Below are 144,179 nucleotides of genomic sequence, written 5' to 3' on the forward strand. Positions count from 1 at the left end.
GCATGAGCACCTAAGCCCAGCTTGACTTCTGAATCTTTGTCCGTCGTGGGGCCTGAACTCTGGGCCTGGGCACTGTCCCTCAGCTCTTCAGCTCTAAGGCTGGCACTCTACCACTTGAGCCACAGTGCCACTTCTGGCTTTTTCTGCTTATGTGGTACTGAGGAATTGAACCCAGGGCCTCATGCAAGCAAGGCAAGCACTCTACCTCTGAGCCACCTTCCCAGCCCCTTGACTTCTGAATCTTAAAAGTTAGCCAGCTGACTACTGTTGAAAATTAGCCAACCACTGTTCTTGCCAGTTTACTCTGAACATGCATCTTGTGTCTCTATAGGAGGTAGAGATACCTTTCAGCTGTAGAAGTTCTGCATTTGTAATTACACAGAGTAGATTCTAGAATGGAATTCACCAAGGAGTCCCATATGCAAGCTGGAGGGAAACAGAAACTCTGAAGGCTCCTGAGTCTTGAGCAAGTGAATGACAAATCCAAGTCCAAAGGAAGTAGAGGAAGAATGTGTGTCTGAGGGGGGGAAATATTTCCTTTGCCCAGACAAGTGAAGTTTATGTCAAAAGTGAGTAGTTTTATTTGCGACTGATTAACAGTGATTAATTTATAAAAAGCCTTCCCTCTGGAGAGCACGGGCGCTTTATTTCCTAATTGGACAGGGCTGTGCCCATAAATAAAAGAGACTCTCAGCTGCCTGTAGAGAAGACACTCTGGAGGAGACAGGCTTGTTCTTGTCTCTGTCCAGATTTACTGGATGACCTTGGGCAAATCATTTATCTTCCTCCAAAACAGCTTCCTAATTGTAAAATGGAAATAAAAATACTCACTGTCTTTGCTGAAGATTAATGAGAGAGATGACGCTTCCTTTTCTCCCAGAGGGGAAAAGACCAAGTATAGGAAAGCAAAGAACTCAAGTTCCTTTCACAAAACTTAACAACATAACAATAAACTCCTGGAAAGCTGTTAGCTTCCTGGGGTAAAAAGGAAGCAAAAAGGACTCACCTTTTACTACAGGCCTGTTCTGTCTCACAGCTGCAATCCCTGAATTGATTCCTCACAATTTCAACACTTCCACCGTGAGCCAAGGAGCAAATCTATATTCCCGTGACTCAGTTTCTTCCTGTGTAAGGTACTGGCTACCACTAGTGGTGTTATGCAGATCATTCTACCCTATCACTAATTTTCCAATACATATCTGCCGATGATAATGTCTTGGTTTTTTAAATTAACTAATATAATTCAAACTACTGAAATATTTCCCTTTTCAAAGTCGCGTCTTTATGAGAGAGTGTTGGGATACAAAGATAAACGTGATGTCAACATTTGTCCTTTAAAAAGGTGGCAGGTGGGGGTGGGGGAGGGGAGGCCAGTTAAAGCCCTGAAGACCAAGTCCTCCTTCAGCTGAACAAATCGAGCTCTGGAGACGGGCAACGCCTTGAAGTTCTCCACTGCGGGCGCTGGGGGGCACTGTGGGTCCGCTTTGGCGACGAAGAGGTGGCGACCCGCGTCGGGCAGGGAGGACTGGGCGCGTCCCCCGCCCGGCCAGCGCCCCGGGAGCGGCGCACACCGCGGCGTCCACGACCCGGCCCGGGGGACCCAGAGCCGAGACCACACGCAGCCCCGCAGCTGCTCGTATCTGTCTCCCCGTCCGCCCCGATGGACAGCTGCTTTGAATTTGAGCTCCTGGAGTCCCGCGGCCAGGGAACGTGGGCACCCCACCGCACCCCAATTCTAGGGAACCTTTCAGGTGCGCCCCCTCGGGGGCATCAAGATCTGTCCTCCGATGCCTCAGGGGTCCTGAGGAGGAGCCGGGCTCTGATGCAGGGGCAATCCCCTGATTCCCTAACCGTCCCCCCCATCCCCAGGCGTCAGCGATCCGGAGATGAGTTTGAACCCGCTGGGTGCCCGCCCTGCAGCGTCCCCCCACCCCGCCCCGGGAACCAGAATCCTGGGGAGCCGCAAAGAGGATGGGAGGAGGGAGCCCCCCACTTCCTCAGCCCTCGGGGTCACCCCCCACACCCCGCCATTCCCCAACCCCAAAGGTAACTCTGGAGAAGAAAAGTCCGAGCGTGGCCCGGAGCGAGGCGCGCGGGGGGGCGTGTCCGACGTCCACGCGCACCCGCGGCGGGGGGACCGGAGGGGGGTCGGCGGCGATCCGGGGTCTCTGGGACTCCCCGCCCGCCCCGGCAGCACAGCCCCCCCCCCCCCCGCCCCGAGGCCACCCAGGCCAAGACCAGGCCAGGGGAGGACGTGGGGAGGGCGCGCGAGCGGGAGGGGGCCCAGCCCAAACTTTCGCGGACCATCTCAGGGTGTGGCGGGAGGGGAGTCCACGCGCGCAGCGGGAGACGATCCCGCCGGGCGGCCGGGCGGTGCGCACGGGGGCAGCCTCCGCGCCCCTCCCCGCGTTGGGACCAGAGTGGGCGACCGCGGCTGCAGCCCGATCGCCGGGCTGGGCTGGAGCCCGAGAGCGGGACCGGGAGAGAAGGAAGCTTCCAGGCGCTTCGGGCGGGGAGAAAGGACACCTGACGTCCCCACCTCGCCCCCCCACCCGTGCCCTGGGGCGGGCGCCCCGGCTGCGCGCAGCCCCCTCGGGACGAAGCGAGCGCAGCCTGGAGAAGTGGAGCTTGAAGAGAACCCAGACCCAAGGGCAAGCCGCCGGAGCCGGGGGGGGGGGGGGGTGCGGGGCGCGCGTGCGGACGCCCCCCGCGGTGGCCGCGACGAGGATGCGGCGCGCGGCCCCGGGACGGTCCCGGCTGGGGGAAGTCCGGGGCGGGGCGGCGCGGCGCTGACCGGCGCGGACCGAGGGGGTGCGGTGGGGGGGTGAGGGGGGTGTGCCCGGGCCCCGCCCGTCTCCGCCCCTCCCGCGCCCGCCCTGCGCCCCTCCCCTCCCGCCCCTCCCCTCCCTCCCCGCGCCGGCGGCGGCGGCCGCGGCGGCGCATCCAGGGGCGGCGCGGAGCCGAGCGGCTTCTCGCAGCCGCCAGTGCCCGGAGCTCCGCGGCGGCTCGGGGGGTTCCCTTCGCCGCGGTCACGCGGCTGCTTCTCCCCGGCGGCGGATGGCGATCCTCCGGCCCGATCCTTGGGCTTAACGGGGAAACTTTACCGCGGCGTCTCCCCCCGCCCGCCCCACTCCACGCCCCTTGGAGGAACGGATCAAAAGTTGGGCGAACTGGTGCGGCGCGCGCCGCGAGGGCGCGGGGCCGGCGTCCGCCGCGGTGCCCGGCCACGCCATGGGCACCAACATAGTTTACGAGTGGCTGAGAGCGCTCCAGCTCGCGCAGTACGCCGAGTCCTTTGTGGATAACGGCTACGATGACCTGGAGGTGTGCAAACAGATCGGGGACCCGGACCTGGACGCCATCGGGGTGCTGGCGCCCGCGCACCGCCGCCGCATCCTGGAGGCGGTGCGCCGGCTGCGGGAGCAGGACGCGGCGGCCGCCGGCCTCTACTTCACCCTGGAGCCGCAGCCCGCGCCGCCCGCGCCGCCCGCCGACGCCGCGGCCCCCGGCCGCCGGGGGGAGCCGTGCGGCGGCCCCGGCCCGGGCACGCGCGGGGACCCTCGGGGCCAGACGACCGCCCCCCGCAGCCGCGAGTTGGTGAGCTACCCCAAGCTGAAGCTGAAGATCATGATCCGGGATAAGCTGGTGCGCGACGGCATCCACCTGAGCAAGCCCCCGTACTCCCGCAAGGTAAGGGGCGCGGGGCGGGCGCGGGGCGCGGAGAGCGGGGCGCGGGGCGCGCGGCGCGGGCGGCCTCGGCGGGGCGCGGCGGCCGGTTCCAGGGCAAGGCTGGGAGACTGGGATGTTTGGGATTGCTGGAACACTCTTCTGCGCTCTCTCCCTCATTCCCTCCCTCCCTCCCTCTCTTCCCTTCCTTCCTTCCTTCCTTCCTTCCTTCCTGGTGTCACCGGTGGTTGGTAAGGCAAGCCCCTGCGCCCCGATGTGAACTCACAACCAGGACCAAGGCGCCTGTGGTATCAGGGGCTCACCTCTCAGGACCTGGGCTGGAGATGCTGGTCCTTCTGGCACATTCCAAAGGCCTCTCTGGAATAATAGTGTTTGGGATGAGAGGGAACCCACTGCCCCCCCAAAAAGCAAAGGTTAATACAGACATGGTGTTTGGCATTCCGATTCTGCTGTCTCAACTGTCTCTGCTTGGAGTTTGGGTGTGTGATCTGGAAAGAGGAGCCCGGTTGCTCTTCATTCCATCTGGCTGAGTTCTCGGCCGTGCCGTGGAGTTGAGAGCTTTCCCGGTAACGGGCACATCCCGTGAGGGCACAGTGAACGCAACCCCATCCACGCGAGCGCGCGCGCGCACCCAGCAGAGAGACATTCCTGAAGCGCAGCGCCCCAGGGGTGAGGGGCTGGAGGGCTGGCGCCGCCGCAGCCAGCGCGGGGCGCGCCTTGGGGAGGAGGCTCGCGGTGGTTTCCCATCTCGGTGAAAGAAAGTAGGTATGATGGTGACTTTGGAAACTCCAGGTGGAGCTGCGAACGAGAGGGAGGACAGAGGACAAGAAAGTGACTTTTTCTGAAAGAGAAAAAATTCTCCCTCCATGGCAGAAGCTGGAAAGTTCTGGAAGCCTGGTGATGAGAGCTGGAGTGTGGAGTGGGTTTGGAATGTTAAGAGGGAAAGTGCCAGAGCTCTCCGTGGGTTTTAGGTAGGCAAAGAGGGGGGCGGGAGGGAGAAGGAGAGGGAGAGAGGGAGGGAGGGAGGGAGGGAGGAAGGGAGGAGAAAGAGAGCACCCGCCAGCCCAGGTAACCTTGGGGTGGCAGCCAGTGTAAGGGAGGAGGGGTAGCAGGACTGATCTAAGTGTTATGTGGGTGTCTTTCACCCCCGAGTTGCTTTGTAGTCATAAGCGAAGGTCATGATGCCTAGCTTGAAGGAGGTTCAGGAGAGAGAGCTTTATGGGAAGTAGATGGGAGCAAAGGCTTTCATATCCACCCCTTATCTAGCAGGCCAGGAAGGCAGTGCTTGAGCATACAAATGGACTTTGTAAAGAGAACAGGTTGGGAAGATGGGTGGACTCACGATCACCATGGGCTCCAGTTACCTGCGCCCACAGCACCGTGGGTGGGTTGCTAAAAGGGGAGAGGACCTGACGGAGTTGCTTGTGCAGTTAGCATAACCCCGTATCTGTCAGTGGGTCACAGACTTAGTACTGGACCCAAGGAGCCATGTGCCTGTTTGTTTATTCTATGCTAGGAGGTCCTGGTGGATTAGCTGAAGGGAGGAGAGTATCTGAGCACCTAGAAAGGACCCGGTTCAAGTCTGGCCCAAACAGGGATGCTGAGAGCCAGGTGTGTGACTAGGGCTGTGGAATGAATTCATGTTCTGGAACACGGCAGTGCTGGTAGGAGCAGAGGAGCTGCAAAGGCTGAGTGCCGGAGGTAAGCCGTTAGCACGAAGGAATGCCTCTTGATTCGGTTTTGTACAAAGTACCAGACTTTGCCCAGCACTTGAAGATGAGCAGAGTCTGTATGTTGGCTTTGAACTGTGGGCTCCTGTTTAGATCAATGAGTATTGCAGTTTTGTAAGTCAGATTGTATATGAAAAAAAAACCCCAGTAAACCCTCAAACTTGTATTCTTTGCTTTTTGTGCAAAGAATTGTTGGAGTTGACTTTGTTCATTTATTTAACTGTGAAGCTCAGACTGGCCTCAAATTTGTAATCCTTTTGCCTTAGCCTCCTAAATGCAGAGCCAATAGGCACATGGTAACATGCCTGTTTTTCAACTTTCCTTTCATCTGAATCCTATACTAACAATGTGTGAGAAGAGATGCCCCGGGTCATCCTCTGTCTATATTTAACACACCTTTTCCAACTAAGGGAAGAATACATTGGGTGCACAAGTGTACTTATTATTTCCTTCATAGATGATCCAGTGGGGGACCCCCAAAATTAGAACTGACCAATTTTTATCATGAGAAACAGTAATACACACACGCAGATGTGGGATTTTTAATTAATGTACACGCACCTGAACATATAAGCGTGAAGTAGCTGATCACATTCATTTGGAATTTGTTGCTTAGCCATAAATTGGCTCTCAAGTGTTGGATTCTGAGGGATTTAGAGTTTTTCTTTTTTCTGATACAACTCATTCCCTCAAGAACAGTGTTGAGAGCTTTTCATTAAAGTGTGACGCACATTGTAAGTTTCCCACCATCCTTGCTTCTGTATTGTTTGATCATGTACATACGTGCACTTGGAGTTCTGCTCACTAGATAGTTTCAGCCTTCTTTATAGACTGTGTGTTAGGAATCCCTTCGTGTTTGTGCATTGGTAAGGATATTAGAGGGTTTGCCATTGGATCAACCAAAGATCATCAAGATGGGTGTAGTGAGTCTTTTGCAAAGGAGTATTCAGCTGAAGCACTTCTCCAAGAATCACCTGAAAAGACTGTAGGACCTGCTTTCATAACAGTGAAGGAGGTATCCTGGCTTAAATATCAACAAGTTGAAAAGGCAGGTAAAAGCCAGGCACCGGCCTCACACCTGTAATCCTAGCTACTCAGGAGGCTAAGATCTGAGGATCCTGGTTCAAAGCCAGCTAGGGCAAAAAGTCCCTGTGAGGCTCTTATCTCCAACTAACCATTTAAGAAAAAGAAACAAACCGAGGGGCTGGGAATGTGTCTCAGTGGTAGAGTGCTCGCCTAGCATGCACAAAGCCCTGGGTTCAGTTCCTTAGTACCACATACACAGAAAAAGCCAGAAGTGGTGCTGTGGTTCAAGTGGTAGAGCAAAAACTCAGGGACAGTGCCCAGGCCCTGAGTTCAAGCCCTAGGACTGGCAAAAAGAAATATAAAAAACAAAAACAAAACCAGAAGTGGAAATTTAGCTCAAATGAGAGAGAGCACTAGCCTTACAAAGAGACTCAGGAGTGTCCAGGCTCTGAATTCAAGCCCCACAACCGACCAAAAACAAACGCTGGTAACAAGTAAGCTCCTCCTTGTTTTCCAAAGGAAGACTGTACTTTTGGAAAACCATGAGCTTGGAAAGAGCCCCAGGCTTGAGACCAGAGGACGTTGGGTGAGCTTAGGACTCCTTGAATGTGCTTGGCTTCCATGACCTTATGATTTCTATGTTTGTGACATGGAGGGTTTCTTTTTATAAGCCTTAACTCCGCCCCTCAGTGCCATGCTTTCATTGGGGCTCCAGTTACGGTGGGAGGCGACGCAGATGGATGGATATCCTGCTTTCAGAGATCTCAGGGTGGGCAGGGAAGACATTAAATACGATGAGCAATTGTATGACGTGTGGTGATAGCTTTGGGAAGCCTACAATACCCAGCTCAGGCGCATCCATCTTGGAGGAGGAGATGTGGGGGAAGTGGCGTGCTGGAGGCCGCTGGAACCAGTGATGTTTCACCGAGGGGAGATGCAGCAGCACATCAGATGGGGAGCAGGTGGAGCAGGGATGGAAACAGATGGGTGGGGAGCAGCAGTTGCACCCCCGAGGACCCTGGCAATGGCGGACATAGCAGTAGAGACAGGACACGCACTGCCTTTTTGTGGTGTGTGAGCAGATACAAGAGCTACAGCTAGAGGAAGAAGCGATCCCTCAGATTAAAGAAAGGACGGTTTGTGTGTAAGGCTGTGAACATACGTATATGCTCCTAAGAAACCCTAGGAACCACGCACCTGGACCAAGTGGGAAATAGGGCCCACGTGAGGGCAGGACAGTAGCTTCCTTCCGGTGGATGAGCGCTCCTTTGCCATGGTCGAGGGGGGAAGGGCAGGGGGACACCTTATATCACTGGTGAGTGACATTAAAAAGCTGCTTCTCTGACCAAATGATACAAGTGAGGATGAAAGGGAAAGTTGGATTAATGTGTTGATAGTAGATGCTTATAATTGTACCCAAATATAATCAGGGCCTGATAAATTGGATAGGATTAAATATAATCACACACAGAGAAGAGTACCCTCACCATCCATATAGTTGTAAGTTGTAAGGCTGGTAATGGGCGGTGTTTTCTTGAGGAGTGTTGGTAATGCGTGTGACTGGGTTAGCGCAGGTAAGGGGTAGCATTGTAAAGGTGCAGGTTGGGGCCTTGGGTAGGTAGCAGGTGGAATAGGCATTTAACCTTCTTCCCTGAAAAATATCTCCTTGCTCATCAACCAATAGAAAGTATTTGAGTGAGTAAAACCTCACTGGACCATGCTGCATGAGGGTTAATCTTCATTTGTACTATAGTGCGAATTGAATTAATTAGCAGGACTCCGTGGTAATGAGGTCTCCGTGGATGTGCTGGAGAGGGCTGGCCTAGGATGGAGGAATCTGGAGAGACCGAGGTGGCGGGAAGGCATCCATGTGGAGAACATACAGAAGAAAAACTTAGAAAAGAAGGAGAGATTTTCAAAGTTACTTTTCAGGTCTTTTGGAATTTTTGCCTGGGGTCTTGACAGGAGCTGAAATGGCAATAGTATTCCAAGAATTCCTTCTGCTGGGCAAAGCTAGTACACTCCAGTTTTTCCAACTTAATAGTTTGAACTATCCTCTACTAGTTCCTTTTCACCATTTTTTTAAGTTAAGGTAAGTGGATCCATCATCCATCCATCCATTCATCCATGAGCATGTGTTCTTAGGTTTGCAGAGATCTGGAGAGACATAGTCTTTGTTTATACGTGGAAGGTTTAATCTATCACCTGACATATAGTAAGTGTGCCATATCTCAGTCAAATGTTACTTCTATCAACATCAAGGGTTGAAGAAGTTTGTATTTCTGTTTATTACAACTGGTATAAAAAGGTCAACTGGTAGAAACTTGGAGACAGTTTAATGATGAACCCCACACACACACACAAATATGTGTATCCCTTAAGTGTTATTGAAGAAGGACTGGAAATTCAAATATTGGTCTTACAGAACATTTAGAAGAAGACCAAGCCAGGAGGAGGACGAGGCTAGAGAGTTACTAAGGACACACAATGTGAGGAGTTGCTCATTCTCCACGACCAATACCAAAATCAGTTCTTTCTCATGGATAGCTAACTCTGGGTAACTTGAAGTCCCACAGTATGTGTTTCCCTGTTTTCTTACACAGAGTTGGTATTGGTTTCCTACACTTAAGTAAACATGGTTTCTTTGAAGTGTTGCAGTTCCTGGACTTCATCCCGGTGAGAACAGTTCTGTGCATGAGTAATCTGCCCTTCTGTGGATGCTGTCATGTAGCAGTTACAAGCACAGGCTCCGAACCAGACTGCCGAGTTCAAGGCCCAGCTTCCTTCCATGCTGGCCTGTCTTTCACTCCCCTGTGAAGAAAAGGCAGCACTTGGGACTACCTCATAGGCTTGTTATGGAGGTAGGATGAGCTCATGCCTTGAGCTCATGAATTTACTAGATAAAAATTTACATCAGTTGTCTAGAGCTGCCCCAACAAGAACCACACATGGAGTCTTTAAAACAACAGAAGTGTGTTCTCTCACAGTTCTGGGGAGGCTTCAAGTCCAAGGTTAAGGTGTTGGCTTTGCTCTAAAATCCTACGGGAAGGCACTGTAATTCAAGCACAGGAGCTTGCCAAAGGCCCCGGGCAGCTTCCTGATGTGCTGCTACCACCCCAGCCACCGTTGGATCTGCTGGCTTATGTGGCTCAGGTGGCAGAGTGGCTTGCGCCACGTTTTGGATTAGTTCTGGACTTGTGTGGACTTAGTTGTGGACTTGTGGCCCCACTCGAATCCATAGCAGCTTCTCCGGTCCCGTAGTAAATGGGACTGAAGCAGCTCACTTAGAGGGGGGTGTTAGCCTCCACGTCCAAAGAGACACCTTACGCCTTATGCTGCTGTCTTGTTGTAGAAGAAGGCCAAAGACACCCTGTGCCCCCACATCACATCACGCCCTACCCCTCACCACAGCACTGGACCTCTGGAGATCCACTGAAGCAGATCTCTGAATTTTGTCAGATTATTTCCCACCTTTTGATAAGCAGATGCCTTACCGCTGGGTGTAGTCACGCATCTTTCTCATGCTGTAACATCACCAATAGGATGGGCAGGTGTCTATAAACGAGGTCTCGTGGAAAAGAAAGGTGACCAGCATCCCTATGGATTAAATTGTGACAGAGCTGGAGGCTTGATACATTCCTGAGGTCGGACAGCCAGGGTCTATGCTGGCTGATGGGCCTGAAGCCAAGTGTTTCTGGTGTATTTGTTAGCCAAAAACTCTGACCCATGCTAAGTGCTGGCCTTGGTTAGTTCTTGCTTCCTTGAACTGAGATTTCCTGGGGTAAAGCAGGATATATATATATAAACTATATGTATATACTGTATCTGATATACTCATATGGTATGTATAATGTAATATATATAGTATACTTATGTAGTACATATATATGTAGATATATGTAGGTATAATATATGATATATAGTTATATAATACATAATATATATACATATGTATAATACTGAGTATATACTCATGAGCAGTATACTTATATACTATGACTATTCATATAGTATATATATATATATATATGTGTATATTATATAATATGATACATATACTATACTCATATAGTATATGAGTATTGGCTGGATTCCTGTTTACTGTATAGTATATGAATATAGTATATATGTTGCATATATCATATATTACATATAATATGTATATATATTATAGCATGTATACTGTATCTAATAGATATATTCTGAGAATGCATATATACTATATATATATATATACTATATACAGATATATAGTATATATATGTATATATTCTACTATGTGAGTAAAGTATAGCTGTTAGATACAGCTGAATACAGAAGAGCTGTCTAGAAGACAATCTGTAAATCCAAGTCTCCACTCAGGATGAGGTGGATATTTAGTAATAAATCTATTGTGGTGGATTGTACAAATAATACCCATCCATTTCTATGTACTAAGTATGTAATAGTGAAAATGATTTTTTATTTTTTTGCCAGTCCTGGGGCTTGAACTCAGGGCTTGACGCTGTCTTCTACCTCTCTGTGCTCAAGGCTAGTGCTCTATCACTTGAGCCACAGCTCCACTTCTGGCTTTTTCTGAGAAGTTCATTAGAGATAAGAATCTCTAATAGAAGCGCTTTCCTGTCTAGGTGGGTTTTGAAATTATTTTTTAAAATAAGAGTTTAAAAGTTTAGATATTCAAATTTAGAATGTCACCTTTCAAACAGTCACGAGGAAGTCTGCAGTGCCGCGGCTGCTCCGTTTGTCTGGAACACGTGCCTGCCAGTGCTTTCTTCTGTTATCTTCAGTGGCATCATGCCTTCTCAGGCGGTCTGCTTTGAACACCCAAAGGCATTAGGAATCAAACCAGGCAATCCTCTGCGTTGACATTTGGGGCTGGGCTTGTGACTCAACGTGGTAGAGCCCCTGCCTGCTGGCAAGCACAAGGCTCTGGGTTCAAACCCCAGTACTGCAAAACAAACAAGAGAAAGAACAGCTTTCAGTAATGTGTGCAAGTGTGACTTGCAAGCTGGTTTTTAGAGTTACAATATTTCTAATCCATTCCCTGCTTTCCAGCCCTTTGAGAAATACCTCTCTGTGTGCATCCTTGTGTATGACCAGGCGGCAGCGTTCCCGAGTACTGTGGGAGGAGTGGGCCGGATGGCAGAGACCCTAGGAATCCGCATGGCGTCTGGGCTTCTGGAATGCAGGGATGGTTTTACGGCATTGTGGGCTGCTGGAATGCAGGGATGGTTTTGCGGAGACTTGGCCATTGCTTCTCCTGCTGTTCCTCTTGCCCACATTGTCATGTCAGGTCTTAAAGGGCTCATAGTTGAACTCACCCTTCCTTCCTCACTCTCCAGAGAAAGATAAGATGTTAAGGCAGTGGTACAGCCTTAGGTCTGCCTTCTCCCAAGAGACAGGAGACATCGCTCTCCTCTTGGGTAGTGAGGCCCACCATGAGCCCCACCATGAGCCCACCCTCCCCCACCCCAAAAGAGAAGGAAGGCTTGTTGATACAAATGTAATTCTTTTCAGGCTTCCATTCTTGTTTACCAGCAGGGTGTTCTGAAGAGCATTTTCCTGAAGGAAAGTGAGCTAGGTGACACAGACTCTATGGGAGCTGCTGCTTGAGATAAACAAGAGCCAAATGGAGGAACCTTGTCCATGCTGAAGGAAAATGGACAGGAATGGGGAAACTCCTAGTCTTGAAGCCATACTCTGGTGTGTACTTAGAAGCAGCGCTGAGTTCTTGGCTTAGCTTTCTTTCTAATAGGATTGGGGTGCCATGATTGTCATAGTTACTTTGTATTTCATGAAAGAACAGAATTTCAGATCAGCCACTGATGTGGACTTGGAGAGACCCAAGAAGAAAGAGAATCCTTGTTTTTAGTCAATATAAAAACTATTAAGGGCCAATAACTGTGGATCATGCCAAGAGGCATTAAGCATACAATCTGTCTTACATAAAGACTAAGTGACATCTAATAGTTTAAAGAGATTTCATTACTGCTTCTAATTGAAATAAATGGTCTGAGGATCTCTTAACAAGCTTACTGTTACATTTCCATAAAGTTAGAAATACAAACAAAATAAGACCAATTCCATTAGGACACATGTGAGAAAAGTAAGAAAAATAATTAGTATGTGTTCTCTATTTGCCAACGTCATAATTAAGAGGACAGACAATTTGTAAGTTATTCACCAAGAAGATAGTAAGAGTAGAAGGGTAGCTACTGAGTTAGCTGATCAGAATGTATGATTATATAAACCCTGCCTCCATTTGAGACAGGATGTTATCCAGGCTGACCTCCAATCAGACTCCTCCTGAAGGCTGATAGCATGGGTGGCCATGTCCGGTTGGATACAATTATTTAAATAATAGCTAAGCGCACTAGTTTCTTGATTCTTCTTTAATTTTCAAGCAAGTGAGCATTTAGAGAGGAATATAATTCAGTTTCTAAAGTATGCAAATTTACTTAAAAAAAGTATTTTACCTTAATTAGGGAGTAGATTTGCACTTAAACTGAACCATTATACTTTGCAGTTTATATTCTGTTTTAAATCTTTTTGAGGAGAATTAACATTTAAAACTATTTTTAAAGTTTTCTTTTTCTTTTTTTGCAGAGGAGTTGCAGTTACATAAGTCAGGTAAAGAGTACATTTCCTTTTGGACAATGCCACCCCTTCCCAGGCTCCCTCCCCATTTCTCCCTCCCATCCCCTACCCACAAGTTGTATAGTTCATTTTCAACTTAGTGTCCAGTGAATACCGCTGCTGCATTTGTTCACTCTTAGTCCCACCATCTCTCTGTTCAGACTTTAACCCAAGTGAAAACTGCAAGTGGACACACAAGAATCAAATCACTAAAGCAACTCAAGTGTTGTTTCTGCCTTTTTACAAATGATAAGGTTTGTTTTAAATGGAGAGGGGGTTCTATGAGGAAGGTATGACTGCTTGTAACCCAATGTGTTAAGTTCAGGACCAACTGTAGACAAGGAGTCTGGATGAGCTTTTGTGTAGATTACACTGTTCATTAAGCAATAGATACAGTTGGATGCTGGTAGCTTACTCATGAGCTACTTAGGAGGCTGAGATATGAGGATCATGGTCCAATGTGGGCAGGAATGTCTGTCTCCATTTAACCAGTAAAAAGTCAGAAGTGGAAGTGTGGCTCAAGGGGTAGAGTGCTGGCCTTGACTGGAAGAAGCCAAGTGAGAGCACAAAACCCTCAGCTCAAGACACAGTACTGATATGCACATACAAAAAAAATCAGTAAATAGTGATGCTTGATTCCATAGACTATCAAAACTCAATAGTAACTGCAGTAATTATTGAGGCTAGCAATAAGTGTCTTTATCGGCGTCTTATCATTTTTATTGTTTAGTATTACTGGCAGCATGCATCTTATTAAAAAGTTTTATTTTGCTCTCAAGGAACCCTTTATTGTCTGCCACTAGGGTCAGTTTTCCTTTGTTTGTGCAAGAGATAAAGACATATCCTCATTTTAAGAAGACTTCTTCCTTCTGTAAAAACCTTGCCCACCTTTTTCTCACAGAACGGTAGCGTGAGTTAAATGGTATAATACATATGAGGTTGCTTTGTCAACTCTTAAAGAGCTTTCCAGATGTAAGGTGTTCTGATGGATAGCAAATAAATCATTACATTTATAACGTAATTTTTCAAAGCATTTCAGTTGAAAAGCATAGACATTGAACTGGAGTATATGATCAAGAGAAATTTTCAGAGGTCTGTATTAAAATTTCTACTATCACACCGTATTTCTTCAAAAGCCATTTATGTGTCAGAACATCTGTTTTGTGCAGATGTTCACGCTGGTGTGATACCGTATGTGGATAAGGGAAGGCTATTCCTGTGTCATCAGGTATCTTTTGAAAAACGGTTTGCCTTCGCTTTATTAAGATATAATTGACACATGTAAAAACTGCATATATTTATACCAGGGAGTGTAATGTTTTGATATATGTATTCGTTGTGAAATGATTCAATCAGGATAATTAACTTATCCATCACCTCACGTTATTTATCATATTTTCGTGGGGGCAAACATCTAACCTTGGCAATATTCAAGTATACAATACATCAATATTGACTATAATCACTGCTGGAAAATGGATCCTTAGATTTATTCAACCTGCCTAATTGAAACTTTATACCCTTTAGCCAACATTACGCCCCACTTGAATAATGATTTTAATGCTAAGACATATTCTGTCTTGGGTTAATCAGAATTAATTTGAGCATTCCCTTACTGAATTGAATGCTTACCCATATTATTATTGATCATTATAATTTTCATTATTTGAAAATAACATTTTTGAGAAATGGCATTATATTTATAGTTCTTCGACTTACCAGTTCATATAATTTTATTTTTTATTTTTATTTAGTTTTTGGGTGGTACTAGGATTTGAACTCAGGTCTACTTAGCTGGTAGTATACCATTTGAGGTATGCCTCCAGCCTGGCTTTTTGCTGGTTATATTGGAAATAGAGTCTCATGGGCTTTTCTTCCTGGGCTACCTTCAAACAGAAATCTTCCAGATTTTAGCTTCTTGGTGTAGCTAGAATTAAAAGAGGGAGCTATTGGCACCTGACTTGTTTGTATTTTTGTTTTAAATAATTATGTATTGTCTGTTCATGCTCGCTCCTTCCTTCCTTCCTTCCTTCCTTCCTTCCTTCCTTCCTTCCTTCCTTCCTTCCTTCCTCTCTCTCTCTCTCTTTCTCTCTCTCTCCCTCTCCTTTTCCCTTTCCCTCTCTTTCCTTTTTGGCATTATCAGTTTTTATTTTTATGCTCCTTTCTTATTTTAGTCCCTACTGCTCTTATATAGGCTCCAGTCTCTTTATACAAGTCCTTTAGGTGTTTGGAGACAATAGTCTTTTTTTTTTTTTTAATAGAATCTGTAAAGATTCCTGTCCCTGCCGTCCCCCCAAACTCCAGTATGTTTTTTAGTTGAAAATTTTCTGTGTTGCCTATTGGTAGCTCACCTGAAATCCTAGCTTCTCAGGAGGCTCAGATTTGAGGATCTAAGCCAGCCCAGACAGCATAGTTCATGGGACTCTTATTTCCAATTAATCACCAAGTAGAGCTGTGATTCAAGTGGTAGAACTCCATCCTTGAGTGGAAAAAGTTAAGGGACAGTGCCTAGGTCTTGAGTTAAGCCTAGTACACACACACACACACACACACACACACACACACACACACACAACACACACACGCACACACACTTACTTTTATGGTATTTTTTGGATGCCGGCAAATTTAAAAGTTTTTTGTTATTTTTTATCAATAATGTTAAAACTATTCTAAGATAGAGGAATGTAGATGGTAGAGACACAAAATCTTTTTTCACTATTTTTTTGACAAGTGTTTTCTATCTCAAATCACCTCATTCATACAATGGGTATAACATGAACTACTAGTTAAGGTTATGGTGGTGAATCAAGGAAACACTACATGGGAAGGTCCTAGTAAAATGCTGCATGTCTTCTCACCATTCATCAGATCTAGTTAATGTTTATGGAATTTTACCCAGCTTAATGATTATACAGCTGTCTTCAGTATGAACTCCTGCCTTAAATTATTTATTCATTTCCATGCTATTTTATTGATGCGTATATGTTCTTTTCCTAATTTTGAAAAAAAAAAAAACCTCTGGCAAAACAGCAACTTCTTTGCCTGTTAGAATAGTTGACAATATTTGGCTGAATTTGCTCTTTGTCTTTTAGATTTTCCTTTTAATAAGAGAAGAAAAAAATCGATGTCTGATTTTTTTTTTTTAGCTTTTCTCTCCTTCTAAATCCTTATTCAAGTCCATGATTCATTAGGGTTTATCTCTATTCTCTCTTCTTTTGGTTTCTTTCTTTTTAAAAAAATTTTATTCTCTAATATGTCTGAAATTTATTTTGGCATAAAATATAAAACTCCAGGGTTACAAATAATTACATACCTAGTCATTTTGTCTCCCATTTTGCAGAAATTACAGCTCTTGTTTCTTAGTTCTGGTGTAACTGGATTGGCTAGAATTTGTAGAGCAGTGCTAAACAGTAATTATAATTAGGCATTCTTTTCCTGTTTCAAACTTCAATGGCAATACTGCAATGTCTGCTGTTATTGTGTAATTGGCTTTCAGGTTAGGTTTGCCATCATGGTATTAAGATTACATCCCTCTGAGCACTGGTGGCATATGTCTATAATCCCAGCTATTCAGGAAGTTGAGATTTGAGGGTCGTGGTTCGGAGCCAGCCTGGGCAGTTAACCATCTCCAGTTAACCATCAAAATGCTCAACTGAGGACGTGTTAGAGATTTAGCCTGAATGCAGGGTGCTGGGTTCTACACACACACACACACACACACACACACACACACACACACACACACACACACACACACACACACACACACACACACACACACACACACACACACACACACACACACACACACACACACACACACCCTTTTCTAATTTTATAAGAGGTTTTGTTGGAATTCTGAGAGGTACACTGGGTGTGAATGCAGGATCTTGAGCTCTCATTCAGCTCTTTAGCTCACAGCTGGTACTCTACCACTTGAGCCACATCTCCAGTCTATTTTAAATAACAATAGTTTTTTTTCTTACTGAGCCTTACACATACTGAGATGTATGACCCTCATTGATTTCCTAATGTCAGTCATTCCTCTATAGCTTTGATGAAGTAAAACACGAAGTGATGAGATGGGGAATTTATGATAACATCATTCCCAGATCCTTATTACATTCTTTAGATTGTGCCTGATCTTTCATGAATGCAGTTTGACATCCACCTTCAGGTATGTAAACAGGTCAACCATTTGTCAATTGAATTCCTGCCAATAATGTTTGGGGAGTTCTGATGTGTGTCTAGATTGGTATTAAGTAATAATTCAAGGTTTTTTTTTCTTTTGATTTTTTTATACTGGAATTTGAACTCATGGCCTTGTGCTTGGTTAGGCAAGTGCTCTACCTCATGAACCAAGTCTCTGTCCAATAGTAGAATACTCTTGGCTGATGCAGATACTTTGTTTATGGATCAAAGGGTGGAGACTTTGGGGGTAGTTAAGAGGTTACTAGAATTGCTGTTTATTTAACTGTTTTCACAGCCTAGAAGGGCTTTTTTCCCCTTTGGTGTAGTTTGGGAAAATCCTCTGAGATTTTAGAAATGTGTGCTTCTCCTTTCTTATTTATTATTCCCCGACTTCTGCACTTTCCTGCTTCCCTCCAGCAGTTTGCCCCATTTCTGTACCCAGTGCAGTCCCAGACTTTTGAGTGGCGGATTCAGACAGAACTGGCTTGGCAGATACCATGTTAAATTGAAAGCCCTTACAGGAGAAATTGAAGTGGCATTTATTTTAATTTGAATCTTGGGCTTTGCATAGCAATAGCTGCTCAATGTGTAACAGAGATAAAATGGGCAAACTCTATAAGAAATATTAATTTAACAAACCTTGATTTACATTTAAACATTCATTGAAAGGTCAACTAGATGGATTGCAAAAGGCATTGAAGCAAGGATTAAAAATGAGATGGAGGGATATAGTACATTTCTGGAGAAGATTCGTAAATCAGGTACTGGAGTGAGCTGAGTTTGCAGAAATAGATACCCCACACCACTTCCCCGGCTAGCCATCAATCATGCAATAAAGATAGAGCCACTTCCAAGGAGCCATGTATCAAGGCAGAATGCAACACTGCTGTATTATGAAGTGCTCCTCTGGGAAACTCTTGATTGACAAAAATAGTACTGCTTTAAGTAGTAGCAATATTTTCATGGCCCGAACGTAATAAAGCTATAGATGAGCTTTATGAAGGGAAAATATTTTACATTAAAAAAAAAACCCCAGCAATACTTAGGATGTAGCTTCTGACAGTCATCTGGGGAGGGTGCAAAACAGCTGAGTCTAATGGGGAAGAAGAAACTGATCATTTGATAAGTTGTTAATTACATCCAGTCACCACCATGTATAGGCATCGGAATTAAAAATGGCATCCATTGCATATGAGATCATGCAAACTCACTGCACCTCTAGCTTGCTTAGGCTTGTACGCCAGGAAAACAATTCAGGCGATGATGCCTCTTGCTCCCATTACCTCTAAGAATGGAGCCAGAGGGTATGCAAAGTAAGCTGCTCTTGAGACTAACTTCATTACCGAGAGGTGCTAGAGAGTCAGATTGGTGAGCTTCACTTGATTTCATTGCTGCGTGGTTTCAAATGCAAAGTTGTCACTGCCACTTTTTGGCATAGCCATTTGGGCCAATGTATTTATCTCTATTAAGATCTGAATATGGTTCTGTCTACCTTGAAAAAGGTGGTGAATTGAATCTTCCACTCTGATCACTTATGGAGAGCACACTCGATGACCTGGGAGGCCATGTTGGATCTGCTCTCTGACAGGAGGTATGAACTTGCCCTTCACCCCATGACACAGCTGCTTTTGGATGCATGTGCTCAATTATATTAAAAGTGATTGCTGAAGGAAGGGGGCTGGCGCGTGGGGAAGCTGGCATATTGCAAAAGCAAGGACTTCACAGTGAACGGAAGCTGTGTTCTGAAGATCTTTTTGCTGTGCTTTGATTTCATTAATTGTGATAATGAGGCGTAGTCTTCATTTGACCACATGTTAATTAGTTTGGATATATTCGGGCCTCTCGTCACATCTGGAGGGGATGTCTGCGTCTCCGCTTGAATTGCCTCCCTTACTTTCCTCGTGGCTTTTTATTTTCCACTTTGGCAATATTTATTCTTTTTATAATTGCAAATGTCAGAGAGAGATACCAACTTTTATCACAGCCCTGAGAGATGAACGGCCTTTAAAATACAACTTCATCACCAACACATATACATGCATACATATGAATATGCAACATACATGTGGACAAGATTATGCACACATGAAGTATATCCAAATAGAATTTAGAAATATGAAATACCATTTTCCATTTGATTTTATATTTTTGTACCCTCCTGAGGCTTGAACTCAGGACCTCATTGTGGTCCACGAGCTTTTTCTGTTCAAGGCTAGTGCTCTACCACTTGAACTACAGCGCTACATTCAGTTTTCTTTTTAGTTAAGCGGAGATACGAATCTCACAGACTTTCCTGTATGTGTAGCTCCATTGTTGTCCTAAGAAAGGTGTCTCAGCAAAAATTATTTTTGAGGATTTTTTTGGTGTTTTGGTTTGTTTGCTTGAAAATAATTTCTAATAAAATGCTCCCTTTGCATAGATTCATGTATTTGAATAGTCTGGTTTTGCTACTAGCAGTGAGATGAAATATTTGAATTATAGTAGCAATTATATACCTGGGAAACAGACTCCCTTCTTGATTAGGGAAGAGGGAATTACCTGGCACTGAAGAACTGATTAGCACGGTACACAGTTCTGGGACCATTGGGCTCTTTTTCCACCAGTGAAATCCCATGTGCTTTAATGAGAATGAGCCTAGGCTACCTTCAGAGCATTTGAGTGTGAACAAAAGATATATTCTGGACAATGCCTCTATTGTGTTCGAGAGAAGGAAAGGGGAATTTCAAAATAACAAGAAATCAATAGTTACACTGTTTAATGTCCGTTGGGTTGGTATCTCATTTTAAATAATGTTAAACTCGGCAGTTCTATTTCCACCGAGGGTCTGAAGGCTCCACAAAGACAGGGCTCCCACTTCAGCAATGAGATGAGACAAAGATGAATCATCTGTAATAATGTGTATTTTCCCCTCCCATCAGAGACCCGAAGGCTAGACAGCCAAATGATCTAAATTTCAAGGGAAGTGGGATGCAGCCTTGATCTGTTTTTGACAGAGCCCAAAAGGGAAGATTAGCAACCATCAGAACACATTTAAAGAAAACAAGGGAAAGTTGTGTGACATTTTAAAGGCTAGCACGACGATTTGGCGTTCCCCGGAATCCCGGGTAGAAGGAGGTGGTGGTGACTGAGTGCCCCTGAAGCACAGACAGTCACTCCGCCAATATCTAGGTCCTTTCTGCCTTGGGACACCAAAGCCATGTGTCAAAAGGGACCTTTCCCACACCTAGTCTACATAAGCATTTGTAACCGTGGCATAAAGATAGCCCTTTGCTTATACAAGGCAAGTACTGTATATACCAGGGGAGGGCTGGAAAACTCACTTCTGTGCAGGATCTGGGCTTATATAATGAGTGGTCTACCATAGCTGGGGTGGACCAGACAGAACCCCAAAGATGCCCCACCAACAAGATGGAGGTAGGCAGTGACTCATGGGAAAAAGATGTCAAATGATGAGAAAGTGCCATTCTTAAAGCTCAAGGGCACAGAATCTGTCACAGACAGAAGATGTAGCAGAAGAATTAAGCAAACCACTCTTGACCCAGAGTGAAACTTGTATGGGATGATGATAAGTCCAGAGCTGGAGAGAGAACGTGAACAAAAGGGAGGCCTTCTCGGTTCCCCAGGTGTGCAGGGCCTCCAGCTAGGGCTGGAGAAGAATGCTAAGGAAAACCCTGTGATCCTTCAGGTCTCACATAAAGCACAAATTGGCCAGACTCCACTGCAGGAGGAACTCCTTGTGCACTGAAAGTTACTATAGCAACAACAAAATCTAAACCCAGCGCAACTTGAGATGGACTCAAACCACCTTTGTGATATGCAGCAGGGGAAATTTGCCTATTTCAGAATGGAATATGGTTTATCTCAGGTTCAGCTGTTTTTTTTTAATGCAATGTTTTTCATTTGATAAAAAAATTATAAGACGTAAAAAGAGAAAGAGAAAAATAGACTTACCAAGAAAAAAAGCAAACCAGAGCTAGACCCAGACAGGGGCAGGATGTTGCAAGTAATAGATATAAACTTACAAATGTCTATTATTATAAAAAACAAAACCATTCCAATATAAAAGGATAGCCATGATTTAAAAAACAGTCTACAAGGATGTATGAGAAATTATACTGGCTTTGACATTTTTCTCTACATGTAAATAAATTCTATAATAAGACTTAAAAATTATGTTAAGACTTTATTTGCCAGTACTGGGGCTTGAACTTGGAGTTCAAGGGCTGGGTCTTGTCCCTTAGATTTTTTTTGCTCAAGGCTTGTGCTTTGCCACTTAAACCATATCTTTACTTGAGACTTTTTGCTGGTTAATTGGAGGTATGGACTTACTTGTCTTTACTGGTTTTGAACCTCAGTCTTCGGATCTCAGTCTCTTGAGTAGGTAGGATTACAGGTGTGAGTTCCCAGCCCTCAGCTAGTAATGAATTTTAAATACATTGCCAAGGAAATACAGATCAAGCCTGAGACAAGGAAAAAATATTTACACAGCATGCATTTAGTAAAGGATTAGTAAGTAGAATATATCAAGAAGCCTTACAACCCACGAATGAGGAGACAGTTGACACATATGATCACACGTGACCTCACCAGTGATATGTGGGTGGTGGTTAGGCTCACCATTACTATTAGAAAATGCAAATTAATAGTGAGAAATGTTTTAATGAGAATTACCGGACTTAAAAGCCTGTCCGAACCAAGTATCCAGAATATAGAATACATGTGATTCTTCACTTGGTACAAGATCTAACCACCGTGGCAGTTTCTTACCAAGATGGACATGAACTTCTCATATGACCCACTATGCCAACTCTTAGCTGTTTATCCAGAGCTCAAAACATAGGTCTGTATGTTCACACCTGCAGCGAACATCCGTAGCAGCCTAATTAAAATAACTCACCTCCTGGAAACAACCCAGATGAACATCTACTGCCCTAAGTAGCCTCATTTCTACGTTTCTTCAAAAATGCAAACTGAGCAGTACAAAGTAGCACATCATTGCTCTTTTCAATCATTATGCCAAATCACTCAGACAGCTGAGTGACTGCCATGGTAGAGATAGAGATGGACAAGATTCATTTCAGGAGACCACTTGGAGAATGATTGGTGGTGAACTTTTGTGCACTGTGGTTGTGGTTACATGAATGTGTATAATGTCAAAACTCATTGAGCTGTACTTTAAAGAAGAATAAATAATTGTTCATAGGTTATGTCTAAGTGGAAGAACCTGTCCAAAGAGGCTCTTAAACTGGGAGAACATAAAGTCACTTCTCATAAAATAGTAATTAAAATGAAATTAAAATCAATTTTTGGCAAGCTCTGTCCCTAACTGTATGGCCCTCTGGTGGAATATTATATTCGCTACCTTCTCAGTATCTTTGTTTCCTTGTCTATAAGATATGATAACCATCTTATCTATCTTGTATGAATTGTATGAATACATTATTGGGGCTTCAGCTCAGGACCTTTGCACTTAACAGGTGCTCTACCACTTGAGCCATATTCCCGACCACTTTGGCTTTCATTTTTTGAGTACAATGTTGATTTTTGCCTAGGCCAACGTGGACCATGCTCCTATAGTTTATGCTTTCCATGTAACTGGGATAATTGCTGTGCTGTATTATACACAACATTTTAATGTATTTTATTATTTTTAAGCTTAAAAATTAAAGGTTTTATTTTTCTATGCATATTTTTTATTGTTATTGTAAAGGTGAGTTACAGAGGGGTTACAGTTACACATGTCAGGTAATGAGTATGTTTCTTTTTGAACAATGTCACCTCTTCCCTTGCTCTCTGCCAGGGTTTTTATTTTTAATTAATTACTTGGTTGAGATAGGATCTTGTGAACTTTTGGTCTAGGCTGGTCTTGAACTGATATCTTCACCATCTCATCCTCCCAAGTAGCTAGGATTACTGTACTTGGTTTTTATTTTGTTTTGTTTTGATGAGCATGTATCTAGGCACTACATATAAAGTACCTAACAAGCATTAGAAAATTAACCTGTGATGATGTTGATGTTGCTTTAGTTTCTATAAATAACAGGGAGCTGGCTTGCTGTATCCCCATGTGCTATAGATAACCCCTGAATAAAGAACTTAGTGGCTGTGTCTATTTCACTTTATAATAATTGATGTGTGTGATACTGAGTCTCATGTCTGCATTCATCCAAATGGTGTGTTTTTTTTTTGGGGTCCGGTTCTGGGGCCTGAACTCTGGGCCTGGGCACTGTCCCTCAGCTCTTCAGCTCAAGGCTAGCACTCTACCACTTGAGCCACAGCGCCACTTCCGGCTTTTTTCTTTTTGCTTATGTGGTGCTGAGGAATCAAACCCAGGGCCTCAGGCATGAAAGGCAAGCGCTCTACCACTAAGCCACCTTCCCAGCCCATCCAAATGGTTTTCTACTGAGCACTCTCTACACTCGACATTGTTAGGTACGAGAGGTACCTTGAAGGTTCAGACTTGGTTTATGCCCTTAAGAACTCATTGGAAGCAGAACAGTTTGGCATTTGCTATGATGCAGGCAAGAGGGACTGTCATGTGTGTCAGGGAGCCAGACTTCCCCTGTGGTAGGGAAGATTTCCATGGAGAAGGATGATGTGGCTTGTCTCAGAAGTGAAAGTTTGTCATTCATTGGGACTGTGTGGAAAGGGACAACGTATTTTAAAGCTTATCGAACACTAATACTAGAAGGAAAATACCTTAAGTGGTATTTAAGTCATCAGCAGTATTTGATCTAGTTATTGATATCTGAAGTACTGGTAGTTAGAAGTTACAGGGATATGATTCTAACGTTTTGGCATTTGTGACTTGGCATTATTGACAATTAATACCTGAAAAATCAAATTTAAAACTAACTGAAGCCATCAACCTTTCGTGCAGATTTTTTAATTGAAGTGTGAACCTTGCTGGTTGATTACTACATGAACCAAACCAATTGGAGGCGTCTATTGGATTGCTAGACAGAAAGCTTTGCTGTTCACTGCCCTTGCCTCTGAATGTGCTTGATGGATTCCGCCTCCTGAGCCTTTTGATTACATAGAGGTAGACAAGCTGAGAACTCCAGCTTGCCTTCTGGAAATCTATATGAATGGCTTTATGGTGGTCATAAGCCATCCATCTCTGAACCAATCTTAAATTCCAAGGAGCAGAGACAAGTCCAGCTTCTCTTCTAATATACCATGGAGTGCACACCTGTCTGTCCTTTGACCCTTTATTAGTGTCACCTATACAACATAGGCTTCACGTGGCCTTCTAGAAATGAATATGGCAGACTGAGCTCAAACATAAACTAGATCTGCTGCAGTTCGCCTACATTATTTATTTGCAGAACAAATGAGAAAGCCTTGTGAGTCTAGAGAATTTTTAAAGCTTAGATTTGATGTTTTCCATATTTGTGTTTACTACTGCACATTAGTATATTATCTGATTATTAATTAATATTGCTAATTACACTCAACACATATTTATAAAACACCAGGTATGCTCAAAGCACTGTTAGGATGTGGGGGAACCGAAGGTAGAATTATGCTCTAAGGGAATTTATAATCTGGAGGAACACACACAGACATGCACGTACACAAATTTATCCATATACAAGTATATACTGTTTATGTTTCATCGGTAACCATTTCAGAATGACACAAATACCAAAAAGAAATGTAAACAGAGTTCATGGGTGCTGGGGCTGGGAAGGTGGCTCAGTGGTAGAGCGCTTGCCTTGCATACTTGAGGCCCTGGGTTCGATTCCTCAGCACCACATAAGAAAAAAGAAAAAAGCTGGAAATGGCGCTATGGCTCAAGTGGTAGAGCGTTAGCCTTGAGCTGAAGAGCTGAGGGACAGCACCCAGAGTTCAGGCCCACGACTGGACCCCAAAAAAAAGAATTCATGAGTGCTCTGAGAAGAGCTGTTCATTTTGATTAGGGTCTGAGTAGGAAACAGGATGAAATGAATAAGATGAGGGCATGCTGCAGTGTGTACTGTGCTGAGGGTGAGCCTCATGAGGATCTTGAACATTTCATAAACTTTTATATATTTAGCAAGTTGCTATAATGCTAGCTGAATGAGTGAATTTGTGAAATAGCTCTACATGGTCAGCTTTCGATTGCTGTGACAAAATACTTAAGTGCCTTCAAAAGAGGAAAGATCTGCTTTGAGTCAAGCTTTTAGAAGTTGCAGTCTTGTGGTTGCTTTCCTTGAGTGCTTTGGCCATTGGGTGTGGAGGCTGAACATCCTGTCAGGGAGAGTGGAATAGAGCAGAGTTTCTCATCATGGCAGCTTGGAAACAAACAGAGGGAGGGGCCAAGATCTCTTTAAGAACATTCACTCCCCCTCCTCTTCCTGCCAATGACCTAACTTCCTCCCTCAAAGGTTTCTACCACCTGCCTCCACTGGGGACCAAGTCTTCTTTAACATGATATTATGGGGACTGCATCAGATTTGAACAGTCTAGCTCCTTATGCTTAATCAGAATGCTAATGAGTTTGGAATTTATTCCATGGACTAGAGAATCAGATAGATTTATTTAGCCTGGAGAGTTACCCAAACCAATTTATTTTGCAAAACGAAGAGACTTTACTTGTTGTTAAGAAATTTAATAGCATTAGCATTTCTAGATAACTGGAGAGGAAGCTTTGTAGAAGATTCACATAAAGGAGGTACAGCATTCAGAAAGAAGCTGGATAAATTCCTCAGTAATGATTTCTCTGGACTTTCTTCCTTCTTGACTCTTTCATCTCACAGGAGAGCGAAGCAGTCAGGTTACTACTCACACTTCTCAGAGCACTGATTTTACTAGTTCTCCACGCTTATACTTTACAACTTAAAATATGCAATAAAGGTGAGTTGTGTACTTATACTTTTTAAGTTTGAAAGATATTACCATGAGGTAGTTATTTTATGGTTATCACTATTTGTGTCAGGGTTTGTATTTATGTTTGGAAAGGATGTGGAAAAAGGTTTTCTGGTTTGAAAACAAGAATAACGGGAAGGTAAAACCGGTCCCATCCAGGGGGCAGTTATTAGTGGGAAGGGGGAGGGGTGGAGAAGGATGAATGTGGTCAACATAGTTCATGTATGTGTGTGAAAACGGAGCAGTGGAGCTTGAGATTGGTTAGGGAAGAAGAAAGGGGAAGAGAGAGAGAGAGTGGTGGAGATCGTGAATCTGGTCGAGGTCTACAGGAGCATATATGGATGTGTGAGAATGAAGCCCCCGTACAAACATGCAGAAAGAAGAGGAAGAAATGGTTCCGCCATAGAGCGCTTGCCTCACATGCATGAGGCCCTCGGTTCGATTCCTCAGCACCACCTAAGCAGATAAAAGCTGGAAGTGGTGCTGTGGCTCAAATGGCAGGGCGCTAGCCTTGAACTGAAGAGCCTGAGGGACAGCGCCCAGGCCCAGCGTTCAGGCCCCACGACGGACAAAAAAAAAAAAAGAGACATGTAAAGTTTTATACTACTTAAAGATATACATTAGAGATATTTGAAAGTAGAATTAAACACACACAAATAAAATATATACAGTTTAGCATCTTCAGCAATTTTTTTCTTAGCATGACCTTTCTTTTTTCCTTAAAATATATTAGTCTTAACTGTGTATGGAGAAGATAATTTTCTGATACTAGCTTCTGCTTTAAAAACAAACCCAAAAACTAAAGACAGAACAGTCAAACCAAACATTCTTGCAGGATGGGGGTAAGGAGGAAATAGTTGTTGTTTGCTTGCTGTCTCCGTTCTGCACAACTAACCTTGAATGTTTAACTGTATGTAGACATGACTTAGTCCGGAATCACATGCCTATGAGGGAAGGAAGGATTCTGGGTAATGCAGTAGCTCGCCACCATGCTGCCTAGGTGTTCTCAGGTGTGTGTGGACAGGTGTGCATGCTGTGTGTGCACAAGTGCATGCACGTCTTTCTTGCGCTATTCCTTGGAGGAGCAAGGTCCTTGCCAGGCACTCAAGAGTCAGGTGCAGAGGCTTTTTCTTGCGATGGGCATGTCAGTTCTCATTTCCTCTCAGCTGAGAAATATGAAGCAAAGCAGCCCACAGTGCCTTCTGGGATCAGCCAGCTCCTGCCTTCCCCTGGCCTTCTGGAGATGTGCCATCCTGTCCAACCCCTGCATCCCTAATCACGGTTGGCTGTGGTTTTACTTTTTGTCTTGTGGTCCTCTTTGAGGTTTGTGTAATTAATTTAATAAGCAGAAAATAAAACAGTAAGAGCAACCTGGCCGACTGAGGAACTCCTCCTGTAAATGCTAAAAACAAAACAAACCAAAAGCACTGCAGAAAGAAAACAGGGCGCAGTATGGGTTGGGGTAGAGTTAGGGAATGAACAAGAGGCCAGGCCCGTGGTTCACAGATGTACAGGAGAGTCACTGTCTGGTTCTGTGCCCTGGGCATTTTATGTAATCAGCCTTCTATGCAATTTCTACTTGATGTCTTAATCTGTTGTTTTGAGAAGTATAAAATCACACAATACAGATCCAAGTTAATCCAAGTTAACCTCTGAACTTGACCTACTTTCATTTGGAATTGGCCCTTGCTCGGAATTGTAAACTACTATCTTGCCTGTAGTCCATTAAGCAGTGTTCTGTTTATAAAACACACGCTTCCTCCTCCCTCCTTTCTGGCTACAGAGGTTTGTATAACAAAACCAGAATATATATTACATTGTCTTAGGAAATGTACACTTTTTCAGGATTTAAAAATAGCTTTTCCTCCCTACCTTCTCCCATAGTTGGAGAAAAGAGATAATTTTGGCTCAAAAGCATTCAGTTAAGATTCAGAAAAGTACTTTAATCCTGTTTGTGTGAATAAAGTCCAGTCTACCTATGTAATTACACCAAAGTCATAATGATCAGTTATGATTCTGTAAGTTGTAGAACTCAATCTAGCTAAGCCTTTAAAAGCCCATGTTTGGGCCACGCATGAGTGGCTCACGCCTGTAAGTCTAGCTACTCAGAAGGCTGAGATCTGAGGACCACCATTCAAAACAAGCTGGAGCAGAGAAAACTGTTAAGACTCTTATCTCCAGTGAGTCAGCAAAAAGCTGGAACTGGAGGGGTGCATGATTCAAGTGGTAGAGTACCTGTGTTGAGTAAAAGAGTCAAGACAGAGTGTGAGACCTTGAGTTCAAGCCCCAATACTGGCACATGGGCCATGCTTGAAATTACGCTTAATTGTGAATCTTAGAATAATTATTAGAGTAATTGAGAATAATTGCTGTTTTCAGTCTTCCTGTTTTCCCAGGGTGGAAGGTAGGCCCAGGTCTTCATCCTCTATGCTCCTGAGCCCTGCTGGGTGCCTGTTGGGTACCCAGTGTGTGCACCCAGTGTGTGGGCCATGCTCACAAAAATGTCCCTTTCCTTGTTTTCCATTGTGCTCATCAGTGTCAGGATGTCCACCGTGCAGCACCTTCTGACTTTCAGTTGAACTTAACACAGGCAGTGCAGATGTGGGCCAGAGTGGGGCCAGGCCTTAGGCACAGAAGGAACTGGACAGTCAACCAGAGGCAGAGCTAAGACCTGACATGGGGGCCCAAGGCATAGCCACAGTTCTGGGGCATGATATTTAAAAACAAATATAGCAACAGGATTATACAATTAGATTTAGAAAAAAGCCCGAGAAAGAGGTCATGAAGCCTTAACTTCATGTAGCCCAGCCTTAGATTAAAGGGAACATTTACAAAACCAAGTAAGAGATGGCAAAAGCAGATGACAGGATTTACAAGAACAAGAGGATTATCCTGAACATGACCTGACCAGAAGCCATGTATTAGAGAAATAAAACCATAGGATGTCTGTCTGCCTATCTCTCTGTTTTACGTCTCATGCAGTTTTGGGGGCCTGGAAAGTCTGAAGCCTTCAGGCAAGACTGGCAGCTGGAGATCTAAGGAAAAATTGATATTGTAGTCTTGAGCCTGTAGTCAGTCTGGAAGCAGAATTCTTCCCTTTCCAGGGATTTCTCAAAGGCCATCAGCTGATTGGATGACCTCTAACCAATTATGCAGAATAATCATGACTCAAAATTTGTCTGGTTACATGCTAGTCACCTCTAAAATAATATTCACAGGGACACCTGGATTGGTGCGTGACAAAATCCTGGGCACATCTTCTAAGTGAAATGGACATAAAAATGAATCATCATACCACAGACCATGAGAAGGGCCAAGAGAGCTGTCATCTCCCGCCACAGTGTGGAGATGGAGAAGGACAGCAATCAAAATGTGGATTTCAGATCCCTGCTGTGCTGTTACCCGGTTTAGTGATTAGCCAGAATGAGGTGAAAGCCCATTTATCTTTCCATAGGCATAAAAGTAGAATGGAGAGACATTCCACATCATAGGTGAAAGAATTGGTTATTATTATTATTTGTGTTTTTCTTATAGAACCAATTTAAAGCAAAATATGGAGACTGTTGAGAAATGTGCATACCCCAGATAGCAGTAACAGTTTCTTGTCTAAAGGAATGGTTGGGAGTGCAGCAGGATCTCTCTTCCCTGGGGAGGCTGACCATCACAGGGTGTGGTTAGAAACCACTGGACACTGTCATTCTTACCCCACTGTCCCAGTGAACCAGCCAGCGCCTGACCCAAGATCACAGAAGGTCAAAATCAAGATGAGAGGTCATGTTTCTCCTCACTGCCAAGTTCTGTGGTGCAGGGCCTGCAGTTTTGCCCTTGCTTGCCTTGGTTTATCTACTCCTCCCCCTCGTAATCTGTAAATATTTTTATAGCTTCAGCAGGTAAGTCTCAACTGCTGAAGACAGTTCTAGTGATAGAATCGTGGAATGAGTTGAACCTAGGGGGGAAATGAGAAAACCACTTCACTTTGAATGGCATTACTACTATTGAAATCTCTATTGTTCATTTTAGTGTTTATGTGTTTGAGTGACTTGGAGCTAAATTGGGTAAAACTATTAAAATATACTAAAATTTAGTTTTAAATGACATAAGGAAAGACATGTAGTTCTCATGCAAGTGGTTATTCATGGACAATATTCTTTTTTGACTGAGATTGAGTTTGTAGTGATGAACTCATGGTTGATGCAAAGATAGAGATTTGTGAAATACTAAATGCTTAAAAGTTGAGCGGTTTTAAGACCTCAAAGGTGAGGAAGCCAACTAGTTATTAATGCACTAATAATTGAGAATAGGGACAAGGAATTCCTCAGGCTCAAGTGTCCTGGGAAGGGGAGTATACTGTTGGGCACTGGTGGTCTGGGTGTTGGGAGATCAGGCCTGGAGATGTTCAAGGAAAGCGTGGGAGGTGTGCAGACATGTTTCCTGGGAATGGGAACGGAATGCTCTGTGGAGACAAGATCTCTTAAAAGTAATTGGGAAGGTATGTTTAAAATGAAGATACTGAAAGGAGATTAAGGCCCTCAAATGCTGGTACGTTATGAAATGGAAAATTTAGAGTGTATATAATTTATATAAGGCTTTCTGTGGCATTCCAACATTATTATAATGAATATAATATAAAACCATTATAGAATGGTTTTTACAAGACTGGAACTTTCATTCTTGGCAACAGGGTGAGCAACAGGCTAGTTCACCACAAGCAGTAGTTTTGTTACTAAGAAGAAATTATATTGCGTGATCGACCATATGAGATAAATAATACCTGAATTCATGTGAATTCCAGTACATCTGGCCTATGCATCTGACATTGTAAAAGACATAACAGGTTGAACACTGCTAATCAAAAAGTCTGAAAACCCTAATGCATCCAACATGGTACATCATGAAACTTTATTTCATGCATGCAAATATGAAAAATACTGTTCAAAGGCTACCTTCAGACTATTTGTGTAAGATAAATGTGGTGAAATGAATTTTGTGTTTAATTTAGATTGAGTTCCCACTCTCTCACACTATACATTTATTCTGTGCAAATATTCTAAAATTGGAAATCTGGAACACATTTTTTGCATAAGGGATACTTAACCTAAAATATCAGATTTACCTACACAATCAGAAATTCCGTCCAGTTACATTTATATAAATTCATATATCTGGCAAAATGACTTGAACCACAGTTGTCAAAGATGTTTATCAAAGGCGTGTCAAAAATTTTAAAGAAGCTATTAAGTTCCACATGCAGAGTTACGTTCCAAAGTTATGTTGAGTGTATGACTGTCCATTCAGATGGCTTGATGATTCGTACTATGTTCATCTCTTATGAACATAACTAAGAGGGATGCCTTCGTGTCTTTGTTACCCCTTTGCTAATTTCATGCCATGCTTTTGTCATTTTAGTAAGGAGATTAAAACTGGTGTTTCAGTATCTCTTGCTGTTAGCTGTGATAGCCGAGGTGGGTTTAGTAAGGACACCTTGTGGGCAGCACATTCTATTTAATATTTTCATTCTACGTATATTATTGTTTGAGTTAGAAAAGGAAAATCTTAAGTGAATTTTGCTTCAGATCTGACTCCCCAAATTTGACAGTCTAAAATCTTTGTACTTGGTTGCTTGCATTACAGAGCAAGAGCTTTCAAACTTAATTCTGCAGATTTGAAATTCGTTGGCAACAAAATAATTCTGAAACAGTACTAGAAAATTTATGGATTTCAATTAGAGTTTGTAGTGTATCATAATTCCAGTTTTATATTCCATGCAGTTCAGTGTTTTCGATTTTTAATGGGGCCAGTGCAGTAATAATACAGATGATTCAAAATGCACCCAGTAATTACAGAGATTTGCTGTTGCCTTTGCATTAAAAATGACTGATGATTTATGCTCAGTGAAATTGTGGTCTGTGGCTCTATTTAGGGTATTCTCGCTATTAAGCTGCTTATTAGTTATGGTCAGTGATTTAAAGCTTAAGAGCTACATTAGAGGGCTGTGAAATTATTTATTCCTTAATAGATAATAGTAAATTTGAAACAGACGTTAGGTTAATTATAATCATGTACATTAAAGAATCTGTATTATTAGCCCTTTGTCTCTTCTGAGGTCTTTTGAAATTCAAGTAAATGGAAAGATGGGTGATTGGGTAGTTCACCTTCAGTCTCCTGGTTTGTAAATAGTTAACATGTTTTCTGGACATCTATGGAGGTAATTTGAGTTTCTCATGATGAACCCTTCCCCATGCTAGACACATACAGGTCTTCATGGGAACTTCTCTGTTCTCAGTCTGGACACATACTTAAGGATGTGTATACTTTAATTGGGCATTACTAAGTGGAGTTTGTCATTATTCCTATTAATCATGCACAGATATACATGTACATGAATGAATGTGTGCCAATACTTAAACATATATGTACATAAATTAGAATTTATGTGTATCTTGAAGTTTTAAGTGAGAAATCACGCATCATGCAGTGTAATCTCAGGACATGTCAGAAGAGGAATTTCTTGTCATAGGTATCGTACTAAATTGGGAAAATGCTAAGAGACTGTTTACAAAGCTGTTACAAATATGTGTGTATGATCAGAATAAGTTAGATTGTGATTTATCGTAAAAAAAATCTACTTCTTCTTCACCCCCCAACTGAAAACCTTGGCATAACAAATGCTTATTTCTGACTGGACAAATTTGTATGTTGGGATGGTCAGGGCTTTCTTCCATTCAGTAACTCAGGGATCTCACCTTCCTCCCACTAGTGTCCTAGTGTTTCACCACACATCTCTTCATGGACATTGGCTTAGGATTCTTTTAAAGACTACAGCCTAAATGTGACTATACATTCCTGCCTATATTCCATTGACCAGAACTCCATCAAAGAGTCTCCTTGTATTGGTAAAGGAGCCTGGGAACTGGTGCCTAGGAAAAGAGCATTCAGGTGATAATGAATATACAGTATTTCTGCTCGTGGCAATAGGTCAGTGCTTCTGAACTGGCTACATGTCATCTTGTGAATTTACAGTCACCAAAATATTAATGTGTGACATCTCTTAAATAATTTTGTGATTTTCCTGCTGCCCTCTGCTCTACATTCTAATAAATAGAATAAAATCAATTGGTTGTACTTGGATTCTTCTCGTGTGTGTGGCTTGGTAAATGGTTATTTAGCCTAGTCATACTGGCTCCTAACAATCATTGGTTGCCTAGACAAAGCATCGCCCCACCCAGTGGGCAGGTGGTCCAGCCTTCCTCCCACTGACCTCCTCCCTCTGTCCCCAGTGAATTCCCTTCCTTTCCTTTCATGAGAATTAATGGTGCACATTTGGAAAGTGGGAAAGAGTCATTATTTAGCTGTTTAATAGAACACTGCTGTTGATAAATCCAGTTACATGTTGTATTAGTTTTCTATGGCTGCCTAATTAATTACCACAGACTTAGCAGCTAAAAATAATGCCCATTTATTATCTCATAGTTCTGTAGGTCACAGAACTGGGCAGCTGCAAGCTTGACTGGGCTTTCTGTTCAGGAATCTTACATGGCCAATTCAAGGTGTCATAAAGCTTGAGCTCTTATTTAAAGTTTTGGAGGGAAAATATACCTCCAGACTTATTTAACCTTTTTGGTGGCAGCTGTTGATGTGAAGGCTCCGGTCCTGGCTGTTTAGCCACAGGCCATTCTCTAAGCCTAGGGACTGTATCCTCTCTGTCCTCATTGCTCCTTTTGTGTTTAGACCAGTAGTGGTAGGTTGAGTCTTTTTCCACCTTTACACAGATCTCATTTGTCATATACTATAACCACATGGAAGTGACATTTCCTCATGTATTCACAGGATCCACCCAATCCCAGTGGGCAGGGGCGGGACTACAAAGGCAAGAACTCTACTGGGGTCATTCTGAGAATTCCGTCCACTCCATATTTCTGCCTCAGGTGCATTAGAAAGTTTTGTTTATAGGAACCTGTCCTTTGCCCAAACACAGATTTGAAAGGGAAGAAATCTTTGTATGAGAGTGAGATGTGAAATGTGAACTGGGACTTGATATATAGAAAATACTCCAAAACCGACTTGATTTAGGTAATTGCATACAAAATTGTCTACTTGGTTGGCTAAAATTAAGAACATTCCCATGCAACAAGTACAATAAAAACAGCAGTGGCCATCTTAGAGAGATTTGGTGGGAGCCATCGATATCTTGATAGAGTACTGAGGCTCCTTAGAAGTTAGTGTTTTATTAAAAACCAGGTTGTAATTTTACCTAAATGGTTTAATGATTTTCCTACATGTTGCCTCCTCAGAGGGATCATCACTTGAAAATTGGTTCACTCATGATCCCTTCCTCCCACCACACTAGACTCCCTCACCATTTTTGTTTATTCTGTGCATCTGAGCTCGAATCTAGAAAGACGCCTATGACTTGTTTAGACCACTTCCTTTGTGACCTGAGAAGTGAGGCTGTCTCACCGTCTATAAAGTGAGTGCATTTGCAATACAGATATTAGGTATTTCCCAGTACTTACTTTCTGCAAAGTATCTCCCTTGCCTTGCTTTATTTTCTTATTGGAAGAAATATCTACTAGAAATGATCTTCTTTCTTTGATTAAGACTCAATATACCTAAATATGGGATGGACACGTGCTCTTTGCACAGCGTTTCCAGAGTGAATTAATTATTTCTTCCACCCTTGGCTTTCTGCCCATGAAATGAAGGCATAGGGTGATGGTACAATAGTACCACTGGCTGCTCAGTGATCGTCCTGCACTGCCCCTCCCTGCAGCAGTATTCTGTGTTCCTGCTGTTTGCACCGTGACAAACTTTGGACAATTAAAGATAAGCAGAAGCCTTGTGCCAGTGGCTCACGCCTGTAATCCTTGCTACTCAGGAGGCTGAGATCTGAGGCTCGTGGTTCAAAGCCAGCCGGGGCAGGAAAGTTGTGAGACTCTTATCTCCAATTAACCACCAGAAAACTGGAAATGGCGCTGTGGCTCAAATGGTAGAGTGCTCACCTTGAGCTGAAGAGCTCAGCGATGGTGTTCAGGCCCACAGTTCAAGCCCCATGACCAAAAAGTAAGTATGATGAGGATTTTCTAAGCATGAGCTCTATAGAACTGTGCCTGACTCACCATTTAAGCCTTTCCCCATAATGAGTAGACACTGTCTGCAAAGGACCTAGAACACCCAACATGGCACAGAACTGTGGCTGACCACAGTACATAAGAAATCAGCCAGTAGTATGGCGCATTGAAATTCTAGGTCATTTGTTACTACAGCATAGTTGGTCCATCCTGGACTGATGGATATACATACGGCCCAATGGTATGGGTACCACTTTGGAAATCTTGGCCTTAAGTCTTATTTTAGCCACTGTTGAGTTCACAGTTCTGCCCAGATTTCACATAGGCTCACCTGACAGCTCACTGGTTTGGTCTTCTGCTTCCTGCTTTAGGTCTCACTTTGTCATGTACTCTTACAGGAGTCTACTAAGTACTCCCTGTAAAAAAACAGGAAATGCAAGGAAATAAATTCCTAGGAGACAAACTTTGACAAGTGGGTAATGGGAGCTGACAGAGAAATGTTTCCCTTCCTCCTCTTTCCACCCACAGTTCAGAGATGCGTTTCCAAAGGCGTTGGCAAAATACTGAATAATTGAGCAAGGCATCATCCAGTGGCCAGCTCTGTCCTGCATCCCCTGTCCCCATGTTGTGTCAGCTTCTGCTCCTTCCTTTCCCACCCTCCTCCTCTCAGGAAGAGAAAGAAGCTACCTGCACAGCAGCCTTTGTTTCACACTGTGTTTGTGAGAGGAGCATGAGTCATCATGAGTCATAGAGTTGACTTTAGGTGAACCCATCTAAACATTATCCACCATCAGAGTGAATTATTTCAGTAATCCCACTGTGTAAAGGACTATACAGCAAATTAATAGTAAATCACAAAGCCAACACTTGGCTGTTCACAGTGGAAGTCATTGTTAGATTCGGTAGCTCCCAAATTAGTCAACCCCTTACCTCTGGCACACACATCTGCCTCCCGTCATGAGATCATCCATCCATTCTCTGTCCATCCTCATGTTGTAATACCCAGGATTTCGTTGGGAGGAATCCATGTTTTGGAACTCAGGTATGGTGTTGAAAAGGTCATTGGAAAGCAAACAAAGTGAGAACCTATTCAACACTGATATTCACAAGACAATATATTGGAAAATATCTGTATAACTTGCAGGGTGGGGGTTTGGGAAGGAAGGAAAGAGGGAGAAAAATGAGGGAGGGCGTAGCAAGTTAGACAAGAAATGTAATCACTAACTTATGTAACTGTAACCCCTCTGTACATCACTTTGACAATAAAATTAAAATTAAAAAATAATTTAGACATTGAAAGCACACAAGTTGGAAAGTTTCAGAAGAGTGGTCATCCTGCAATACCTTGCTGTGTCTTCACTCTGACTCTCCAGACTGGAGAGTGGAGCAGTGTTCGGCACTGTGGCCCCGTTGTTTGGCAGCATGAGCAGTTGCTGCCTAGTTTAAAGATTGAGATGACCCAATTCCCATAGTGTCTCAGCTCTGCTCCTTTTTACCTAGGAACTCTTAAAAAAAAAAGATCACAGCATGAAAGACACAGAGGGTCTCTTAAAATCATCTAGCCAACCTCTTTATCTCTTAGATCGTGAAATAAGTCTGCACAGGTCAAGGAAAGCAGTCTGCTTTCTGGCGTGTCAGGGGTGAGAGAGAGGATTTGAGGGGAACATAATTTGGGCTGTTATGAAGAGCCTGCTCTTTTTTGACATAATTAAATTCTTGATTGTGATGCTCTTAAATGAACATGAAATACTAAAGACTTACAATGCAAGTGTGATTTTTAACTAAGGCTTTTTTTCCCCCTGTCCCCCAGTCTGAATGTTAAGGTGGCAGATGCATAACTAATCTTAGCTGAATCTATATTAAGAAACCTGCAAGGTGTCTTTATTTAAAACTCCCATGAACTGTGAATATAATGTAGTGTTAAGTAGTATAATTTCGCACATTAGGTCTGAAAATAAAAACAACTTCTTTAATGGGAAAGGTTATTTTAAATTTAGTCTCATAGGGGGGATGAGAAGCCCAGAGGAAAAACATTGAAGAATCTGATCTTAACTGTGACTTTGGGAGGTATGTGATTGTGTGTGTGTGCATGTGCATGCGTGTGTGCGTGTGTATGTGTGTGTGTGTGTGTGTGTGTGTGTGTGTGTGGTATCTGTTGGACAAAAACCAGTGTTTAGAAGGTCCTTGTTATTCTAAGTTCCTTATTCCTGCTTAAACATTCTGAAGAATATCCGGCTGAGTGAGCTGTGGTTTTGCTCAGGGATGTTTCTATGGAAGGCAATTTGTTTCCTTCTGGTTTCCTCTTTGGAATTGTTGTTCCTGTGGAAACGACATGGGATTATCTGTGTTCTCTGCTTAATGTCTTTGCTGTTCTGGGTCAGATTCCTGAAGGAATGAACAATGAAATATTTCAAAGCCCAACTGTGAAAGATTGGGTGGGGAAGAAAACCAGTTCTTCTGAGAGTAGGTATAAAAAAATATTGGCCTTTAGCTTCTTGAAATACTGCTGTGAGATCTTTTTGCCTGTGACCACTAACTTCTGCAGACCATGTATGTTATATTTAATGTCCATTTTCTGAAACTTGCCTTTTAATTTTTTTTTTTTTTTACAGAATATATATGAACTTCTACCAGAATCTGGTTTTAGCTTTTGACTATGTCTTTCTCTTGGGAAAGCGCTCCTGACCCAAGAACACTAACCCCTGAGGAATTAGTACAAGAGTCCTAGAGCCTGTTTGGATACCAGCTGTTTTCAGTGCATCTCTCCATATACTTATATTTGAGTTCTTAAGTTCCTGGTCACTTTATTTTTACGCTTTAAATATTACCTTTAAGTAATAAACAAAGCAGTTTATGAATACATGCATCTTCCTCAATGTCACCCCTTTCCACATTCTCACCCATCCCTCCCCTACCTATCCCTTCCCTTATTTTTTCTTAATTCTGTAATATCTACATGGAATTCCTGACTGTATTTACCCCATCTTGTCCTCTTCATTCTTCTAACCCTCTCCTCTTGGCCCTACCCACCCCTTACTCGAACCCATTTCCTGGTGCTTATTTTGTTGGGCTTTGATTCTGCCTTTCTCAGGAATTATACTATTAGAGTTCTCCCTTGAATCTACCATATTTCAGTTGATACATTTGTAACCACTTTCATACCACCCAGCGTGTTTACTTACAGATGCATAGGTTAATTCTAGCTTCCGCATATGAGAGAAATCATGCAGCCTTTGTCCCTCTGGATCTGGCTTACTTCACTTAATACAGTTTTTTCCAGGTCTTTCCATTTCTTTACAAATGGTACAATATCATTCCAATGGATGAGTATGATTCCATTGTGTATATACAGTGTGTTTTCTTGATCCATTCATCCATTGAGGGGCATCTGGGCTATTTTCATACCTTGACTAGGTGATTAGAGCTGCAATGAACTTGGTTGTACTGGTGGTTTTACTGTATCCTGGTTTGTGATCCTTATTTTTTCTCAGTCAAAAGGCAAGAGAAGAGTTTGGTGTCAGTGGCTCATACTTGTAATCCTGTCTACTCAGGAAGCTGAGATCTGACCATCCTGATTCTAAGCCAGCCCAGGCAGGCAAATCCACAAGACCCTTATCTCGGATTAATCAGCAAACAAAACGACAGAAGGTGAGGTGTTGCTCAGTGGTAAAGTTCCAGCCTCGATGGACAAGCTTCAGCAAAAGTGGGAGGTCCTGAGTTCAACTCCAGTACTAGTATGCACGCGCGCACACACACACACACACGTACACACATGCTTGTGTGCATAAAGCGATAGGAAAGAAAGCTATAGTAAGTTTATGCTGTCTTTGTCTGGGCTCCTGTGCATGTATGGACAGGCACACATGTGGATGGAGTAGATAGAAGAGTGTTTTTAAAACAATTAAGGAGATCTTTATGCTTCAACAAGCTGAGAGCTATTACTATATACAAGAGTTATGTTCTGTAGGGCATGCTTCACAAAGCTAAATAAAAATTTAAAGTTCTAAAAAATGGCTAAATAGTGCTTAAAGCATACATATTCATGATTTATTTGAATAACATTTGTGGGAGACTGACAATGATACTGCTGAAGATCCATTATGTTTTTGTTCTGAAGATGCCCAAGCATCTGTGCCTCCTTAGGGGCTGGCTCATACCCCCAGTGAGTGAACTAGGATGAGTAATACCATGGCTGGGTGTAAGGCAGGTGCTAGGGAAAAACATCCAGTTGGATTGGCTTCCTCTTCACAGCCTTCCAGATACTAGCTCTGACATGTGGGCCCAGTGGTCGCAGGACTGAAGCAGAGGATGGTCAGGTTGAATGGGCACAAGGCCACCCATGCAGAGAGTGGCAGGCAGGACTGGGGATGGAATGCAGAGTCTGAGTGGATGCCAGGTCTTGTGCTGCTCTCTGAGGGGGCTTCACATCGATCTTAGCAGGAATGGGTGAGATGAGGGCTTAGGAATACCCAGAGGCCTCCTGGTCTAAAGTCACACATCCCATGTGTCCCCTAGCCCCTCCTCCATCATGTGTCTCTCTGTCTCTTAGTCTCTCTCTGTTTTCTCTGTCTCTCTCTAACTCTCTTGCACACATACACACCACACACACACACCACTCTGTGCCTAGTCAGGCTCTGTGGGGCCTCTTTGCTCCACCGATTGCTCTCAGACCTTTTCCTGGAAGGTAAGCGCCTGTGTCCAATTCAGGGCCCTAGTGTGTGATGGGACTTGGACGTGTTTACAGGTTTTTCTGTTTCATGTAGCTCGTTCACACTTGGCTGAGATTCATTTGGTGAAGATCAGCCACCCGAGGGCCGCTCAGATGGTGCTGTACGTGCTGCCCCTTTAAGTCCCTTATCTTGATGGCCCAGGAGAGCTTGGGAAAAACGTCTCTTTTTACCCTGCCAAAATCAAAGTAGAGCGAGGAAACCCAGCACAGGTCGCTTGGATGCGCCTTCCCTCTGGCTGCCACTGAGCGCATGCAAATCAGCCTTCCTTAGAATTGCTAACGAGGATTATGACAGTTGCCTTCCTTCCCTGCCCATTCCAATTTGGCAGCTGAGGTCAAGGCCCAGTGGAGGGCCATGCTTCAGTATTTGGGGGGCTGAGACTCTATGCCTGGAGGCCACCAGTTGTTTTGATGGGTGGAGGGGCTGTGCCCAGTGTTTCCCAGGTCAGTTCAGAGGCTCTTGCTATTATCAAAGCATCCAGGCCATGTCCTTGAGAGAAATGTGATTTTAGTGGGAAAACATTATTTATTTTCATAAAAGTGCTATTTATGTAACATGTCATGCCTGTACTAATGCCTTTGTTTATTTATTTAAGCACCGGGGTTTGAACTTGGAGTCTCAAGCGTGCTAGGGTAGTAGTAGGTAGATGAGACAGAGGCAGAACGAGAGGAAGAACCCCACGCAAGCCAGGGTGGAGATAGATGGCAGCCAATAGCTCATTTAGAGAGCTGCCAAGAGCTGCACTAAGGACCAGACATGCCCAGTGTGCGCCCCTCAGCCTTTTCTGTGTTCTGGGTGTACATGGGCCTCTCTTGTCATTCATCATATTTTGGATGCTATTTGGAGCTCCGGGAGCATAACACCGAGAGACAGCCTGGAAGTTCATGTCACTGTTGCTTCAGACTTTCTGAGCTGAGCTTGCTTGTGTAACAGCCAGATACAGTTCCTGTCCCATTTTTTCATTGTGGGGGGTGGGGTGGTGGTGGTGGGAACTGGGGCTATGATATTCCCCTCACGGCAGCTTCTGCAGACAACCATCACAGAGAAGTCTAGGAGTGCCCTCCATCCCTCCCTCCTCTTCAGAGGTGTCAGTATCTTTGCCCATCTGGTCTTCTTTCATTGTGTTTGGATGAGGAATGAGCTCTGTCCCCTCTGAGACTAATTCTTCCCATAATCATTACTCTTGACCCCAGGAATAATACTACAGCCCCTAATGGTGCCACTGTATTTGTGCATTTTTGTATTTAGTTTCTCCCTATAGAATACTTCCGCTCCTAGGTTCATATCTCTGATTTGTCTGTAAAAATCACTGTTCCCTTCAACTACTATTTTGTCTCTGTAGACATCCTTTTATACATATATCTCCCCTGGTGACCTACCCCTGGCTTCTTCTTGTGATCACCTGTTAATTATCATAAAATTAATAAAAGCATAGTACAGAATTCCTAGCAGTTCACTTCCTGATCCTTTCCCTGGCTGAGGGAGCCAAGATGGATAAGACTGTGACTCCAAGCCATGAGGAGGGCCTGGTGACAGAAGGGAGAGTCCCCTGGAAGTCTGGCTGCCACTTACCATGCATGATCCTTCAGGTTGTCCTCTGAGTGGTGAGTTAGCTCATTCAGAAGAGGTACTGATGGGGACAGCAAAGAGGCTGTTCAAAAACAAGAATTTATGTAATTATTCAGTTGGAAAAATTATAAAATCAGTGAATGCCTTGAGGATAGCATAAACAAAGATGCTTTTGTTTTCTAACCTTTGAATTTGTTCCTGAGAAATTTCTGCATAATAAGTGGTTAGGAACCATTCCAAGCAGCCTCCTCAGTATATTTTGCATTTGTTGAAAAGCGGCAGAGAACTCCTGAGTGAAGATTAGAACCTCTGGGCCCAAAGGAAGTAGTGAGCAAGCAGTGATGTCGAATCTGCTTTATTTGTTTTCAAAATGGAACACTAAATCAGCACCTACCAAAGCCATACCACAATGAAGACTGATCAGAGAGTTAGTGAGGACAGTTTATAAGTGGATGACATTTGTTTCTAAAAAAAAAAAAATCAACAAAAGAAAGTCTTTATATATCATTATCTACCTCATTTTAGAGTGGTCCAAACATTTTTCTGGCCAGTAGGATTCTAAGAAATCTATGTTGTAAGACTCCTCACATACTAGGATGCACTGATATGCTAGTGACTTGTATAATATCCCTGTGAGTTTTCCCTCCTGGGAAGACGAGCCTGGGCCTCTCCTATGGCCTAGGCCTGACACATATATGTCGCTCATGGACCTGAAAGAAGAACATTAAGATACGTAAGCTTATGTGGGCACCGGTGACCCACACCTGTTGTCCTTTCTACTCAAGAGGCTGAGTTCTGCGTTTGAAGTCAGCCTGAGCAGGAAAGTCCATGAATGCTCTTTTCTCCAATTAACTGGGAAAAAGTCTGAAATGGAGGTGAAATGGCTCAAGTGGTAGAGAATCAGCCCTGAATAAAGAAGTAAAGGGTAGCATTCAGTTCCTGAGTTCAAGCCTCAAGCCCCACACACACGCACGCGCGCGCGCACACGCGCACACACACACACACACACACACGCACGCACACACACACACACACACACACACACGCGCGCACACGCTACTTGGGCTTAGTGAATGTGGATTAATCACTTTTATGTATCATAAGCAAAGGAAAATATATCCCCATCTGACTACAATTTCCAGATAGGAACTTAATTTTGTGAGAAATTGATGTAAAAATCAATGGAAGATGGATAATTCAGGTTATTGATGAAAATATTGGACAAACTCAAGTATACAGTCTGTCTTAAGAGGAAGAAGGAAGCCAGTTTGCTGTTAAAATAAGGCTATATTTTAGCTCCTTCAGCAAGGGTACTAAAGCAAGGCCCTGCCTTGGTTGGTCCTGTACTTGCAGTTGATGTGGGGTGGCTGAATGTTGGAAAACTTCATTGGAGTGTGTCATGAAGTGACAAATCTTCGTCATCGACCACCCAGAGGTAGGGCTTCATGTTCTTCCTATCGTCTGGGAGGAGACAAGACAATGTTTTTGTCATCATATTTAATTATTTTGTTTCTGGGAGGCAGTTGCACTCCAAATAAAAATTACTATTAATTGCACAGACCAGTTGTGCTATTTTCTATTTAAGTATTAAAATATGGAGGATTTCTGTCTGTTGGCTTTACATCTGTCTTTTACCATAATATCACAACAGAGAAATAACTTCTCAATGGGGAAGACTGTATGCTACTCCAATTGCCTTTAATTAGGGGGAATAATCACAAGCTCAAAAGAGTAACAGGCTTGAAGTCAGTTAAAAATCAGAGTAATCAGCTGGGGAAACATCAATCTGGTAAATCTTAATTTGTAATAACTTCTGTTCACTGAGTAACTTTTCTTCCCTTCCTCCCCACCTCCCCCCCACTGCCCCGTTTCTCAGATTAGAATTTGAACATTAAAAAGAGATGTGGCAAGCTGGGTGCCAGTGGCTCACCCCTGTAATCCTAGCTACTCAGTAGGTTGAGATCTGAGGATTATGGTTCAAAGGCAGCCTGGGCAGGAAAGTCCCTGAGATTTTTTTTTTGTCGGTCATGGGGCTTGAACTCTGGGCCTGAATGCTGTCCCTCAGTTCTTCAGCTCAAGGCAAGTGTTCTACCACTTAAGCCACTGTGCCACTTTTGTTTTCTAAGTGGTTTATTGGAGATTAGAGTCTCATGGCTTTTCCTGCCTGGGCTGGCTTTGAACCACCATCCTCAGATCTCAGCTCCTGTGTCACTAGGATTACAGGCGTGAGCCACTGGCGCCGGCTTCCCAGAGATTCTTATTTCCAGCTAACCACCAAAAAATCCAATTAACCACCAAAAACAACAACCCCAACAAAAAAAAGCCAGAAGTGGAGCTGTTGTTCACGTGGTAGAGTGCTACTTTGAGCAAAAAAGCTCAGGGACAGCAGCTAAGCCCTTAGTTCAAGTCATCTCTCCCTCCAAAAATTGTGATAAGGGAGAAATTAAAATCTATGCAAGCATGAGTCCCCTCCTTGAGTTCAGAACAAACAGAACTAAGAATTAGGTGTGGGTATCCTGATGTAATGTCTCTGGTGGATGTGGTCTCAATTTAGCTGGAGAGAAACAGACCAAGTGAGATATAAATCTTCAAACAGTGTTTCCTAGAGGTGTGTGTGTGTGTGTGTGTGTGTGTGTGTGTGTGTGTGTGTGTGTGTGTGTGTGTGTGTTGTGTGTGTGTGTGTGATCATTTAACACAGATTGCTGGCTGTCTTTTAATTTTTTTAAACAGACTTTCTAGTTTTTAAAACAAGGAAACTTCAAGAACATTTAATATCTAGACTACGTGGTTTTGTTCATTTTTCTTGAGGTTGGTTTCCATATGCTTCGAGAAAGCATAAGGTTAATATTTTCAAAGGCCTTTTTTGCTTGTTTTGGTACTGGGTAGTGAACCCATGATCTCATACACACTAGACAAATCCTTGGAACAATGAATGAATTCTATATATCTCCAATACATTTTCAAGATTTGTTTGTTTATTTGGTGCCAGTACTTGGGCTTGAACTCAGAATTTCATACTTTTGCTTAGCTTTTTTGCCCAGAGCCAGAGCTTTTCCACTTGCATCACGCCTTGGCTTCGGGCTTTTTGCTGGTTAATTGGAGATAAGAGTCTTTTGGATTTGTCTACCTGGGCTGACTTGAACTACTTCCCTCAGTTCTCAGCTGCCTGAGTAGCTAGGATTGCAACTGTGAGCCCTCAGTGCCCAGCTCACTCACGATTTTAAGTTACTATACCCGAGGAAAAAGACATAAACTCAAGGGAACAGGTGGTTGTTTTTCTTGGTGGAATGAAGAGAGATCTGGCTTTCTTGGCAGGCGTGTGCTGGATAATTCAGTTGAGGGGACAAGAACCAAAACCTACATGGTGCCTTAGTTCTATGGACCCCTGTTTGCTCATGAAAGTTCCTGGCAGTTAGTGCCCTTCCAGATAGTCAAAATTTCTTTAAAAATCTGCTCATTTCTTTTCCACATAAAGAGTGGGACCTGTGTAGACCCGGCTGTGGATGTCACAATATGTATCAGCTGTCAGAGAAGGAAGAGTGTTCCTCAAGGAAATTAGCAGTGTTGTCTGTGATGACAAAGCAGCGTATGCTTGCCTGAATTACACTTCTGAGAATGCGTCCCATCCTAAAACTCTCTGCGACCCATTGAGGAGATCCTGTGCATCTGTCTCCCTCCCTCTTCTACAGAAAGTGAAAACTAAAGAATTATAAGGCAGGGCTTGTGGAAGGAGTGTGATCTGGGGTTGTGGACCCAAGGGCTTCACAGGCTGTTGACTGGTCAGATGAGTGAAATGACTTCGTGGTCCCCACTGAATTACTGTAGAGCATGTTGCCACTTACTGGGTGATAAGCTGTCCAAAGGCATTTCTGTCTTTTGATGGGTTCCTTTGGCATGAGGAGTAGGTAGGGCTAGCCTCCTTCTTGACTTCATGCAGAACTTGTGCTCACATTGGGTGTTTGGGTCCATCATACCCTTTCCCTTCTGATCTAGTTTTCTGTACTGAGTCACCTCTCACATTGTAACACAAGGCTTTTCCTAGTTCTCTTGTTTTTTTCTCTCTCTGGCTTTTTTTTGTTACTCATGGGGCTCGAACTCAGGTCCTGTGCACTGTCCCTAAAGATTTTTGCTCAAGGGTAGTGCTCTACTGCTTGGAGCCACAGCTTTACTTCTGGTTTTCTAGTGGTTAATTAGAGATAGAGTTTCATGGACTTTCCTGCCTAGATTCTCAGATTTTAGCTTCCTGAGTAGCTAGGATGACAATTATGGGTCACCAGCTCCCAGCTTTGATTTTTTTTTTTTTATTCTTCTGCTATAAACAGTGTCTGGCACTGGTGGCTCATGCTTGTCATCCTAGCTACTCAGGAGGCTGAGATCTGAGGATCATAGTATGAAGTCAGCCCTGGCAAGATAACCCTGTCAGACTCTTTATCTCCAATTATCCGCAGAACACCAGAAGTGGACATGTGGTTCAAGTGGTAGATTGTTAGTTTTGAGTGAAAAAGCTAAAGGACTGTGCTCAGGCCCTAAATTCAAGACCCAGTGACAACACAAAACAAACAAACAAAAACTAGTTATATTTCAATCTGAAGTATATGCAGTTCTCTTTATTAATGTTCTCTCACTGATTTGCATACTGCAGTGGTAAAAAAACCAACTTCGGTTTCTTCCTATTGCATCAACTTCCCTTTTCTGTAGGACTCTCTCTTCCACCCCTTCAGAATGCCCTATAACTTGTCAAGATAGGTTGAGCATGACTTTTTCGCTCATTATAACAGGAGGTCATTTTAATAGAGGCATTGAACTTGAATGTGGGTTTTAGGGTAACTTTTGAATATTTTAATTACCAGTAAGACAATTTCTTAATGTTACAGACACACACACACACACGCACGCACGTGCGCACACACACACACACACACGGAAGCCTGAAAATAGCTTGCTTTCTTTGGAGAAAGACATGGCTGAGGGCTGAGCATGCATAGTAATAACTTTCTACCCATTCACCAGGGACTGTCTAAGAATATCTCCCAAACTAATGAATAATGACACAGTAGTTAGCATGGTGGCATCAGCAGGTGGCTGTTACAGCAGGGGTGAAAGTGTCTATGTGCCACAACTAATTGCACCCTAGAGAACTGTGCAGAATGATTATTGTTTTTACAATGCAATATGATTTTTGTTCTTTTGGCACTTACTAAACCTCAGTGGATAGAACTGCGGTACACCTAGAGAAATCGTGTGGTGGCTGTGTTACTTGGGAGGTAGGGATAGTGGGAGGAGCATACAGTTTGAGGCTGGCATCCAGCAAAAAAGAAACTCATGAGACTCCATCTCATCCACTGGCTGGGAACGGTGGCACGCTTCTGTCATCCCAGCTACTGAGGTAGCACAGTGCTTGGGTATAGTAGTGTCTACCTATCATCCCCAGAGACAAGAGGAAGCACAAATAAGGAAACTCAAAGCCCAGGCCAGCCCAAGTATAAAGCAAGATCCTCGCTTAAAAATAATAATAATGAATTTAAAGAGAAGAGAAAGTAACAAGGAAAATAAAGCATCAGTGCAAAAAAGGGACTGGTGGTGTGGCTCAAGTGGGAGCATACCTTCTTAGCAAGCCTTGAGTTCCATTATCCATAGGATAAGAAAAAAAAGACAAAGATGGATTCAATCTTTCCCCGAAGCTTTTCAAATGAAAAGAACAGCAGCAGCATCAACGCCATCAGCAACTGGCATCCAGGCAGCACAAAACTCCCCAGGAAACTTCTAGACTCTCGTACTCTTCTTCTTGTGATCTCTCCTTTACTTCTCTCCTGCGTCCATCCAGGACCTGTGAAAGGATTCTCAGCGCATGGCAGAGCCGTGACAGATGAGCAGAAAACTGTAATCTGTCCCTGTCTTTTGGGACCAGAGGGGTCATTGTGATGACGAAGGGGTTAAAACTGTCCACGCCTACCATAGCTTAGAAATAATTAGGTTTAATATAAACCTGAGAACTTGTCGCTGATGCCACCAGATTACTGCCTTGTAGGAAATCTCTATTAGTCTGTTCCCAAATCATGCTTTTAGAATGCCTGTGGGGAAAAGGTTATTGTTTATGAAAACAAATGAGATGATTAAAGATGATGGTGGATTTTTTTTATTATTTTGGAAGATGCATTTTGAATTAGCACTTACTTTCAGATAAAACTTGCAGAGACGAGTATTTTTTTGCACAGGAGATAGGAATCCAGGTTTTAATAGCCAAGACTGTTATTAAGTTTATTAATGTGTAGTGTGGCGTGACATGGGTTAGCAATGCAAATGCTTACAAGGTGGTCTTTTATTTCATCCTTTTTCGCTTTGCATTTCTGACAAGGAACATAATAAGTAAAAAAAATAAGTAGACTATTTTAAATGAAACACTGGCTTGAGAAAAATAAAATGCGCTCTTCATTAGCTTGAAAGAAAAAAATATATATACATAAAAAGCCCCACCAAAATAATAAAGAAAACAAAACAAAAACCTCCAGATTCCTTAAGCAATTGGTTGTTTTTTTGTTTTGTTTTGTTTTTTGCAAGCCTACATGATAACCAGGAAGGGGCAAGCATGACTTGAGAACAGGACAAAGAACTCATGCTGGACTAGGGGAAAAAATGGGCAAAGGAGAATGTGAATAACCCGGCTATGTTCAAATCCACAGGTCCCTTTGGCTGGCGTCCTAGCGTACTTTATGAATTGGCCGAAGTCATCACAGAACCGCTAGCTATCAGTTTTGAGAACTCGTGGAGGCCTGATGAGATGCTGACGACTGGAAAAGGGCATATTTAGAATCTTCTTCCAGAAAAGGGAACTTGGATGGTGACCCTGGAAATACTCATCAGCTTAACTCTTTGCTGGAATGATCAACTTAACAAAATCTGTAAACTGGCTTATAGTACCTCAGGAAAGCAGTTAAAAAATAACAAAAAAAAGAACTACATATAAAGTATTGAGCTCACTTCTCAAAGTACACATCTTACACGTATCTTGGATTTTCTCTTGTTTATTCTGTGACTTCTTGATAAACATAGATGGGGTTGAGGAATTTTGTAATTGCTAATTTTAAGTATAATTCAAACAGTTTATGACACAACTATTAGTCCTATCATCTCCCAATTAGCTTTTTATCTTGAGAACAGTAGCTTTCATTTAATATATTTCACATGCATGTATCGCTTCGTATAGATTTTATTATGTTAAGGTATTTCACATAATCCTATATAAAATGGTTTGGTGAAGGAATTCTTATTTTAGGAGAATCTATAGAGTTATTTCATATAGAGGTATGATCAGAAGACTGATACATTCTCTTAGTGATGACACTAAGAAAAGAAAATTTCTCCTGACTTTTCTTTCAATTTGATCCAATTGAAGGTGATAAGGATGGCGTGTGCTGACCCATATCAAGCAAGTGCAGGGCATCTATTCTGAAAGAATCTTTTTCTTTGCTAGGTGATGGCCAGCCCCAGCTCCTCCTGAGCTCCAGGCTTGCTCAGTGGCTCCCAACTACAGGTGTGGAGGTGGACAGAGGGCAGTGACATTGGCGTGAGGAGGGGTGGTGAATCTGGAGCTTTTCTGATTCGTATTGCCATTCCCCCTTGGGTATGGGAGTTTTATTTTCTGCTTAGAAAATACAATGTCAGTGGGATGGGAACTTAGTGGAAAGGAAGCCATGGAAGAAGATGTGTACTTACAGCCAGCTCCTGGGGTGGGTGGGTTTTAGAGCCCCTAATCTTCTTTTCTCTTCTTAGAAAGATAAGTTTAAATAAGCTCAGTCATGGACATGAACAGGAAACTGTTAAAGGAAATGAGATTGTTATTAATCTCCTCTTGACTAGAAATAGATAAGCAATTGAAAAAAAATTAGGTGGCCAAGGGCATATTTCTTTTTTTTTCTCTTTTTTTCCATTTTTCTTCATAACCTTCCCTCCCTCCCTCCCTCCCTCCCTCCCTCTCTCCCTCCCTCCCTCCTTTCCTTTCTTCCTTCCCTTCCTTTCTTCCATCCTTCCTTCCTTCCCTCCCTCCCTGCCTGCCTGCCTGCCTAGCTGACTTCCTTCCTTCTTTCCTTCCTTCCTTCCTTCCTTCCTTCCTTCCTTCCTTCCTTCCTTTTCTTTTTTGATAACACTAGGATTTCAACTCAGGCCTTGTGTATGCGAGACAGGTACTCTACAACTTGAGCCAGATCCCCAGCCCTTTTTCCTTTAGTTATTTTTCGGGTAGAGTCTTGTTCTTTCTGCCGTAGACAGTGAGTTCTACCTCCACCTCCCAAGTAGTTGAGATTACAAGTGTGTACCACCATGCCTTTGTTGAGATAGAATCTCCCTAACTTTTTACCTGGGCTGGCCTTGAATTGTGTGATTCTCTGTGTCTCTGCTGTAAGAACATTTTTTAACACAATATCATTCTGAAAATCTAAAGATTTAAATAGTTTAGCTATTTTTAAAAGTTAAAATAGGCACTGAGTAAAATCTGTCTTATTCTAAACATGGCAATTAAGTTTTAGTAACATGTATCAATTGCCCTTTAGACTATACATAGCTTTCAGTTTTTAGGGATTATATTTCAGTCAACCATCCATCATCTTTTCAAGTGAGCTAGTGTTTACAATTTCCAAGTTAGATTATTTTTTAAGGATTAGGGGGAATCTGTATAGATTACTGATATAATTTATTATGCTAATAAGTGGTTTCTTGTTTGAGACCTCATTTCCAGGTGCAGCAGATATGGCAGATTTATTTTACAGATGTTCATTTGCATACATTTGATGCACTGTGGGTAGAGAGGACCCAATTTCTGAAAAACCCATTATTTTTCACTATGGGCATTATAATATAATTTACTGCAACCCAAAAAGGCTCTTAGGTCATTTCAGGTTTTATTTCCTATTTGAGTAAGTTCTGATTTCAATTATTTGACCAAATTTAAATTATATCTCTGTGTCCACTATGGGAATTTGAAATTATCCATAGTCTGCCCTAGTTAAAGCCAGTTAAAGCTAGAAGAAGAAAGGTTTAGGCAGAAAAGCATTGCAAAAAGACCATTAATTTCTTCTTATTAAAAGAAGATGAGATAAGATTGAGGAAAGAATTCTTCTGAGCATGAATTACGTCTAGAGATATTTATGCTTAAGAGGAGCAAGCTTTTCTGTTTTTTTTCCTTTTATCTGAAATTTGAATGTAAAGGCAGTAGCAGTTAACAAAGGAGCAAATATTTTTTGAAGACTGAAACTTTGAGTTTCCTAGTCTTGATTGTATTTCCTAGGATGTCAGGTGATTAATTAGATACTTTTATTTCATAACATTTAGGAATTCGGAGGACAGTAAAAAAGTTTTCTTCAATTCACTCTAACCTTTGGGGGATAGAGTCAAGGAGAAATTATATTCATGTAGAATATTTTATTCATGTAGAATATTTTTGTTCATATATTTGTTAGCTGAGCATGATGGTACCTGTCTAGAATCTCTGCACTCATGAGGCCAAAGAGACCAGCCTGGCTCTTTAGCAAGAATCTGTCTCAGAAAAGAAAAAGAAAAAAGAATAGTAAAAGAAAGGGGAAAAAATGAGGGAACTATTTCTCCTCTCAATTTTAAGGGCTCCATCCTTACTAATGGAAAGGAAAAAACCCTGAGTGTATAGTATTTCTGAGAACGCAAAGTGTTTCTTAATCCCAAGAAATTTAAAGTACCATGGTATTAAAAAAGAAACAGCAATAAGTTTAGAGTTTTTTTTTTTGAAGTTACTCAGAGCTTAACTCAAATTCTAGAATTATCCCAACAGTGCTTTCCGATGGTGAATCTGTTAGAAGTTTTAAAGTACAGCTTGGGGAATGATCTCAAACAATTAGGAACTATATAAAAGCATCTGCTCCCCTGTCCATAATGTAGGGGAAATGAGGACATTCTACAGCTCTGAAGGGCTTAAGCTACATCTACAGCTTACACACACTCCCAGTTCATGGCCCAGGCCTGGCTTTAGTAGATGCTCTTTACCTCCCTGCCTCCCGTTCTCAACATCCAGTTACTTTGCCTCTTACATGGACAAGATTACATTAAAATGAACTAGGAAACTCAAGCATCTATTGACCTATCCTACTATCATCCACAGACTTTGACCTTTTTGCTTTCTTTTAAGATGGCTTCTTCGTCTACTCATAGTAGTTTGGTAAATGTATAGGGATTTAAATGCAAAGAATATGATTAAAGAAAAATAAAACACTGATGGTCATTTGCTTCAAGGCTAACGCTCTTCAGATCTGGGAAAACAGTTCCCTAGACACACATGAACGTGTTTTGTTCCCATTCTTATTTTCATAAGAGCTTCAGGTTTACAAATTTGAGGGTATAAAACGAGTGAGCTGCAGATGGGCATTTTGCTTGGAGTTCAGACTGTGATTTACACAGTAGGCATATAAATAGCGTTCCATCCTTACTGCATCTGGCATGAATCCAGCCAGGACATGAAGCAGATGATGGCGAATCGCCGACTCTTTCCTTTGAACAGAGAAACCGGCAGTAGTGGCAGTGGGAGAACCAGCAGTGGGAGAATTGAGATGGGCACGCCTGAATCTCTCTGTAAAGTGTCTGAAAGTTGTACCTAGGTCCCTTTCATGGTTAAAGAGAAAACAAAGAGACAGTAAAGAAAATAAAGTTCTAGACAATATGTTGGACTTATGCAGATTCTTTCATGTAATATTTAATTCACTTTTATAAACTTGTATTCAGGCTGATGGACGGTGTGTCAACTTTGAGGTGGAGAAGCCAGGGACATAGAAACAGAAGTGTCCATTCTCAATTCCAAACAAATGGCTAGAAACTGATGTGTGTGTGTGTGTGTGGTGGTGGTGGTGGTACTGGAGATTGAATCCAATGCACTCTCCCTTGAACTTCATCTTCAGGCCAAGACGGTCTTAAAAGTGATCAGCTGATGACTTAGAATAAAACCACACACATATACATGCACACGTGCGCACACACCCACCCATACACACACAACAATGCTCTATTAAATCCAACAAGTTGTGCAGAGCAAAGCAAACTTGGCTTTCTGTTATAGAATTTTTAATTTTACTGTTACCTGTCAATATTTTCTATATCAGGTATTTTACACTGTTAGGTTTTTGATCTAAAAATTATCTGTTTTATATGGTTGTTTCCATTTTAAATCTCGAGTGAGACAAAATCAAATAACATTCTAGTCTGTAATCATTCATTAGTCATTATTTTTGATACGTCCATAAAAAGCAAATGGAGATAAATAATGACAACTAGTTTAGAAAAATAAGCGGCATAACTAACTCTGTTTTTACTTATTGAAATATTTTACACTTCTTTAAGATCTGGAAACTTTTTTTTTGTTGTTGTTGCTATCAATGATAGATTTTAGACGACAGTAAGGTTAAATTTCACAATAAGAGCTCAGTGTTTGTTTTTTTTTAACACAATGTTGTCAAAATTTCTCCCATTGAACCAAAAAAATAGATCAGCTTCTAAATGCTTAAGATGAAAAGCATCTTAATCATTTGTGTAGATAAATTCTGTATCATGCCCTTGATTAGATCAACTTTCCCTTATTCCAAAATGAAATATTGTGTTGATCCAGGGTTCAGTGATATTGTCGACTGCAGTGGTAGCCTGGTTTCTTGGCCATGTTCTGAAACACTGATTTATTACAACATGGAAAGTTTTTCTCTGTTCATCTTTGCAGGAATCTGAGAAATCAACCTGTATTTTATATAAGTAGCCAAACTGATTCGCCTTAATTGAAAGCTAGCCTTCATGTTGTAAAGGTAATTGCAAATTGACACCTTTGTTCTTTCCTTTTAGTTATCTTTTCTAAAAAGGGATTGTGCACGAAGACCATGAAAAGCCTAATTGAGACATCCTCATGAACCATGTCATGTATGCCCATGCAGCACTGCGATTCTCCAACATCTGTCCACCCTTCAATAAATGTTACGGCTTTCACTGCAGCCCTGCCTTGGCCTCTTTTGTAAATTGTTCCCATTTTGATGAATGCAATCGTTGGTGCGCTGTCTAAATTGACAATAGATAAGTGTTTATAGCATAATAGCATTACAGTCAGCATGGGAAATCGGAGTTCCAACCAAGTCTCCTACATTGCATGCAAAGGCAGCCCGGATCATTCTGTGCATGCGCTGAAAGGGTTGTTGTACTTGTTACCTAGGAGTTGTGTGGCTTCCTCTTGTGAGATTTTGGGCAGTTGTAGGGTGGGGGTGGAGTGGTGGGGTGCATGAACTGGTAGAAGGGGTCCTGCGTGGAGTTTCTCAACATGCATCTCCATTACCGAAAATGCTTAGGATTCAGCGATGGAAAAGCAGTATCTCAGGGGTCATTAGATGCAGAGTCCTGGGTTCAAGTCCCAGCATACCTCCTCTCTGGCTTCGGAACTTTGGACAAATAGAATTGCTTTTGTACTTGTTTAGCTCAGTGGCTAGTTCCCAAACATTAATTTGAATAAGTTTTGTGACAGATTTTTGGGAGTTATAGCTAAATGTCATGATGATTATGAATGACTGTTTTGATTACCACTGAATATAATATAAGAGGAAAGTTAATGATTAAAAACAATTAAGTAGTTGTACAGAGGGGTTTCAGTATGTCAGCTTATGAGTATAATGCATCTTTTTGTTATTTTTGTTATCTTTAAGTAATTGTACAAAGGAGTTGCCATTCAACAAAGCAGTTTATGAATACAGTGTGTCTTGATCAATTTTACCCCTTTCCACATTCTCACCCATCCCTCCCAACCTACTGCGTTCTTCATTTTTCTCAATTCTGTAGTAAATACATTGAATTCTTGACTGCATTCTCCCTGATTTCTTCATTTGTCTCCTGCTCTCCCCTTATCTCCAACCACACCTCTGCAAGTACTCATTTCCTGGTACTTATTTTGTTGAGCTTTGACTTAGCCTTTCTAAGGAATTGCAATATTGGAGTTATTCCTTGAATCTACCATGTGTCAGTGAATAACATTTGTAACCTCTTGTGTATCACCCAGTGTGTTAACTTACAGGTTATAGGCTAATTCCAGCTTCCACATAGGAGGGAAAACATGCAATATTAGTCTCAGTCGATCTGACTTACTTGATTTGACTTTTTTTCCTAAGCATCTTCATCTATGACAGCCCTTACATTGTTCTCCCCATCTCTCCGAACCCCAACCATCTCTTCAAGTTATCTGGTTCTATCATTACCTATGTCCATGAAACATTATGACTGTGTTTGCCTACCCTGAGGGAGAATTTAAAGTGAAAAAGCTGTCAGATATAGGCGAAGAGTAATATGTAGAATTTGAAATTTCACATGGGAAGATCGTTAAGGATGACCTAGTCAGCTTCAGAAATTGTATAGTTAAGTCAGTAAGGAGTCATGATCTGAGCAGCCCCTGGTGACAACCCAGGCTGTTGACTGGTGATTACACTTCTCCTACGTCCTCTACTCCTGGCTTTGTCTGATGCAAATCCTAGAATATATACCTAAAAGGTTTCCATGGCCTTTTCCATCTTTCTAGATTGAATTTAGTTTGAACTTAGTTTCATGTTTTCAACGCATGGCCTTGGTCGTTATATCCCAAAACCAAAGCTTTACCCACCAGGACGGCCAGCACATTGTCTTTTAGCTCCTCGTGCTTCTGACCCTCATGAGCATATTTAGAAACATTCACAATACTGGCGGGAAAAATGAAGTTTACTTTTACATTGGGAAGTACATATATTTAGTAAAGCTCACTGGTAAGCTTTTGGTAAAGAATAAGATGGACATGGTGGCATATGTCTATAATCAGGAGGTGGAGGCAGGAAAATCATGTGTTCAAGGACAGCCCAGGAAAGATGAGTAAAACTCTATCTCAGATACAAATTCAAGCAAGAGGACTTGGGGGTGTGGCTTACATGGTACAGTACCTGCCTAGCATCTGAGAGTCCCTGGGCTCAATTTCTATTACCAGAAAAAAGCAAAGCAGGCAGGAAAGAGGAAGGACCCTTGGCTTATGTCATTAATGAAATCATTTCACCGAAGGCAGCCTTTCATCTGAATCTCTGGGTCATGAATACTTCTAGTCTCATTCCAGAGCATCTGCTGCCCTACTGAGGTGATTTTTTTTATTTAAAAGGAATTTTGAACAATTTTAAATGAAAGCTTCACTTTGGGGCCTCTCTGAGAATTGTCCTGAGGATTGAGTGCATTCATGTAATTATGGACACTTTTCTGGCCAGCCTCCTTCACGTTAACATATTGCTGGATCCCAGTAACAGGAGGTCAGTGGAGTCTCATCTGTTACTTGTATGAGCAGTGAACAACGATGTGAGCTGTGTCTATTCAGTGCACATTCCTTTATGTTACCTTCAGCCTGGTCAGTGAATTTTGGAAGTTAATCTTCAGCTTCGTTTTGGAAGTTCATCTACACAACGGCCTTTGTACAAATAACCATTCTGAGTGAAGAATAGACCTCTGAATTTATTTTAAAAGGTTTACCTATAAATCAAGAAGCCCTGAGTCCAATCTCGGTCACCCCGGTGAGTCGATCTGTCTAAGCCATTGTCCTCTTCCACCTCCTATCTCCTGTCGGTAAAAGTGTTCAGGGACAGCATTCCCAAACACGCTCTGTGAGAGGTTGGAGGAACAGATGGCATCTATGAATGACCTCATGTTCTTTAAGACAAAAATCACTGATGGATGTGGTGTGGTGTGGAGTTTTGGATGACCTCTATCAAGCTGTGAATGCATGTCCTTAGTGCAAGTGTGTCGCTTGGCACCTTGTTGCTACTCAGCCATATTGTTGAATGAATGAATTCATGAATGGATGACAGAATGAATGAGTGGGCTAAGTGAATTTTCATGCCTGCAGAGAGTGTACTATGAAGATGTACAGGTTGGTTCCACAAGGCATTTCTAACTTTCAAGGACACTTGGGAGTATCTCATGATCTGTTGTGTTTGAAAGGTCAGCATCTCTGTCATTCTCAAATCTGGAAAGTCAGGTTTCCTCTGATCAGAAGTTAATCTTGGGGTGTGGTTCTGTTGTTTCTCAGGACTTTGCTGATTTCTTTGGGATAAAGTAATGCAAATCAGTTGTCTGGTACAATTGCGTACACACATGAAGATTAACTTGTGCAGAAATATACTTGGCACAGCAATTTGTGAAGGCACATGCAAATGGGAAAATGATACTGTGTTTGAATTAAGATTTTCTTTTCATCATGTTTTCCTCCTCTGAATTGTGAGAGGAATGTCATCTATTCCCGCAATTAAAACTAATAACTATCCACCTATCCCTGCAATTAAAGCTAATCAAACTATGGTTAATGAACTTATCCCATACGTGTTAGCATATGGTATGCTGCCAGACGAAATACAAAGATGTTCTGATGATCTGTTCTACACAAATGCTATCTTTTTTTAATTGTTGTTGTAAAACAGTTATTTTCACCTTCTCTTTCAGATATATTTGATGTACACTTGTGACTCATGATTTTGTCTCTGGAAATACTTAACTTTTCTTCCTTGCTAGTTACTTTTGCCTTTTACCACAAGAAAAAAGAGAAGAGGAGTTAGGAATGGTCCAGGGTTGTGTGGACTTCAGTTTGAGGCCCATGAAACAGCTGCTTGACCCACAGCACCTGGCTGCTTAGCCGGGACCACATGGCTTGTCTGTCTTCCTCTGATATGATATGCATGAATGCCACGCAAGGAAAGCTTCAAGTCACAAAAACCTGGATAGAAATCCCAGCTCCCCTTTGATTATATACAATCCTTTCTTTCTTCCTTTTTTTTTTTTTTTTTTTTGTCAGTGTGGGGCCTGATCTCTGGGCCTGGGTGCTGTCCCTCAGCTCTTCAGCTCAAGGCTAGCATTCTACCACTTGAGCCACAGCACCACTTCTGGCTTCTGCTTATGCGGTGCTGAGAAATCGAACCCATGCAAGACAAGCACTCTACCACTGAGCCACCTTCTCAGCCCCTACAATCCTTTCTAGTATGTTCTGTCATCTGCAAAGTCATGTGAATAACCTCTAACACACAAGCTGAGAGAGGGCCTTATGTTGGAGGAACACAAGTCTTTTGTGCATGCACGTGTGTGTATATGTGTTTGCCGGTGTGTGCAGATAAATGCATGCGCGCACCATTACTAGAGCTTGAACTCAGGACCTAGGCACTGTCCCTGAGCTTTTTTAGCTCAAGGCTGGCACTCTGCCACTTGAGCCACATCTCCATTTCTAGTTTTTCTGTTTCTTTTGGAGGCAAGAGTAGTTATTTGGAGATGAGTCCCATGGCCTTTCCTATCCAGGTTGTCTTTGATCCCTGATTCTTAGATTTCAGCCTTCTGAGTAGCTAGGATTGTAGGCATGTGTCACCAGGACTTGTATTGTTGGGTAGAGAGTTCAGGGGTGGGGACATAAAGGAACAGTTTGTGACTTACAATGACATTGCTTTCAAGATCGTGTTAGAAAAAAAGCTTACATCATGAATCAGTTCCAGAATGGCATTACAAAATAAAGTTTCCAGCACATAATAGGACATTTAATAGATGCCAGGACAATTCACATCACTTTCCACATACTTTCCTATGTGATTTTCATAACAGCCCTATGCAATTTCTCCTACAGTTTATCCCCCTTTTTTTACAGATAAGAAATGTGAGGTACAGATGTGGTTTTGGTAATTTCCCCAAGGCCACAGATCCAGTAAGCCAAGAAAAGCTGGAACTTCAGTCTCAACAGTATCATGTATGGGAGCTTCATTTAACACAAGAATCAAATATGTAAAACAGCAGATCTATACGTTTTCAAAAGGTGTTGGAAGGCTGAAGGGACCTGTTGAAGATCGTGTCTTAACCCGTCTTGTATTACTGTGATAGAATACCTGAGACAGAGTAATTTATAGAGAACAGACGTTGTTTTAATTTTAGCTCTACCATCTGGAAGTCCAGGATCAGCATCCTAGCTGTTTTGATTGTCTGACGAGGGATTTGTACAGATGGATGCTGAGATCACTCTGACCTTACCGAACCGAAAGCAGAGGAGCAAGAGAGCAGGTGCAGGGCTGAAGCCTCTTTTAAAGGGCCCTAAAATGCATAAGGAAGGCAAGCTCTTGAACTTGTCACTTCTTGAAAGAGCCCTATCCTAGTTTTGGAGGAGCCGTATTTAAAATCGTAACATCCTCACTTGGCACCTCAAAATTCATTTCTTTTTTACCTGCAGAAATACATGTCATTCCCTCCCAGTAGTTCCCAATGCCCAATAACTGGAAAATTACAAGTTGAGAGTGTCATTTATCATCTTATTCAGATTTGGGTGACACTCAGAGACAGGTTGAATCCTGAGGCCAGTTGATGTTCAGCTGTGAACCTGTGATGTCTGTCAAAGGGGTTCCGTGCTTCCAAAATAAAATGTGGGGCAGGGAGAGGACTGATGCTTTTATCCCAAAAAGGAACAGTGGGACAAAGGATTGAGTAGCAGGCCCCAAGGAAGGCCAGAACCCCGTGAACAAGCATTGACTCTCAAAGCTCCAGAATACGTTTTCTAGACTCCATGTCCGGCTGTCTGGACACACTGGGGCCAAGGTTGGGCTCTTAAAATTCCAGGTGACCCAACCCTTATGGCTTTGCACCATAGGTCCTCTGCCTGAGTGGGTTCAAGTGCCTATGCCGTGCTCAGGCTGGCTTCGAACACTCCGGGCCTTCCAGTCTGGGGACTCCAGGGCAGCCCTGTGTCTGCCACCCTTATGAGCTTTGTCCTGGTCAGGAATCTGTGTGGCTGCTTCAACCCTTGGGTATTTTTCTGCTTTGAGATTTCTTCCAGCAGGGATCCTAGAACACCACTCCTAAGCTCTGCCTTCCACAAAGTCCTCGGGGCTGTAAACAGAATCCAGCCAGATATTCCGACACTAGTTACCAGTGTCTCCAACTCCCTACTTTCCCATCTGTGGCTCTGCTGGCCTCACAGTCCTGTGGCCTGTGGCTGTGTCGTTCATGGAGCCCGCACCTCTCGGTTCCATCCAGACGCTTCTGAAATTTTATGCTGGAACCTCTCTGAAGATGATCACGCATCCAATGCCCATCTTTTCTCCAATGGCCAGGCAGTGCTTTGTTGGCTAAAATGTCATGGATTTGGGGCTTAGTGTTTGTGTCACAGGCATGGCAGCCATATTTCTATCTGGTAGCATCCATCTGTTAATCAAAATCGACTGTAGTTCTCTACCTGTTGTCCTCCACCCTGGTTTCATAGGTTTCAATGCGGAAGTTTGTGCATTCAAATCCCTGGACTATGCCTGTCTGTCAAGTACGAGGAATTTCTGAGTGTTCACTTCATTTGAGCTATTGCCCTTCGGCTTTGTCAATGACAATTCATTAGTTACTGTGCCTGTAACTGCCTCCTCTAGACTCAGTAGAAGAATTTATTTGCTTTTTTGTTGTTGTTGTTTTTTTTTTTTTTGAGTTGACCCTGTGCTAATATTCTCCAGCGTGTCTCCAGCATGATTTACCCCCACAGACTTATAATCCATATTGGTTATGTTTGGCTTACTGCCATTATTCTATATTTTATGGAGACCCCTGGTGCATGGAAGTCTTTAAACAATGACTTAAATATTCCTTTATAAAATTTAGCACCTTCCCCCATGGAACAATAATATATATTTTTACTTGGGTACTTTTGTTTTAAATAATGCTGTCCAATTATAGGGAAACTCTTTTTGCTACCAAAATACCTGCTCACAATTTCAAGCAAGAACTTTGGGCTCACTGCTGCTCAGGGTAAGAAATACTGTGTATTTTCACTACAATTCTAAGTGGCAACTCAAAGGTTACTATTTAGAACATTTAGGATTTTATTCCTTGTAACCAGGGCATGTGTGGTATATTGCAAATAGTGTGAGCGTGGGGATCAGGACACTGTGAGTGTAGTAGCCTTCAAAAGCAAAAAGAGGTGGAAGTAGAAAAGCATAAAAACAAAAAAACAAAGTGCTTTCAGTCATCAGAGAAAGCTGTATACAAATTCCATTTAATTCTCCTAAGAACTCAAGGAAACAATTGTTATTACTGATCTATATTGGTTTTTAACTGCTTTTCTTCTCTGTTTCCTAAGGATTGCTAAATTGTCTTTTGAAATTGCCATAGAGATTCTGAGAGAAAAAGTGAACTTTTTGAAATTCTTAAACCCAAATAAACATAGCGTTCCATTGCACAATCTGATTCTCACTCTAAGTTATTAATGTTCTATCTATATATCTCTCTTTTTCTCTTGACAGGGCCTAATGTTCCCACATGGCTGGTTTACTAGGGTAGTGCTCTACCACTTGAACCATGCTCTAGTCAAGCAATTTGCAGGTTATTTGGAGATGGAGTTCTCATAGACTCTTTTGCCCAGCTGGCTTTGAACTAACATCTTCCAGATTTCAGAGTTTTGAGTAGCTAAAATTACAAGCATGAGACACTAGCATTTGGCTTTCTTTTTCCTTCCTTCCTTCCTTCCTTCCTTCCTTCCTTCCTTCCTTCCTTCCTTCCTTCCTTCCTTCTTTCCTTCCTTCCTTCCTTCCTTCCTTCTTTCCTTCCTCTCTCTCTCTCTCTCTCCTTTTTAAATTATAAAACTCAGCTGGCAGCATCATACCAATCTCCAGGATGCCTCAGTACCTGTGATTGCTCTCTACAATGACTAAATTAAAGGAGCTTTTGCTTAGATGGTCAGGTATATTTTTCCTGGACCTTTGAATGAGGCAAACTAACATCCTCTGAACTCTTGTGTATCAATACCCATGCTGCTGTTTGCCTAACAAATTATGGCTTCTAGTAATTCTCGGGAAAATTATGTTATTGCCCTAACCAAATGGAAGGTAAAATTGATATTAATTACTTGTTTAATAAGAAGGTAAGTAACAAGAAAGGTGTAATCTTGAGAACACTGAAATCGCTGCCTCAACTTTTTTAGCCTCCCCACTAATGGCTGCCTCCTTGCCCTCCCCATCCCTCCTTTCCTTTCTTGCTCTTTTTACTGCTTAGAACTGACAAGCAAATGAATTGAATATGTCTCTCAGCCATATTCATATGCTTTTATTTTTCTGTACTTTAATCTTCTTCCAAGTGCATTTGAAGAATAAGTAAGCATACTTTCTAAAAATCTTGGCATATTTCCTGGCTTGAGAGGTGTAAGGAGAGGTTTGGCAAAAGAAATGATTTTTGAATGAAAAATTAAGTCAATACTTACACTGAAAACTCCCAGAGACAACATTCATATAAACCAAAGTAGCCTTTTCCAGTAAAGAAAATAGCCAAGTGTATGTGATTTTAGTGATGGAAGGTTTTTTTTTTTTAAAGCAGCAACTGACTATGTATATAAAGCTAGTGTTTTAGTGTACGCATAACAGAAACCATAGTGTAAACTCAACTAGTCACTGGAAAAGAATAAGCTGATCAAAGCTATTCTCTAGTGCCAAGATAAGGATTACAAAGGTCCAATCTATCAAAACAATAGATCTGCTAAATGCAATTTGAGAAACAAGGCAAAGCTTCTTACTGTGCCACACGAAGAAGACAAGTGGAAACACGTTTACAAAGCTTAGCTTGTGTGGGTACAGCAAAGACGGATAAGAAAGGCAGAGCGAAGGAAGGAACAATTCTTGGAGGAGGGATGCAATGTGCTGGGCCTGGGGAATGTTGTATGGAGGAGGAGACTGGCCAGTGGCCCTGGATAGGGTGTCCAGAAAGAAGACGTTGTATCTGAAAGTAGACTTCAGCTTCTTAATTGATATACCAGAAGGCAAATGTTATTATTTTATGGGCTGCATACTTTTAAGCCGTCTTGCAATTTATGAGTGATGAAATTCATGGCCCCAACATTTCATAAGCAAAGTATGAACGGAATCCTTATCATGTGCTAGGTTCTGTTGTGCATGCTAGGGAAAATTAGCCCTTGTGTCTGTCCTTATACAGTTATTTCTTGAGAAATATAGGGATGAAAAATTAGGTGCCAGCTACTTCTTTCTCTTCTTCTCATGATATCAGAACCTGGTTATTATAAGAAATGCTTAAGGCACTAAATTGCAAATCATGCATAAACTACCATCTTAACTACATTGGCTTGTCAGATTCCAGAATGGGCACTCAGGACCAATGCCAAGGTCTTCCAGGAGGAAATGTGGCATAATCTAAAAAGAACTAAAGACTGCCAATACCAAAGGTAGTCTCATTCTAGTTCACCTGAGTACAGGGGCCGTACCTTTTCAGGGGTGTACTTTCCCCTCTGGATTTCCTGAAGGAAGGTTCAGCTCTTTCCTTGAATACCACCACCATCCTTTGCTTCTCTCTTTATATCTGCCTTTCTTTGTTCTGCTTGCCATTCTTCTCATTTCTCATTCTTCTCACTTCCTGTCTTCTGCGTGGTGTACTATGGCAGCCACGGGCCACCTGTGGCTACTGAGTGTGGCTGGTTGTGGCCGAGAAGGCAACTGCTTAAATTTTAGTTCACTTTAGTTTCAGTGGTTAAAGATTCATGAAAAAAAAAGTCCGATTCTGAACTGAATGCCGTGGCTCAAGCCTGTTTGGGTGGCACTGGTCCTGGGATTGTGGTTTAAGGCTAGCCAAAGCATAAAACATGGAGGAGACTGCATCTTTGCCAGTGAGTAGACATGCAGGGCAAGGACATGAAGTTGTTATCTGAGCTATTGGAGGAAGCACAGTGGCTAGAAGCAGTGGTGTGTATTTGTTTGTTTGTTTTTATCCCAGATGCAGTGCAATCATAGAAGATTATGGTAGCATATGCCTGCCATCCCAGCCACACAAGGAAGCACAAATAGGAAGATGGCAGCCTACATATAAAGCAAGACCCTACAATGAAAACAACCAACGTGTTAAGTAAACCCACAGAAATAGACTGGTGTGGTAGTGCATGCCTGTAATCTCGTCAGTAGAGGCCGAAGGACTGTGAATTTGAAGCCAGCCTGAGCAACATAACAAAATCCTGGCTCACAAACAGACAAACCAGCCGCCTCACCCAGGAAATGATATTACGGTGTAGAGTCAGTGTGTAGATAAAGCAGAGGAACATAGGATAAAGCAGAGCTGGAACATAGCTGTGACCAGAGCACTTACACGGCAGATGGAGGACCAGCTGCTGTGAGACAGGTTAAGAGGATGAAAACCAAGAGGTTGAAGCTACCAAAGACAGCCAGAGATTGAGTTGAGTTTGTCGACGTGCTGGGAGTGGTGGCCGGGGCTGCAAGAAGGCAGGAAAGTGACACAGCATCCATGAACAACGCTGAGAAGGAGGAGAGTTGGGGGCTAGAGGAAAGATGGGCCGAAGTCATGCCGGCCTTAGACAGAGGGCATCACTCAGTTGGAGGGTGTGTCAAGTGTGTGGTGAACGTGGGAGTCAGAAATTGGCCAGTCTGGCTGCGGCTGCAGCCGTGGCTGGGGGGAGGATCTGCAATGCAGAGGAACTTCCGGGACTTCAGTTCTTGACTAAATTAAAGGCAGAGAGGAAATGCAAGAATTGTGTTGGTGTTTTGTCGTCTGCTGTTAAAGAGTCACTTGCTTAGGGAAGACAAGAAAACTTGGTGTGTGTGTGTGTAGGGTGCTGGCACTGGGGCTTGAACTCAGGGGTCTGAGCACTGTCCCTTGGCTATTTTTGCTCAAGGCTGGTGCTCTACCACTTGAGCCACAGCTCCACTTCAGCTTCTTGGTGGTTAATTGGAGTTAAGAGTGGCATGGATTTCCCTGCCCAGGCTGGCTTCAAAGCATGACTCTCAGATCTCAGCCTCCTGAGTAGTAGCTAACGTTATAGTCATGAGCCACCAGAAGCTGGTTAAGGGTCTAAGTTCAAAAAAGGAAATCTGTGGAAACACATGTCAGAATGCCTAAGGTTCAGAGCCCTGAGGTGTGGGTGGGCGTCTGATTTGCCCAGTGCTGTGGTCAGAGCTCAGGGATTTGAGGCTTTCAGAACCTCCTTGTGTGGAGTGTGGAGTGTGTGATTTGTGACGACCATGGTGTGCAGCTGAGACATGATCTTCGCAGAAGTTAGAAAACTCATTTGCTCCAGGCTTGTGGCATTGGGTTGGGAGCAGGGCAATATTCACATCTGAGGAAATCTTGTTATGCAAAATGAAAATATAACTACATATTAAAATACTTAATGATTTCTTAAAGTAACATGCCCTTTCATTAAGTGGAAACAGGATGTATAAAATCCATATCTGGATTTAAACACAGGCATTTCATTCCGTGAATATTTCTCCAATAGGAAGCAGAGCAGCTGTTTCTCCAGATGTTGCATCAGGGCTCTGGAGGAAATTGTTGCTCAAGCCAGTACCATAGTTAGCTAGATATTGAAAGAAATACTACAAGATGTATCTGATCTAATCAGTAAGCCTCAGTGAACTAAGATTTAAACCTACAGCATGGAATTAATGTGGGAATTTGGATTCCATTCTAAACAAGGGGAATATAATTGCTATGGTTTTTGAGCCTGCCACATTCCAATTTTTATTATTTAAAACCTATTAGGGATCCATCGAAGGAAAGCTGCTTTGTTTTTTCTCTAATCAGTTGTCATTGTAGCAGCCAATCATTTGGAGAGACAAAGTACAACATTACTATTTAGTGGAAAGAGCTGACACACACCGTCCATATACTTAGCAAACTGTAATATGCCTCAGGCAGCATATTAAATTGTCTGTGTAACTACTTGACCAGAGGGTTCAGAAAGTTACAGGTAGTTCTAGGCAGGGACCATCTACACCAGAATGAAAAACTCCTCACCTGTGTTATAACCATCCTGTCTGTCCCAGAGTGGGAAAATTTCGTAGCACAAGAAGCATGAGAATGGGAGAATGTTCTTGGTCTAGAATGAGTTACTTGATAATGACATAAATATGTGAAATTAAAAATAAAATTCTTCAAAACCCACAAAACTTGGCATTTATCTTGAAGAAATTTATTAGGAAAAAAAAGTCCAGTTAAATTTGTGTGTGTGTGTGTGTGTGTGTGTGTGTGTGTCTATGTCTGTGTGTGTGTGTGACAAATACAAGGTAAATCTCTTAGTATTCTTCCATTTCTATAATACTCATTGATATAGCTGAGGTTTAAAAAGGCTTTACGATAGGTAATGTACTCATTGCTTTACTCATGTAACTGTAACTCCTCTATACAGTATCTTTATAGTCTAAATCTATAAGACGTGAACTGGTTGGATGCTAGCAATGCTTACCTCTGGTATGATATAATCACTTATATAATTTTTCCTTTACTACTGGTGTCAGCACTCTGCATGTATTACTTTCATGAGTACTGAAACACCAGCCCCCAAATAATCCCTGAACACTTCACACATTTTTATTGAGGGTTCATACACATTCTTCAGATGGTTATGATCAAGGATGGATTTGTTTTTACTTCTCAAAGATCTACTTTTTTTTCTTTTACATTTTATTATATTGAGAAGGGAAATCTTCACTCTGTGATTACATCTACTGTTTTGGTAGTTCTTTAGCCTGCACGGCTTTTCCTAAGACACCCAAGGCCATAGTCTTGGAGTTTTGGACAGTGGCTATCTAGCCTGCACTCTCTCTTGACTCTTTCATGGAGCTGGTTCCAGGCCCATACTACTTACTACCAGCTAATGAGGCCCGGGGACAATGTCAGTAGGCATTTGTTTCCTTGATCCTGCACATCAGTGTTGTCACTGATGAATGAATCGATGCATTACAACAATATCCATGTTTTGTTAGTGTAATGTGCCTTCTTGGAACAAGTAAATAGACAAGTATATATTTTTTTCTTTGAAGTGTTTCAAGTCACTGGTTGAATTAGCTCCTTGAGCGCCTAGCAAGGCATACCTTGTGTGTTTTCTTTGTCAGAGATGGCATCAGCTCCAAAACCTTTATTAGAAAATGTGACAGAAAGGAAAGAGGAACATGAGAGAACAGTCATTGTTGACTTTACAAAAGCAGCTGTTGGTAAGAAATAGACTGAAAAAAGTCAGTGGTTCTTAATACTTGAGAATGAATCAACATATGAATATGTTAGAAGTATCTGGAGAAAGAGGGTACTTTAAAAACATTGTACCCAATTATTCTTCTACATGCTGTGCCACCAATTTCTAAGACCCTCAACCTCTTCATTAGGCTACTCTTATTCACGGGAGGTCTTTGGGGTCAGATGAAAGACTGATGGAAACTATCATGTCAGTGCCTGGGTGGAAGATGTGCTATGTAGAGGGCTGCAGTCCAATGCAGGAATTTTACATATTGACAGATTCAAATGCAAAGCTAAGGGACAACAGTGCTCAGGCCCCAGGTTCAGTCTCCAGCATTGGCACACCCATACACACACACACACACACACACACAACACATCAAGCATCCTTTTGTAATCTGTAAAAGAATTCTTAGTGTTGGTCTTTAATTACTTGCTCACAACTTATGCTTTATGGATTTCTAAAGGACTTGGGTTTTCTCGACTCCAAATGCTGTTGCAGTTTGAGTGTGAAACTGTATGTGTGCATTCACACCATGAATGTTAAACCTAGCTATAGAGAAATGTAAAAACTTCATGTTGGTAGAAATCCTATGAAGTGGCCTGAAAAAGAACTAAGAGTTGTCACGGAGATCAAATTTTCTTCATGGTTCCACTTTGGAACAACACGATCGTGGCAAAAAGACTGGGACATGCTAAAAAAGGAAGAAAAAAAGAAAAGGAGGGAAGGGGAAATAAGCCGGAGCTAGGCTCTGAGATGACCATTATCTGTGAGGAAGGCCATCTCCAGGCACTGTGATTAATTAAGGTGTCTGCCTGCCACATGGGGTCGGGGGCCCATACCCTGGAAAGGGCAGACCGCCTGGATATTTACACAAGGATCATCCACTCATATTGGGAGTTCTGTCGCTGCTGCTTCTCTTGGCAGCTTGTGACTTGTTGGCAAAATGTCTCCAATTATGGGCAAACTGCCTGGTTTCATATCATCACAAACCAATTTGTCAAGATGTGTGTATTTGGAAAGCTATAGAAACAAATATTTTACTTATTTTAAATTGATGGGGAGGAACCCTAGTGTACATACATTCAGGGAAAAAAATGCCAGATCTTATGAAATTTCACTCTTAGATAAACATTGAATAAAAAAATGTCTGCACTTTTTACTAAGGAAAAAGACATAGAGAAGAGATAGCTGGGTTCACATTAGTGGAGAGTGTAAAATATTTCTACGTGAGCTCCACATTTTTGCCTGTGTGTATGCGCTGGTCTTGGGGCTTGAACTCAGGGCCTGGGTACTGTCCCTGAGCTTCTTTTGCTCAAGGTTAGCCCTCTACCACTTGAGCTACAGCACCACTTCTCGCTTTTTTGGTGCTTAATTGGCAATAGGAGTCTCACAGATTTTTCCTGCTTGGGCTTTGAACTGCAGTCCTCAGATCTCAGCCTCCTGAGTACCTAGGATTATAGGCACGAGCCACTGTCGCCTAGTGTGAACTCTATATTTTAACTAGCATCATTACCATAATCTTTCTTTAAATGAGCTCACACAGATTAGATTTTTAAAAATTATTACTTATGCTCCGTAATAACCATGGGTGTTCAAACATTAGCTCTTGTAATTTATATTGCAAATAATATGAAGATCTATGAAGCTTGGAAAAAGAGCTTACGGCAGCTAAAATGAAATATAGTAAAGGCTAATTAATGAAATAACAAAAAGTGATAAACAGCAATTTTGCTGTTTTTCCCATTTTTCTAATTTTGCTCTTTGCTTTTCTCTTTCTTCAGGGTGTTGTCAGAAAAAAAAAGATTCAGGTTTGTTGGAAATTATAAACATTTATTAGTATTGAGTTACGTTACTACACATTCTATTGCTCTCCTACATTTTTACATGTTATTTTGAGATCTAGGAACGCACTTCTTTTCTGTAAGGTTGATTATAAAGTTGGTACCTACACAAAAAGCCCTATTGGCTATTACATTTAGTCATGGAATTTTGTAGTATTTACTGGTTTGTGTGTTGGCTTGTTTAACTTTTGCCTTCCTGGCTTCTTTATAGACATCAGAGGGAAACAACTATGTCTTTTTAAAATCAGTATCAGCAACAATTGTTATTCTTAGTAAAAATATTTTTCCCACTGAGAAAAAATAAGACATACTCTTCCGACAAGAATAACATCTTGTATGTCTAAAATTTTGTTAAGTAAGAGATCATCCAGTCTCATGATCATCCAATCTCATGTTATACCAGGGTAGTAACATGCCAACAGAGGAATGCATTGTGGCCACCGAGCTGACCAAAGTCTTTATTTTTTTCTCCTTCAACATTTTGAAAACTTATGTCTTAGCCCACTTTTGTATTACTCTGAGAAAATATCTGAGTCAGGATGGTTTATAAAGAAGGTTATGTAGCTCACAGTTATAGAAGTCCAGAAAGAGGGTACTGGGATGTACCTTTGTTTCTGGTGAGGGTTTAATGATAGAAGAGATCATCTGAGGGGAAAGGAAACAAGAGAGGCTCAGGGGAGATGCCAGGCTGGCTTTGTAACAGACTAGTCTCATGAGGAACTAATCCAGTCCTTTGTGATCAGTTTGGTCCAGTGAGACTTAATCCAGCCTCAAAAAGCCTAACCCAGTCTTTTGAGTAAGTTGTTAAGCCATTCATGAGCTAGGACCCCCTTGACCAAATTACCTATTTGTTTGTTTATTGTTGATTTGTTTATATTTATTTTTATTGGAGCTTGAGCTCAGCCTTGTGTTTGGGCTTATTACCTTTTTATTTTCACAAGTCTGGAGCTCTACCACTTGAGCCACACCTCTCCTTTCAGCTTTTTGCTGGTTAATTGGAGATAAAAAATTCCTGGGATTTTTCTGCCTGGGTTGCCTTCAAACTGAGATCCTTAGATCTCAGCCTCCTGAGTAGTTAGCATGACAGCTGTGAGCTACCAGGGCCTGGCTCTAGTTACCTCTTAAAGATCCCACTCCCGCTTAATACTGTTAATGTGAACACACATTTCAACTTGAGTTTGGAGGAAGACAAACCAGAACAACTTGGTAGGCCTTTTCTTCTTTCTTTGTCATTGTCTGTATTCTTTTCCTCATTTCTTCTGAAATGTTTTGGTTAAGATGATAACAAACACATCTTGGTGGGAACATGACATACCTAACAGGTTTCCAAAGTTTTTATACAAATATACAACATGGATCTTGCCTGATTTTTAATGATTCTTTCCAGTTGCCTCAGTAAAATTTGGGTTTTCTTACTCTGATATGATTTTGAAATAGCTTTTGGGAGACTACTGCTTAAACTCTTTGTATATTACACTTGGGTTCAAGCAGAGAAAGAGGTAATGGACTGCCTTCTCCCATTTTCATTACCTTCTAACACTCTAATTCATTAGAATATGGACAGACATGATTATAGGTAGCAGTCCTTGCTCCTACTTTGGGCTTGTTGTGATATTCCTGTCTAGCTCCCTGTTTTGAACTTCTAAAAGTTTGGCCAGTCATTTCTGTGGTCAGCCTGGCTGGAAGGATATTTGAACTCTTCACAGCTAGAACTTCTCTCTACCCACTCCTTCCCCCTTTTCTCCACCACTGCTTCTCATAAACCAACCTTGGCTTCCCTAATCATGCAACTCTGTAACACAGCCACAATGAGGCCTGAAGGGTTGGAGCGGAGCCAGTTGCCTGGGTCTGTTTCTTTTGTCTGTGTGATCATGGTGAGCTAATCAGCCTCCCCCAGCTTGGTGTCTCTGTCTGTCCCCAGGGTGCCCTCCTTAGAAGGGCAGTGGGGAGTAGAGATTTTGAACCTAGACTTTGCTTCTCAACTACACGTAAAGGAATCCCAGCCTCACGGTTACTTACTGTCCCCATAGTATCACATAACTGAATGAATCTACATGTCTTCAGATTTAAGCTTGACCCATGGAAAGGGCTCACTTAGCAGTAGCAATTGTTATTAGTGTGCTGGGAATGAAATATAGCATCCATGTAAGCACCTACTGTGTGATTAGCACTCAATAAATGAGCCCTATAGAGTTCCTGGTTACTCGCTGGTCTCTGGAGTCTGCCTCTTACTGATTTCAGCAACAATGTAGTTAGCATTCAAAACTCATGCAGGCCTATGTACGTGAATACAGGCCCAGACTTGGAAACCGAGCAGATATTCCTTTCTATCTCCAAATAGACTGCTCAGGGCTGCCAAACAGCCCTTAAAACCTAGCAGAATGCCAGCACATGTCGAGAAAGATGCAAATATGAACTTCACTTGCTCTTATAGGGTGTTCGCAAGGCAGAAAAGGGAGGATTTAGTTATCCCATTTATTTGAAGTGAGAGCCAGAATCAGGATGGTTTAATGGTTGTATTTTCTTCTTTTTTTCACAAGAGAGAGAGAAATCATATTTATGCCTTAAAAAGCCCATACCTATCTCCCCACATCAACAATGAGGTATTTTATTTACGAAACAGAAGTAGAAGAAGCCATCACTCACGTGGACAGACCTCTTCAAGTGACCGGGGGCCCCGAAGCCCTGCGCCCCTCGGCAGAGCTCAGAGCACTTGCCTGATTTTAGATTTTTTTTTTTTTGCTTTTTACTTGTTTACAGGGAACAAAGTTCAATAATAAGTCTGCTTAAGCTAGGCACTGGTGGCTTGTACTTGAATTCCTAGCTACTCAGGACATCTGAGGATTGTAGTTTGAAGCCACCACTGGCAGGAAAATCCGTAAGTCTCTTATTTCCAATTAACCATCAAAAAGCCAGGATTGGAGCTATGGCTTGCATGATAGGATGCCATCTTTCGGCAAAACCCAAACCAAAGCTATGGGATAGCACCCAGACCCCGAATTCAAGTCCCAGTACAGGGACAACAACAACAAAAAAGTCTTCATGAGTTCCCTTCTTAATAGTTTTAAGCATTTCTTTGTGACCAGCTTACGTATTTTCTTTCTTATCATTGACATTTATTTTTATTATCTTTAGGTAAGGTTTTTGTTGCTGTTGTTGGTTGTGGGGTTTGAACTTATGGGCTGAATGCTGTCCTTGACCTTTTCTGCTCAAGGCTAGTGTTTGCTCACTTTGAGCCACAGCTCTACTTCTGGTGGTTAATTGGAGATAAGAGTCTAGGAGACTTTTCCTGCTTGGGCTGAATTTGAACTACGATCCTCAGATCTCAGCCTCCAGGTGTGAGCTACCAACACCCAACATCTTGAGGTAATTGCACAAAGGGGTTTCAGCCACCACCATCTCTCCCAGCCCTACCAGTGCCTTCAAGCTATGTGGTTCCATTTTCACATTCGTACATTGAATAGTATGACTGTATTTTCCACCTCCTCTCTCTATTGGTCTGCCATCTCTCTTTCCTTTTATGCTGGTACCAAGACTTCAACTCAGTGCCTCATGCATGCTCAGGTTTCTTGCTGACAGTTGGTGTCTACCATTTGAGCCACTCCTTCAATCCAGAATTTTCCGACTTTATCAGAGATGGAGTTTCACAGACTTTTCTGCCTGGGTTGACTCTAAACTTACCATCCTCCAGATCTCAGCCTCGTATTGGATAGCTAGAATGATATTCGTGAGCCACTAGCCCCTAGCTAAGCAGCTTATATTTTAATGCTTGCAATACAAGGATGGGCACTCTAGCACAAATTCAGTGAAGTCACATTTCTAGATAACATGCTGATCTGTTTGCCATTGAAATGGAAATTTTATTCATTTAAAAATAGGACATTTTCACTGATTTGACTTTCTGTGCTTAGAGTTAAGGATACAACTACCGCTGTGATATTTCTGGAAAATGACTTAGGCTGTGACAAGCTTGTGACACGCCCATGTGTAGGTGCACCACGTGTGAGGCAGCATGTGTGATCAGCAGCCTGACACTCTGAGTTCCTAGGCCACCTCTGAGCAGGAATCTGGGGATAAGGCCTTTCCTTGTCCATTTCTGAAAGCATTGAGAAAGCCTGGCTACAGAAGGCCCCCTTATTTCTTCACAAGCTCATCTCCATGAATGTGAAAGAAAAAGCAACAGGAAGTAAAGAAGAATATTCAACAATGAATGCTTCCATCTCCCAGTCTAATTAGACCGTGTGTGAATTATCTGTGCACTTTGGTCTCCCTCCCCCCTCCCTTGCTCATCTTTTGCTCATTTCTTTGCTTGTTAAGACTTGATCAGAGGTCATGAAAAAGCAAGGAGAGGAGAATGCAATAGTCTCCATGCCTTTTTATTAGCAATTCTTGCCAAAGGTTTTGGTGGCAAGGAAGATTGAAGGGAAAATGAGATTCTAACGAACTTTATGTATAATGCCATTGATTTTAATTATGCCAAGTTCTGAGTCACAGAGATAATTGAGAGCGATTTTGTGTTAGAAGTTTTCATCTAATCCATTATGCTATGAAGGCAGGTATTGGTAATAGCTGCTTTCACTTTAAAGAATATTATTAAACAGACTTTATAGAGTTATGATGGCTGATTCCTTTCAATAGTGGAAATGGGGGTTGGGTATATTACTCGTGGCAGAGCTGGCCTAGCTTGTGTGAGGCTGTAGGTTAAAGCCTCAGCATTGCAAATAAAGAAAATCCATCAATCAACACACACACACACACACACACACACACACACACATACACACACACACACACACACACACACACACACACACACAGAGAAACAAAGGCAAGCATTAGAGGCAGGGGCTCATTTGAGGCCCAACTGAATTATAGATGGCTCTTGAGGAGAAGAAAACTATACACACTTTCACCAACAGTTACTTAATTAAAAACTAATCAGCACTTTCTCTGAGCTTTGGTCAGATGAGCAAAGTTGGGACCAATCAGCTGGTCCCCAGGTAACTCCAGAACTTGAAGTCCCCTCTGAAGTCTCAGAGGAAATCAGAAGTAACTTCAGTGTCATTTTGTTCAGTATTTTGTTTGCTTCCTTCAATCATGCTGTAATGTGTGGCACTTGTGTTTCTCATAAAACTCCTTCAGCGCATGCCTCTCCAGCCCCACACAGAAATTCCAACGACTTCCATTTAGAACTGGAGTTCCTTTGCAAAACCATTCATTTACATCAGCGAATCATTTTCAGAAGCTATCTTAAAACTCGCCCCACCTGAGACCCAATCTAACAATGGGAACCAATCTAGATGGACCATTGCTCAAATGGCCCCCTAAGATATCCCCAAATATTGGAAGTCTTAGCACTAAGATGAAATCCATTTCTCAAAATCACAGCAGTTTTGACCTTACTGGTATGAATGCACAAGCCTGCAGTGGGAGGATTTCATATTCTCCCATTTACCTTCCCCAAGAGTCAGCCACTGGTACTCAGAGCTTTTAATTCTGGTCTTCGGCCTGATCTTCAGCAACCTGCTACTCTGTGTTCCTGGGAATTAATATGTTCGGGGCTCTGTGTCCTCTACTTCTCATCCCTCATTATTCAGGGCAGAACTACTAACTGTTAATTTGTAGGCAAGTCATATATGCTTCAAGACCCACTTTTCTTCTCTAGAAAATAACCATAACATATGTCCAGTATACAGCTCAGTTTTATTCTTAGTTGTTTTTTTTGTTGTTGTTTCTATTTTTCCAGTCCTGGGTCTCAGATCCAAGACCCCACCTGTTCTAGTCAAGTATTCTGTCACTTTATTCCTGTCCCTATTTTTATGATTTTGATATGAATATACATGAATGTGGTGCTTACTGACTTTTCACAGAGTGTGTTGTACTGGTAGGATTTGCAAAATAAAATGTTTGTGATGCACCTGTTTTTATTATGTAAGTTATAACCAGGTTAGTCTGTGTTGGCAAGTAAGATACTCTTGGATTTGCAAAAGTAGTTGAAAATGGTCTAGAAAACCAGGCTATTTAAACATTTCTTTTATCTCCTTTTTTTCTCATGGCCAGGATTGTGTATTTGTTTCTATATTTAAATTAATTGCACCATGGATTTCATTGTGATATTTACAACTTACATGCAATGTGTTTACATTTTTCTCCATAGATTTTTTTCAACCATATATTTTTATCATTTTCTTGTTCTTATGGCATATATTAAATTGTACATAGTAAAGGATTTCATCATAATACTTCATATAATCTTACAAAGCACTTTGTTCATGTTCACCCTATTTTTTTGATAATGGTTTCTCTAACTTTCATCAAACAGTAGATTATAGTTTAGACACAGATTTATGGGCCATGCCTGAGTCTTTATTCAAAGTACATTCAGTACTGAATATTGTGTATTCTAAGTACATGCATACTTAAAAAGTATATTTCCAGTTTCAGATTTAATAAACCAACTGCTCTGTGGCTACGGCTAGAATTGCTATTCTGGACAAATTTTGGCTTGTGCATATATACTCGTGTGATTATTGGAGACTAATGTTCATTCTCAGAAAATATATTTTCCAGAGAAAATAGGATTATCATTTTTTCTGAGAATGTCATTTAAAAAATACTATTTGAATAATGAGTTCCCAAACACCGAGTGTTTTCCTTTCCCTGATTATTAATGAGCTGTTACCCAAAATTTGTAAAGTTAGGAGAATGATTAATAAACATCATTAGATTCACTTTATTCACATTTATTAAATGGCGCTTTTTTAAAAACTTATTTTGTGTACTTTCCTAACATGCCCACTTATTAATATTTGTGCATGTCTGCTTTGCCTATTAAACATGTGTGCAAAAGGTCTAAGCCTGCTTTCACTCTATTTGGAAAAAAGCCATGTGGACGAACTGTTTCTTCTGATGGCGATCTTTCAACTTATTCATACACTTATTTCAATGAAATGGATTACTTCTTGGTTCTGTATGCTTCAGGTTCCAGACAAACACCACTTGAGAGCATTCCTTATCTCTGTCCTCTCCTCTTCTTTTTCTTCTCCTCTTCCTATTTTATTTTTTGTGCGCTTGGGTTATAACTCAGAGGCTTGTACTTCCTAGGTAAGTACTCCACTACCTGAGCCATGTCCCCATCCCTTTTTGCTTTAGTTATATTTCCAGTAAGGTCTTGCATTTTTTGCCTGTTGGCCTTGGATCATGATCCTCCTAACTTATGCCTCCCACATGCAACACTACCATGCCTAGCTTGTTTGTTGAGATGGGCACTTGCTTACCTTTTGTCCCAGCTGGCCTCAAAGTGCCATCATCCTGATCCTCATCTCCTGGGTACCTGGGATTATAGGCAGGTACCACCAGCCCTGGCCTGGGTTCCTTTCTTGTCATAGTGTTGAAGGCACTTGTCATGCTGTCGGGTGGGGAGGGGAGAAGGGTAGATGCTGGGTCTCAGCCTTTAGCTAAGGAATTCATAGTGGATTCATATGGCCGTGTCTCCTGGAATGCTGTTTTCTGGTTAGCCAGCGAGTGTGTTCGAAGGATATTTGCCATGCAAATCGTTTAGAAAAAAAATTAGCATTTTTCTCAACTGTAAGGTTAGTGATTTTTAGGATTAATTAGTAGGGTTATTAATCTAAACAGTTAAATTCTTTCCTAAGAGTATAGCTGTCGGATTAATTAATCTATGAATTAATCAGTGGTGTCTCCAGATGTCTGTTGAGATACTGTCCCCTGAGCTCTGCTCGGAGATGTTTGCAGACCAAGAATTAATCCCTCTCACTTATTCAACTTTACAGTAAAAGGAGACTATTTATTAAGAGTGTCCTGTGGTGAGTGTGCTGTGAGCAAAAATCTATTTGTAATTATTTCAGGTAATCCTTCTCACTGGTATACGTGATGCACCTTCAGTGTCGTGAATTGATAACGTTTGATAAAAATCTTAATAGCTTTTCAGATGTATTTTCTCTCACTCTCCTGGAAAGTGTGCTTACACAATTAAACATCGCAGCCGAAAAGAGAAGACTCTTCACATCCTAAAACATGATTTATTTATTTCAATAAAGCCAGAAAAAATATACCAGTATTTCGAGTCGTAAGAATCTCATGCTTTCTTTGAAAGCCACTGCTCGGTAAGGCCAAACTTGGAGCGGCAAAGTTTCTTTCCTTGACCCTGGCTCCAAACTCCTGGGAGCTGTGGTTTCTGTGTAACTTCATGATCTTCTGTGACTAGACCTAGCCCGGAGGTCATTGTTTGGTTTTTGTTTCGATGAGACTGGAGTTTGATCGGGGCCGTGTGCTTGCTAAGCAGGTACCCTACCACTGCAACCATATCCCCAGTGGAAAAAGTCATCACTTAGTAGCTCTCTGGGTGACGTCCTTGCTTAGCCTGGATGGACCACTCTGGCCTCTGGTCACTCAAGCACTGCCAAGATAGGATGACCTGCTCTCTCCTGAAGACCCCACTGTCTGCTGCATGCTTGTCTAACCTCCTGGGGTCAGGAGCTGGATGGTGCCAGGCTCTTCAGGGATGGCTTTGCCACCCCACGGGTGCAAGAGGAATCCTTCAGGTAACAGAGCCCCAGGGTCTTCGCTTCCAAGGCAGAAGGGAAGGATTTTCAACCTTGGACTATGTTTTTTTTTTTTTTGGTAGGGAGTGGGGGTATTTTACAATATAAAATGCCAGAAAACAAGGTACATTTGGTGATGAGAAATACGTGTATTCCAGCCAACATTTACATTGGTTTCAGAAAGAACAATGATGGTGACTCCATAGGGTAGCTAAGGAACATCACACCTGAAATGATGAATGCATCTCATTCTCCTCTTCCTAGGATCCACTCCTTGGGTCCCCTGAAGAGTTCACAACACCCTCTTCTTTGTACTCATTCACTCTTTGACCAGCTTGGACCTACCGTGTATCTATTACACAAGACCATGTTGATTCATATCTCAAACTGATGACCCAGTTACATCAGGTGAGGGAAAGAACCAGAGGAAGAAAAAGTGTGTATCTAGGCAATAGTTAAAGCTATGGATTCATTTGCACTTGCCAGTGTAACTGGTGCAAGAAATCAGATGAGAACTGAGGACACACGGGGGACAAAGACATGCCAAGGGAGGGCAAGATTAGAGTTGTTTGTAAAGAACATGGATTAGAAAATGAGGGTAGGAGAGTAGGTGGAAGACCAATCAGGGGGACAGAACCACAGTGTTTGTATTCAGGGTGGCGGTGGGGGACGAATGTTGCAGAAATGAGAGAGTTCCAAGGGGCAAATGGAAAGGTGTCAAATGGTTCCAAGTGGCTTGTTGATTGAGCAAGGCTGGGAGTGTGGATGACTTTGATGGAATGGTGGCCAATATCCAGTTGCCACAGGTGAAGTTAGCATAGCTTTCTTTGAAGAAGTGTAGCTTTGAAGGCTCAAGAAGACAGTAAAGGTGGCAAGGAGGATTAAGAGAGGATTGGATGGAGGAGGCTGGCATCTTGAGATAACTTCCAGGTGATTTTGCTTGCCAAGATAATTTAGACTTCACAGTAGTTACATGAACAGTGATCTGTTAACGCAATTTTAATTATGAAAGCAGGAAATAAATGTTATCTAAGTAGGAAATTTGCTAGAGGAGTCATTTATTTTTGGCTTGCTTTTCACAATATTTTAAGTAGTAAAATGCTTTTTTGGGGAGGGGAAAATGTACGTCCAGACCCTTTTTCTGGATGACCTTTTGAGCCTCAACGTTCAACTCAGATGTTTCTCTCCTGAGTTCCTGTGACAGCCAGGAGAACCAGATTAGCTGTCAGTTCAGCCCCTTGACCCTGGAGATCTGGAAAGATGAGTTGAGCCTTGCTTCACTGCTGCACACATCTGATTGGTTTAGCATTGATTGATTCATTCATTCATTCATTCAACCTTCTTGACTTGTGTTTTGTTGGACCAGCTTGATTTCTGAGGCAGCACCAGTGGGGTCACACTGAAGTATGTGACTGGAGCTCTGGGAGAACCTTAGATCAGTGACTCCTCCAACACCTGGGCCAAGTCCTCTCTCCTATCTTCCCTTGTCTATTTGTCCTGGAGCCTTCAAATAGTAGAAGCTGGTGCTCTTATGAGCAGAGAGGGCTAGGGGCTGTCTCTCATAGGAGCTAGGTCTTCAGCTCTGGGTTCTAAAGAAGGCCCTTGTGAATGGAGCCAGCCAAGAGTATGCTTGCTTGTGGATGTTCCCATTGGTCACAGACCATGATCAGTTTAAAGCTTTCTCCCTGATCCTTTGTCCTCTGCCAGCTATCCCTGATCTAACTCTAGCTCAGCTCCAGAGAGTTGGCCTGGATGTCACTGGCTTCCTGGGTAAGAGATCTTCAAGCACCCAGAATTTGATGTGCCAGCCTTCTCTTTCTTGTTGTTGGTTTTTTTTAAAATCTTGGTTCCAGACATATTCTCCAGTCCTTGATATATGAAAGCAGTAAAGAAATAGAGCTGGGCAATGACCAGTCTCCTATTGCCTTCCTCATGGGGAGCAACGCCATGGGGCACCCCTCTAATCCAGCCTACACTCTGCTTGCCCTCAGCTTGCCTTCCTTTCTCCTTCATTTCAAAACCAGGCAAAGAAAAAAGTATCTATTCTTGGAGTACATTGCTTTCTCCCCACTTTCCCTCTCCTCAGTTAGAAGCCTGTGTTTTGACATGATTTATCATGGGTTGTCACCCTTGATGATTAAAAAAGGCACTAATGAGATGAAGCTTGTCAAGACTTGATCACAGGTCTCAATGCTCTGTCGGATGGTAATAGGACATCTTTGAGAGATGTTGAGAAAGCAAGAAGTGTGAGAACAAATTATGCATTCTTGTGGATGAGGGCAGAGGTGAGGTGAGCCTACTCAGCATCTGAATTCCTTAAAGAAATCAGACGCCACCTGAGCTCTTCTTGCCTGGATGGCGTGTTTGAAGGCTGTGCCAAACCGCAGGAGTATTTGTCCTTAGACTAGGATGTCCACAAAAATGGATGCGAGGTGTTTTGTTTTTTTTTTAAATGTGCTTGTTTGTTTTGCTGTATTGGTGCTGACCTAAAAAGGTTGTTTTACTTGGTTGACAAACGTTCAGTGTGAGTCTTGTCAATGAGGCCAAATGTACAGTTTCCTCCAATAGGGCTTCTTGTTAGAGATTTACCTTGTTTTCTGGGCTGGTGTGATATAATTAACAAGTTATCAAAAGATAAACAAATGATGCATTTGATCACTTTTCTGCTATCTAAATGTGCACCTTGTAATTTGGCATTGTTTTACTTATACTAAATGTCTTAAGTCCTTTATTTTGCTGGACTATGGGCAAGTATTTCATTCAGATGTTTGGGTCATCAGTTTATCTTTCTGTGTGAAAAAACTTTTCTAAATCACTTGAGAATTTGCATGGTTGACTATCCCTTATGACTTACAATGAACAAAAACATACACGGGTGTCGGTTTAATGTTTTAGAATTAGAATTAGAGTACTCTTTAAGCCTTCACCGATGACCACCCTTTCGTACTGTTTGAAGATAAACATATCTTACTTTATAATCCTCAATTCTGGTGATGAATTGGAACACTTGTTAGGGAAGATGTAAAATAAGAAAAAATTAATTAAGTGAAAGCATTACTTTTGTCTTGCTTTCTTGTTATCTTGTCTCGTGCAGGGTGAAAGATTAATCATGATGTGTTGTTGGTGGACGGGTAGATTTGACACAGCGCATTTCACCACAGATGCAATTAGGCATTTCAGGGATTCCACGAAGAAACAGCTGCCAGCAGCAATGTGTGCTAGGAAGCATCCATATTTTATGGAAACCATGTTGGTCGGTTGCCTCCTTCACTTGAATTAGCGCTCAATTATCCTCAAGAAAGGGCCCAAGACCTAACAGAGTGGGAAGATGCATCCAGTCTTATTAGTGCAGTAGCAGCTGCCAGATTTGTTTTCACCAATTCATGGTAGCTTGTTTCATTGCATTTTCTGTCTTATTTGGTAAAAAAGATATAAATGCATTGTATATCTCTTAACTATCCCAGCACAGATTAAGAACTGCCTAGCAGTTTGAGAACTGGTAAATGCTCTCACCTTAAAGGCCACTCGTTGCCATTGAAGCCTGGACAGGCTAATAATGAAAGACTTTTATTTTTTTAAAAAGTCATTCCTGCAGCGGAAGTACATTGCTTTTGACAGCATTTCAATTCTGAACAGCACATCTGGGCTGGAAGGAGCGATGGTAGTGAGACAGTGCTATTAATTCTTCATTTAGAAAAATTACATTAAGCATTTAAAATTGCTAACGAGGATAATATACTAGGTCATAGTTTAAAAGTGTGCCTTTGCTATCTACGGGAATCCTGTGAAAACAAACATAGTCACAAAATATTCTCACTTAGTGGAATAAGAATAGTTATAGAATAAGGAAAATTGCATGTGTGTGTATATGTGTTTGAGAGAGACAGACAGATACAGAGGAGAGGTAGAAAGAGAGAAGATGAGAGAAAGAAGACAGAGAGAAGAAAAGAGAGGGTCAGGGAATGGAACTAGGCAATAATACTGAATGAGCCATGCAGATAGGTAAGATAATTTGCTGAAAAGATACTTTCTGGTGGAAACGGGAAGAAGAAGTCAGTAAGCTTATTTGAAGTCAATAAGCTTCAACTGCAATGGATACAATGTAAATATATGTATATAATCGATTGTATTTCGATTTATTATTTATTAATTTCTGAACTTCAAAAGGTTGTACAAGGGGGTTACAATTCAACAGGTAAGTGTCCAGTGCTTCTTGATCTGAGTCACTCATTCCTTCGTTCTCTCTGCTCCCTCTCCCCACAGATTCATTTTTAAGTGTACACAAATTATTGTGTGAATTATTATTTTAAAGCTGTGTGATGGTGGAGATGATAGTATAATGATATGAGTGCTAACATTCAAGATTTTCTTTATTCAGAAGGGAAACCAACCTTATGGGTCATGTTTCTTTACCTGTCCTGGGGATAGGGCGAAGATTGTGTCACACACATTAACTGGGTAATTATAACAGACATCAGTTGAGCTTTCTGGGGTTCTGAATCAAATTCAGCATATTGTCAGCATAATTTCAAACCTCCGATATATTTTCCAGGCAAATGCAGTATTTTTAGTGCCCTGAACATTAATTTTTGAGAGCATAGAGCTGTTGGAAATGTTAATCTGGATCTCTGTTGACAGAGATCTGTAGATTCCTAGTTTTGTCCTGCATTTTAGTTAGAGTCTTATATCCCTCCACCCCCACCCCGAAGTTGTCCTCATTTCAAATACAGGGTCAGTGAGCAAATTGGCTCTGGTTTGAAACTGAGAACAGTAGACGTTGAAGTGAAGGGTGATGGGCAAACATGGTGCCATGCTCTCAGTAGCTGGGTCTGGAGCGCCAATGCCTGGCTCTTCACAGCTGACAGAGTTGTTTTGAGGCCCAGCCAGGGTGCGTCAGTTGCTCAGTGGAACACAGCTAGTTGTGTGTATGCCAGATCTGGGACTCAGGTCTGCTAATTATCTGTGCAGCAACCTTCTGTGGAGTGGTTACACCGAGTCCCAGCAAACTGACATGACTGGAGGGATTTGATTTTCCTATGCTCGTGCAGGACTGGAACTCTTTCTGGTTGCCTGATGAATTTTTTAGAAGACAGACATTAGCTTATGACATTGCATGCGTATTTTTAGGTCTTAGTTGGGTTAAATCCACAGTAGTTGGATTAAAAAATACTTTTGAATTGAATAATCATTAAAAAATTAGAATATAGGTTTAGAAGGTAATGTTTTCTTTTAACATGAACACTGACTGAGAAAATGATATATTTAACAGAACTATCAAAGTGATTTATGCCAGGCTGACAAATTTGCTTTGTTACATAAGTATACTGATTTTTATTCTACCCAATGCTGCTTACATATGAAGACTATGGCTCAACTTAGTGTTTAACTTGATGAAAAAAATCTTATTTTTAATTCTGTCCTTAATTCTGTAGAAGTCTGGCAGTTCTAGGGGATTACGTTTAAAAGGCAGCAAACATGTCCTGCATTTTGCGCAGGGGTGGGGGTACATGGGAGGGGAAGAGGGGGAATTGCTGAAGGCCCCTTTCCTACCACATGAGGGCCAGCTATGTAATTACATCACTTTGAAGAAGGGGTAAAATGAGTTGGCAGAGTTAGCTGCGGATCTGATTTCCACTCTGGGTTTTAAGAGTGGAACTGGTTTTGGCTCATCTTTCCTTTAAAAACTCTGGATCCTTTGCTCAGCGTGTTGGGGAAGTTCTTTTGCTTCTCTGACACACTAATTTAATTGAACTTTGGCATCATGGAATTTGTGCGTCAAGAAGAGGAAATTAATAGAATGAACTCACCTGGTGTGAGATGGTCTTAGCTGCCCAAGTAGGTTAGCTGGAACTCCAGTGCGGTGTGCCTTATGGAGTATCTGGAGTATGGAGAATAATTCTGTGTGTGTGTGTGTGTGTGTGTGTGTGTGTGTGTGTGTGTGTATGTGCGCTGATCCCAGGGTTTGAGTTTAGGGCCTATGCACTGTCCCTGAGCTTTTTTTCCCCCCCCTCAAAGCTAGTGCTCTACCTCTTGAGCCAGAGCTCCACTGCTCCACTTCTGGCTTTTTGCTGGCTCATTGGAGAAAAGAATCTCATACTTTCCTGCAGGGTCTGGTTTCGAACCATGGGTCTCAGATCTCTGCTTCTTGAATAGCTAGGATTACAGCTATGAGTCACCAGTGCCCAGTAGATATTTTTTAAAAAATAAAATTAAAAATTTGGGAATTTAAAGTGTTAAACAGAAGTGGCTTCTAAATCTCTAGTATATAACCATGGATTTGTATCTTGTCTGGGAAAACCAAAGATCAGATAATAAAGCATCTGTAAGTTGTTACATTTCTATGTGTTAGATTTCACTGACTTTTTTTTTTGTCCCTTACAATGGTAGATCAGTGTCATGTCCATGTTGCTGTTTTATTTTTCTTTCTTTTTTTTTTTAATATTTTTGTCAGTGCTAGGGTTTGAACTCAGGGATTTTTGCCTGCTAGACAGGAGTCTTACCATTTGAACCATGTCCCCTGATAATTCACTTGAGTTACTTTTCAAATATAGTCTCTCTTTCTGCAGGCCAGCCTTGACTGTGATTCTCGGATTGAAGCCTTCCAAGTAGCTGGGATTCCAGATACATACACATTGCCCCACCCAGCTTTGATGGTTGAGATGGAAATCTCCTCCTTTGTGCTCAGATTGGCTTCAAACCACATTCCTGTCTTTTCAATTTAAGGGACTGCAACCTTCATTATGCAGAAGCTTTTTAGCTTGATACAATCCCACATGCCAATTCTCTCTCCTTTTGTCTAATGAAAACATTTTTAAAAAGTCATCCATTTACTCATTTATACCTTCCAAATTCACCACCAATGGAAAGACCAGTGGAGCAGCAAAGGTAAAAAAATTAACCGTGAATACCATTTGTGAGTCTGGGCGGCTACCTTCCGAAGGAGAGCAAGTTCCGCTTCGAAGGAGGGAAGGTGAAGGGAAAGTGAGCACTTCCTGGGAGCACTGTTCCAGGCACTGGAAGTTGATAGAGTGACTATTCCAGCAGACCGAGAGCAGCGTGGTGCCATCAGCAGCAAGAGTGAGGGAGCATCAGTCCTCACACACTGGGATTAGCCCATGAAAGCGGGGGAGTCATACAGGTTCTCTTTGGCCTCACAGATAGAATTAGGATCTATTCTGCTCAACAAAAGGAAGAATGTTCTAGCATCCAGCTGTGTATCGGAGGATGGCATGTGCACTGTGCTGGCACACACGGATGGCCCTGGGAGGTTAGCACAGTGGGTTGGAGATGGGCAGAGGCTGGGCCCAGGGGACTCTAATGGCTTTGGACTTATACAAACAAAAGAAACCAAAACCAAAACCCCTGGGTTCTGACTGGCAGGCCCGGCCGCCTGAGGTAGGTCCTTAGCCACAGTGCTTTTCATCTATGTGCAGCACAGGAAGCAGCTACTTCCATAGCATTGGAGTCCTCATTTTTATTTAGTCATTTGCTTTTTTTTTTTTCCAAGAGCAGCTATCTCTTTAGTAGATTTTGCTCACGATTTTGAAAGAGGGTAGACTGTGAGTAGTGGGTTGAGAGGAACCACCATCATGACTAGAATAATGAAAATTTACCAAGCGCTACCCAATACCAGGCACTATTCTAAGAAATAGGGGAAAAGGTCTATTTACTTCACGTGCATACACCCATCTTTCCTCCTTCTCCACCCCCTCTTTGTAACGCCACATTTTACAGATACTAGAGACAGGAAAATGGAGGCAGGTAACTTTTTCCCTAGGGTGGCCTTCTAGCGGGACCTGGAGGGACTGTAGCCTGGAGGCAGCCATGTGTGCCCTCTCAGTGATAGGTACAGCCATCCCAAGCAGGACGTGGGACAGCCAGGTCCCTCGAAGTCATTCACATCCTGTGTGCAGCGGTATCCAGAATAAAGCACATGGAAGAAGTCCCCCCGCCACCTCCTGATTTCCAGCTGCAGGCTGCCAGCTCAGTTCAAAGCCGAGGTTTGCCACTGTGGCTGACTCTGGCAGTCACCTGTGAAGGCTTTACTGAGCTCCAGTTTCCACCATGGTTTTCATTAACCCTGATGAATTTTAAAGTCTTTTTGAAAAGAGAACGCAATCACTTTGAAACGGATACTGCATTTCCTGTACCAAACTGTAAGAGCTATTTTTCAAAGCGATTATGTTTTAAAGTCCTTGTTAGGCATTTAAACTCTGTCATTCTCCCCACTCCAAATTTCCATGTGTCTTTTATACACCCCAGCACCTCAGAATATTGCTTGAAGGGGTCTTTATGAGGTTATCAAGTTTGAATGAACTTGTCGAGATGAACCCTAATTCACTATGACTTGTTTCCTGAGAGAGAGAGAGAGAGAGAGAGAGAGAGAGAGAGAGAGAGAGAGAGAGAGAGGGAGAGAGAGAGAGAGAGAGAAAGAGAGGAGATACTTGCCATAGATGTGCATGCAAGGAAAACCGTGAACATGAAGATAGCCATCTCCAAGCTAAGGAAGGAGGAAGGTCTGGAACACATCCTTCCCTCACAGCTTTGACAGGGAGCCAGCCCTCTCAGCCTCGAACCTCCAGAGTTATGTATGAGGTATTACAACCCTGTTGTTTAAACCATCCCCCCTCCCCCTACCCCACACTACCCCTCCCCCGTCCCCCACCCCATCTCTGGCCCTTAGTTACTGCAGCTTTTAGCAAACTAACACTTCTTGAGAAAAATTCCTTCCCATCACTCCTGGATTGGTGGAAGAGGTCTGATTCAGTGGGTCAGGAAAAACAAATCCCAAACACTGGTTCATCTAAGCCCTTTATGATGCTTACATACTCCTGGATTTAATTATCTTGACCATTTATTTCAAGTGAGCACCATTTGTGGCTTTCACCATTTTTCCTTAAACAGTAGGGACCCCTCTCCCCACCCACCACACCAGCACAAAGATTCATATATACCGACCATGGTGCCCTGTAAACTGTGGCCCTCGTATTCTCATTCGAAAAGCTCTTTCCATGCTGGGCACAAAGCTCTCATTACATGTACTAGGACTTCTGTTTTCATTTGCAGGTGCTGATGCACACACAGTGAGAGAAAGGGATTAGGTAGTTTACCTGATGCATTTAGTCCAGTGCAGTTTCTATGGTTCTTCACTGATCTGAGCCCTTTGAGGTGAAAAATAAACGAGGAGAAACCTCTAAGCAGGGACTGTATTCAAGTCATGACTGCGCTCCTGGGAGCTGTTGATGTGCTGAGCCAGCCTGTATGTGAGCTGTGCCCCAGGGATGCCATTCTGTAGCCGTCTCCCCACTGCCATCTGGTATGCAGTGGATTTCCTATCAAGTTGGAATTGAAATTTGTGTCATTACCCGCCTTTAGAGTAATAATATGCTTGCTGGACGGGCCAGAGTTACACCCGGATATCTCTGAAAGTCAAATCCCCTGCTAGTGCTGTGTGTGTGTGTGTGTGTTGTTTTGTTTGTGTTTTTGGTGGTATTAGAGCTTGAAGTCAGGGCTCATGCTATCCAGGTAAACAGGCAGGCCCTCTACCACTTGAGCCACACCACCTGCCCGCTTGCTAGTGCTTCTCATCAGATCTCTCCAGAAGTGTCACGATCAGCCCATGTGTGAGGAGATGGACCAGCGTTCTGGCCTGCACTCAGGGAGGACCTGCAGAGAGACCACACCTGCAGAGGTGTGGTCAGGGTTTAAAGTGGATCCCACGGACACCTGGGTGGGGTTCCACGCCACAGGAGTTGATGAAGAGAACATTTGGGGTCCCTGAGGACCAGGGTGCTTTGCAAGAAGCCGGGACGCCCTGATCTGGAGTGAAAGATAGGAACCCATAGGTGGAAGGTGCAGGAGAGGAATCTGAGCGAAGGGTCAGAGAACTGGATTTCAGAAACAGCTGATGAGTGGGCTCCAGTGGCTCACACACAGCTCTCATCCATACTACTCAGGAGGCTGAGATCTGGAGATCCTGGTTCAAAACTAGCTGGGGCAGGAATGTCCAGAAGAATCTAGGGTCAGTGAATTTCCCAAAAGTCAGAAGTAGAGCTGTGGCTCCAGTAGTCTGTGCTAGCTTTCAGTAAAAAAGCTCAGGACAGCACCTAGGCCTTGAATTCAAGCCCCAAGACTATGTGTGTACACACATGTGTGCATGTATGCACATGCATACACACACGCACACACACACAAAGAAGCAGCTATTTTGAAGTCACTAGGGAAAGTAAGAGACAACTACCAGGACTTCCCTTCAGGGTCTGCACACAGTGAAATATGAAGGGTATGTTGCCATTTCTGAAGGTCGAGAATCAAGTTAGGTTCTCTTCAGCTTTGCTGAAGGTTAAATTCTTTTGTCAGCAGGATGAGAGAACCAAACCACCCCCTCCCCCCTGCCAAAGTCACTTGAAGAAATCTAGACTGATTATAAATGCATTATTTGAATCTCCCTCAGATGCTGGGTGGGGGGGCGGCAGGGTTGAACCTTAGGAATAATCATGGAATTGAACTTGATGGAAATGCTGATGCTGTCTGGAACAAAGAACCGTAGCCGATGGTACTGGACAATCTGGGACAGCTGTTCTCTTCCTTCTGCCCCGTGTGACAGGTGCGAATTCTCCGAGGAGTGCCTGGCTATGGGCATGCTTCAGTTCTCAGCAGTGCTGCCATCCTGTGTGTTAACAGGGCAGTTATCAGAATAAAAAAAAAAGATGGCTTCTTTCCTACTAAAACTTGCTTCTCTACTACTGGCTGTCTCAAGTGAAAGCCATGGCAAAACAGTAGTAGAGGGGCTGATTGGCCAAACCACCATCTTGCTATCCAGAGAAGAGGTGGGCTGATCCTTTGCCTCTGCTCATATTGTCCATGATGGAGAAGCCATGCTGTATCTCTGGTGACATAAAAGAATACGGTCAACAGAGATGGTGAGTTTGGTTACCATTCTAAGGGTTACCTGGGATTGCCATAGTATTGCCTGGGAAGGAGCATGAGAGAACTTTCTAGACTATTGTGTGCTTGTTATATATTGATTTAGATTGTGACTACCTAGATACATACATTTGTCAAAGTCAACAAGCTGCACACTTCACTTGAAATTTTTTATTGCCCGTAGCTAAATATAAAATATACTATATATTTTTTTAAAAGCAAAGCAGAATGAAAGTCTGTGTGCATGGTAATATACGAAAAGTAAAAAGATGGTAGAACAAAGCCTGTCTGATACTAGCCTTAATTTCACAATTTGTATTTCTTGATTTTAAAAGCTGGTTGAAAATGAAAATTAGGTTTTACTGATGCCATGGGAACACATCAGAGCTCTGATTTTAAGATTAGATTCAACAAATGTGAACCCTTAAATATTTATTAGCTTAAAAATAGATCACTGATAATGTTTGTTTCAGGCCTCTGGGCACCTGCTTCCCTTGACTGAACGGAAAGTGTTCGTTTTTATTTACACCACAAGAAAACCGCGAAAAAAAATAACGATTTTATTTTGTGAGAAAAATTATCCATTATTTCATTCGTGACTATGAACTTGTTTATAAAAGGCCTCTAGAAATAGTGGAAGAATCTGTATGCGTACCACACAAGCAAAATACAAATATTAATAAGTGTTTACTTCTTTGAAACATACTGGAAATGTGTCAGTACAAATTTCTGTCTCTTAGCAGAGTGTTAGGAAAACATTGGCTGAGATGACTCAGTTTTTTTTTTTAATGAATTGATTGTGTTTGCAGTTGAGTATTTTTAAATAAGTAAAGATGAACCATATTTGAAATGTACTGTACCCAAGGCATTGAGTTTCTGCCTCAGTGTACCTCTGTTGTCCTGTGTAAGATGTTACAACTTTTACCTTGCTTCTGTGCTTGCTGCATGGATTCAGGAATGATTTGTTGGTTGAACTCCAGCTCCACAGCCCCACAGGCTGTGTGTTTCTGGGCCTCTGCTTCAGCCTTTCTGAGCTCAGTGTTTTTGTCTGGGAAAGCGGAGAGCTACTTATGCAACCAGGAGCCCTAGGAGGGCAGAATGACAGAAGATAAAAGGGGGAGACTGGCATATGCTAGATGTTCTGTAAATGCTCCTTTCCCTCTCTTCTGTCTGGAGATCCTGGGGTCAGTATCATCCTTCCGTCTGGAGAAGCCTTGTCAGCCCTCTCTCTCCTACAGGGGTGATGGTTGGAATCACAAAATTCAAGCTGGCCAGCATCTTGTTTCACTGTGACTTACTTTTTTTTGAGAGCCTGATTGAAAGTGCTCCTTGTATTTTTTATATTTTTATGGAAGGGATGGGCCACAGGGCCTTGCCCATGCTAGACGGGTCTTCTCTTCTGAGCCAGGCCTCAAGCAACCTGCTCCTCTCTGTTTCTTGGTTACTCGAAGGGCCTGGTGGACAGTTTTTCTGTAGCTGATCTGATCTCTGATCTGAGAGGGTGCTATCCTCCTAATGGGAGATTTGCATAGTGCTATGGTAACTAAAAGGTTATTAAGAATACGTGTTCTTCAGAGCGGACGTGTAACTGGACAGGCCAGACACTGGCTTGCAGACTTCCCTCGAGGTCTGCTGTCTGTGTGGATTGTGTTCAGTGTTGCTTTCCATGTGACTGGGGCCTCAAATGGCTGTAAAAAGACAACCCAGAAGAAGCAACTTTTCTGATTCATTGGCCTTTGGAATTGGTTTGTGACTTATAGACTCTGCTTAGAACATAATTATGCCATTTCCATCTTCCCAAATGTGGTGTGCTCTTGAATCTAAGCTGCAGGGATGGCTTTATGAAATGAAATTGCTCCATAGTGCTTTCAATGAAAATTGCTGCATCAGCTCCATGGCCGCGTCTATTCTGGAAGCTAATTGAAATTGCTCTGGCAGATGCTGGAAACAAATGCTGGGACATATTAGCCTGTGGGGTCACTTTCTCCACTGTGTCACATGCAAAGCTCATCACATTGCGCTGGGTCCTAGGAAAGAGCACAGAGCCAGCTAGAAAGGACTGCAGCAACTGCCCTTCATACTTCGAACCGTGCTGTGTACAATAACAAGGTCTATTTCCCATAACCACCACAAAGGTTCATTGGTACAGATTTAATGGGAAAGTGTTGAAGGGAGAAAATTCAGCGGGCATAGTGATCTACGTCTGTAATCCCAATTATCTGGAGGTGGAAGCAGGAGGGTTGGGAGTTCAAGGCCAACTGGGGTAAGGGTAACAGAAGACTTATCTGAAAAATAAAGTACACACGGAAGGGATAGAAGGGCACCAGTGGTTCATACCTGTGATCCTAGCTGCTCAGCAAACTGAGCACTGAGGTTTGATGCCAGCCCAAGCAGAAAAGTCTTATTTGGAGACTTTTCTCCAATTAATTAGTGCACACATGCACACACACACAAACATACACACACACACACACACACACACACACATCTTTCTGGGCCATAGATATAGCTCAAGTAGTAGAGCATCTGCCTTAACTGAAACAGCTAAAGGTTAACACCCTGACCCTGAGTTCAAGCTCCAGTACCAATACAAAAATAAAAAAAACAGGGGGCATGGCTCAAGCAGTAAAGTGCTTACTTGCCTAGGATGTGTAAGGCTCTGGCTTCAAACTCTAACGATGAATAAAACAGAGAGAGAGAGAGAGAGAGAGAGAGAGAGAGAGAGAGAGAGAGAGAGAGAGGAGAGAGAAAGCGCTCAAAGAGCAAGTGATCCATTCAACTTTCATCATTGCTTCTGTCATTATATCAATATTCATCTTGTCATTTATTCAACAAACATTTATCGAGTGCCTACTAATTATGGACATAGTATATCAAGTGCTTAGAATTTTTCTAGAACATTCTACTTCTCAAACATTAATCCAGCTCAATCCCAACAATCACCCGACAACTTTATTTTATATGTGAGGAACTGATCTAAGACCAAGGAGCCAAACAACTTCCATTGCATTTGTTGAGTGCTCTGAACATTCCAGGCTACAGGGCAGAGAGAGCCAAATTAATAACATGCAGTTCTGTGCATGGAACATAGCTGGATGGAGGACTAGAACAGAGAAATTGACATGCCTATGTTTCAGCATAAAGATGGAGAAATGGCTCATGATGGAGATCATGAAGGGAGACTTGGTAGCACGTGAGACAGAGTGGTGTTGGTGTGGGAGGTGGGCTTCGTGCCTGGATCCGGAGAAGAGCATCTTCCTGAGCTCTGTCTGAGCCCCTGGCACGTACACCGCTCATGAGCATCCATTTAGGGAAAGAAGCTCCTTTGTTCTCCTACTCCCACATTGACACAGTCAGACACGATTCTTCACTTTCTGTCTTTTCATGAATACTTTCAGGGAAGAAAAAGACCATTGTTCCTGCTCTGTAGTTTCTAAGTGTGAGGGAAAACTATCTCCTTCAGAGTTTTTTTGAGAAACTTACCGACAGGGGACACTGTTGGTGGAGTGGAAAGAACCCTTTCTTTGGCCTCTGAGAGCAGTCCGCAAGAAGGATTTGGCTATGATCATCTTTTCCCTATCGAGAGAGATCATCCCCTAGGAGGTAGGATACCTAACATGGGAGGAATTCTATCTAGGGGTGATTCCCTAGATTCCCTGAGGAATCTGCAGGCCCTTGCAAGCTGTACCTGATAGATCTTTGGATTCCCTGTAGCAGGTAGTCCTAGCTACCTTCTTTCTGGTTAATGGCCTAGTGACACATTATTACCATTTGAATTGCTGTAACTTCTCTGCGAAGTAGAATGTATTTAATCCTAAGAAATTGAATATTGGTGGTTTGCCCTTGGAACCACATGCAGCCCTTGCTGGGAAGAACAGCAATGCTATTCCCAGCTATATAGTGTTCAGAAAAGCGCACGGATGTCCTTCCCTTTCCTTCCCATTAACCTTTGCTTCCTCCACTTGCGACCTGCTCTGCGTCTGCACATCTGAGTACTATTCTGTGTTCATCACCTACGCCTTTCAGATTCTTCTTCCCACCCACAGAATGCCTCTCTTCTCTTCTTACAAGGTCTAACCTTACGTGGACTCTTGAGTGGCTTCCAGCTGGCCAGTGTTGAGTGCTCTGCTCCCAGGATGAGGACCACAGTTCACAGCAGTGGGTTGCAGCCTCAGTCATGTAACCTGTGTTTATTAGGCACTGATTCTGTGCGAAGCTTGAGCAGGAATTCTGCCTTCGACATGGGAGGATATAGCTAGTTCTGCTTCAAGGCAGAAATATTCAATGGTGGAAGATAAATTACACAGGAGGGAGCGACACTGAAAGAATGCATAAAGCAGACTGTTCTCCCAAGGAAAGCCTTCTCAGCAGTGTGCTGGGAATCAGATAGAAGAGAATTCCAGTGATCACTTCAGAGCTCAGCCTGCTGGAGGGCCTTGGCTGGGTCTAGAGTTTTATCTCTGTGGGTTCTGTTAAGAGCATCATTTCCTCTGTGTATAGTTCTAATGTGAAGATGATAAGGGAACTTTCTTAAAGAAGGGTTAGATGGTTAGAATATGAATTGTCCCCCTCTGGCTCATGTGTTAGATACTTAGTCCCTAGTTGGTAATGCTAGAAACCTTAGGAGGTGGTTAAAAGGAGGTCCCTGTTGTTCCTAGGCCCTTCTTCTCTCTCTCTTTCTCTCTCTCTTTCTCTCTCTCTCTTTCTGTCTCTCTCTTTTGCTGTCACTCATTCTCGCTTTCTCTTGCTCACTCTCTTTCTCCCTCTCTCTTAACTTCCCATCTACAAAGAAGTAAAGAAGCTCCTTGAAAATACACTCGCATTGCAATGACCCCCTGCTCCAGTGTGTGGTCTCAAACAACCGTGGACTGAACCCTCTGAAATATTTAGCCAATGTAAACCTTTCCTTGTTTCACTCAAGTATTTTGTCCACCATGACAAAAAGTGTAATTACTGTGGAAAATTGGTACCAGAAATGGTGTCATCACTTACACTGATCATGTGGTTCTTAAGCCTTTGCAACAGGTTTGTGGGAAGAATTTGTAAGTATTTCAAGATGTGGGGTAGAGAAGCCTAGGATGCTGTTTAAGCAGAGCTTCATGGGTGGTTCTGGTGGGAGGTCTGAAGACGAAAATGGCAATGGAAAGTTGATTAGTAAAGACTGGGTTCCATAAGCTTTCAGATGGGAGGAGTTCTCAAGATGGCGACGGGGCAGTAGGGAAACGCCACAGCTCTCTCCAACCAAAAAGAGAGTTCGAGTTCCAACCTTTAATCTCCCCAAGAGACCGACAACAACAAAAAGACGAACACTCAGAGAAAAACCAGAGGTGGAAAATAACAAAAAAAGAAAGAGAGGAAAAGAAGAATTTCAGAACAGAGAAGAGCGAAGACCCCTCCCCCAACCTTTACTGGCCGCGCGGCAGTGCGCCAAGCCGCCGGCCAGCCGGCCCCACGGGGGCTGCCGGAGCCACAGAGACACAGGGGGCTGCTTGCAGATCACCAGGTACCGGATTGCAGAACAGCGGATCGCCAGGAACAGAGAAACCTACCAGCCGGGAGTCTCCAGGAGGATCCCACCCCACCCATCACTCTCCACCGGAGCGGAGAGGCTCCATCCCGCCAAAGCCACCCGGCACCAGCAGCGCCACAAAGGGACCTGTCCGCAGACCACCCGCCCAATCGCAATCGCAACGACCCGGCGGGGGGCCGCCCAACCCAGCCCGCAACCACCCCAACTGAACTCGGACTGCAACAACAACTGACGACCTACAGGGTGAGTACCCATCAGGGGACAGGGAATCCATCAAGGGAGACCAGAGCTGGAGGGAATCCCCAGACCCTGACCTAGACTCCCTACCCCAACACCCGGACCACAGGACCCACTAAAACTGGGAACTGTTCGAGAGCCCCACCAGCCGGTGGAGCACACTCTGCTGGCCAGGCCAGAGCAAGAGCGCCCCGGGAAGGGAGCTTAAATGCTCAAGCCAGGAACAGTGCCCCTGGGTCAAGACTACCAACAGTAGAAGAAATTTGAACTGTGTCCTCCAGGCTGCATAACCAAGGTGGTATACACATTAGCACAGGCCTAACGAGCGCGCTCCAGGCTGGGGCCGGAACCAGGCCAGGGGACCGGCGCCTGAACAAAGCAAAAAGGGTCAGAAGTGGGGCTGTGGCTCAAATGGTAGGGTGCCAGCCCTGAGCTGAAGAGCTGAGGGACAGCACCCAAACCTAGAGTTCAAGCCCACAACCAGCCCAAAACAAACAAACAAAAACACATCAGGAGCCCATAGCAGACTCCAGTATTTGGGAGAGTGCATCCAGAGCATCTGATCTTCCCAAGAGCACCCGCAGGAGCAAACACAAGCAGTCTAGGCTGCTCAACCCTTCCAAAGGCGGGAATTGCTACAGCAGAGAGCTGAGAATCCTAAGTGAATAGCAGCTGGAAATAGGCTCCCAACAGAATCCAGATCAGGCACAGACTCTCTCTACCAATAGAGAATCAGCAACCAAGCAAAGACAGACACACCAAAACAAGATTGAAGAGCAGTCTCCTGAACCCCCATGCGAAAATCACAGAGAAAAATCACAAGGTTTACCACTACCCAGGACAGCAAGCTCACCTCAAAAGCCAGCAGCCACGCAGGGGAGAGCCCCAGTGGGAGCAAAGCAGGAATGGAAGACAAAAACTACATCCAAGGGTTGCTGGAGGCAATGACTCAAGAAATAAAGCGAGAAATGGATCAGAAATTGAAAGAGCACAAGGATGAACTATCAAAAGATATACAGGATATCAAACAAAAATTGGATGCAAAAATAGAAGCTGCACAAACCTCAGTAAGAAGTGAGATAAACGCCAAATTAGAGGTAATGCATACTGATATCACCTCATTGAGAGGTGAGATCAGTACTCTGAGAACCAACATTGAATCCATAAAGGGATCCATTTCCACCATGCAAACCACAATAGAAGCCACGGTCAACAGAGTGAATGAAATGGAAGGTAGAGTGTCAGATACAGAAGACAGAATACACCAACTGGACCAAAAAGTGACAGATATGGAAAAATCACTCAAATTAAACCAAAGGGAAATTCAAGAGCAAGCAGATAATGCTAAAAAATTTAACCTTCGCATAATCGGAGTGGACGAAGGTGAGGAATTCCAGAGCAAGGGAATGCAACACCTATTTAACAAGATAGTCAATGAAAATTTTCCCCACCTCAAAAACGACCATCTTAACTACATCACAAAAGCTTATCGAACACCCAACAAGCAAGATCCCAGGAGAAACACTTCTAGGCACATAATAGTAACAATGATGGATCTGAATAATAAGGAAACAATCCTGCATGCAGCAAAAATGAAGAAGGAGCTATACTACAACGGGAAAAAAATTAGAATCACTGCAGATCTCTCCACACAAACAATGAATGCAAGAAAAGCCTGGGAAAGCACCATACGAGCCCTGAGAGCCAATAACTGCCAACCCAGACTGATATACCCGGCAAAGCTAGCATTCACATTCGATGGAGAACTGAAAACTTTTAATAGCAAAGAAAAACTAAATGACTACATAAACATTAAGCCAGCATTACAAAGAATTCTAAGAGGGGGGACACAACCTGAAGAAAGCAACCAGGAACTGGGACCTGCCCCAAACAGGCATTACTCAAAGTCTAACTGAGCAAGCACAGGAGGAAAGGAAAGAAGAAAAACTTAGGAAAACGGAATGGCAGGGACAACAATGCATCTCTCTATACTTTCTCTTAATATAAATGGGCTGAATTCGCCAATTAAAAGAAAACGAACTGAGGACTGGATCAGAAAACAAGACCCATCCATCTGTTGCCTTCAGGAGACCCACCTCTCAGCCAAACATACAAACAAACTCAGAGTGAAGGGGTGGAAAAGGATCTACCAATCAAATTCCCCCAATAAGAAAGCAGGTGTAGCTATCCTGATATCTGACAAAATAAACTTTTCATTAAAATCAGTACAGAAAGACAAGGACGGACACTACATATTAATAAAGGGAACAATCCAAGAGGAGGATATAACCATCATCAACTTATATGCCCCAAATATCGGTGCACCCAGATATGTTAAACAAATGCTCTCAAACTTACAGAATAAAATAGATCCCAATACGATAATACTAGGAGACTTTAACACGCCACTCTCACCAAAGGACAGGTCTACCAACCAGAGGATTGGCAAAGAAGCTACCGAATTAAGTGAGGCCATACTTCAAGCGGAATTAACTGACATCTACCGAGTATTTCACCCTAAAACAACACAGTACACATTCTTCTCAGCAGCTCATGGAACTTTCTCCAAAATAGACCATATCATAGTTCATTCAAGGAACTTAAGCAAATACAAAGGGATCGACATAATCCCCTGTATCCTATCTGACCACAGTGGAATCAAGCTAGCTCTCAATAACAAAGCATAAGCTTTCAGATGGAATTCTGTCAAGCAGTTCACATCACATTCTGGTAAAGAACTTGTCGGCCTTTTGTCCATGTCCTGAGACTTTGAATGAGGCTGAGATGTAGATTACCGGACTACTTAATTCATTCGGTAGAGGAAATTTCAAGGCATCTGGGCACAGTCAAGGACATCGCATAGAGAATACTGAGTACTTGTAATGTACTTGTAATAAGAATCAAGAGTAAAAAGCAGGATAAAAGGATCTGAAAAATAAGCAGCCTGGACAGAAAAGGAGCAAGTTGAGAGGCCATATGGATTACAAAGAGTGAGGCCCTTTGACAAGGGTGGATTGAATGATTGATTTAGTCTAATCCTTCCTTGCTGCTTCCTTTTTAGTATAGGGATGTTTGTTTGGGGCCATAACATCTCAGAAGTATATCACTTTCTTTTTTCATTTTATAGGGAATCAATCACAGTTAAGATATTGCCTTGTATCTCAGTACAGACTCTGGAATTCGACTTTTAAACAGTGTTTGAGCTGTTGAGTCTTTGGAGCCACTTGAAGATGGACTGAAGGCATCTTGCATTATAAAATGATGATGAGCCTTTGGGGTCAAGGGTAGAATCTTAGTTGATTATGAACAGTCCTCTATAGGCTCTTATGCTAAGTGCTTTGTTCCCAGCTGGTAGAGCCATTTCAAGTGCTTGAGAAACTTTAGGCGATGGGTCCTAACTGGAAGATGTTGGTCACAGGGGTGAGGTCCTTGGGGATGTCTTGTTCCTGGCCCCTCCCTGGCCCTCTGTGTCAGCTTCCTGTCTGAAGTGAGGTGAAGAAGGTCCTCTTCTACACAATCCTTCACTGTGATGTTCTGGCCAAGCACATGGAGCCAAGCAACCAAAGCTGAACCCTCTGAAGCCATGGGTCAAAGTGATGTCTACCTCCAAGTTGCTTACCGGTTTCAAGGATGAGGCAAGTTGGAGTTGAGGGGAGCTTGGGGGACGTTTTTGAAGTTTTAAAAGAGTAGCAGTGAAATGCGCAATCAAACAGTCCTGGTGAGATCATGGGTTTGGGTCAGTGTAGGAGGTGTTTTGGACAGATAGTCATGGAAATTGTCATATGACTAGAAGAAAGCCAGCATGTGACTCAGTGTGCCCTGTGGGCCAACAGGAAGGTGATGTCACACATGATGCCAGAGCCTGAGCCTGGATACTCGATGATACTTAGCAAAGCACCTGTCAGGTGATGTCTTCTCTCATGGTTTATGGCACAAAGTAGTCCTCAGTCAGAGAGAATGGCTTAAGATTGTCGTAAGCCACTTAAGGCTCTTCATATCCCTTTGCTAGTGATGGTCTCAGCTGTGATCCATGTGTAGTCAACAGGATCAAAACAAAACAAGAGAAAATAACAAAAACAAAAAATCAAGGGGGCAGGCTCTCAGAAAATGTTTTTGGTCAGTTGTGGGGCTTGAACTCAGGGCCTAGGCGCTGTCCCTAAACCACTTTCTCCCCAAGGCTAGTGCTCTACCACTTGAGCCACAGCACCACTTCCAGGTGGTAAGTGGTTAATTGGAGATAAGAGTCTCACGGGGACTTTTCTGCAGGAGGCTTCAAACCACGAGCCTCAGATCTTAGCCTTCTGAGTTGCTAGGATTACAGGTATGAGCCACCGGCACCCAGCTTCAGATTTTTTGTTTTAAAGTAGCTGAGGAGTAGTCCCTACATGTTCTGTTCTTCTATGCTAAGATGCTGTTTTACTATGTGTGTCTGTAGCAGCATCTTTGCTATGTGGGTCTGTAGCAGCATCTTTGTGTCATGATGCAAGACCAGGAGCAGTTGTAGAGAAGCCACATTGTTAATTTTGGCGCCCCTCATGGAATCCTGAATCTGCAGTCTTCTTGCAAAGTGAGACAACACATGTTTGTACTCTTAGTATTTGATTGTTTATAGCCAAACATATCTGAACTGGGAAAAAAGAGACTAACTGGAATGTGACACAGAGTAAGGCATGTTTGTGAGGTGAAGAGACAAAATGAACAGTTTTGTCTAGGCTGGATTTTTCTTTCCCTTGAAGTATTTATTGTTTAAATTTTCAGGTTATCCAGGCTTTATTGTATAAATTTATGGGGTATCAAATGATGTTGTGACTGAGGAATATAGCACAGAATAACGAAGGCTAGCTAGGACACCTGCCCTCAGCTTGGGAACTTACCTTTTGTCTTTTCCATGAGCACATGTCTGCTCTTCTGCTTACTTATACAGCTTTTCCAACTATCCTCCACACACTGGAAATCTTATTAAATAACTAGCATCGCATGACAGCAAGCGTTAATGTTGAAATCATTATTCAAATATCAAAAGACTTTAGTACATTTCTCTGCTTTAGGATGTACTTTGAACTGTAGCAAATGTATCTCTGTGAGAGGAGACTATTGGCTCCTTCCTGTAGAACCAGCTATGGGCAGGGTGCTCTGCCACTGCATTCTTTCTCCCATAACTTCCCAGCATCCCTTGAACTGAAGAAAATAATAGAATTCAGCAGACACTTGTAGCAGTGCTTCCAAAGAACGAAGTACATTGTGGAAAAATAAGGTTTTCCTGGTCACTTTCAAGGCACTATGGCTGCTGTATTGAAAACCGAAGATCCCAGACACTCAACAAATTGAGGTACTGTGGGGATTGGGTGTAGCTCAAGTGGTAGAGCCCGTGGGTAGCAAGTACAGATTTTGAGTTCAAACCTTAGTACAGCTCTGTCTTCCCTCTTCTAGGTCCTCAATAAAACACAAAGCATTTTCTATTACAGACATAGCTCATCCTGTAACTAATGGCAGGAAGGCAAGGCGCTGGACCTCTGGCAATGTGTGGACCAAAGGAGTCAAGCCTTAACTTGTAAATTCAGAGACAAAACTAAGCCGAAGATGTTTCTCATTCCTGGGTGTAATCCTAATTGGAATACTGATATGGACAGATTTAGAATACAAAAGACAGCAAAGGACCTGTTTACTGCTTCTTTTTCTTTTAGTGTTTCAAAAGTTACCTGGTAAACTGGACAGAAATATGGAGGAAAAGACTTAATGACCATTCAGGTAAAAGCCTGGGTTAAACTGTAATGTACTTTTATGACCTTCGAAGACAGGTGTGATGAGAAACCTCAGAGAGATATGTGTAATGGAAGGATTTTATTTTTATCATACCAATTTCTATTTCTCATAAAGATCTCTTGGGGTTTTGACAGGGAAGAGAATCTACTTAGTAAAATTAGGATCTAGGAGGGAGGGGTTGCCTTTTTAAAGATGATGCTTCAAAAAGGAAGGATATTTCTATTGCAATAAATTATTTTTTGATTGCCTCTATACCTCTTCCTGCTCCACGTCCCCTGGCTGATGGCATCATTAAACAGCGCCCATGTGAATGTTAATGTGAGCCGGGAGATGGCTGCTTGCCACACACAATGCATGCCAATGTTGGCTTTATGTAATTATCCCTCCTTTTCCCTGTGTTCTTTATGATGCCCAGTCTCGATTTTACAGTGCTATCTAGTAAATCTGAGTGAGAATTTCTTCATGTTTGGATGACAGCTTAAAGTATTGCCAGCCTGGAGACCTAGATGAAATTTGTCTCAAAAGAATGCAAGCAAAAATGAAATCTTATCAGAGTTTAAAAAATCTGACCTGCCATCCATTGCTATTTGTCTTCCTGTTATACATACAGCACTTGCTGCCACTGTACCTCACTGTTCTATAACTCTATGTGTAAGCAATTAATCATACCAGTTGCTGTATCCCAGGGCCTAGGATTTGATCAGGAAGAGTTAATGAGCACTAAATGAAAGGCCCAGTAAATATTTTCCATCTATGAAAGACATATATAGTTCCTCATGGAGAAAAATATGGTATTATAGATCAGTCGATACATTTGTATGTGTGTGCTGGTCCTTGAGCTTGAACTCAGGGCCTGGGCGCTGTCCCTGAACACTTTTTTGCTCAAGGTTTTCCTGCTGGGGCAGGCTTTGAATTGTGATCCTCAGATCTTAGCCTCCTGTGTAGCTAAGATCACACACATGAGCCACTAGCATCTGGCAATCAATGACTATTTTTGGCAGATCTCCATGTTGTGTGCTTTTCACTGATATGGATGAAGCTTATTTAAGTTAATTTTTTTGTTGTTGCCTGTTGACAGTACTTGGAATTGAACTCAGGGTCTCACACTTGCTAGGTAAATGCGCTCTACCACTTGAGCCACATCCCAACCCATTTATTTCCTATTTATTTTTGAGATAGAGTCTCAAGATTTTGCCTGGGCCATGCTCAGATTGTGATCTTCCTAATGCCACCCCTTGAGTAGCTGAGATTAAAAGTCTGTGCCACTATGCCCAACACAGATGGAATTTCTTCCCTCCCTCCCTCCCTCCCTCCTCCCTCCCTCTCTTCCTTCCTTCCTTCCTTCCTTCCTTCCTTCCTTCCTTCCTTCCTTCCTTCCTTCCTTCCTTCCTGTCCTCTTCTTCTCCTCCCTCTTCCCCTCTTCCTCCTTCTTCTTCTGTGGTACTGGAGTTCAAACTCAGGAATTGAACTTCCTAGGCAGATGACTCCTTGAATCATGCCTTGTTCCTTTTTGTAATTTTTTGAACAGGATCTCACTTTTTGCCTGGGCCAGACTGGACTGTAATACTCATGTTTATGTTTCCCATCTAGCTGTAATGATAGATGCAAATCACCTCACCCAGCTCTTTTATTGTTTGAGATGAGTCTCTTGAACTTCCCACCTCAGCTGGTGTTTAACAGTAATCCTCCATATTTCTGCCTCTCAAGAGCTAGTCTTACAGGCATGAGCCATGATGGTCAGCTTCTGATGAAGTTTCTTTAAGCTAGTCTCAGACCTCAAATAGCAAGAGATGATAAGATAGCTCTGGGGATGTGGCTCCAATGGTAAAGGTTCTGGCCAGAAAGCATGAAGAAGCTCCAAGTTCAAGCCCCTGTGACATTCAAAAAGACAGCTCTGGTTCCTTTTTAACCAGTTGATGTAAATGAATTATCATCTCACATTAAAAAGGAATTTGAGGAGTCTGTTTGTAGGTCACTATTGATATTGTGGTTAAACCAAAGATAATTTCTGAAGTTTTATGGTTTGGCAAACGTAGTCATGATTTTCAGCAATGACAAACCTTAGCCTATTCCATCTCACGGTGAGACAGATTTCATAACTATATCCTAAAAAAATTAAAGCAAAGTGGAAGATCACAAGGCACTGACAGGGATTTGCTAAGATTATCCGCTTTGTGGATGGCTTGACAGCAGAGCTACTGGGAGGAAGGTCAGTCTAGTTGATCTGAATTTCAAAGGCATTTGTCGAAGTATCTCATGATGTACTTGTAGAAAATAGAAAACAACAAAAAAAAAAGGCCTAAAATCAATGATTGCCTGGAACAGAAAGGGATTCTTTTTATTTCAAACAGAATAAGATGGGGAAAATGGAACATGATTTTCCCCACTGCCCTCAAAAAAAAAATAGAAGCCAAGAAAAAGATGCTGTCGCTGGTGGCTCACGCCTGTAAACCTACCTGCTCAAGAGGCTGACATCTGAGAATCACAGTTCAAAGCCAGCTCAGGCAGGAAAGTCCATGAAACTCTTATATCCAGTTAACCACCAGAAAACCGGAAGTGGCGCTGTGGCTCAAAGTGGTAGAGTGCTAGCCTTGAGCTGAAGAGCTCAAAGACAGGGCCGAGGCTCTGAGTTCAAGCCCTACAAGAAGGAAGGAAGGAAGGAAGGAAGGAAGGAAGGAAGGAAGGAAGGAAGGAAGGAAAGAAAGAGAAGGAAAGAAAGAGAAGGAAAGAAAGAGAAGGAAGGATGGAAGGAAGGAAGGATGGAAGGAAGGAAGGAAAGAAAGAGAAGGAAGGAAGGAAAGAAAAAGAAGGAAGGAAGGAAGGAAGGAAAGAAAGACAAAGAAGGAAGGAAGGAAGGAAGGAAGGAAGGAAGGAAGGAAGGAAGGAAGGAAGGAAGGAAGGAAAATAAAAAAAGAAGAGCTGCTGTGGGGAGAGGAGAGAGTGCTCTGACTCTTGCCTTGCTCTGTGGTCCACAGTCCTCCTAACACTCTGTGGACAGGTGGGATGCCGCTGGCTGCCATGACAACACATTGGGCTGTGTGGCCCACGCCCAAGGAACATTCCTATTACACAGAGGACAACCCAGCACGCATGCTCCACGGAATGTCACAGATCTTCTTTCTATTTCTTTCTGTTTCTTCTTTTTAAAATTTCTTAGGTGGATAAAAGTTATTGGTGAGCGAATTCTTGAACTTAGAGATAGGGAAGATATTAATGCATTAATATCTTGCCAGCAAAATTGAAGGCTGAGTCGCACTCTATAAAGACATGTCAGGAGGGTAGAATGAATGACAGCGGAATCCAATAAGATGAAATTCACCAGAAATAAATGAAAAGCTCTGCCTTCAGGTTAATAAATCCAGTCAGATCCATAAAGATGGCATATAATTTAGCAGCACCTGTGAGAGAGGCTTGGCGATTTCAGCTGATTTTGAAAGGAATACTAGTCAAGATTAGTTAAAAGATGATGTCTAGGGCTGGGTACCTGATCATTTGAATGTTCTTTGATGATCAGGACCAATCTGTGTGTGGTGATTATACACTGAGTATACACTGTGGGCTGTCTGTCTTTTTGCTTTTCGTGGGCTGTTGTCCCCAGTTTCCTGTTGAGGAGGTTTCTTCCTCTGGGGGTGTGTCAGAAATCCCTCTTGTATCCCTTCCTCTCATCGCCTGGGAGATGAAGACTGTAAGCATGATGTGCTCTGCAGTATCCAAGTCTGACTCCAGCCTAAAGAAGGGCGTTCAGAGCTGTGAGCGCCAGGTTTTCTTAAGACTGTAGTTTTGGTTTTCCATCTTCCCTTTATAAGGAGTCGATCTAAAGGTCAGAGGTTATCAATAGCCAGGCAGATGTGTGTCTTATGATAACAGGAACTATCTGTGGGGCTTATCACTCCTAACCTGGTACTGAGTGAGAGAAGCTAAGAGTGCATGTGAATGGCAAATGCTATTTAAAAACGGCAGGCACTGGTGGCTCACACCCGTATTCCTAGCTACTTGGGAGGCTGAGATCTAAAGATGAAGGTTTGAAGCCAGCCCAGGCAGGAAATTCTATGAGACACTTCTCTCCAATAAGCCACCAAAAAGCCAGGTGTAGAGGTGTGGTTCAAATAGTAGAGTGCCGATTTTGAGCAAGAAAGCGAAGGGACAGTATGTATGCACTGAGTTCAAGCCCCCGTACCAGCCCAAAGAATAATAATACTACTGATAATAATAATCATAATAAATAGTAATAATAACCAAATTAATAATGTAACAACGATGAGCTTTCAAAATAATCTTTGTGAACTGACACAACAGTTGGAAGATAAGTTGTACTCATGACCTAAATTATAGCAGGCTGGTAAGGCAGAACTACAACAACATCTCATTAAAATGTCTTGTAATTAATATAAGCTCTTCCTTTCTCCTTCCCATGTTTTGTCTTTGCCATTTCACTTACCCCTTCCCCCCATATCCTTTCTCCCTGTTCATCCCTTTTCTCCTTTATTAAGCCCTGGTATGGCACAGATACTACAGACCAAAGAAAGCATAAAACTCGGCCCATTAGCCTTAACTTTTGGATAAAGAGGTAAATCGAAATGCCAAACTGAACTACAGGCCATTGTAATGATTTGTTTTTTTTTTCAAAAATAAAACGTTTCTCATTCAACGACAAACACTTGATAAAGTTTGTCCTAGCATAGACCAAGTACAGCACTGTTAATGGGAGTCCTTTTGTTTTAAACCGTAGAGATGGTGGGAGATGAACTCTCACCATGGTTACTGCTCTGGCTATGGAAAAGATGATGAATTCTAGCTGGCAAGCCATGCTGTCCCTTCTGTGGTGAGCTTTTCTGACCTGAGGGCTCCTTCAGGTTGTGATTTCTAATTCCTTCTGACACCTGGGGGAATAGCAATGACACCATTAGCTTGGCTGGTAGCTGAATGGATGCAGAGTGACTAAGGCCTGTTAGACTCACGCTGAGGCTAGCCGTGGGACATTTGGAGGAAAGAGGCAGAAGGCAGCTTGCGCTCCCATCCACTGGCTGCTGCTGTATTTCCGTGTAAAGGAGACTTGACGTTAACAGCGAGGGGATTTCCTGTGGAGGGCGGCACTCAGTGGCCTCCCCACAGAGGGATGTCCTTAGTCCAGTAATTGGAAGGTACTTTAAAGACTGTACACACTTATTTCTTATTACCATGCAGTAGGAAATAATGATGTCAGTTCTTTTCCCTGTTCTTCCTTATCTTTGTCCCTCCTTCCCTCCTTCCCTCCCTCCCTCCTTCCCTCCTTCCCTCCAATTGGTAGGTACTTTAAAGACTGTACACACTTATTTTTTATTACCATGCAGTAGGAAATGATGATGTCAGTTCTTTTCCCTTTCCTTCCTTCCTTCCTTCCTTCCTTCCTTCCTTCCTTCCTTCCTTCCTTCCTTCCTTCCTTCCTTCCTTGCTTCCTTGCTTCCTTCCTTCCTTCCTTGCTTCCTTGCTTCCTTGCTTCCTTCCCTTCCTTCCCTTCCTCCCTCTCTCCCTTCCTTCCTTGTTTCCTTCCTTCCTTCCTCCCTCCCTCCCTCTCTTCCTTCCTTCCTTCCTTGCTTCCTTGCTTCCCTTCCTCCCTCTCTCCCTTCCTTCCTTGTTTCCTTCCTTCCTTCCTCCCTCCCTCCCTCTCTTCCTTCCTTGCTTCCTTGCTTCCTTGCTTCCTTCCCTTCCTTCCCTTCCTCCCTCTCTCCCTTCCTTCCTTGTTTCCTTCCTTCCTTCCTTCTTTCTTTTCTTTTCTTTCTTTTTCTTCTGTTAGGTTATGGATTATTTTGAGGGAGGGGGAGTTGCCTGTGGTAGGCTTATATTGGCTCCAGCATAATGCGGCTCCCATCATACTAGACACATACAAGATTATTGAGTTGCTATAACAGAAGTTGATGTGGAAAACTATGTCCTGTGTCTTTTTGGCTGTGACAGAGTAAAGGTTAGTTAGGGGATAAACGAAAGGCAAGGTGAGAGAAATAGTGTGATAGGTGGAATGCCAATGAAGTTGGACAAGAAGGGAAAGTAAAGAAGGGCACAGACAAGCTTGGAATGGAGGAGATTCAGAGAGAAAGGGAGCAGGTCTGAGCGGGCACACGTGTAGGCCGTCTGAGTAGAAGCCAAAACTTAGAGTACTAGTCACAGATTACATTGAAAATTTTGGCAGAGATACTGTGTAGATGGGTTTTTTGTTTCTTGTTTTGTTTTAGTTTGTATAGTTATTATGAAGTGGTTAAAGTTTGACTGGAAAGGGGGTGCATTCACGAATAATGGAAACTTTCGGTGATTTACCACCATCTACACCCTCAGCAACAACACAAACATCTTGGATTCTTACAACACATATTAAAACGTCATAAAAAGCTCAGCACTGGTGGCTCAGACCTGTAATCCTAGCTACTCAAGAGACTGAGATATCAAAATGGAGGTGCAAAGCTACCCCAGGCAGACAAATCTGAGGGCTTTTCCCTTCACTCAACCAGCTGGAAGTGGAGGTGTGGCTCAAGTGGTAAGTGTGTCATCCTTGAGTGAAAAAGACGAGTTAGAACATGCAGCCCTGGGGTTAAGCCTCAGTGCTGGCACAAAAGTAAAGGAGATGAAAATAGACATTTCGTAGTAATAGGGAACCAGGGTGAAATGATTTATATGAGTTACTTTATTAGTCTCTAATAATCCTATAAGACAGAACTGTAATACCCCAGGCTTTGAGTATGGGAATGGGGAGATTGGTGTTTGAAGAAGGTTTGATGGGTTCTGATGGCTGGATTTTCTTCTAAAGGCATTTCTGGGGGTGGCTCCCCAACTTTCAGTCTTACTAGTACTTATTTTTTTTAGTTCATAGCAAACATTCACCTATAAATTATGTGTACCACTCTCAGACCCACTGTGGGTGCTTTCTACCCTTAATTTGGGTTTCTACAACAGGCTTTAATCAATGAAAGGGTGAAAGCTGTTGGATACACCAAAGGTGCCTTTATTCTTTGTTCAGCATCAGTGAGAGGAGAGGACAAAATAGCACTCGGGCCTCTTGAGTCTAGACCCTTAAATGGACATAGATATGGAACAGACCTGAGCCAGCCTGCCTGCAGCCAGCCCAGCTGACCTTCAACCTGAAGACAACTCAAATCAGAGCAGCCATGCAAATTCATGAGCTGGAGAATAAATGCTATGAGAACTGTCACACTGGGCATTTTGTTACACAGACATCATCTGGCAATACCGACTATTCCAATATGATCTTCTTATTCTTCTAATCATATATTCATTTAGCAATTCATTCAACCCTGTTAGATTTTACTGTGCAGTGTAGAGATAGATACATAAAGACTATATGGTAAAGCCTTTATTGCATTGATATTTAATGTTTAATCAGAAAAGACAATGTATTCATACATATATTATTAGAAATCAGGACAATGTCTAAAAGTGCCGTGGTCGATAACAAAAGAAAAGATATTGTGAATAGAAATATCTAGAAAGATTGTAGGACTTCAGGCCTGTAAGATAACTTATGTAAGAAGCAGGAGACTTTAACTTTTGACTTGCCACTTTTGAGAGGCTTTCTAACATATTCCTAGCAAATATAGTTGAAACTTTCTCCTAAAAGTTAGCAATTAGATATCCCTCATCAAAAATTAAAATATTACAATCTTACCCAATAACTTATTGTTCTGGTCATGTGTACAAGGCACTTGTTACAGGAATGAAACTACAAAATCCCTTTGTTTCGTTCTTTTGTAAAATGATATCTTTCCTCGATTATGAAAACCAAGGTATGCCCAGCCCTGGTGGCTCATGCCTTTAATCCTAGCTAATCAGGAGGCTGTGATGTAAAGATTGTGATTGGAAACTAGCAGGGGCAGGAAAATATGTCAGATTCCAATTAAGCACCAAAAAACCCCAAACTGTGATTCAAGTGGCAGAGTTGCTAGCCTTGAGCACAAAAGCTCAGGGATAGTGCCCAGACCCTGACTTCAAGCCCTAGGTACACACACACACACACACACACACATCAAAGTACCTGTGTTGGACTACTGTACTTGTCACTTTTTAAACAATTGTTTGTGTTCGGTGCCTGGCCTGGTAGCTGGAGGTGGTGCTGACTGGAGGTCAAAGATTTGGTGGTTCCCTGCTGTCAGATACCCTGTGGTGAAGATCCTGACTTGGAACTGACTTAACGTCTCTCCCGATCCTTCTAAAGGGTCAGTCATGTGGCAGGCCATTATCACATGTTAACCATGTGATCTACACAGCCCTTAAAGGACACCCCTCAGGATGAGGGGCCATGCTGCCAAATACACCTGAGTGTGTTCAGGTCAGCTGACCAGTTCCAAATGTCTTTTCATTCCCACCAAACACAACAGACTTAAGGGATACTTTTTAGGAAGCATGCTGTCTTGGTTGAGGAGAAGAATGTCTGAGAATCATTTTACCTGGCTAATTGTCCTCCCTCCAGGCAAGGACAAGCAAGCAAGGGGAAGGGGCAGCACCCATAGGTCCTCTGCCTTCCCCCACAGGCTGAGATGGAGCCAGAAGCACGTGGGGCTCTCCAGGAAGGAGCTCATCCGGCACAGAAGCTCGAAGGAGCCCACATCCCCCCAGCAGCATTTGCTCCATCGATTGCCTGCCCATCCTAAGCAGGCCACAGGGAGGGAGCTCTGCTGGGTGGGAATGCCTTGTCCTGTTGAACACCCACTCAACAGTAGGATGCCAGGCTATGCATAAACCTTGTATTTAATACCATAAGCTCATTTGAGCTCAAAGATCCCTGGGGAACCTGTGGGCCATGCTTTATCTCATTGAATCTCCATCTCCTATCTGTCCAGCAAAGAGGAATGAAATAAATAGGCTTCAATGGCAATGTCCTTATTTGATGTAAAGAAAAGCAGTTGTCGTTTTGCTGTTTCCCAAATGTGCCCAGATATTTGCACCGTGGCCCACCTGGCTTTCTCATTGATGTAGTCTTCTCTTAAGAAAATCTGAAGCCTGGCTGGCAGCCACCTAGCCTTTTCATTTTTGAAAAAGAAAAAGGAACCCTTCATCTCCTGCACATGCTTAGCTTTTCTCAATCCACCTTTGTGCAAGAAAGCGGTTGCTGTTCACCAAGATGGGGACAGGGGAGACTTACAGCCCTTCTTACACAACAGCTGTGGAGGAAAATCAGGAGTCGGCTGTCAGCCTCACACTTTTCCTGTGGCATGATTTAACCATCTTCCCTTTTCCTGAGCAAGTTCTGCTTCTTCTTCTTTTTCATTTTAAACCCATTTAATACTTTTGTTCAACACCAGCCATTATTAATTTCTCTCGTGCACATATTTTAAATTCCTTGCATGACAGTTTTGAGAAACTAATGAAAATTAGAGCGTGTTGGCATATCACATTCCTACAGAGACCTGCTAATACATTCAATTACACTTACTAATGGTAATGGAGACTACTACAGAGATGAGCCTTGCGTTTATACCTGCTAGCTTGAGTCTCCCTCTCCCCCCCTTCTCTCTCTCTCCTCGCAATGGAAGAGTCATTTTTGCTGCTATTTTTAAAAGTGGCTATTTCTGAAAATGCATTGCTGCTTCTTCATGTGGAGCTGGATGGTGATAGCACATGGAACTTCCTTATTATTGGTAATTTAGGAACCTTAGTCCATTTATCTATACTCCTGGAAACCTTCTCTTTGCCCAACCAAAGGCTTCAAAGGAATTATACAAAGATAGTTTTCTGCCAAGATACATACTTTGGCAGTCTGATTTTGTTTTAAAAAAGCAGAATAACATTTTCTCCATCCCTTCTGTGAAACACAGCCACCTTGGGAATTCCTTCGAAAACCTTGATGAGGATTTAGGGAAGTGGTAGAGGCTGTGGTATGAGTGTCTGGTGTCTGTAGCTTGAGATTCAGCCTTGTCCAGCAGGACTGGCTGTGGGCCTCACAGTATTACTGTGAAATGTATGGTCTTGGGTAACGGTGTGTGCTATGGCCAGAAGTTTGGCCAGTTCATCTTTGTGAAAATAAATGGGAGGGACTTCAATTGTTGATGTTAAGTGCTTACATAGTCTGCTATGGAATAAATGAAATGCACACTTATTCTTCCTAAGTCTTGATTTCCACATTTTCTATTTTAGATGATGATCTTCTGAAATTTGGGGAGAATGTCATTGAGTTTGTATAATCTGTATGTATGGCTAAAGTTTAGTAACACATTTGTTTACTACATAGTGAAGGCTGATGTTTTCAACTATTGTTCATTAATTTGTTCGTGTCAAATCACATTGCGATTTATTTTCCTTATGAAGATAGATGAGTTAGGATATAGAACCATCAGCTGACCTGAACAAATTCCATGTCAGATAGTATTTGATGTATTATGGTTTGGAAGATAGACAGGATGAGAAAACTTATTTATGCTGGAAAGATAAAATGATTCTATTTTCTAACCTTTCTTTGAGTTTTTTCTGGTTTTTGCAATCCACATGAGGAAGCGAGAATTTCTAGCTATGGTGTAGTTATAATTCTAATCTCAGAATAAGGCTGTGATTGTAGAAAGTAGCCAACAACAAATTTGATTTAAAAAATACTATCATCAGTATTTAGTTTGTGTATGGTTGAGCTATGTATGGTGAAGTTTCCTTTTAGACAATGTGTGTGCTTATGTATGTATTTATGCCTGCGAATGGTATTTTTGACATGCAGTGTTTCTCTCCGAGGAGCTTCATGCACAGCTGTACTCTTTGTATCCTGCAAAGACAGCCCATGGATCAGGAAGAATGTGGTTACCTGGGGTTCTGGGGCTCATGCCTGTAATCTAGGCGACTTCACAGACAGAGATGAGAAGGGTCCAGGAGGTGAAACACACCTGTAATCCTAGCTTTTCAAGAGGAATAGGGTTGGAGAATTGCCATCTGTGGTTGACCTAAGTAAAGATGTGAGACCTTATGTAGAAAAATAATAATAATAAATAATAACTGAAAAAAAAAAAGAATGTGATCACTATTCTGGAGTATCTGAGCAGACTCCCCTTCTAAAGCATGAGAGCTACATCTCCGCCCCTTCCCCCTCAGTGAGGGTCATTCTTTTGTGAAGGGAAGTTCTAGAGGAACAGGAAGAGAAGAATCCTAGCCAAATGCCAGTCCCCTCACAACTGCCCTTTTGACTATGAAGGCTTGGGAACTGTGCTCAGAAATGCTTTCTTTGCAAAGATTTTCATGTGCAAACCATGAGATAAAATGTATTCAGGTTTGCCAATTAGTACGTCCATCTGTGTTTCGGTTGGCAGCCTACATCCTAAAAGCTTCAGCACAGCTTAGTTTTCTAGTGTTGAGGATCAAGCCCAAGACTTTGAGCATGCTGGGTAATAGCACTGCCTCATTTTGAGCTACGCTTCCAGTACAGCCTATGTTAATTTTTAAATAGTTTTATTTGAAACTAATAAATAATACTTGAATTGTATTTTTTTTGTCCGTTGTGGGGCTTGAACTCTGGGCCTGAGCACTGTCCCTCAGCTCTTCGGCTCAAGGCTAGAGCTCTACCACTTGAGCCACAGCGCCACTTCCATAAATAATACTTGAATGTAGCATAGCTAACTTTCCCTTCCCCACTGCGTTGAATTGAATCTGAGATTTTTCTCACGCTTAGCAAGTTCTCCATCACTGAGCTACTCTTCTACGATTTTATATTATGTTATTCTTTTCTTTTCTTTTTGAGGTATGGCTCAGGATGGCCTCAAAATTGAATCCTTCTGTATCAGCCTCCAGAACAGTTGGGATTGGAATGGGTATTACCATCCTTTGCTGGCATAGGTATTTTTTAGTAACTATATAAAAACAGGAACAATTTTGAATGGATTTTTTTTTCCAATAGTAAAGGTTGCTTCTGCATGAAAAAGGCAGGAAATTGCAGCTTATTTTGGAAGGACAGAGATGGTCATCTGAATTGTTAGATGGGTATAAACATTATGGCAGAAAGTCTTAAGGGTCATCAATGATAATATAAAATTAAGGAGAACTCTACAGAATCTAGCTAAGTTCCAAGAAGGTATCCTGAAAGGTGGTTAAAAGCTAAGAAGTCCCTCACATACTAAAGACGGATGTTAATTTATGTAAGCACTTACCCCGATAAACAAGTATTATTGTGTTTAATCTCATTTAAAATGGATTCTATAGGAAGAATCCACGTTAAAAGAGATAAGCTTTTTTGATCATCCGTATGGCAAAATGGTTACTAGCTTTGTAAGATTGGGGATGGCTGGAAGTTTTGGTCTATAAAGTCAGACGTGGATACTTTTTATGAACACTCAGATGTTTATCTTGTTGCTTAGCAATTAAGTATTTTTTAATTTAGTGTTTTACTTCCCTTGTTCTGCCTCCCCTCTTCCTTCAGAATAGCCTTTGAAGGTTCACTGAACTCTTGCAGAAAGTTTAAAGTTGTATAATAGTAAGTTAATTCTATGTGAACTTGCTTTACCATGAAGAGACAGTAATAATAGCTGGACAAGGAAGGGTGGCGGTCGCTTTGTTGGATGAGGGCATATGCAGGATCTGAGAAGCCAGGCTCTTCGACCTGATCCACAAGTTCTTGTCTGGGACAGCCTGCCTCCACGCTCAGCTGCAGCCACGAAGAGATCCCATGCAATCAGGGAGGTCCAACCATGCAAGAATCTTCTTTCTCATGCTCTGCCCTTAAAATGAGCTTCAGCAGTGCATGGCAAAATTCTAGAGGCAAGTGCTGGGGAGATTCTGAGAGGGGCTCAGTGATGCTAAGGTGTCTCGGTCCTTCGGCCCAGTGTGTGAAGGAGCAAGTTGCCTTATTGGAAGAAGGGCTGTCTGTGTGTGCATTCCAGAACGTCTGGCCGTTCCAATTTGGTATTTTCCTGGTAAAATTCACCAACTTGGTCTCTGTGTCTCTCCCTCTGGGTCTCTTATTCTCTCTGTCTCTGCCTCTTTCTATCTATCTCTCTCTTTCTCTAATGGTTGGGTGACTAGACTCTCACCAAAAACTTTCACGACATCTATAATGAAGATGTGTGTTTTTAAAATGATTCCGATCCTACATTTTTAAGAGTTTCGTACATGATTAATGTCCAGCTTCCTGCCACCCCTGCCATGAGCTTCCTTTCTGTATTCCTCCCTACCAGCAACTGCAAGACTTAGGCTGATTAACATTTTTAGTGTTTGCTAGGAGACAGGAAACACAGAATCTATTCATTTTCTTTACAAACTTAACATTAAAGTTTTTAGATGAGCTTTTTGTTTGTTTCTTAGTGGTTTAAATTCATGATGTATTTACCTAAAATTATTTCTCTCACCTCATTATAAACTACTTACAAGAAAATCATCTTGCTGTCTTATAACAATGATACTCGAACATAAAGATGTTTAATTTATTTTCTTCTGGATGTAGAAATAATAATTTTACCTTTTGTTAAAACTTCCTCTTTTGTTTAATGTGAAAGTGAACAATGGGGCTATTATACACATGTGTAACTCCATGTTTTTTTTTCTCTTTCTTTGTTAGAAAATAATGAGCTAGATTGTAATATGGTGTAATAACCTAGATGGTGCTTACAGTTACTTCATAGTTTCAAACATCCATTTCCTTTTCAACTTCCTCCCTTTAAAATTCTGATAAAAAGTTTGTTTTTATGAAAAAGCTTAGCTCTTTTCCTTCAGCTCACTGTTTTTAGTACATTTAATTCCAGATATCAAGGGTTGTGAGTTGATAGACCTGGGACCATCCCGGGCCTCAGTGTATCATCTGTATAATAGGAGCCATACAGTATATTGAATGACAGAGTCTTACATTCATTTTGTTCATTGTTAGTCCTAGCAGAGAACACTTAGCTGCTTTGTATCTATTTAATGTACCCCACATGGATATTCTATTTGTTCTTGCAGTTCTTGTGTTGAAGGACATGTGAGATTTTTGGTAAATTGGAAAAAAATAGGTTTCAATGAAATTATTAATGGTCTTGTTGTAAATTAGCAATCTATTTTTGTTTAGAATTAGCCCAAATATGCTTTGGAAAAAATTGGCTTGAGAATTCCATCTAGGTATTTATTTATTACTTATTATTTTATTTATTTATTTATTTTGTCCGTCCTGGGGCTTGAACTTGGGCATGGGCCACTGTCCTGGAGTTCTTTTGCTCAAGGCTAACCCTCTACCCCTTTAAGCCCCAGTGCCACTTCTGGTTTTCTAGTGGTTAATTGGAAATAAGAGTCTTGTGGCCTGGGCTGGCTTTGAACCATCCTTAGATCTCAGCTTTCTGAGTAGTTAGGATTACCAGCGTGAGTGACCAGTGCCTGACTTATGTATGTGTGTGTGTATGTATGTATGTATGTATTTTATTAACTATTTCATTAGTTGAGCATTTCACAGTCATTTTAATCATATGGATAGCTGTGTTTTTCTTAAGTGTCTCACACAATGTGGACAACATCTACAAAAATACATAGTAAAGAAGCTAATTTTACCGAACAGTGTAGCGCTTTTGTTTCTTGCTTTGCCTTACAGTGAAAATACAGACCACTGATCTGATTTGAATTTTTCTCCTTTCTCCCTGCAGTAACTTTGAGTGGAAAGAATTATAATCCACAACACTAACTTGATACAGAGCTCAGTAGACTCACCTTCAGTTAACCCAAGAGATGCAACTTTGTGTTTTTCTGCTCCTATAGTAAAGAGTATGTTCTACAGTATTTTCTTTTGCAGAATTTGGAATATTTTCTGGAAGATTTTATGAAAGAGAAAAAGAGGGAGAAAGGAAGAAGGAAATGGAGGGCGGGAGGAAAGGTGGGAGATGGAGGAAGAAAGTAAGGGAGAAAGAAAGGAAAGAGGAAGAAAGGAAGGGAAAGAGGGAGTGAGGGAAAGTGGGAGGTAGGGAAAAATAAATGCTGAGTTTCTGATATATTAGCAAGTGTTTGTTTAGGATCTTAGCTTGCCTGGGGTTAACTAGTGTTGTAGGTCCAAAATAACTGTGTTTAAATGTCACATATAATGACAAGTAGGAAAATTGGGACATTATTTGCATGTGAGTGGGGACAAAGGTGACTGGATGTTGAGTCACTGCATGATGAATGTTTGCCCTTGGTGAAATGTTTTACCTTCCGTGAAATTATAAACAATATTTCTTATGGATTGTAAAATGTTGACACCAAGCCTAGATATGTTTGCTCCTGATGTACTGCTCCCATGAGAAAGTGGTTTTAAAACAAAATAAAATGGAATAAAACCCGATCAAGGGCAGTGAGGAATCCTTCAATCCTACCAATTTGAGAGTCACATGTAGCTCTTTAGGGTTAAGAGGGCAGCAGGCTGGGAGTTGTTAGTCTATCACAAGAAGCATTGTGAACCGTAGACAAGGACATTATACTCATATTCCATGGTAATTTTTTTTTTAATCTTTCTAGGAGAAAATAGACTTAGTCTGATATTTTATACTATTGAAGTTCCTCTCTATTGATCCTAGATTTTTCTTTTTAATTTGTGAGGTTAATACTTTTATAGGAATAAACACAACCACAACTGAGGAGGAAATTATTTGTAGATAACACGTCAGTATGTCTTCAAGATGCACAATTAGAGCGACTCAGAGCTGAATCAAAAATAAATATATGTTTCTTAATTGCTTTTGTAGCAGCATTATCACATATTTGTATTGATTGAAAATACTGATTTTTTTTCCCCTAAGGGTACTTTAGTTTGTAATCATTTCAATTAGGTTACAGTTACAGCATGATTCTACAGTGTATTTATTTCTAAATCACTTTTTGTGGACAAGGTGTATGTGGCTGTATTGTATATTTGAACACAGTCATTCTCCAAATATCACAGAGAAATGGGATTCATGGAAACCTCTTCATTATCACAGGGTCAAACAGTGGCTTAGGAGCCAGGTCAGAATTAGATGCTGAATCCTGAGTCTTCTGTTGAAGCATGCTGGCTGTAGTTTGATCTGCATAGAACCAGGGTCAGGATGCTCAGATAGGTTTTTGTACTCTGTGAATAGATACTACAAAACCAAACATCAGAGACTACATGGGAAGCCTTCTTCTTTAGAAGGGGACACCAGCATGCTGGGATTATAACGAGACTATGCTATAATCAGGGGCTCCCTGGCTCTGCCAGACAGGGGCTCCTGCACCACAGGATGCCTCTCTGATTCAGAGAAATGTCACTATCAGTGGATGTAGATGGCAGGTGCAAAGAGAGATGGTGGTGATCTGTACTTGGGGACCCCTTGTCCTGTCGTCTTTCAAGAAATTGAGCAAAGAGCAATTCCTTTGAGTTATGGGAGGTAAATATTCTATCCTGAAGTTCATACAGTATATCTCTGAAACACAAATAACATCAATCCTTCTTCTGCTTCAGATGGTGCTATTGCCACCTTGGACATTGAACTTTTCTATACTTGGAGTGCTTATAATTTTACTACAGATCGAGCGTGTAGACCATCAGAGGAAAGAGAATACAAGCCATATGGAATCGTAACATCCTGTGTATGATCTTGCATATGTGTGCGAACACATTTTATCTAAGGAGTTCCCAAACTTCTGCATAGGGCAGTGGCAGGCCAGGGACATGGGCATAAGGATGGGGTACTTGACCCACCCACCCAGGAGAAGTTGGAACTACTTGGCTCCAGCTGCTGATGGAACCCAGGAACACAGTCCTCAGGCTATTAAGATTTAAGACTTGTTTTTATAGTAAAGTAAATTGTAATCTAGGTGAAGCATTTTAAATTTTAGTAATTCTTTGGGCCAAATAAAACACTTCCATTGTCCAGAACCAGCCGTGACGAGATCAGCCATCTGCAGTGGGCTAGGGTCATTCCCAATGGCTTACTGCAGGTCAAGTTCTGTGCTGATATACATATATGTATTAACTATAGGCCTGTAGAGTACATGCTGTTAATCTAATTGACTGATATAGATACTGAATTGCAATATAGTTAGGCAATTTGCTTATGGTTTAGTCTCCAGGATCAAGGAGGGAATGAATGCTAATATCAGACTCAACATTTGAGTCAGTTACTATCCTAATAAATGCTTAATATCTGTGAGGGGCCTGTGAAGCTCAGGGGCTCAATAAAAAATGAGTAGGCCTACAGGCATATGGGTGGTCTAGCTAGATAGAGTGGGTCAGGGCAAAGAGAAGGTGAACTTGGAGAATGGTAGAAACTTGTAGAAGGTGATTCTGGTCTTGGGACATGAGAGAGGAATAGAAGTCGACCAAGTGAAGAGAATAATGGTGAGGGATGTGGTTGGCTGAGCAGACATGCCGGCAGGTATCCAAATACACTATTGCTGAGAGTTCAGAATAGGATTATAATCCCTATGGAGAGCATTCTGGCATCACATATTAAGATTACAAGTGCACTTACCTTTAACCCACTAATTTCACTTCCTGGAATTTACTTTATAGATATATAGTTTTATACATGTGCAGATTTATGTCCAGGTTATTTATTATAGCCCTATGTGTGCAAACCTATTTATCAGAAGAGGCCTGGTAAATAAGCTGTGGTATATTCACACAAATAGAATACTTCCTGATTAAAAATGAAAAGGTTTAGGAAACTATATATCCAGATGAGCAGATATCCAGGATGTATTGTTAAGGAAAAACAATGAAGTGCAGAGTAAAGTATTTAGCAATGCTATCCAGCAGACATATTGTGCAAATTTTTTCAGGACTTACAATCTTAGGTTTTAGTCTTCTTGTCATTTGTTTTTGTTTAGGATTGATGTGGGGATTTAAAAAAAACCCAAATATTTGTTGTGTATAATTAAGGAATATAACACAGAAGAAGTTAGGCTTCTTGGTATAATTAATTGTGTAAATGGTGACACCATTCACAGAGATTAGTCAGTTGACAGAGCCAGCAGCTTGGAGCGTTGATGGTTAGACTTCAGATCTGTATGGGCTGAATCTGAGGTTGAGGCACCAGTGGGAAAGGTGTGAAGGCTGGCTGAAGACATTTGGTGGTTGGGGGAACATCCTGGCCTGGAGAGACAGCCTGTAGTGGATGGAGGTGGGAAGTATAGCAGAGCCTGAGCCAACCATGGTGGAGCATGGCATAAGAGGAAACATAACCTCTCTCAGAGAATTAGATCCAGATGCTGTGAGTTGCTAAGGGCAATCTTTATAAGAACTTCTTGGTGTCCTGGCCGGATGTTACTCAGCACAGATGAGATGTCACCACCATCATTCCGTATTTGTCTCCCAAGATGAAGTTTAGGTGACTTGGGCAGCAATTTTCCCTGAATAAACCCAGCTTCCTCTATAAATATCTTCTTCGAACTCATCTCAATCCATGGGAATTCTTCCACGATTTAGGGGACACTGAGCTCACATTCACTAGAACCCCTTGTGGGTTCTATTGAATCTATTAATCAAGTGAATCTATTAATCAAGAGATTAATAAGTACATTCACCAAGGACATGTGACAGATTTCCAACCCAGACCTTTGAGACTTGTTATCATCCACAACCAGTTAGTTTGCTTAACCATGGTTTGTGGGAAGCCTTCCATCCAAGGACAGTTTTCTGCTCAGAGAAGTAGATTTTTGGAGTAAAATCTATGTTCCCAGACAACTGCAAAAGAAAGAGGTCACAGCCTCTGACCGGGTGACATGTACTTCGCCATCTTTTCCTTTCTGAACCATTCTCCTGCCAGAAATAGAAAATTCTGCAAGGAACGTAAGCGATAGTCTCCAATTTGGAGCTTCAGAATTGGAGATGATTTATTTTAAATAGCCCTGTGCAGGCAGCACAGCTGTGAGCATTCTCTTTTGGATGCATCTGCAAGTCAGCGAGAAAAATAGAGAAAGTAACTAAAAGCAATTGCTCTGGAACTTTATTTGGAACTGTAAGTCAATCTCAGATTTACTTTTTAACGTCTATATTTAAGTACCAGTTAAATGTTACCGACCTCTAGTGCTTCAGGATACACATTGAGTCACCATAAAAACTTGACAGGAAGGACGATTTCTTTTCTACCACATGCGTGTGTTACAATAGAATATATCACCTTGCAAAGTAGTCGATTGTGGAAGAGCCTTTGGACAAAAGGACATGTTTTGGACTACTTCTGTTGGATTCTGATTAGCCATGTTTATGTGACATTGAATGTTTTCCATATGCTGTGAGGATATGAAAATTTGGTTCTACCTTTTTTTCTCATTACCAGCTGTGGAAGTCTAGACCTTCAACAGCAACTTCAAAACAAACGTCTGTACATTCTGGTCTCCTGACCATGAGAGCTATTTATTTTAGTTTAGTTTCTAACTACCAACTTTGGTGTCTGTTCTCTTTATGATGGGCCCTCTTGCCATATGCTTACTTGACTTAAAGAGCATTGGTATGTCCTGAAGTTCTAAAGAGAAAGCAGAATATTCTAGCAAATTAATAGGAAATGAATTAGCTTGTGGCTTTTTTTTTTTAAAGGAGCTCTGTTGTCTTGTAAAAGGGATGTGTGTTCAATGAATGGAAGGAAAATCAATTAAGTAATGTATAAACAGGATTTAAAAAGGCACTTAACATCTTACCAGCTGGGCAAGAGCCTAGTTTAGTGACGATTCCTCCCAGATCTCTTTCTTGGCTCTCTGTGATTACACTGCCATGTCTTTTACATGATGGTGATCAGGATGTAATTATTTCTCGGGGTGTGAGGGATTGAACTCAGTGTCTTTACCACTCGACCCACATCCCCAGTCTTTGTGTTTTCAGTTTCCTTTTCAGATAGGGTCTTGGACTAGATGTGCCTGTACTGATCTTAGAGCACAATCTTTTTACCTCTGCCTTCCCAGTACCTAAGATTCCAGGACCGTGCTACTCTGCTTAAGTGATAGTATTATATTTTATGCTGTCATTCTAACTCACTTGTTGACTCATTTACAGTGATCATTAAGTAACAATGAATTGTTTAATTTACGATTCTCACCTGGACACGTTGGAGAATGGAAGGGAGGTGCTGTTCATAATTAGAACTGAGACAAACAGCTATGTACTTGGATTGGTTCAACCTCCTTGGACTGAGTGCCACCCTCACAGGCTCTTTACTACATATGTGTATATTCATTTAGGTTCATTGACTGAAAATTTATTATATATTAGGTATTAATCGATACCTCGAACCCTTAGGGACTTCCAGTCCCCAGCAACTCAAATGCTATGTAGAAGGGCATCTACAATATTGTGAGCAGGCACATCAGAGAGGGCTGAGGCGACTCTCAGCTAGTTAGCAGATATAGCCTCGCAAAAATGGGAATATTGGAGCATCCCCTAAAAAGGACTGACCTATAGAAAGACTAGAGGGAAAGTTTGTGAGATCTAGGGAGACTGAAAAAAGCTTAGAAAATACTACAAAGAGCTCTGGCTCTTTGGTGGAAAAAGAAGAGTGGTGTAAGGTGAGGCTAGATGTGAAGTCAGAGACATTCTATGGACAACCGTGAATCCTACGCTCTGCCCTGATGGCCTTGGCATATTCTAAGCAGCCTACAGACTTGTGGCTCTGAATCCTAAAGGTGATACGAGTGGGAAAGGTTGAGATGGGTCTGGTGAAATCAAGAAAGTTTCATCAATGGTTGTTGTTAGTGACTTCAGAAAAGATGAGGTGGTGGTCAAACCTGGATGCCAGGCTGGATGGTAAAACATTCCCAGAAACAGGGAACTTGGGAGGCGCTGGCTTGGAGAAAGGGAGGAGGGGGCTACAGTTTAGCTGTGTTTACTTTGAGACTCCATGAGGGCATCTAGGTAGAAAGGTACCCATGTGATTTGGGCAGAACTCAGGAGAGAGATCCAGGACAGAGAGATCGTGGCTTTCAAAGCAGTGTTTGAAGTCACGGGAATTGAGGCTAGTTAGAATTTTATTACTTACCATGAATTTCTATTAACTCTGGTTCAAGGTTATTGAATTTGTAATAGGGTAGAATAAATTGTAGCTAAAATTATGACATTTTAAAATTCATTCACCCCCCCCCACCCATTTTCATGAAAGAAACATTTGTCTGAGAGATATAAAATAGCAGTACTCAGAATTTATTGTCTAAAGGAGTTGGCAAAGAGATTTGTAGCCAAAAATTAAATTTAGAAAAGTCCCCGTTCTTTCCCTTGTAGAATAAAGAGAAGGGATTAAAGCTCTCTTGTTCAAAATAACAAATACAGTTCAGTCTGCATTGTACAGACAGGGAGCCACGTTAGTTCATGGAAATACATAATCTCCACATTGGAGCCACTACAGCTTTCTCCATTGTTAATGCTAGAACATAGGACTTTTCCCTGAGGAGTGCTTATCTCTCTACTTGCTATGGCCTGAATGTTGGTGTCTCCTTTGAACTCCTAAGTTGAAATGCTACCGCCAAGGTGATAATATTATGAGATGGGTTCTGTGCAGAGGTCATTAGATCATATGACTGGAATTAGTGCCCTTCAAAAATAGGCCCAGGGGAGTTCACACACTGTGTGAGCACACGGCAGGAAGTTGTCTATCTGTAGCCTAGAATCAGGCCGCACCAGAACCCAGCCACAATGATGATTTGACCTCAGACATTCTGGTCTCCAAAACTGTGATAAATTAATTTGGGAATGTTATTTCACAACAGCTCATTCGAAGATTCTGACAAAAGCCCAGACAAACCAAGACCCTCAAGTACATAAAGAACAAGTCAAATAACAATGAGAGTAATCAGAGAATTTGGGAGCTGTAACATTAGAGATTCTTGATACAGATCCATCAGTTTTCAGACAAGGCTTCTGAACACTAGAGCAACCCAATGTTTATCCCAACTCTTCCTTCCTTCCTTCTTTCCTTCTTTCCTTCCTTCCCTCCTTCCTTCCTTCCTTCCTTCCCTCCCTCCTTCTTTCCCTCCCTCCCTTTCCTCCCTCCCATCGTCCCTTCTTTCCCTCTTCCTTCTACCTTTTTGTGCCCTTACATTTTGTAAGCACACACACACACAAATAATAGGAGAGAGCCCATCTTACATAGTTATCTTTGCATTTTTCTCTTTAATTGCAAATATACAGTGTGTGCTGTTTTTCTGTTTACATGCTCTTTATGCACTTGGACTATAAAACCATTTGGTTTCATCAGAATATCCAATTGTTGTCTCTGGTTTAGTAAGAGGGTTTTTTTTGATTTTTTGAAAGTGGCTTATGAAATTGTTTTGTAATAATTGTCATTCTTTCAATCTAACAAAAGCATAGCCGTTCTTAAAGTAGAGATTCTGATGCCTGTTATTTTCTGTCCATTTTCTGTAATAGTCTTCAACACAAGGAGAGAGTGCGCTTGGCGCTGGTGACATCCTGGCTCAGTAGCAGTGGTGAGGGGGTGGGGCCGGGGGAGTGGCAGGCAAGTGTGCCCAGCCCTCATGGCTGTTTGCTCATTCCTGACTGGATGAACACTGGGCTGGATTGTTTTTTTTTTTTTTTTTTTAAATTTTATTTTATTTTATTTGAGAACATACTGTACAGAGGGGTTACAATTACATGGGCAGGATAATGCATACATTTCTTACCAAGCATTGCAACCTCCTCCTTTGTTTACCCTTCACCTCCCTTCCCAGCCTCCCCCCTCCTCCCCACCCAATCATACCCCCCCTCCCCCCACCCCCCACCGACATTGTAAAGCTGGTTTTGACATGACATTTTGTACTTCTCATTGTTGCAACAGGTCCACCTGAATCCTTAAACGACTTGTTTGTCCCCGTCTCCTCCACATGTTATACTGACATCAAATATAGTGAAAGCGGGGGTTACACTGTGGGGGAGGGACATACAAAGCAACAAAGAAATAATCTTATAAATGCGTTAGAAACACATGCATGAAAGAAACAAAAACATTAAAATACATATTTGAGGGTTCGTTTTCCTAACATCACATTCTCTGACATTTTCCGCTTGACTCATACCTATACTAGATATTGCAAATAAGGGAAACCATGGGACCTATGTTTCTTTGGGCCTGGCTTACTTCACTTAATATAATTTTTTCCAAGCCTTTCCATTTCCTAACAAATGGGGAAATGTCATTCTTTCTGATGGAGGCATAGAATTCCATTGTGTATATATACGACATTTTCTTGATCCATTCATCTACTGAGGGGCATCTGGGTTGGTTCCATATCTTAGCTATGGTAAATAATGCTGCAATAAACATAGTTGTGCTGGTAGCTTTAGTGTGGTCTTTTTTGTAAACATTAGGGTAAATTGGGCTGGATTGTTTTTATAGCCCCTTCCAGCAATTCCAGCCTGTTTTCCTACAGCCAAGGCATATATTTTCATTTTCTCACAATTTTTGACACCTCACACTTTGCCTTAGTCTATCTAATGTGTTTCTGAATCCTGTCACGTTATTCGGTCAACATTAATGTATAATTTATTATTTATTTACTTAGTGCCAGCCACTGTCTCCGATGCTTTCTTTGCCTGTCATCTCTTACATTCATTAGACCTGACTCCTCTGAGTGCTGAGAACACCCAATTCTGGCAACTGCCAAGGGTTTGCCTCTCAGAGACTGAGCATCTCTTCCAGTTCACACATAGAGCGCCCACACTTAAATACACATCCTACCATGGTCCTTCCTTAAAGCTATCACTATATATAGCTTCTGACTAGTCGAAGATGATAAGGTGTTGTCAGCTTGCTATAGAAACACAAAATGAGGAGAAAGGTGAATTATGGCCCATGTTTAAAATCCACATATTCCCTACAAATACATCAAATGTTCTTCTCCATGGCCAAGATTCAGAAACAAGTACATCAGGTAGCGTTGGGATAGATGGAGGAGAACAATGGAAGGGGCGACATTGATCAAGATGTAGATAGTCATAATCTGACTTGTGAAATTGGAACACCTTTGTCAACTACTTAAAATAAAAATTACATATGGGTTTGCCTTATAATAAAAAATCCAAATGAAATTACCGGAAAGTTGATCCTATTGTTTTTGTGTTAAATTCCATTTTCATTTGACTGTCTCTTTTACAAGATGGCAGCCAAAGGTATTTAGGGCAGTGGTGTGTGTGCGTGTGTGTGTGCGTGTGTGCGTGTGTGTGCATGTGTGTGCGTGTGTGTGTGTGTGTGTGTGTGTGTGTGTGTGTGTACCATACACATCTCAGATATAAAGTCTGTACATGAAAGCTTCACACATCCATACGCATGTCACCCTTGGCTCCATGAAGCAATCTTCTTAATTACGTTTTATATATGCTTTGTGCAGACAGGCATTGAGCTTTCAAGTGCCGTTGTCTGGTTCAAAGACTTGTAATTAGGCAGAAAGATCTGGTAAAATGGATTCTTAGGGAATTATTCAAATGCTTTGCCTGTATGAAATTGTCCATCTAGAATTGTTTATCTGGAAAGAAACAAGTTTCCAATATGCACCAAACTTGTTTTAAAATTTTTCTTCCTTGCCCATATCTGTTGATAGTCCATGCTTTCTTTTCTTTTTTTTTGGACATTTGCAAATTGCAGGGGTTTTCTCTTTTGCTATGAAACTGCGGTGTGCTCTTCCTGTGGGCTTGCTAATTGGTGAGCTCTTTATCTATGAGCTCAAGAGTCAGGGGCTCCTTTATTAACCCATTGTGAGCACTCAGTCACTTCCAGTTGCGTGGGACACATTGGAACAATTGTCTTTGAGACCTGATATTCCCCCTATTCTTTCTAACACAGGCTACAGCCTGGAAGATGCAATCCAGGTTGACAAGAAGAATGTAATCAACACTTTAGCATAGAATCCTCTGCTACTAAAGATGCTGTAATGATCCCCTACCCCTTTTTGTTAGAATTTACCATTTCTTTGACTTACACAATCTTTCTCCTGCAGGACAAATTCCTGTTAGGAATTTAAAAATAAATCATTGGATTCTGCATTGCAGTCCTGAAAAACTATGAAAGACACGATGTTTATTTTTCTGAGAGGCATTGTTGGAATCCCTAGGTGATCAAGGGGAAGAGCCTTAGAGTTTTCTCCCTTGAAAAATAGATAGACAAGGAGTGTACTTGTTCCTCTCCTACATATAAATACACCATCCTCACATACCTTTCTATAAAGCCTGAATTTCTCTGCTAAGTAATCTAAGACATCATCTCTGCACAAAGAACTCCCCCTGGGGACACACAGGATAGAGACCCAGGGGTGAGTGGAAAGAGCCTGTGACTCTTCGGAACATAAATCTACCATCACTGTATGACTTAGTTATTTTTCACCAAAACATGCGGCCTCTCTTCCTTAGACTCTCCTGCTGCTCCATTTCCACATGTTCAAAGCATGGCTCATCTTCCTTCTGATTAGCTGCCGCTTGCCACTCCTGCTGCTGCGGTGGCTGCCGCTCTGAGGAAATGCCTGGGAGTGAGCAGCAGGCTCTGTGTGCATGGGGATTTTCCCTCCCACAATTCCATGATTCTTAAGAACTTCCCATCAGAATGTTTTTCTGCCTGGCTGCCTGGTTTGACTGTGTTTTTCTTGAAATGATTGTGTGTGTGTGTGTGTGTGTGTGTGTGTGTGTGCATGTACAATATATGCTGTGCATAAGTATATTGTATAAGTATATAGTATATGTTATACATTACATATAATATGTTATATGTTGCATATTCTATGCTGTATGCATGTAGTGTTTAGATCCTAAAATAAATTTAGAAAGCTTTCAGAAAACCTAAAGTATATCCCAACACTCCGGGTATCTCCTTGACCATTTGCCATCCACCCCTCCTACCTGAATTGGGAGCAGCATCTCTTTTGGTCTTGGAAGTTGTGGCCTATCACCTTAGAGATTGACAGGTATTACAAGTGCTCAGGCCACAGTAATGGCTCATGACTCATTGTCATGGGTACCTAGTGAGTGCCAGAGAATGCCCAAATGGCTTTTCCTTACCCTCCCCATGTTTTTTTTATTTTTTATTTTGTTTTATTTTCTTTTGTCAGTCATGGGGCCTGACCTCTGGGCCTGGGCACTGTCCCTCAGCTCTTCAGCTCAAGGCTAGCGCTCTACCTCTTGAGTCACAGCACCACTTCTGGTTTTTTCTGCTTATGTGGTACTGAGGAATCGAACCTAGGGCCTCATTTATGCAAGGCCCACTGAGCCACCTTCCCAGCCCCTCTCCCTGTGTTTTTCTGTAATTCCTTCACATTGAGGTTTCCCTTCTTCTATAAATGGTCTGTGAAAAGAACAATAACAATGAATGTGTCATGTGTCCCATAGACTGGACATAAAAAGTTTTCCGTGTTCTGGGGTATTTGCAAGTGAAGACACTCTGACTTACACACAGAATATACTTAATAGGTAAGCACGAGAGGACCATTTGATCGCTAGGAAGTCATCATGTGTTAGGAGTGATTTTGACCAGCTATGTGACTTCAGCAGGTCCCTTCCTTCTTCATTTGCAGCTCATTTTCCTCATTTACATTCTTCTCCCTCTCTCATCCCTCACCCTTCTCTGTCTCTGTCTCTGTCTCTCTCTCTCTCTCTCTCACACACACACACACACACACACACACACACACACACACACACACTTTAGCTATGAGACGCCCAGAAGGGCATATCAACAGCCTTTAAGAATCCAGCTTAGAATGATACCTGAATCTCATCCCCAAGGAATTTTTTCTAACTTGAAATGAAGATTGCCATACTAAAAGACATAATAAATGAGGACATAAGGGACTATATTCTTCAAATATCAGTTTAGCAAGCGATGCTGGAAATTACTATAACAGCCAATGGAACGGCCTCCAGGCTGTAGATGCCTGATGAAGGAAATGCCTATACCACACTAGATCTGGTGTTTGAAGGTAGGAAAAGGGAATTAAAAAATACTCTTGGGACAATTGACTAATTGTAGATCAGACAAAACTATTCCATTAATACTAAATTTGCTGAAGTTGCTAACTGTCCTATAGCCATGTGGGAGAATACTTGTATTAGGGGGAGAGATAAATGACTTGATGCATATAACTTAATTTGGGGACAGATTTTCCAAGTGGTTCAGGAAAAAAAATGAGGGGGGGGGAGAGAAGAGAAATGAGAAAGTGCAGAAACAATAACAGAAAAGCGCAACATGTTAAAAGTAGGTAAATCTAGTTGTTCTTGCCAGATAAGGATGCTGCAGTAAAACATTATAGATCGGGCACTGGGACTCATGTCTACAATCTTACCTACTCAGGAAACTGAGATTTAGACTCATATTTTTTTTTTTGGTGCCAGCCCAGGCAAAAACGTCCATGAGACTTGATCTCCAAAATAACCAGCAAAATGTTGGGCTAGTATGTGGCTCAAGTGGCAGCACACCAGCTGAGCAGGCAAATCAAGGAAGTGTGTGGCTTTTGAGTTTAAACTTTGATACTAGCAAACCCCTTCTCTTAAAAAAAAAAACTTTAATTCACATAGATTAGAATAGAATAGAATTTTATTTCTCACCATTTGGATGCTAGGAACTCCCAGATCAACATACTAGTAGCTTTGGTGCCTGTGAAGCCCAGGGTTTTGTTCATAGATGGCCTTCTCACTGGGTCCCCACAAAGTAGAAGGGACTGGGTGGTTCTCAGGGGTCTTTAGGATAAGGGCTCTAATTCCAGTCAAGAGGACTGGACCAAGTTTTCACCCAAAGACTTCCCCTCTTAAAATGATCTTGAGGTGAGCTGGGAAGGTGGCTCAGTGGTAGAGTGCTTGCCTTGTATACATGAGGCCCTGGGCTCGATTCCTCAGTACCACATAAGCAGAAAAAACCAGAAGTGGTGCTCTGGTTCAAGTGGTAGAGCTCTAGCCTTGAGCTGAAGAGCTGAGGGACAGTGCCCAGGCCCAGAGTTCAGGCCCCCACTTCTAACAACAACAACAACAAAAAGATCTTGAGGCTTAGAATGTTGAACTAGGACAGGGACAGGGATATTCTTCTCTAGCACTGGTCCAAAGGTGGATGAGCATTCTTTGTTCTGTATTTGTTTTTGTGTTTTCAAAAAGTTTCAAACTTCACACATGTCTCAAGGTGGAGGGTATTACACAACTGTTAAGATATGATCCTTCTTCCTTGCTTAAAGGTGTCATATTACCTTTTCAGGACAGTCCTCTGGCCTGTGGGATCAGTCTAAATCTTCTTCTAGAAACTTCTCCAGTACCCAGCCCCATCCACTGAGAGAGTACTCTTCAATCCAGAGGATGTAAGTGGGACTGACTTAGAGCCAACACAACTAGAAATGATCAAGATGAACGGTCACAGTTAGCGGTGAAATTGTCTCCAGTGACTCTTTCTGCAAGAGCTCTGTTGAGAAAGCAACTGAGACAATTGGTACTATGAATTCCAAAATGTAAAAAAAAAAAAAATCATAGCACCTGAAAATAATGGCTGTTAAAGAACCTGGCTAGTTTTCTACTACCTGTGAACTTCAAAAGGTATTAGAGATTGAGATGGTTTTCAGGGACAGTCATTTCCTGCTGAGCTACCCTGAATTTTTTCCTGCAGAGTCAGCGTGTGGGTAGAAGAGAGCTCTCTTTGAACATGTGGAGGGAAGACCAAGGAATCTCACGCTTATTTTGTGAGGACTGGTTTTGATCTTCCTTCATTATTCATAATGAAACTAGTAGTAGCCAACATTGATTGAGTGTCCTGAGGGGAGACACACTGGGCTACATCCCTGAGTGGATTAGCTGGCTTGATCTCCAGTTGCAGGAAGTATAATGTTTTACTCAACAACAGGTCACGCTGACAATGGTGGTCCTGTAAAATGATAATTGGGCTGTGTTTTCCGACATCCTATGCTCAGTGATGTCATAGATGTCAGAATATCATAGTATAACACATTAGCCAAGTGTTGTATTTCAGATAGAAACTAACCCACTGCTCCACTAACACAATGCGTAAAACTTGTTAATGATAATAAGTGACAGTGTTACTGCTTTATGTACTTGAATACTTGGCTCTTTATTTTAGAGTCTACTTCCTCCACTTACAAAAGGAGTATATGGTGCTACAGTCTGCCTGTTACTTTGCCAGTAGCCTCCTCCATTCCCTTATTTGCCATGCCTCTTGATTGCATGGTGAAGTCACATGGAGTGACTGACCTGTTCCTTTTTTAGGCCTGTGGAAATGCTCTCTGTCATGTTTGGACAACCATGAAACCACCAACCATGCATTTCTCAGAATGTAGCCTCATCATGAATGGATGCATGACTGTACATTCCTTCATTTTCGAGATGAGGAAATGGCCACAAAGATATAATTTATTCAGTCTGTGAGTGGTAATTACTGCAGCATATGAAAGTACCACAGCAGATTGACTCTGAGATTAAAAACATCTAATGCAGAAGAAGAACACAAGCTTAAAGACACTCTCTCAAAAGCAAACTTTTCCTTACAGTAGACAGATTCCTTACAGATTCTGCTCTGTGAGAGAATCTGTAGTGTATGAAGCATTTACATCAGGGCGTTGGTAGGAACTGTATGACTGCCAGTATTTGTGCAATGAGCTGTTAATAAGTTAATAGGTATTCTCTAGGGGATATGAGTTTCTTCATGAACTAATATTGGGAAACAGAGCATGTTCTCAGAACATTTTAAAAATGACTTTCACATTATTGCTCCTGGCTTGAAAACATACACAACTGGAAAACTTTGGTATGATTTTTTTCTGTCTCTCTGATTCTGGATTTTCCTTTTTTTTTTTAATCAGTTATTGCTATTAGTGAAAGATTCCCAAAAGATCATGGATTCAAGAGAAGGAAATTTTAAAAAAGCACACAAAATATGTGCTTATGGTTTTGGACGCTAGATTCAGTCATCAGTGGTAAGTAGCTTAGCTATTGCCTAGTCAAATGGTGCGGACTGATAGCCGGGGAAAGTTCATCAGAAAGATGCCAGATTCTCGTATGCAGTCAGGAGAAGAAGGAAGTGTAATATGACCTGTGGTTCCCTCTACATCTTCAGAGGAAATGTATTCCATGGAGTCATTTCTTAAATTGCCTTTATTAAACAAAGATGAGAGAAGTAGCAACACAAGTGAAGGTAACAAGTTATATCAAATAATTCTTTGGAAATACCAAGCAAACTATGTATTTATAACAATAAAGTAGATTTCCCATTTGAGCTCCTCTTCCCCCATATTAACTCCCCTGGACCCCTTCCCCCTCTCTACCCCCTCCGTTAGATTTTCTTAACTTACAGTAGCTGGAAATCCATGGAAGGCTGTAGTCAATCTTCTGTAGGTCACTGCCCTGTTGTGCCGGTGGAAAGAAAGGAGCTCTGTAGGGAAGAGGGGAGGTGGCCACAAAGTCTTAATAGGCCATTTTCTGTCTTCTCCCTGTGATTGTCCTCAATCACTTGGCAATCACGATGCTATTAAGAGCACCCTGGCCGTAGACACTCACATGTATTGCTTTGCCATTAACAACATTGACAGGAAGCTTCGAGGTGCTGATGGGTCTTGAGAGCTTTGAATTAGACATTTGCCTGTCTCATGACATGCTAAAATGGCCCTGTGTCTTCTGAGGAAGAATTGCTTGGGCACGAATCAGAGCTGTACATGCGTGATCATCTAAATAATTTTGTCTTTGATAAGTCTCGTTAGCTATTCTACCATTTGTTACACAGAAGTGCAAAGAAGTCACAGTTGCTGTCCACAGTTATGGCAGTGGCTTGTCCTAAAACTGAAGCTCAGCATGTCCTACAAGAAGGGGTTTGCAGAGTGACTTACAGAATCCCCTTTTTGCTAGACCCACACACTCCAGCCACCTCTTTTTTCCACAATGGGCTTTTCCAAGCTTAGCATTCCTCATGGGCCTGTGAGCCCTGTAGATTTCATGATCTGGTAGGAATTGGGAAAATTGTCCAGGCTTTTTGGGACTGATCTCCCAAGTGTTATTTTTGTATCATCTTTCTGCCAAGGTGTTCACTGAGACTATGCACAGATTTCCCACTAACACATGGGACCAAGAGACTAAAATTATCCACCAGAGATGAAGTTCTGGGTGACAATAAGCTGCCATATGTGTGCATTCCTTTCTTTAAACAAACTTAATCAATCTCGTTTTCCTTTTCTGGGAGAAGAACAACCAGGAAAAAAAAAAAGCTAAGGTCTTGAGGTTTGTGTAATTGTCATTTACATGTGATATCTTACATTTCGACTTTTTTGGGGGTGGGGAACATGTCCAAAAATTAAAGAATGAATGAGTTGCTTTTCCGTTGGAAGAGGAAAATGCATAAAGTGTTTTGGAAAACACCTGTTGTCATTTTCAGATTAAAATTAGACCTCGTATTGTGATGGAAAACAATGGCTTTTAAAACAAAGAGATTTTTCTCTAAGCATTCATATAAACATCTTAGAGATGAGAGCGGCATAGGATTTTGGAAGAAGCTAATAGTCACCAAATTACTACTAATCAGTCTCCAACACCAAAATGTAAGACACTGTCTTGCTGCTTTCTTTGGTAACCAGAAGTTCTCATCCTTAATAAGGACCTGCCACTGACACCCCCAGGCCCATTCTATGCCCATGAAAGCAACATCCCTCTGTTGTCATGGTGTGAAGCAAGTAAACGATAAAAGAAGTACAGTAATTTATGGACTTATTTGCTTTTCTCAATTAAGCAGCTGAAGTTCATTCTAGTTGTTATTTATCCAGTTTGGGAAAGAGACAATAAATGAGGTTATAAGTATCTCCTTTCAGACATGGTTGCCCCAGGCCGCCCTCTGGGACCCACTCATCCCCTTGGCAATTAACAGTCCCATTCTAAACCAGTCCATTCTCTGGCTTATTTTAGAAATGGAAACACTGATCAAGATGCATTGTAGTCATAAACCGCTTTGTTAAATAGGAATTCCTTTATAAAACTACTTAAAAGATTTAAAAAAAAGAACGGTACAAAATGGAAATAAATGAAAATAAAGGTGGCCAATTTTTATTTTGATAAGGGGGAACATTACATGAATTTAGTGAAGAATTTTAAGTGCTTCATATGACACTGTAGATCCTGGCCACTGACCTGTGTAGTAAATTGTACAATAAATGTGGTCCCTCTGGGAATATGGATATCTGTCTGCTTTTTGATCGGTGCACACCAGTGTAGCTGAGCCTTTTGGCCTCATGCTGTATATTGGGGGTGAGAATAGCAAGGCAAAGAAGTCTTGGGTCTGCTATCAGTGCAAAAGACTTTCCAGCTTGGGGCTCCTTTATGTCTCTGATTCCCTCCCCCACTCACCCAGAACAATAATTGCAGAAAGCACTCCTCATTCTTCCTTACACGCATTTTGTCATTTCAGTCGCTGTCAGACCTTCTCTAAACCGTGTGCATAATTAGATACATGTACTACAACAAAAAGATCCACTTTGACACTTGCCACTTCAGAAAACAAGTGCGAGTAGAGAAATAAGGATATTATAATAGACAAATGTATTTATTTTGACAAGTGTGATTTGGTTTTAATTATTAATATTTCACAGCATACTAGTAACTGCCTTGTAGGATATTTTGTTAAAAAAAAAAAAAGAAAGCTGTGACATTTGATAATCTGTCACTACCACATTAACACACCTCTGTACAATGAAGGCTTTAGTCAGAAGAGGAGCTGACTTGCATTTTCAGTGTGAATGCAAGTATGGGAATTGGTAATAGTATTGCATTTATGTTAAGCTTTGGATCAGTTCTTGTTTCTGGCAGTGTGGCATCCTGAAACCTAAATTCAAGAATCTCCAATATTTGATGTAGAATTCTATAATTGTTACAGGTGCTTCTCTCTCTCATCTAAAAAAATAGTGTTAAGTAGTTGTACAAAGAGGTTCCAATTCCAGAAATTAGATTATGAGTACAGTGCTTGATCAATGTCTCCAATCTATTGTTCTCTCCCATTTCCCTTCCCATCCCAACTCTCAGGTTAGGGAGTTCAGTTTGTATGTGATGTATAGAAGAGATGGATGCCTGCATTTCCCCTCTACTCCCCCCTCCATTCTTTTTTTTTTTTTTTTTTGGGTCCGGTCGTGGGGCCTGAACTCTGGGCCTGGGCGCTGTCCCTCAGCTCTTCAGCTCAAGGCTAGCGCTCTACTACTTGAGCCACAGCACCACTTCTGGCTTTTTTCTTTTTGCTGATGTGGTACTGAGGAATTGAACCCAGGGCCTCATGCATGCAAGGCAAGCGCTCTACCACTGAGCCACCTTCCCAGCCCTCCCCCTCCATTCTTGTGCTCCCTTTGGCCCCTCCCCACCAATTTTTTTTTTTAACAGAGGTCAGTATTTTTTTAAAAAATTTGTAGTCAGTCTTTTGGAAAACTTATAACATGATTTTAATTCTAGATAAGCTGGGAAACCAAGTAAAGCTGGAAAGACTGGAGTTGATTTTTCTGCCTTTTTGTTTTGTTTTGTTTTTGAAATAGAGAAATTACAAGGACCACTGACACTTTCTCAACAGTGACTTTTCCACATTTTTATCTCCACTCACCAATGGGGGCAGGGGAACTTTCCCATTTGGTCTGTACCATTTTGAAGTTGTCTGATGCTGAGCTTCTCTTGAAAGCTCCAAACAGTAAGAAGAAAAATATGGAAGGGCTATTTTGCCTCTCCCCTACTGCCACAACCCTTTCAGAGACTGAAAAATCTGATTTTGCTTTAATTTGTACTCAGCAGTGTCAGCTCTGTCAGGGGAAAGGGCATCCCTGCTGGCAGTAATCATCATAACTCCAGGAGACCAGCAGAGATAAATATACTATAAGCCATCTTCTGAGTAGGTCAAACTTGTCCTTACACTTTGAGTCCCAGGTACTTTGCAGAGAGATTTTCTACATCTGATGACTTTCTCACTGATGTCCAAACTATGCTTGTTTGTGATGCTTTCATAGAAAAATGTTAATGTGTCACACACCAAAATGTGCTAGTTTATGTTTGTTGAAGGACTCAGGAAAAAAAATGAACATATGGGATAATATTCAGCACTTGATGATCCCCATAAAATGAAAACACAAATTGAGAAACACAGAACATCACGTGCAATTTATCTGACATTTTGTTCTCATCTCCCATGAATGAACTGGATAGTTGCAGAATTAATTGGAAATCAAATACCTATTTGATATGTGGATCAAATGCAGAAGCATGGAAGCACAACGAATCTGGTTTATTGATTTATTTATTTGCAATTAGGAAGAAATTCTCACATACTACAATAGGTAAAATAAATAGCAAGTATAGGCTGTGGAATTAGATGATGTTGCTTTTCACTGCTGCTTTGAATTGTGTGGTGTTTGCCTCCTTTGTTCTCTTCGTTTGGCTCACAGTAGCCTTTACAAAATTAACTTACGTAGCGATTTTTTCATGTCCCAAGATCTCAGAGAAGCAAGTGGGGAAATCACTCGACCTTGTTTAACTAGAATGAGCATTTGTACTCTTACAACAGAACATGTTTCTGGTAATGAAGATCTTCCCCTAAAAGAATGTTTCTATTGTATTTTCTACTGTGTTGCCTTTATTGCGTTTAGAGAGGAAGTTTGAACAATGGAACCTACCAACATAGTGCACTGAAGTTTATGTGATTTTTGTAAGAACACTTCTTCATTAGTTTTGAATGGAAGGGTCCTTTCCTTTTTGTCTATTTATCCTACAGATAAAACCTATAATGTATCTCATAAGTACACATTTTGGAAATGTTGGGCTGGCTTAGGGAAAAACGTTGGGTTTGAGGGACATCAAAAGGAAAAGTTGCTATATCTCCGTAGTGTGATCATGGGTGGGTTTTATTTCATTTCCTGAAAAATTTTGTACCTTGTCACAACTTGGCTATGGAAAATTAGGCACCTTTATAATCAGAAGCATTTTTGAAAAAGGTTATCAGTGATGCGGAAGCTGCCAATAAGTGTTCATGGAGTTCCCACTGTGTGCCTTCACTAATTAACTCCCCTGGTCAAGCTCCTGCTTGTTAGAACTAGAAGGTGATTTCCCACAGCTTTCAAACCTGCCCCTTCCACCAATCGCAATTGCCATTTACACAACTGGAACTCCTGAACTGTCAGCTGAAAATCTGTGCCAAACACTTCTGATGTGGTACCATGATGCAATGAAAACAGTGTCTCCGGTGCAAGGGTCTGCAGTTATCTTGTAAGGTAACTGTTAGGTCTTTTTTTCCCTAAAAGTCTTAGAAATGAACTCAACTGTGTGATTATAACTAGATGCTGCATTTGCCCTCCAAAACTGATGATGAACAAATACTAAGATTATTTCTCCTTGCCAAACATTTTATTATTTCCTCTAAGTGTGTGTCTAAACTTTTGGCTATCATCACCAAACAATCTGATAAACTTGCCACACACTGATTTTAAACCCAGATTTGATTATGATATATGGCACCTTATTGAGCTGTCTATGTGTATTTAAAGAAAAGAGCTTCCCAGAGAGTCTCAAAATGGCTTCATTGATATTATTAGCAGGGTGCATCTGTCAAAGCATTCAGGTTCTCCTGTTTTCTGTTTCAGCTCTATGGCCCTCCCTCCTTAGGTACCTCCTTATTCGGGAACTTTTCCTCCCATTTTCCTGCTTTAGAAAGCCAAGCCAGTGAGGAAATGGAATAGTCTCTTCCTTGTATTCCCAGAAAGCCTCAGTCTCTCCCTCTGTTGTGATTTTATTAGAAATGAAATGATTTGGGTGTAACAAAGCCTTAGTTGATTCAAAATGGACCCGGAAAAAATTATTGTAGGTAAAATAAGTCAAGCTCAGTGACACAGAGCACATGTTTCTATCATATGTGGAAGTTAGATATAAATAACAAATACATATATGCATATATGTATATATATGAAAACATACATACAGGACCATATACATATATATGCAAAGTGGTATATATTCGGGGAAGGATTCTAATGGTGAAACTGCTTTGAACAACTAGCTTACCGTTTAACAAAATGAATACCAAGAAATAGATCCATGTTTTGTTGGGGGTGGGGAGTTAAAGAGGGGATAAATGAATGGAGAGAGACTGAGTGGGTGAATACGATGGTAATATTCAATATGTATGTGTGAAAATGGAACCAGGTAACTTGAGCAGATGGATGAGGTTGGAGAGATGGGGGAGAGTAATGGAGGGGCTACAGTGATTAAGATGTACTGTCCTTATAAACTGATATGATGAACTGAAACCCCTTTGTACAACTAGCAAAGGTGATAAATAAAATAACATAAAATAACTAAACACAGTCAAACATATTATATTACTCGTGCAGACAAGAAGATCCAAGCCAGAAAAGAGGAGACCCATTGCATCCTCAAGTAAGGGGAGAAATCTTTACCTGGGATGTTTCTGTTAGTGTTCGCCCAGGGTATATTATTCTCCATATGACCCACTGTTCTGTTTCCTGGCCTTCTTCCATGCCTGAAATGTTGTCACCAAATTACTGGAAAGTTTCACTCTTAAGCCTTGTGTGTTGTATGGAGCTCTCCTGGAGTTCTCTTCTCTTTCCATTTTCTCAAGGTGCAGATAACACAATACTTTCTAGAACCTATCTGGTTGTAAATCACCCTCCTCTCTATGAGCTACGCAGTTATTGAAGCCTTTGTGGAATTCTGCCTAGGATTAAAGTACTTGTTTTCATATCTGCCCTTACTAGTATGTTGTTAGGCTTTTTAGGAAAGAGAATAAAGCCCACATCTTGAAATTCCTCTCTTGTTTCTCCACGGTTTATTGTTGGGAGTTTTGCACATATTAGGCAGTAGGTAAGGTGTTATTGTTGTTGTTTAATTTGAATTCCCAACATGTATTTATTTTTTATGGTGAGGTGTTGATTAGAGGAAGGAGGAAAGGCATTAAAAAGTTATTTGCAAGAATTGGTAATAATCACATCTAACAATTTGTACAGCGATTTGCAGTTTTACAAAAAGGCGTTGGCATATAATAATAAGGAAGGCTTAATGACAAAGACTTGCTGAAGCATCTTTATGACACAAATCTGACACTGCTGAGCAGAGCAGCTTCCTTGGGCCCTGTTTGCATCTTCTTGGTGCATGGCAGGGGCCTGGGTGCCTCTCATTCATCAGTACCCACACCAGCTCAGACTGCTGTTCCTGTATCATAATAAAGCTATGTTGTCTGCCGCTCTGAGGTCAGTACAATTGGCTTTTCACATAACACCCATAATCCCATTTTTCATCCTTCTTCTTACCTTCTTTCTTGCTCTTTTTCTCCTCTTTGCAGCCTCCTTTCCCACAAAACCTTTAAATAGCACAGTGAAAGAAGAGCAAATGAAAGGTGAGACATGAATGGGGAAAGTGAAAAGAAAACGGAATTTTGAAGTCTGTTCTAACTTTTTCTTGTACAAAGTTAAGTCTTGGTGAAGTGGAAAAATCTTGATAAACTTGAAATCTTAGTTGAAATTTGATAAAGATTAAGATTTAACAGCCGGGCACTGGTGGCTCACGCCTGTAATCATAGCTACTCAGGAGGCTGAGATCTGAGGATCATGGCTCAAAGCCAGCCTGGGCAGGAAAGGCCGTGAGATTCTTATCTCCAATAAACCACTAGAAAACCAGAAGTGGCACTGTAGCTCAAGTGGTAGAGCACTTGCCTTGAGCTGAAGAGTGCAGGGATAGCACCCAAGCCCAGAGTTCAAGCCCCACGACCGACAAAAAAAAAAAAGATTAAGATTTAAAGATAAATGCAAAATGATAAAGATGTATATTTGGCTTAGGTGTTTATTCTTTAGTAGACTGGCTTAAAATCTTTTAAATATTGCACTCTAAAAAATTTCTAATTAAAAATAGAAAGCAAGAATTTCTGCCCTAAACAAGAAAAAGCTCTCAACATTCTAGAGTATATGAAGTAAAATGTGAATTTCTGCTTATATCTTTCTGCCTCCTCCCATTCTCTGTCTCTGTCTTTGTCTCTGCCTCTGTCTCTGTTTTTTTTTTTTTTTTTAAATTCTCTTTTGCCAGTCCTAAGGCTTGAACTAAGCTTGAACTAATGGCCTAGATGTTGTTCTGGAGTTTTCTTTCTCAAGGATAGTGAGCCACAGCTACATTCCTGGCTTTTTGGTGTATAATTGGAGATAAGAGTCTCATAGACTTTCCTGTCCAGACTGGCTTTGAACCCCATTCCTCAGATCTCAGCCTCTCTAGGACTAGGTTTCTAGGCATGACCCAACTGATGCCCAGTTCCCATTCTCTTATAAAGAGGGACATTTTGTTAAGAATTTAAAATATATTCTTGTACACAATTTTGGTGCATTTGTATACATATATAGCTTAAAACAACACATTAAAAATATTGTCTTGCAAGTTTCTGGTTTTCATTTTGAGTCGGAGTTTGGAGGATTTTCCCTTTGGATACAGAAGACTCTACCATATTGTCCCTATAACTACAAAGTTCTAACTCTTTCCCCTAATGATTGAATGAAGTCCTAAATGTTGTTGTTAATACTGTATTATCACGCTCATACATTTTTGTGTATATATATCTAGGATAGGGTTCCAAGAAGAGAATTCTGGGATCAAGATTTAAGCACACTTCACCTATAGTAGTCCTATCATAATAGTCCCAGAATTTCTGGAACGAGCTCCTGACACCAGCAGTACTAAATAATATCGCTTTCTTATGGGATTTCTGGCATTGGATGGCATTAATTTTTTTCTCTATTATTTTTAACAAAATCTGGCAAAAAGTGGGTAGCTTTTTCCTTACCTGGTCGTGGAAATGTAGCATCATTTTATGTGTCTGTCCTCTTTTCAAATCAGAATTGCGAATCTTTCCTCCCATTTCCATTTGTCTTGTTTACTTCTAGTCTGGTGCTACATTTTGGAAATTACTGGCAATGTATAATACATCTTATACCTAGTAGAGCGAGTCCCTTCTCATTTTTCTTTTTCAGAATTTTCTTAGCTAATCTTGCACAGTTACTCCTCCAGATGGATTTTAGATTCAACCTGACAAATTCTCTCGGGGATTTTGTAGCAGTCTGCATTCAATCTATAAATTAAATTTAGGGGAGTTTACGTGTTTATAATATTGAATTTTTGCACCAGGAGCACAGTTAAACTCTCCACTTACAGATTTCTACATGTAGTTTTCTATGTAATATTTCAGTGCATGTACATTTGTTATTTGTCTTATTGCTACTATTTTGTACTTTATCACCATGGTGAACAGGAAAGCTTCCCTTTATGCTGAAGAGAAGAGAGGGAGAATGCAGTCAGGTATTCAGGGTAAATCTACATAATTGAAAAGGGTGAGGAGGAGTGGGGGTGAGAGGGATGGGTAAGATTGTTGCAAGGGGTGACATTGATCAAGATGCATTGTATTCATAAACTGCTTTGTTAAATGGCAACTCCTTTGTGCAACTACTTAAAGATAATAAAACAAGACAAAAGAAACCGTACACGGATAACTACTGATATTTTTATCTTGTTCTCTTTGTGGAAGTACACTATCATTAGTTTTAATTTTCAGAGAGGAAGGTGCTCTTTTTTTAAATTATAATTCAGTTAATGAACTTTGTAAGATCTATATTTATGAAATAAAAAGGTATATGTTTCTCCGTCACTTTTTTGTGTGCCAGTACTGGCACTTGATCTCAGGGTCTGGGCACTGTGCCCCTTAGCTTTTCACTCAAAGCTAGCACTCTACCAGTTGAGCCACAGCTCCACTTCTGGCTCTTTGGTGGGTAAAGTGATAAGAATCCCCTGGGCTTTGCTGCATGGGCAGGCTTTGAATTATGATTCTCAGAACTCAGACTCCTGGGTCGCTGGTGTTGTAGACACAAGTCCCTGGTACCTAGGTCCTCTATCACTTTGAACAATTCAACAACATGAATATTATTTTCACTTAATAGTTTTATTTATATATATATATATATATATATGAATGTAGCCTATTCTTTTAAGAAATGATGCACTTTTGTATGTAAATCATGATTTATTTTTATCTATGACATGCATATGTATGCAGTTAAATAAGCTGATTACAATTTCTATACTAAAAAGTGAATAATGAAAACCTCAATCTCCTTCCCATCCACTGTCCTTATAGGACAACCCTTTAAGAAATTTTTTATTACTTTTTTCTCTAGCATTTTTGTATTTCTAAATATTCTGCTTATACTGCCCTTTTAAAATGAGTTTTTTTTATTGGATGCATGATATCCTTCTCGCCTCTCCCCACCTTCTCTCTCATACTGGGGTTTGAGTTCAGAGCCTTTTTTGCCAGGCTGGACTCTGCCATTTGACCTGTGCTTCCAGCCCTGCTACTTGCTGATTGTCTTTGAGCTGGAGTTTCTCAGACTTTTGTGCCTAAGACTAGCCTCACACCTAGATCCTCTAAGTCAAGGCCTCCTGAGTAACTAGGATTCCAGGCACGAATTATCTGCGTTCAGCTCAGCTGCTCTTTTTTGATTTATCAACATTTATTGATGGTCTAGGTAAACATTTGCTGTTTTTTACCCCTCTGTTGTGCTCCTTCATTTCCTCCCAAAGAAAAGATGCCACACTTTATCATAAGCTGATAGCCACCATTTACACACCATTTAACACAGTTCACTAATGAACTAGCAGTATACCCTGATTTGATTTTTCTCTTGGATTTTCTAGATAAATGATAGCCTTGCTTCTTTGCTTCCTGAAATTACACCACTGCTATTGGCTAGGTCTAGAACATTGTTAAACAGGAACAACAATGCCAATTATTCTTCTCTCGTTCCTGAAGTTCACATAAATGACTTGAATACTAATTAGTAAGAATCTGCCCTTAATTTTTCAACCCAGATAAACTTTAATAAGAATAAATAAAATAGTTGTGTAATGCGTTATTAACCCATTTATCTGAAAAGAATATCACTTTAATGGAAACCTTTATTTATTGATTGTCTCACTTTTTTTTCTAGCTTAACGTAGGCAGGATTCAATATCATAACCATTGTTAAATGCTTATTTTTAACAACTCAAATGTCTCAGGTTTATGAGAAATAAAGGATTAAAAGAAAAATGAAAGTTGGACCGGCAAGGGGGGGTCAAAGCAAATATTGGCTGAATGGAGGATTTTGTCTTCATGGAGGAAAGATGGAGAAAAACAAGGGGAAGGCTTGATCTACACAGGGTTGGAGCTCCTTTGGGGGGAGGTTAATTTGTTAGAAAAAGGGACCATGATTAGAGATCTTCCAGAACATGAACAACAGTAAAATGATTATACTCTCTACAAGACCATTCTAAGTGCTGTGTTTACTAGAAGGAGTATTAGTTGGTATTAAATCACAGCTGTGTAATGCATCCTCTAATGATGCAATAAATATTAACTCTAAACTACTTTTCTTATATCCTTTTCTTTCCTGTCCCTTTTGGGTAAGAGAAAATATGGGGGGACCATGACTTGTGAGACGTTGTCCATTTCTGAGTGTTACATATCCCTGGAGAGATCTGCAGAGTTTAGGAGGAAGAGCCGGGTCATCTGAGCTTTCCTTCAGCAATGGAGATGAAGCAGATCAGAGAAAGGAAGGCCCAGAGACAGTCGGGATGCCCCTCACAAGCAAATGCCTTTCAGAAGCCACTTGCAGAGCCTTCTTTCTTAGTGCTCATCAGTTCTTTCTCCTGCTTAAAATCCACCTCCTTCAGGTTCCTGAAAAGACTCCACATAGAGCTCCCCTATGACCCAGCAATCCCAGTTTTGGGCATTTACCCAAATGCTTACAAACAAGACCACACTAAAGCTACCAGCACGACTATGTTTATTGCAGCATTATTTACCGTAGCTAAGATATGGAACCAACCCAGATGCCTCTCAGTAGATGAATGGAGCAAGAAAATGTGGTATATATACACAATGGAATTCTATGCCTCCATCAGAAAGAATGACATTGTCCCATTTGTTAGGAAATGGAAAGACTTGGAAAAAATTATATTAAGTGAAGTAAGCCAGGCCCAAAGAAACATAGGCCCCATGGTTTCCCTTATTTGCAATAACTAGTATATGTCTGAGTCAAGCAGAAAAGGTCAGACAAGGTGATGTTAGGGAAATGAACCCTAAGCTATGTATTCAAATGTTTTTTTTTTTCTTTCATGCGATTGTTTCTAACACATTTATAAGATTATTTCTTTGTTGCTTTGTATGTCCCTCCCCCACAGTATAACCCCTGCTTTTACTGTATTTGATGTCAGTATAATTTGTGGAGGGGAAGGGGAAAAACAAATCATTTAAATAGGGATACAGGTGGACCCATTGCAACAATGAGATGTACAAGTCGTTATGTCGAAAACCAACTTTACAACTTTGGTGCTGGGGGGGGCAGGGAGGAGTAGGTGGGGGGGCAGGGGAGGCTGGGAAGGGATGGGAAGGGTAAACAAAGGAGGAGGCTACAATGCTTGATAAGAAATGTACTGATTATCTTGCCCATGTAATTGTAACTCCTCTGTACAGTATTTTCACAATAAAAAAAAATAAATTCATGTGGAAATAAAAAAAATCCACCTCCTTCTACTACTACTTCCCTTTTTATACTTTAGTGCCAACCTGGAAGCCTAGATTAATAATGTCAAATATTGTACCCAAGTTAGTCTTCTTATTAAAGATTTGATACACAACCTGTATTCTAGGTTATTTCCCAAACCCTCCATGGTTTTAGAGTGGCAAAGAAATGGTTGGGCACTCTTCCCCTCCCCCCCCCCCCCCCCCCTCTGCTTTAATCATTTCTATTATTGTGTTCTGCTGCAGAGTCCTGGAAAAAAATCTCTTCTTGCCTGAAATACCTGGACTGGGTTCTGCTTTCTTGTCCAATTCCCAACAGATATGGTATCATTCTCTCATCTTTCAATGTCCTGAGAGGTAGTTAGTTTTAGTACTCTGAACCAGTTACCTGTTCTACTAAAGGATATAAATGTAAATTTTTGGTAAAAAGACAAAAGAATAAGAATAATCTGCAAGTAAGGAAGTAAGGAGAGACAGCCAAACAAAGGAACTGCCAACTCTCTTCCCACTGTCTCCTCATTCTTTCTAGGTTTCAAGCTAGGATTTTTGTCTATCCGAGGCCTGTTTCAGGCAATAAGGTATTAACATCCTTTGAAGCCAAGAGCAGCATATGTGAAACCACTGACTCTTGCCCATGGTAGACATCAATAATTGATCACAGCAGTCTTGCCTGCTGATAGCCGATTTGGCCTACATTCTTCTCAGTACATGGGTAAGACCAGCCACTATTAATTGATTGAAATTGGCATGTAAGAAGCATTTCTGTATCGGTCCACAGCTTTGACAATAAACTCTCAAAGACATTAAAAACCATAATGTTTAGCAAAAACAATTATGATTAGAGTAATGGGGGTCATCCATCAAACACTCCTTTTCTCTTTGGTTTTACCGATAACTTATCTTTCTAACAAGGGCCCTGGACTCTTCACTGGTGAGTAGTTTCAGCCTATGTTCATGGACTTCCATTAGAATTGTAACCACAATGTTGAAATGTGAGGTTATCCTGAACCTGTTTCTTGTGCTTTGTTCTTGAGTTTATTACACCAACAGAGCACTCAATACATATACACATTATACAATGTGATTATCTCTCCAAGCACATAACTGAAACAGATGTTCTGGAGATGGTTTTGGTCTTCAAGAATGACATCTCTTTAAGGTTGAGTCCATCTTTGTTCTTGTGAGTCAGGTTACTTTATGAAGTTTTTGTACATAGAAGTCATTGTTAGCTGATTGGTAGGTTATGATTTATTCATTTTTAATTATTGGCAATATTTGGCATTGACCTCATGTCCTCATGTTTTCTAGGAGAATATTGTGCCACTTAAGCCAGGTCCCTAGTCATTTGGGGTTTAGTTCTTCTTTTTCTTTTTTTTCCAAGTAGGGTCACATGATTTTATTCAGGATGACCAAAAGGCACTATCTCCTATCTCCTCTTTGAAGTAGCTGAGTTCAGTAGTGTACTACCTCATCTGGGTTGTGATTTATTTTGAATGAGATTTATACATGAGATATGACCTCACCATCTTAAATTTTCTCCATTTGGTATAGCAGTTGTTGGTCTAAAAATACAATTTAAATATAGATTTCAATTACCTATTGCTTATTTCTTAGGTTCCTTTTTGCACAAGAAAGAAATTATAATACCTCCATGGAATCTCTTTCAACTGAACTAACAGTGATTTGCCTGTGGTTCAAGGATAATGAATTGCATGAACTTTCTGGTCGTTTATACTAATAAAATGCTGTGTGAGAGAAGTTCACTTGCTTTGTATTTTATTGGATGCTTGTAAATACATTGGAGAATGCTAAGAATTTAGCTTTAACATTCAATATGTCAACACCAAGGACAGTTACTTTTTATTTATTTTATAAGCATTGAAAGTATGGGATGGGTTGCTTTTATGATAATTGCATTTGGTCATCTTCACTCAGTTGCCTAACACTACCCCAGAGAGAAGTACCTGAAAATGTGACATGTACGCAGAAAAGACATAAGCAGGGCATGCCATAGGTTTTAAGTTCAAGTTAAACATCATATTTTTTTCAACTTCTGTCAGATGCTGGGAACCATTCTGGAAGTTGGACACAAATGGGAAGGGATGGTAGGGAAAAAACAAAGGAGGAGGCAACAATGCTTGATAGGAAATGTACTCATTACCTTGCTCATGTAATTGTAACCCCAGTATTTTACAATAAAAACATACAGATAATAAAGAACGAAAAGTCTTTAGGGTTGGAAATGTGGCTTTGTAGTAGACTGCTTGCCAAGCATTCATGAAACCATGGATTCAATTCCTCAGTACCACATAAACAGAAAAATCTGAGAGGTACTATGGCTTATGTGGTAGAACACTAGCCTTGAGCAAAAGAAGCTCAGAGACAGTGCCCAGGCCCTGAGTTCAAGCCCCAGGACTGGAAAAA

The 144,179-nt window shown here is 41.8% G+C and overlaps 1 protein-coding gene across 1 annotated transcript; it reads left to right on the forward strand.

Annotated features, from left to right (window-relative positions):
* The first annotated feature begins 3,200 nt into the window (after positions 1-3,200).
* On the forward strand, positions 3,201-48,831 carry Samd5 (sterile alpha motif domain containing 5). The gene is made up of 2 exons (XM_042668388.1): positions 3,201-3,690; positions 48,171-48,831. Exons 1-2 carry the CDS (start codon positions 3,232-3,234, stop codon positions 48,231-48,233), a joined length of 522 nt encoding a protein of 173 aa, XP_042524322.1. The 5' UTR covers positions 3,201-3,231; the 3' UTR covers positions 48,234-48,831.
* The last annotated feature ends 95,348 nt before the right edge of the window (positions 48,832-144,179 follow it).

Source organism: Dipodomys spectabilis, unplaced genomic scaffold, assembly GCF_019054845.1.
Source record: "Dipodomys spectabilis isolate Male_0828 unplaced genomic scaffold, ASM1905484v1 ptg000001l, whole genome shotgun sequence".
In the NCBI taxonomy this organism is placed as follows: domain Eukaryota; kingdom Metazoa; phylum Chordata; class Mammalia; order Rodentia; family Heteromyidae; genus Dipodomys; species Dipodomys spectabilis.

Bases quoted from the DNA above. Each gene is read 5' to 3' on its own strand.
- Samd5 (XM_042668388.1), top strand. From the start codon at position 3,232: ATGGGCACCAACATAGTTTACGAGTGGCTGAGAGCGCTCCAGCTCGCG. The intron at 3,691-48,170 runs GTAAGGGGCGCG...TCAAATCCACAG, and splicing joins AGCCCCCGTACTCCCGCAAG to GTCCCTTTGGCTGGCGTCCT.